The following is a 144,179-nucleotide window of genomic DNA, read 5'->3' as shown; positions in this document are numbered from 1 at the left end:
AGAGGTAAATTTGGTCACTGTAATCTGTTCATCTTGTTGAATACATCTGACTCAGGTGTGTTCTTTGGTTGAGCATCCGGTGTCTGGTCCACATGACATCTCCATGTCTGATCTTTAACATCCTCTGGGTACATCACTGGTCCATTTCTTGTAGCAATCTTACCAGGTGTCCACTTGTCTTCTTGGTAATCACATGCTGGGATATCCTGTCCAATCTTGAAGCTCCTCCTTGCTGATTCACTTCTCAACTGGCTGAACTGTGTATTCTGTACTTCCCTCCAGAGTTCTTGCTTCAGGAGGTTTGTGCGAGATCTCAGATTCCTGCTCATGAACAGCATTGCAGGTGTTTGATCAGAGTTCTGATACAAAAAGAGGACGCTGTCCACCTTGTGCTGTAGAGAAATTACGTCCTTGTCCATTGCTTAAATGGACTTGTTAAGAGTTGGATAAATCTTTCAGTTAACCCATTCAGTGCTGGGTGGGGAGGAGCAGAATTGAAATGTCTGATGCCATTTTTCTTCCTGAACAGTTGGAATTCTTCTGATGTAAGTTGTTGTTTGTTGTCACAATTTGTTCTGGTAATCCATTTCTGGCAAAGATTGTCACCAGAGCGGAGACAGTCTTTGCTGAGGTGGTTGACTTCAATGGTATAACGTCTGGCCATAGCAATCAGAAACAGAGAGTCCATGAATATCCCAATATGTACTCTTTGCCATGGTGAAGACAGCCACTCCCGTGGGTGTAATGGTACCTGTGGAGGTGCATTTTGAACTTTTTGGCATTCCGAACAGCTTTTGGCCAAATCTTTGATCTGTTTATCTATTCCCTTCTCAAACACTTCTGATCAGCATTATGCAGCTGTGAGAACCTCTGGTTAGTGCTACAATTTGGGCTGCAGTTGCCAGTTGATGCCATACTGAGATCTTTGATTGAGTGCCAGTCTAGTTGGCTTTTTCTCAACCATTCACACCCTTCACTTTTCAATACATTGAATTGGAATACAATTGAATCACCGTGAATTAATCAGTTTGATGGCCTGGTGGAAGAAGCTGTCCCGGGGTCTGTTGGTCCTGGCTTTTATGCTGTTGTACCATTTCCCGGATGGTAGCAGCAGAAACAGTTTCTCGTTGGGGTGACTCGGGTCCCCAATGATTCTTCAGGCCCTTTTTATGCATCTGTTTCTGTAAATATTCTGAATAGTAGGAAGTTCACATCTACAGATGCGCTGGGCTGTCCACACCACTCTCTGCAGAGTCCTGTGATTGAGGGAAGTACAGTTCCCATACCAGACAGTGATGCAGCCAGTCAATTGTGCCCCTGTAGAAAGTCCTTAGAATTTGGGGACTCATGCCAAACTTCTTCAAACGTCTGAGATGGAAGAGGCGCTGTTGTGCCTTTTGCACCACACAGCTGGTACGTACAGACCACAGGAGATCTAACTGTTGTGATTGGCCTCCATACGGTGCATTCACTTCTAGTTTGCCTTTGGGAGGCACCTTTTCACCTATGTAGGTCTTTACCATCACTGAGGTCTTCTCTGATGGTAACTTAGAAAATAGCCTGTTGTAGTCGGCCTCTGGAATTATAGACAAAACTGACCCCGTATTAAGCTCTACTTTCAGTTTTATACTATTCACATCTACTGTGCTCGATATTATATTGTGATCTGCTTCAGTTATATTATGCAGTTCTAGGCATGACAGCTCACCTTTGTCAGACTCCATGTTGTCTGATTCTGGTTTACATTCTGTGACTATGCATTTGCTTAGTTTTGTGTTTGAGACTTTGCACTCTGTTGTGCTTTTTGTCTGCCTTGCACACTGTCTCTATGTGACCTTGCCTTTGGCATTTTCTGCAGACTTTTTCTTTGAACCAACAATCATTTACATCATGGGAGGATTTGCCACATCGATAACATTTTTGGCTTTTTGCATTATTCAGGGAAACGTGCATTTCACATTCTAACCTCATTTTCTGTTTCAACTGCATCCTTTGCTGCAGTCTCGAACAATATTGCAATGGTCAATCCCGTTCTAAGGTACTTTTGGGTAGTAGCCTCTTTTGAATGCTTTGACTATGCATGTCAGATACAAGCCTATCCCTAATGCATTAGAAAGTCCATCTCTATAGTCACAGTACTGGGAAACTTTGCGCAGTTCTGCAATGTATTCAGAAATACTTTCATCTGGTTCCTTCTGTAAAATCAAAATCTCTCCACTTTTGCCAGGAGTTTCGGGCTCATGTGATTTTGTAAAATTGCAACAATTGCGTCTCACATCTTGTTTGCTGGCTTTTCAGGGGTTAATAAGTTGCGTAAGTGACTGTACATTCTTGCATCCATTAAGCTAAGAAGTGTGGGTGCTTTCTTTGGCTCCTCCACGTTGTTCACATTACAATACAGTTCCACCCTCTTGATATACGACTCCCAGCCTACATTAACACAATCAAGTTCATCAACTTTCCCGACTGAAGCCATCGCCATGTTAAATTCACTTTTACTTCAGCGTGTCTTTCACTATTACTCATGGGTCCTTCAGTGTTCTTGTGCTTTTTAACTCTTGCTGTTCCGCCCTGTAACTGTTGGTGCAGTTCATAATATTTCCTGACATTCAGGTTCGTACTCGTTGCCAATTTGAGGTGTCTGTGCACAACCACATATCAATTAAATAAAGGCACACATGTGGGAGGTGGCTTTAACAAAACTCTATTTCCCTTGGGATCAATAATGTCTGCCTGTCTGTATTCACATTGCAGCAAGGGTGAGAGAACAATGTTTGTGCATAGACAATAGCGCATGCATAGACAACAGATCAATACATAATGCTAATGAATGGGGGAGTGTCGTAAAAGAAATAGACCCATACATTGCATCTATTATTTATGGTGTATCTCCCAACCACATTTGTACTCACAAACACCATCCACTGCATTTGTCTGAATTAATTTCCATCGGCCATTTATCAGTCCATTTCACCATCACAACAATATCTGTCTGCAGTCAAACATTAGCTACTATTACATCAACAAACCTGCCCACCTTTCTGTCATCTACAAATTTACTGATCTTGCATCTCAACTTCACATCCAAGTTATTCACAATTATGACAAACAGCAAAGGTCTCACCATCAATGGTTGACACTATTTCTAGGTATCTAATCACAAAACAACTTTTTACCATCACCTGATTGTTGTTGTGACTCTTAATGTTAAGCCAGTTTCGTCCCCATTTTCTCACATGAGGCATAACCTTTTGAACCTTATTCCTATTTGGGACAGAATCTCAGGTGTATACAAAGTTTCTTCTCCCACCTTGCGCTCATCAATACATTTTGGTGCTTCTTGGTTCTCATGGTTATCATTACGCCCTTAATATACAGTACTTATGAATCATCTTTGGATTTACTTTAATCCTGCCTGTCAGTGATACCTTGCAACCCTTCTTAGCCTTCCTAATTTCCTTTCTGAGTAACCCCCTACAGCTTCTGTACTAACGACTGGGCTCCTTCATCATTATTTTGCAATACCTGTCATAAACTCACCTTAATTCTTAATCTAAACCTCAATATCCCATGATGTCCAAGATTCCTATATTTGTTACTACCAGCTTTGACCATTACAGGAATATGAAGACTCTAAACTCTTGATATTTTTCCTTTAAATACTTCCCACTGTGTAGGTGCAAAATTATATGCAAATCAATGCTCCCAGTCTTCCTTCGTCAGGTCCTGGTTTATTGAAATTGGGGTTCTCCTATTTAAGACTGGTCTGTGCCTATCCTTTCCAATAATCAATTTTAAATATATGGAGTCACCTTGGGGAATGTAGCTGGTCAAGGGGAGATTCTAAATGATGCCTACATTTACCTATTACAATCCTTTAGATGAGGTCCAGACATGTTCCCTGGTCTATCCACATACTCTGTCAAAAAGCTTTCCTGGACACTATTCAAACGTTCCAGTCCCTTTTGAGTCTTTATTATTAAATTAATATTTTAGAATTGTAAAACCCCCAGCACAAATACTCTTTTCTTATGACAGCTGTTTAATATTTGCTTACAGATCTGTTCTTGTATCTCCTCTTAACTGTTGGGGTCTATAACATACAATCAGTAAAGTGACAACTCCTGTTGCTTCTAATCTCTGTCTACATCATCATGGCTTAGGAGCCTTTTGGGATATCTTCACTTAATACTGATAATAATGATGCAACCTTTGACTAACTTTACAATACTTCCTCCACTTTGCTCCCCCTCCCTCTGCGATTTAACTTTAAATTTCCTTGACGGGTACTTACTCACTTGGTCTGCCCATTGGATTTACTGAGTATTTCTCTGTAAGGTGATTGTCTCTGTCTGTGAACCAGCACTGTGAGCTCCCTTCCTCTGCCAGTTCAGTTTAAACATCCCCCAACAGCACCAATAATATTCTAGTAAGAACATTGTTCCCACCCTGGTGAAGGTTCAAACCATTCCACTTAGACAGTACCACTTTTCCCCAAAATTGTCCCAGTGATCAAGATTCCTGGATTATCCTAACCTCCTGCACCATCCCTTCAGCCACACTTTCATCTGACCTATCTTTTTATTTCTAAACCCACTGGGCTGTGGCACTGAAAGCAAAGTAGGTATAAAAATACTTGAGATCCTGCTTGGCTAACTAGCACCCTAAACTGCAGGATCTTATCCCTTCTCCTACTGGTATCATCAGTAAAGAAAATGTAGCATGACTTCCGACTGTTTACCTCTGAAATAGATCTCTTCCATCAGGGTTTTCATAAGCTGAGCTCTGAAAATGTTTAAGTTGGATGAAATTTTCACTGAGATGTGCTCTGTTGTCTGTATTTAGAATCATTCCCTTGTGTAACTGTCCCTGCACTTTAACACCAAGATCTTAATCTAAAGTAGTGATCTTAATGCACCAGCATGAATCATTGTAAGTGAATGGCACAGCAGTCTATTAGTGTTCTGATTATCCAGTAGATTAACCTCTGGACAAGGAAGACAATTCTGATGTTTAAATATATATTCAGTGGCCATTTTATTAGATACACCTGTACACCTGCGTGTTAATGCAAATTACCAGTCAACTAATCATGTGGCAGCAACTAAATGCATAAGAGCATGTAGACATGATCAAGAGGTTCAGTTGTTGTTTGGACCAAACATCAGGATGGGGAGAAAATGTGATCTTAGTGACTTTGACTAAAAAAAGTGAAAAAAGACATCCAGTGAGCAGCAGTTCTGTGAGAAAAAAACCTTGTTAATGAGTGAGGTCAGAGGAGAATGGTCTGTCTGATTCAAGACAACAGGAAGAAAACAGCAACTCAAGTAATCACTTGTTACAACAATGATGTGCAGAAGAGATCTCTGAATGCTCAACATGTTGACCCTCGAGTGGATATGCTACAACAGCAGAAGATCATGAACATAAATGTAGTATCCTTTGAAGCTGGGTCATAAGTCCCAACATTTAAAGTTCAAAGTTTAACTAAATTTATTATCGAAGTACATGTATGTCACCATATACAACCCTGAGATTAATTTTCTTGTGAGCATACTCGATAAATCCAATAACCATAAATGAATCAATAAAAGACCAGCGAGCAAAAGATAACAAACTGTGCAAATGAAAAGAGAAAAAAGGAAATAATAAATAAATAAACAAACAAACATACAAACACTGAATATTGAGAACATGAGATGCAGAAGCCTTGAAAGTGAATCCATAGGTTGTGGGAGCATTTCAATAATGGGGCAAGTGAAGTTGAGAGAAGCTATCCCCTCTGGGTTCAAGAGCCTGATGGTTGACAGGCACTTACTAATACTGAACCTAGTGCTGTGAGTCCTGAGGCTCCTGTACCTGCCTCCTGATGACAGCAGTGAGAAGAAAGCACAGCCTGTGTGCTGGGAATCCTAGATGATGGATGCTGCTTTCCTGTGACAATGTTCCATGTACATGAAGCATTGCTGAGTTAAGAAACTGCATTTGTAAAAGGACCCTGATGGCAGTTATATATCGGCCTCCAAAAAGTGACTGGGAGGAAGCCCACCGATTACAACAGGAAATAGAAAAGGCGTATCAAAAGGGCAATGTTATGATAGTCATGGGAGATTTTAACATGCAGGTCAATTGGGAAAATCAGGCTGACAATGAATCTCAAGAAAGTGAGATTCTTGAATGCCTAAGAGATGGATTTTTAGATCAGTTTGTTGTTGAGCCTACTAGGGGATCAGCTATACTGGATTGGGTGTTATGTCATAAACCGGAGGCGTTAAGAGAGCTTAAGGTAAAAGAACCCTTAGGAACCAGTCATCACGATATGATTGAGTTCAACTTTAAATTTGATAGGGTGAAAATAAAGTCTGATGTAGCAGTATTTCAGTGGAGTAAAGAAAATTACAGTGGTATGAGAGAGGAGTAAATTGGAAGGAGCTCTTGGTAGTAATGTCAGCAGAGCAGCAATGGCGTGCATTTCTGGGAAAAATGAGAAAGGTACAGGACGTGTGTATTCCAAATCTGAAGAAATAAACAAATTGCAAAATAGTACAATCATAGCTAACAAGGGAAGTCAAAGCTGATATAAAAACCAAAGAGAGGGCATACAACAAAGCAAATATTATTGGGAAGACAGAGATTGGGAAGTTTTTAACCCTTACATTCTGTTCAGGTCAAATTTAACCCTTATCTATTGAAATGGATTTTAGATCTCTGAAACATTAATTAAGGATTAATCACCCATTTATTAATAGCAGATGGGCTATTTATACATTCTAAATTGATCTGTGGTTCAAAATTTGGTATAGACACTAGTTATGAGGGGATTCTTGGGCTAGGTCAAAATTGACCTGGACCATACTGTGAAGGTGTAGAATATGAATAGGTTGCCTGGATTAAAAACCTACAGAGAGCAACTAAAAAGTCATTAGAAGGCAAAAGATGAAATATGAAAGCAAGCTAGCAAATAATATTAAAGTGGATAGTAAAAGTTTTTTCAAGTAAGTAAAAAGTAAAGTAGAGATGAGAGTGGATATAGGACTGCTAGAAAATGAGACAGGAGAAATAATAATGGGGGATAAGGAGATGACAGATGAACTAAGTAAGTATTTTGCATCAGTATTCATTGCGGATGACACTAGCAATGTGCCAGATGTTGTAGGATGTGAAGGAAGAGAAGTTTGGTGCAGTTACTGTTACAAGGGAGAAGGTGCTCAAAAAGCTGAAAGACCTATAAGTATATAATCACCTGGACCAGATGAACTGCATCCTAGGGTTCTCAAAGAGGTAACATTAGAGTTTGTGGCAGCATTAGCAATGATCTTTCAAAAATCATTGGACTCTTGCAAGGTGCCAGAGGACTGGAAAATTGCAGATGTCACTCCACTCTTTAAGAAAGGAGGAAGGCAGCAGAAAGCAAATTATAGACCAGTTAACCTAACCTCTGTGGTTGGGAAGATGTTAGAGTCAATTGTTGAGGACGAGGTGATGGAGACACAGGACAAGATAGGACAAAATCAGCATGGTTTCCTTCAGGGAAATCCTGCCTGATGAACCTGTTGGAATTCTTTGAGGAGATTACAAGTAGGGTAGGTAAAGGGGATGTAGTGGATGTTGTACATTTGGACTTTCAGAAGGCTTTTAACAAGGTGCCACACATGAGGCTGCTTCAAAGGTTAGGAGTCCATGGTATTACATGAAAGTTACTAACATGGTTAGAGCATTGGCTGATTGGAAGAAGGCAGTGAGTGGGAATAAAAGAATTCTTGTCTGGTTGGCTACTTGTGACCAGTGGTGTTCTGCAGAGGTCAGTGTTGGAACTATTCCTTTTTATGTTGTATATAAATGATTTAGGTGATGAAATAGATGGCTTTGCTACCAAGTTTGCAGTTGATATGAAGATAGGGGGAGGGGCAGGTAGTGTTGAGGAAACAGGTAGGATGCAGAAGGACTTAGACTGATTAGGAGAATGGACAAGAAAGTGGCAAATGATTTATAGTGTTGGAAAATGCATGGTTATGCACTTTGGTAGTAGAAGTAAATGTGCAGACTAATTTTTAAATGGGAAGAAAATCAAAAATCTGAGATGCAAAGGGACTTGGGAGTCCTTGTGCAGAACATACTAAAGGTTAACGGGCAAGTGGAGTCAATGGTGAGGAAGTCAAATGCAAAGTTGACATTCATTTCAAGAGGTCCTGAATACAAGAGCAGGGATGTGATGCTGAGGCTTTATAAGGCATTGGTGAGGCCTCACCTTGAGTATTGCAGACAATTTTGGGCTTTTTACCTAGGAAAAGATGTACTGGCATTGGAGAGCATCCAGAGGAGGTTCACAAGGATGATTCCAGGAATGAAAAGGATATCATGCAAGGAACGTTTGATGGCTCCAGGTCTGTACTTGCTGGAATTTAGAAAGATGAGGGGGGGATCTCATTGAAACTTTTCGAATGTTGAAAGGCTAAACAGAGTAGATATGGAAAGGATGTTTCCCATGGTGGGAGAGTCTGGGACAAGAGGGCACAGCCTCAGGAATGAAAGGCATCAATTCAAAACAGATGCAGAGAAACTTATTTAGCCAGAAGTGGTGAATTTGTGGAATCTGTTGCCACATGCAGTGGTGGAGGACAGGTCATTGTACATATTTAAGGCAGAGATTGATAGGATCTTGATCCGACATGTGTCAAAGGATCTAGGGAGAAGGCTGGGAAATGGGGTTGAGGAGGAGAAAAAAAGGATCAGCCACAATTGAATGGTGCAGCAGACTTGATGGGCCAAATGGCCTAATTCTGCTCCTATGTCTTATGGTCTTCTGTGTGCTCAATGGTGGGGAGGGCTTTACACATGATGAACTTGGCCATATCCCTTTTTGTGCAGGATTTTCCATTCAAGGGCTTTGGTGTTTCCATACCAAGCTGTGATGCAGCCAGTCAATATACTGTAGTCAATAAATAGCATTTTGATGTTGTTTCTTTGCTATCCAAATGTTCTAGGATTGAGTGACTTTCCAAAGAAATGGCATCTGCTGTGGACCTGTTGTGCTAGTAGGCAAACTGGAAAGGATCCAAGTTAATTCTCAAGTAGGAGTTGACGTTTCATCCCTATAAAGTACAGTTAGATGAGAAGCTAGACTGGACTGCCAACACAGATGCCTTGTGCAGGAAGGCACAGAGTCGACTGTACTTCCTTAGAAGGTTGGCGTCATTCAATGTTTGTAGTGAGATGCTGAAGATGTTCTATAGGTCAGTTGTGGAGAGCGCCCTCTTCTTTGTGGTGGCGTGTTGGGGAGGCAGCATTAAGAAGAGGGACGCCTCACGTCTTAATAAGCTGGTAAGGAAGATGGGCTCTGTCATGGGCAAAGTACTGGAGAGTATAACATTGGTAGCAGAGCGAAGGGCGCTGAGTAGGCTACGGTCAATTATGGAAAACCCTGAACATCCTCTACATAGCACCATCCAGAGACAGAGAAGCAGTTTCAGCGACAGGTTACTATCGATGCAATGCTCCTCAGACAGGATGAAGAGATCAATGCTCCCCAATGCCATTCGGCTTTACAATTCAACCGCCAGGAGTAAGATATGTTAAAGTGCCGGGGTTAGGACTCAATGTATTTAAGTAAACTACTTAAGAACTTTTTAAAAGCTATTATTAATGCTTTTTGAGAGAGTGATTTTAGATGCATATCATATTTTTACTGAGTTAAGTATTGTATGTAATTAGTTTTGCTACAATAAGTGTATGGGACATTGGAAAAAAAATGTTGAATTTCCCCATGGGAATGAATAAAGTATCTATCTATCTATCTATCTATCTATCTATCTATCTATCTATCTATCTATCTATCTATCTATCCATCTACCTCTTAAAACTCTTCATCACTATGGATATAAGTGATACTGGATGATAATCATTGCAGCAGTTTACCACATTCTTCTTAGGCACCGGTAAAATTGAAACCTGCTTAAAGCAGGTAGGTAACTCGAGTGAGAGTTTAAAGTTCTTAATGAACTGTCCAGCCAGTTGATCAGTACAGGTCGTTAGAACCTGGCCTGATACTTTTGTTTGAGCTTTTCTCACTAATGGGAATATCTCAACATCTACCCTGAAATGTCTACTTTGGATAAGCACATGTTTCAATAAAATATAATATATAATATAACAGTACTGAACAGGAACAGGCCATTCTGCCCACAAAGTTGGGGCGAACCAGCTAAATGCAAATCATAAACAACAATGTCCAAATCCCTTCATCATCCTTACATCCATGTGACTATCCAAACATTTCTTAAAAGCCTCTATTTGCCTCTACCACCATAACAGATGATGTATTCCAGGCATCCACGACTCCCTGAATAATAAACTTACCCCTTACATCCCCCTTGAACCTACTTCGCTGTCACCTTCAATGCATTTCTCGTGGTATTTGACATTTCAACCATGAGAAACAGACACTCTCTGTCCACTCTATATATGCCTCTCATAATTTTATAAACCCCTATCAGATCTCCCCTCAGCCACTGGTGCCCCACAGAAAACAACCCAAGTTTAATCAGCTTCTAAACCAGGCTGCATCCTGTTAAACCTCTTCTGCATCCTCTGCACCTTCAACATCCATCATATAGTGTGGCGACCAGAACTGAACACAATACTCCAGATGTGGCCTAAACAGAGTTATATAAAGGTGCAACATAACCTCTTTTTGAATGCAATGCCTTGACTAATAAAGCCAAGAATTGCATAAGCCTTCTTAACCACCTTATTGACCTGCGTAGCCACTTTCAAGGAGCTACGATCTTGGATCTCAATATCTCTCTGCTCAGCAACACTGTTAAGGAACTTGCATTAGTGGTGTACTACTCCTTGCAATTGTCCTAACAAGGTATAAAACCCCATATTTATCTGGGTTAAGCTCCATCTGCCATTTCCCTGCCAATATCTGCAACTAATCTCTATCATGCTGTATTCTTTGACAGTCTTCTACACTATCCACAACTCAACCATTCTTGGTGTCATCCACAAACTTACTAACCCACCCATCTACATTTTCATCCAGGTCATTTATATACTTGACAAATAGCAGAGGTTCCAGCACAGTTCCCAGCAGAACACCACTAATTACAGACCTCCAACTCAAATATGTCATTGATCGTGTGGATAGTCAGACGTTTTCCCAGGGCTGAAATGGTTGCCATAAGAGGACACAGGTTTAAGGTGCTGGGGAGTAGGTACAGAGGAGATGTCAAGGGTAAATTTTTTACTCAGAGAGTTCTGAGTGCGTGAAATGGGCTGCCGGCAATGGTGGTGGAGGCTGATATGATAGGGTCTTTTAAGAGACGTTTGGATAGGTACATGGAGCTTAGAAAAATAGAGGGCTATTGGTAAGATTAGTAATTTCTAAGTTAGGGACATGTTCAGCACAACTTTGTGGGCTGAAGGGCCTGTATTGTGCTGTAGGTTTTCTATGTTTCTATGTCCTATGAACCATTACCCTCTGACTTCTGTGTGCAAACCAGTTCTGATCCAAACAGCCAATTCATCACGGATCCTATGCATCATAACCTTCTGGATTAGTCTCCTATGAGGGACTTTGTGAAACACCTTACTAAAATCTCTTTAGATAACATCCACTGCTCTACCCTCATCAATCTCTCTTGTCATGTTGTCAAAAGCTCAATCAAGTTGGTAAGGCAAGAGCTCTCACACACAAAGCCATGCTGGCTCTCCCTAATTAGGTCCTCTTGCTCTTGATGTATGTATAGTATGCCTTGAGATTCACCTTAATCCTTCTTGCTATGGGCTTTCCATGACTCTTCCTGCCTTTCCTAATTCCCTCCTTTAGTTCATTTCTGGCTTCTTTATAATCTTCATGTGCTCTGCTTAATCCTAACTTCTGAAGTTTTCAGTACTATTCCTTTCTGTTCTTGACTAAATTCATCTCCTCTCTGGACATCCAAGATTCCCTTATCTTCCCATCCCCATCCTTCTTTCAGGAACATACCTCTCCTGTACTCTGTGTAATTAATCATTAAACATCCTCCATATGTCTGATGTGGACTTGCCATAGAAAAAGTGTTCCCAATTAATGCTTCTTAGTTCCTGCCTAATGCCCTCATTATTTGCCCTACTCCAGTTTAAAACTCTCCCACAAGATCCATATCAATCCTATAAGTTAAGAAGTTGTGGTCACTGTTCACCTACTGAAAAGTCAGTCACCTGAACAGGCTCATTACCCAACACCAGGTCCAGTATAGTCCCTCCTCTCATTGGACTGTCATATATTGATTTAAGAAACCTTCCTGGATACATTTACCAAATTCTTCTCCATCTAAATCCATTGCAGTAAAGTTGCAGTTTATATTAGGGAAGTTGAAATGCTCCATGACAAAAACCCAATTATTTTTACACATTTCCTTAAAATGATTACATATCTGTTCCACAACGTCCTGGTGGCTACTGGGAGGATTGTAATACAATCCTATCAGTGCCAGTGAACCCTTCCTTTTGCCTAGTTCTACCCAAATAAACCTTAAATCTTCTAAGTTCAAAAGAAAATAGATCTAATTTCATGATGGGACAAATACTTAATTTTAGGAATTATCAAAGCAAATGTCTTTTGAACTGACTTCACTAGCAGTGTGTTCTTCTTTAGGTGCATAGTCTAAAATTATGCAGACATGTGGCCTCACCAGTGCTCTGTAAAATTGTAATAATATTTCCATCATTTTAACTCCAACTCACCTGCTATAAAGGCCAATTTGCATTCCTTACCACTTGTTGCTCCTGTTTGCTAACTTTTTGCCTATTTATACAAGAATACTTAGAACTCTCTGTACTTCACCCATCTGCAAACTTGCTCCATTTATATAATAGCCTGCTTTATGACTTGATTTACCAAAGTGCATAACTTTAAACTTTCCCACATTAACTCCATTTACCAAGTTTTCACCCACATACTCTACCTATCTATATCCAGATGCAGAGTCCTAATATCCTTGTTGAAGCATGCACTCCTACTTACTTACATGTCAAAAGTATACTTGGATACATTATACTCTGGACACCGCCAGGTCACTAATATAAATCATATATAAAGATTGGCAACTTGTTTCATTGAGTCTCCAAGCATGACTCTGAGCCTGTCACTTTAGTTCTATGTTCTGCTTCTCCCTTACTTTTCAATTATTTAGCAATAATGCTGTTTTCTTGCCTTTCTCCGATTTTTTTGGTTCTAAAGCCATTTCACAAAACTTTTGACTTGGTGCGGAGACCAGAACTCTCTTCTTGCTGCAGCCTCAAGTCAATATGGTAATAGGACATCAAATAAAACAGAGTTCAATCCATGTATTGAGAGGAGGACCTGGTATCCTTGTTGCTGCCATTTAAAATTTTAGTTTATTAAAGTCAGCACAGGACAAAACATGTTTTATCACGTAGCTAATATAGATTAAGACAGAAAAGTATATAATGGATTCTAGTTAATTGGTCCATCAGATACTCAGAACAGCCACTTATATGGGACAACACTTGAGGAACAAAAATTAATCGAAAAAAGTAGCTGGGATTACCTTTGTTTATTTGGGACACTGTGCCACTCAATTGGGACAGGAGATTGTTGCCAAACACTTTCTAACTAGCATCAGTCATGTGCATTTGTTGTGCCACTAAACACTACACTGTGCTTAGAGCAAATGGTTTGTGTTGAAAAAGCAATGATTTTTGTCCCTGATAATTGGCTAGAAATAAGCAGCAAGATAATTCAGAACAGTTTTGCTCACTGCGGTTTCAAGCAATCAGGCTTGGAGATTCCAAAAATGTCCATGAATGAAAATGATACAATTCCACTATTTCAACAAGTTAGGACTAGAAAGAATTTGAAAGTGGTGACAATCATCTTGAAAATTACAATGAAAATGAAGATTTGGAGTATGCAATTGTGAAAAGCATTGTATGAAGTCAGTCCATTATCTGCACCAGGTGTCTGCTCTGACTTTGTCACAGTCAATTGATAGAACATAGTAGCATGCACTGAAGTTGAACACTCCTCTATCAAGATAACTATTAGGAACTACAGTTTTGTGGTACTGTGGTGGTACTGTTATTCTAATGTGTTCTGTATTTCATTTAAATACATAATTTTTTACTCAGTTAGATGGTAGTTTCTCTTTTTTAAAATAATTTTTTAACTGTTTCCATGAAGCTTCAGCTACTTGAGGAGCGGCTTAACTGAACCAAAATGTATTGGTCCTAATGCGATCAGCCGGATTCCACTGTCTTCTAGATTTTGTTTCAATTTCGTTTGTTAGTTCCATGTGAGCAATGGTTAACAAAAGTCTGAGAGAGTTTTGCTTGCCAAGAGTGCACTGGTCCTTCTGATTATCTTGCTCAGAAAGTCATTCACAATAGAGATTTGAATTTTCAATATTTAGACCTTGCAGGCAAAGCTCTGAGCTGGCAGTGCTGCATTGTAAAATTTTCCCTGCGGCCTTTTGGCAGACAGACACTAAAACAGCACCTTGTGGACTAATATCAGTTGCAGACATATTAATTAGAATACCTTGGCAGAACACTGCTTAATTAATCACAGATAAAAAAATACATTCAAAACATGCCCTTTTAGAAAGCAACAATTAGGTTTCATTAAAGGACTAAAATTCATGTATTCTACACCAGTGGGGGAGCTTGGCGAGCAGAAAAGCAAACTCAAAATTTGGACACACACCACATGATTTCTGATCATTTAAATTTATAATCAGAAAATCATACATAATATTCTCATAATTTCTGCTTTCACCAGGCAAGATGCTGGATACTGACAGCTGGTGTCTGGTGGGCTGAATCGAATGAGAGGTCAAATTTTTAAAAATCTTCAAATTTGGAACTCCATCCTGCCTCTAATTTGAGAATGAAGACTGGACAGTCAAAAACTCTCAGGAGGCAATTTGAATAACATAATATTATAATAAGTTTGGCAGACTCTGTCTCCATTTGTTACAGGTTTAACTGCAGCCTTTGTGTTATGTGCAGGGTTTGAACTGAATTGGAAAGGAAAGCATCAGGGAGATAACAAGTGACTTTGTGGCACTGCTTGTAAGTTAAGAAGGGTAAGATTATCCTTACATACATTATCCAGTTTCCCATGTTCCCACACTATCATATTCTCTGCCCATTCAGACTGCAATGGGATCAGAAACTAGCCTGCCATTCCAATCACCTCCTCCACCCCAACATACACCTTCAGTAATTCTTAGCACCTCTCTCCAGTCCATGATCTGATCTCCCTAGAATAGACACTCTCGTGACAAAAATTAAATTCTCATCCTCCCAAGTCATTGGATTGCATTGGCTCTGGGATCATGCATTTTCATGTGCTCCATATCAAATCATCCATTATCCTTTCACTGAAAGGGATTGGAAATGGGAAAAAGTACTATGCCAATAGGATTAAGAACTGAAACAAAGTGAACCTATTGCCAGCTCCAATAACTACAAGCAAAGTCTGGAATCTAATCAAACTGACTGTCTGGCAGAAAGTCTCAGATTCATGCAGGCTGTAGAGATAAATTCCATGCCTTTTAAAATTGAAGATGAGTTTTAGCAGTAAATACAATGTTGTAATTGAATTCCCCAGATCTTCAATATGACATTTGCATTTCCTTTTTGCTAGTAACACAACACTAATATTACATTTCTATGAAATATTAGATTTACATTTGGCTTAATGTTCAACTTTGACAATAATCTGCAAAGTTTCCTTAAAATAGGGATGCAACAAAAGCCAGTGTATTTATTTATTTGTTTATCAATTGACAGTGACAATTTATTAATGAGCCACTCTGCCTGACAATCCTCCAATTTAATCTCAGCTTAATCATGGGACAATTCACACACCAACTGTTACATCTTTGGACTGTGGGAAGAAGCCAGAGCACCTGGAGGAAACTCACGTGGTCACGGGGAGAACATGCAAACTCCTTACAGGCAGTGGTGGGAATTGAAACCCAGTCACTTGTACTGTAAACATTGTGCTAACCACTACATTACCAAGCTGCCCAGTTGCTACATTATTTTTCTGGTTTCATTATTGCAGTTTTTTTAAAACTTGTTTTTCCAATAATTATTGATAATATCTTGCAGAGTCATATTGTGAGTCAAGCAAGCATATCTGATGGACTTTGATAAGGTGTTTAATATTGTATTTGATTATTTTTTTCCCTTAAAATGTTTAGCATTAATTGGCTGGCAGCAATTTTTCTCCATGGTGGTTAATATGTTCTTGATAGAGTAATGTATAAAGATTGCTCCGTTTGCCACCATATCTTTCACCATTTTATTATCTCCCTTCTAGGCATTCAGCCAGTCTCCTCCATTAAATACGGACTTGTTTCAATGTGATAAATGGATTGCTCATAGATCTTGAAAAATAAAACCTTAATTTGAAATAAGCTTCCAAAAACAACATAAGCTTTTCAATATGGATTTTACAATGATAGATAAAACTCTTATAAAGCTTCAGGGTACAAAGGACTACTATATTATTCACTGTCAAAAACCATTACACTGTCAAAACTGAAAATGGAAGGAATATTACATCAATGTTGTTTAAGAATGGTTCAACCATGATGTGAATTTTATGAGTTAACTAATATTAAATCTATTTTCCTTAAAATTAATATCAATGGGCATATTTTTATAAAGTGCAGTTGGTTTCCAGTTAATTGGGACACATTTGGATCACTACATTTTGGCCTAATTAAATGGCTGCCCCACAATTAGCTAAAGTTTCAAAGGAAAGATGACCCTAGTGGTTTTCGTTGACCCAGTACATCCATGAAACAGCTTATTTTTCTTCTCTTCTGTCTTTCTTTTCAAGGTGACTGGGACTCTGTTGGAGTCTGTGATCTACAGCTCAAAACTATGGTCCTTCGAAAGCAGCGGCTGTTTGGACCAGCAGAGTGGTCTGGTGTTTTGCTCTCTCCAGGAAAGGCCTGAAGGACATGCAGCTTAAGGGAGCATCCCTGTGGACAGCCCAGTTGCTTGCCAATTTCGCTGACTGAAGCATTATGGGAGACTGAAACATCAGAACAGCAGGCGGTGTGTGCTGCTGTTGGAAGAAGGCCTCTGTACTCGAGCGATCCCTCTCTCTCTCTCTCTTTTGATGGTGATTGAGTCGGTCTTTCAGTCAAGGGACTTGGAGGAGCAATGTTGATGATTCTAACATCGGAACAGTGAGCTGCTGGACTCCGTTCTCGTTGTTGGTGGACTGATCTCTCTCTCCCTTATTAGTGAGAGAGAGCCTGTCTGAGATACTGTAGTGCTAGGTTATGGACTGTAGTTTTTGATAGATTCTAGATCAAGGACTCTTTGGGGACTGGTGCTATTGCTTGCATGGAGAATGAGTGTTGTTATTGTTGGTGAAAATGGGGGGGGGATGGAGGGGGAGGGCTGATGTTTCTTCTGCCACTTGTGCATGGGAGGGGGAGGGAGGCTTTCAGTTTCTGATATTTCTATTATTCATTCTTTGGGGCTTTTCTTCTGTATCATAGATGTCCATGAAGGGTAAGAATTTCAGGTTGTATGTTGTATATATTCTCTGATATTAAATTAAACCATTGGAATAGTTAAAAAAGTATAAAAAAGGCACACTACTGTTTAACTGAGTAACAAGTTATATACTTAAATAAGGCCTTTTCTCTTTGGATCTATGGAGGATGAGAGGCGACCTGATAGAGGTGTATAAGATAATGAGAGGCATTGATCGTGTGGATAGCCAGAGGCTTTTTCCCAGGGCTGAAATGGCTAACACGAGAGGGCACAGTTTTAATGTGTTTGGAAGTAGGTACAGAGGAGATGCCAGGGGAAAGTTTTTTTTTATGCAGAGGGTGGTGAGGGCATGGAATAGGCTGCCGGCGACTGTGGTGGAGGCGGATACGATAGAGTATTTTAAGAGACTCCTGGATAGGTACATGGAGCATAGAAAAATAGAGGGCTATAGGTAACCACAGGTTATTTCTCAAATAAGTACATGTTCAGTACAGCCTTGTGGGCTGAAGGGCCTGTATTGTGCTGTAGGTTTTCTATGTTTCTGTGTTCTAAATGAAATGCAGAATAAATTAGAACATGATCAAAAGAACCTCAATACTATAAAAATGTGTGTGAGTTCCTAATAGTTATCTGGAATTCATTCAGAGTATGCTGATGTGTTCTTTTGAATGACTGGAAATGATCAAAATCAGCACTGACACATAGTGCAGATAACGTTTGTCTTCAAACAGTGCTTTTGGTAATTACTTCCTCTAAATATTCATTTTAATTGCAACATAAGACCTTAAGACTATAAGACATAGAAGCAGAATTAGGCTATTCAGTCATCGAATCCGCTCCGCCATTTCACATGGCTGATCCCAGATCCTATTCAGCCCTATACACCTGCCCTCTCACCATATTCCTTGATGCTGCGATGAATCAGGAATTTATCAACTTCTGCTTTAAATATATACACAGACTTGGCCTCCACTGGCATCTGTGGCAGAGCATTCCACAGATTCACTACTCTTTGGCTAAAAAAAATCTCCTTACTTCTGTTCTAAAAGGTCACCCCTCAATCTTGAGGCTGTGATCTCTAGTTTTCAATACCCCAACCGGAAGGAAAATCTCTCCATAACCATCTTATCTAGTTCTTTCAATGTTCAGTAGGATTCAATGAGATTCCCATATGTTTTTCTAAAGTCCAGTAAGTACAAGCCCAAAGTTGCCATACGCTCCACATCTGTTAAATCCTTCGTTCCTGGAATCATCTCTATGAACTTCCTCAGAACTTGCTGAGATAAGGATCCGTGAACATGCTAACAAGTTAACTCTGTTCGCATGTTCACCTGTTGACACAACTCCAAGTGTGGTCTGACTGGTGTCTTATAAAGATTCAACATTATCTCTTTGCTTTTCTATACTATTCCCTTTGAAATAAATGCCAACATTGCATTTGCCTTCTATAACACAGACTCAATCTGTAAATTACCTTCTGGAAGTCTTGCATGAGGACACTTAAGTCCCTCTGCACCTCTGATGTTTGAATTTTCTCCCATTTAGATAATAGACAGCACTATTGTTTCTTTTACTAAAATGCATTATCATACATTTCCCAACACTGTATTCCAACTGACACTTTTTTACCCATTCTTCCAATTTGTCCAAGTCCTGCTGCAATTGTATTGCTTCCTCAGCACTACCTGTCACTCCACCTATCTTCGTATCATCTGCAAACTTTGCCACAAAACCATCAGTTCCGCTATGTCAGTCATTGACTAACTGTCGCGACCATGGATTCAGCTGTGCAGCAGATATGGCAATTGCGCTTGTGAATATGCACATGTCAGCTAATTATTATTTCATCGTGATAGTATTTAACTCCATTCTTTTTGTCATAGTGCCTGTCGAGACTTGAACACAGCACAGCAATGTTTCGCTGCCTGCTTGCATTCTGCCCTGCTTGAGAAATTGGACTGTCGAGTCAACTGACTCTGAAGACTAGTGGCATTTGTTTTATATCTGGTTATTCTTTTCAATTGCAGTGTATGCTTCATTTTCCATTTAAGAGTTTTAGTTTATGGTCCTGTTTGGCCTCGAGTTTATTTTATTCTTTTCCCTCTAACTCTGTTCGCATTAAAGTCTGTGAACTATCGATCTGCTTCAGTGTTTCTTGCTCTGCACTTGGGCCATATCCGAACTTATTGACACAAACAGTGTGAAAAGTACTGAACCCTGAGGAGCACCACTAGTCACTCGCAGCCAAACAGAAATGGCCCACTTTATTCCTACTCGCTGCTTCCTGCCAAACAGCCATTCCTCCATCTATGTCAGTATTTTTCCTGTAACACTATAGGATATTATTGTGTTAAGCAGCCTCTTGCAAGGCACTTTATCAAATGCCTTTGGAAAATCTAAGTAAATGACATCCACTACCTCTCCTGCTTGTTTCTTCCTTGAAGAACTCTAACAGATTTGTCAGCCAAGACTTTTCTTTACAGAAACCATGCGGACTTTGACTGATTTTATCATTAGTCTCTAAGTACCCTGAAACCTCATCCTTAATAATAGACAGGAATACTTTTCCATCCACTGAGGTTAGACTAACTGGTTAATTTGATGGTTATCACTACCTTCAAATTCTTTGGAGTGCATGGAAATTCTTTATACTACACCATGCATATACAACACTAACAACTGTTACGAAGGATGAACAACTCTGATGGGCAGAAGGGTGCAGAGTCGCCCATGCCCCCCCCCTTTTGGAGAATCACAAATCGCTACTATTTTGATGCTGTTATCAAGGAAGTAAGAGAGACAAAGGAAATCTGCCAGGGCAGTTGTTATTGATAACAGCTCATGAAAGTTAATGAGAGAGAGACACACCTAAGAGTTACCCAGGGTGGATCGTCTCCTAGTGACAAAAGAAGAGATTTACTGCTATTGTCTTTTGGAGAAGGATTGTTTAGTTGGTACTGTTCTATTCATTGAAACCCCTCAGGGGACAACCAGAGTGGGCTGGTTTCATGGGTTACATCATCCCAACCTGATTGACACCTGAGACCCCGTGAGTGGAGATAAAAGTGAGGTCTGGGGTAACACCCCTCAGACACACCAGGAGAAACGCTAGTGAGCATTAGAACCCCCACGAGACAGGGGAGCAGATCGGAGACCGAACGAAGGGTCAGTAAATTTTAACTCTCAGCATTTTGTAGTGAGATCGGTGGGGGCTTATGTGTGTGTCCACACTTGCCTGGTTGACGAGTTCACCACCGAAGAACAGTCTAGCTAAAGGACGGAGGGGTCATACATGAATGGCCACAACAACAACGCATCGATGGATCAAAATCATAAAGGAAGGTTGGCAAGATAATAGCTGTTACTGTTCACACATTTTTTCTCTCTCTCTCTCTCCAACAATTGCAACACATCGACAAACAACTACCGCAGCTTGCATGAACTGAACTGAGCATTATATTTCCATCTGACAATTCATTATCCCCTGGACAACGATAGACCTTGTTTCTTATTGATTATTATTATACCCGCACTTTTAGGTTTAGTATTGCTGACGTATATTATCTGTATATTTGCATTGATATTATTTTTGTATATTTTTACTAATAAATACTGTTGAAAATAGTATCACCAGACTCCAACGGACACTTCTATCTTTGTTGGTAAGACACCCAGTTACAGGGTACGTAACACAACCATACATCAAGAATTAGTTCAGCAAGAAATGTCTAAAGTCCATTTCCTGTTGGCTTTCAGATCTCCAGTTTACGTCTGTACCATAATGAATTTAGTTATAATATTAGTTGTGTTCCTAACAAGTAATTATTTTTCTTGAATGCATTACAGTCATCTCCATATGCTCTGATCATGGCAGATGTACATTTTGGAAAATTAGAAAAGTTTATCTGTGTGGTAAACCACATATACCTGTCTGGACACGCCCCTCTGCTGACTGCTCCTCCCACAGACCCCTGTATAAAGGCGATTGGAGGCACTGCTCCTCCCTCAATCTGAGATAAACTTCACTGGCATTTCACAAGAAATGAATGTTAACGATCTCTCTTGGCCAGATTGTTACTATTGTTGATTGTGTTGTTCAGAAGAGAAACTTCAAGTGAAGCATTACACTTAGACTAAATAATTAAAAAATATATATATTCTATTTCAAGGTCTAAAAAGAATGGCTTGGATCTTGCAGTAAAATAATGCTGATATTACCAGATCTTACTGTAATCAAAGAGTAAATTGATCCAGAAATTCTCATGATGACACATGTAATTAAAATCAACAGTTTCTGAGAACATAAAGAAAAATTATCTTATCAAAGAACTTGGCATACAGAAGAGAATAAACTTGTAGCACTTAAGATTTAGATCAACTCTAAACTTAGGATAGACATTACAAGTTGTCCATTTCACGTAATTTTTAATTGATAGTAGATAACCCCTGTGAAATGGCCTCACCTGAGTGAGTTTTCAATACTCAGATTATAATTAAAATTGAAAATTAGCAAATAAAAAATATATATGTTTCAATCTTCGGTTGTTGTTTCTGTTACAATGAGCGACTGAAAGCAGACCCAAGTGCAGGACACTGATACGAAGGTAGCATAAACAGAAATGAGTTTACTAATAGTTGCAAGGAAGGCCGGGGAGCGAGGATTAGATGCTTACGTGGACATGAATGTTGGACAACAACCCGAAGGAGCCTGGACCTGAAGCTTGATCATGGAGCCTGGACTTGGACTTGAACACGGAGTCTGAACTTGGACTTGGACTTGGATAAGGAGCCGGGACTCAGACTTAGACTCAGTCATGGAGTTTGGATTTGGGCTCAGACTTGAACTGGACTCAGTCTGAGCCCAAGAATCTGGACTTGGATTCAGACTTGGACACGGAGCCAGGACTTGGACTAGGAATTGGACATGGAGCTTTGACTTGGACAGAACGTGGACTTGGACTCAGACACAGAGCCGGGGCTCAGACTTTGACACAGAACTTGGATTAGGACTTGAATACGGAGCCAGGACTTGGACTTGGACTCGGACATGGAGCCTGGACCTAAACCTGGACTTGGACTTGGACTTGGAGTAGCGGCAAACGACCTGCAATCCTCAGCTAGACACGAGACGTCAAAACCAAACACTGACAGACAATTCGTGTCTTGGCTTGGAGTAGCAGCAAACGGCCCGCAATCCTCAGCTAGACACGAGACAACAAAAGCCAACAACGACAGACAACTCATATCTTGGTTTGGAGTAGCGGCAAATGGCCAACAATTCTCAGCTGCCTACGAAAACGACAGAATTCGTATCTTGGCTCGGAGTAGCGGCAAATGGTCAGCAAAACTCAGCTGGATGCGAAAATGACAGAATTCCCGAAGCAACTTAGAGTCCACTATTCTCGGTGGCTCGGAACGTGCATTGCCACACTGGCTGAGGTGACGGTCCAGACCAGAGTACATGTAAGCCGAAGTCTTTATGCTGCCGGTTCAGATGAGAATCAGGTGCCCTAATCAAGGAGACCAGTAGAACACGGGGAAAAGGGAATTAACAGAAAATGAGGAATCAGCGGACCGGACCATGACAGTTTCTCTTTTCTGTCACCTAATTCCAATTTCTTTTTCTTCACTTTACTTTTTTGTAGATATTTTGGCATTGAAATAATATGTTCATTTTTGTGTTCTGCCTCATTATGAATTCCTCTTATCTACACATCTGTCATATTTCAATATTACCAAAGTGTTGACATTGAGCTAAAGATACACTCGGAAAAGATTTTATTGAAGATAACAAAAAATTTCAAAAAGTATAAATCATATTTATTTAAACTGTGAAACTATGTTTTTCTTTGATGGAGAGTCATAGAGCACTATAATGCAGAAACAGACTCTTCAACCTATCACTTCATGCAAAACTATTATTCTGCCTTATCGCATCAACCTGTATGCAGACGATAATCCTCCATGCCCATTCATTCATGCCTAGAAAGGTTGTTGACTGTGTGGAAAATATCATGTGTGGTCCCAGTACCCAAAAAGGGCTAACCAAAAGTCTTTAATTGTGTTCCCAGATTGCTCTGTTCTACCACCTCAGTGCCCAAATTCACTGTGCAATTCCTACCCTTGTTTGTCTTTCCAATGTGGGCACAGGCCTCCAGTCAGATAGGCAACCAGTTACTTCCATTCTTTGGTTCTCACACAAAGCTAATTTTGAATCCAATTTATTATTTCATCTGAAAGGTAACTGTTAGAACTTTTGCACCAGCCTCTCATGCAGGACCTTGCTAAAGTCCATATAGACAACAACCATTGCCTTCCCTTCAGCAACTTTCCTAGTAACCTCCTTGAAAAATTCTTTAAGTTTCATTAGATGTCCCCTACTGCATACAAAGCCATGTTGACTATCACTGACCAGGTTCTGTCTATCCAAGTTCTGAAATATCCCATCATTTACAATAACTTAGCCAACACTGATGCCAGGCTCAACTGCCTACAATTTCAGGGCTTATTCTTAGAGCCTTCCTTGGACATTGGAAGAACATTAGATATCCTCCAGTCCTCTGGCACCTCACCTATATCTGAGGACATTTTAAATACCATTTCTAGGGCTCCTCAATTTCTCCACTAGCCTCCCAACAGATCTGAGGGGTGATGGTATCTGGCCAAGGGAATGTATCCACTCTAATTTGGCTCAAGACAGCAAGCACCTACTCTTCTGTAACACCTATATGATCCATGAACTCTGTGCTGTTTTGCCTTAATTCTATCGAGTATGTATCCTTCTCCCAAGTAAATACAGATGAAAAAATATCAAGGATCTCGACATCTCTTTTGGTTCAATGTGTCGAATACATGTTGATCAATTTTGTCACTTGCTGTCTTTTTGCTGTTAGTATATCTGTAGAGGCCCTTGGGTTTCTCCTTCACCTTGTCTGCCACTGCAACCTCATGCCTTCCTTCAGCTCTCCTGATTTTCCTTTTAAGTGTTCTCTTACTTTGCTTATATTCCTCAAGTACATCCACTTGCTCCTTTCTGCCTATACCTGCTATGCACCACATTCTTCTTAACAGGGACTCAATATCCCTTGAAAATCAAGGTTTCGTAAACCTGTTAACCACTTTGTTTATTTCAAAAGGAACATGCAAATTCTCTATTCTCAAAATTTCATTCCTGAAGGCCTCCCACTTGCCAAACATCTCTTTGCCATAAAATAACCTGGCCCAGTCGACACCTGGATCCATCCCTGCCTTTCTCCAATTTGGAAGCTCAACCAAAGGATGAAACCTATTCTTCTCAATAAATTTCTTCAAGCTAATGGAATTATGACCATTAGATCAACGTTTCCCCTACACACTTCTGTCATTTGCCTGGCTCAGTTCCTAATAAAAGATCCAGTATCACACTCTCTCTAGTTGGGAGCTTTGTATATGAACTAAGGAAACTTCCCTGAACATATTTGACTAACACTATCCCATCCATAGCTCCAGTCAGCTAATTAAATTTGCAGATGATACTACATTGACTGGCCTTATCTCAAAAACAAGGCAGCCTACAGAGGAGAAGTCATTACCTTGACACAGTGGGGTCAAGAGAACAACTTCTCCCTCAATGTCGCAAACAGAAAGGAGCTGGTTATGGACTACAGGAGGAACAGAGATAGGCTCACCCCTATTGGCATCAATGGATCTGGGGTTCAGAGGGTGAACAGCTTCAAGTTCCTCAGTATACACATCACCAAGGATCTCCCTTGATCTGGGCATGTCAGTTGTGTAATGAAAAAGTACAACAGTGCCTCTTTCACTTCAGACGGTTAAAGAAGTTTGGCATGAGTCCCCAAATCCTAAGAACTTTCTACAGGGCACTATTGAGAGCATTCTGTCTGGCTACATCACTGCCTGATATGGGAACTGTACTTCCTTCAATTGCAGGGCTCTGTGGAAAGTGGTGTAGACAGCCCAGCACATCTGTGGATGTGAACTTCCCACTACTCAGGACATTTACTGTGACAGGTGCTTAAAAAGGGTTGAAGGATAATTGGGGATCCAAGTCACCCCAATCAGAAACTGTTCTGTCTGGAAAATGGTACCACGCCATTGCAGCCAGGACCAACAGGCTCCAGGACAACATCTTCCACCAGGCCATCAAACTGATAAATTCACACTGACACAATTGTATTTCTAATCTTTATTGACTTCCGATTTTACATCCTACTGCATATACTATTTATTACAGGCTACTATAACTTGTACATTGACATTTAGACAGAGATGTAATATAAAGATTTTTACTCCTCACGTATGTGAAGGATGTAAAAAATAAAGTCAATTCAAGATTCAATTCAATTGAATTCCAGTCCAATTCCAGTATGGGAATCCGGGTCAATATAAGTAAAGTTAAATCACCAACTAACACAAGCTTAATGATTCTAGCAGTTGTCTGGTATCTCTCTTCACATTTGCTTTTCATATTAAGAGGTTTATAATATATTCCCAGTAATGTGGTCATCCCTTTCTTATTCCTCATTTCCATCCATATAGCCTCAGTAGATGAGCCCTCCAGTTTGTCCTGTTTGAGTACTGATGTGATATTTTTCCTGACTAGTAATGTCATCCCTTCCCCTTAAACACCTCCCTTTCTAATCAAGATTCAGGTTTATCTATGACATGTGCATCGAAACATATAGTGAAATACATTGTTGCATTAACAAGCAACACACCCGAGGGTGTTCTGGGGGCAGCCCTCAAGTGTCGTTACACATTCCAGTAACTACATAGAATGCCCACAATGCTTGGCAGAACAAAACAGAACACAACAATCAACAAAACAACAACAAATCAAGCTCTGTCCCTTCCTTTCACCCACATGCATACATACTCCTTTAATACCAGGACAGGCCTCCTGCCTCCCACCTCCAGCCTAAAACCTCCTGTGGACTCAGACATGGACTTGGGCCTACATAAATTGGATTTCAACTACCGCAGTGGACTCGCAGAGATTCACAGACTCGACTTTGGCCAATGGGCTTGACTTCCAGACTTCTGATTCAACTCCTAGGCCTCCATCCTCAGCATCGATCACAGGACATGCTGCCTCAATCTCCAGACTTACCAATGATGGAACCCTGAACTCTGGTCTCACCAATTTGTGAATCCAAGAGGTCATTGGAACTCCAGACAAAGCTTGACTCTGGAACCTGCAGACAACTCGCTGACCAGGGAGCAGGGTGTCCTCTTCCACTTTCTGCTGATCCGACATCCGACATTCAGTCATGGATGTCCCACATCCATGTTGCTGGCCTTCAGATGAGGAGTGGAGAGTCAGACTCCCTAAACCCTGTCCCTTAACCCAAATCTAACCCCTAAATATGTTCTCTTTGCCCAATGCCATCTCAATGAACCTAAAAACAATAATAAACATGTAAGTTTGAAATGTGTTGGGGGTCACAGCTTGGCACCATCTTGAGCACCTAGCATGTGTAAATCAATGGAACCTCAGAATGCTGAGCATTCGGTCCTGACCTCCTGCAACCCTGTCTCACTAATGGCTGCAGATTCATAACTTCAATTGCTGATCCTGCTTCAAACTCATCTGTCTTACTTGCAATCTTCCTTGCATTGAGATAGATGCAACTCGGAACATTAGTCCAGCCATGCTCAACCTTTTGAGTCCATTTACTTCCCCACAACCATTCCACTAGGTGCCCTGACACTCTGGATCCCGTCCCCCTGTAACTCTGGTTTCAAACTGTTGGAACAGCACATGAAAACCTTCCCACATGGATATTAGTTTCCCTCCAGTCCAGGTGCAAACTGCCTCATTTGTGCAGGTCCCATCTTCCCCAGAAGAGAGCCCAATGATCCAAAAGTCTGAAGCATTTTCTCCTGTAGCATCTCCCTAGCCACATATTAAACTGCATTATCCTCCTCTCTCTCATCTCACTAGCAAATGACATTGGTGGCAATCCTGAGATCACAACACAGTCCTTTAATTTGGCCCCTAATTCCAGAAACTCACTTTGCAGGACCTTGTCACACTTCCTGCCTATGTCATTGGTAATGACATTGAAAACAAACTCTGTCTGCTCACCCTCCCCCATAAGAATGCTATGGACTTGATGTGAGATGTCCCTGATCCTGGCATCTGGAAGGCATACCATTCAGGAATCCCATTCTCATCCACAGAAGCTCCTGTCAGTTCAGATCAAGTCCATAGCAGAGAGAGTGAGAGGAATTTAACTTACCTCTGCTTCTTCCCACTGAAGACTCATGAGCCAAAGTCACACCGCCCTGCACAAACCCTGGCCCCTTCTTATAATAACTTTCCTATGATGACCACTCAGCTTAAACCTAACCTCTTTTCATTGGCCCTTGCCAAGTGCCTAATGTCCAACAAGCTCTCAAGCTCTGCAGAATATCCCAATGGGACTCGCTCGATTCTTAAATCTGACACATTACTCTCCACGGGCAATTGCCCCACAATCTCAAACTGCACAGAATGTTACTGCTGGAAGTCTGGAATGGGTTGGGTAGTTCTTTTTCCAATTGCCACCACAATGATGGAGACCAAGTAATCTCCAAAGCTGGCAAATGTACAGCCTCTGAAAAATAAAATTGATTATCTCAAAGCTGGGCTGCTGTATCAAAGGGACATTAGGACCACATATGTCCTTTGTTTTTAGTCGCGGTATATATTCCACTTCAGGCCAATGTTAATCAGGCTGTAGATGTTCTGAACAACTGGATCAACGTACATGGAACAGCACACCCTGACAGTTTCCTCATCATTTTGGAGGATTTTAACCAGGCCAGCCTGAAATAAAATCACTAAATAAATACCAACAACATATCACTCATAGTACCAAATGAAAAAAAAAACACACAGGACCACGGTTACACCACCATCATGCATGATTAATGTTCTCACTTCGAAAAGGCTGTACTTCTATTTGCTGGGCAGAGACTGAAGACTACAGCACCAGTAGTGAGGACCAAGAAGGTATAGACAAAGGAAGCACTGGTGCATGCACAGGACTGGTTTGAATTGGTGGATTCATCTTTAACTCTGGATGAGTATGCCCAGTTATTATCGACTTTATTAAAACCTATGTGGATGAGTCTGTGCCTATGAAAACTTGCTGTATATTCCCAATCCAAAGCCAATGATGAACCAGGTGATTCATCATCTGCTGAGGGCATTTCAATCTGGTGACCCAGGTCTGTACAAGAAAACTATGTGTAACTTGCGAAGGGCTACTTCAAGAGCAAAGAAACAATTCCAAGCGAGGTTGGAGGTGACATCGGATGCACATGAAATCTGACAGGATTTGCATGATGTTACTTCCCACAAAGTGAAACCCAACAGCATGAATGGCAGTGATGCTTCACTACCTGATTAGCTCAATGCCTTCTATTCCTGCTTTGAAAGGGAGAATATAACTACAGCTGTGAAGATCCCTATGGCACCCGGTGACCCCGTGATCTCTCTTTGGGAGGCCGATGTCAGGCTGTCTTTAAAGAGGGTGAAGCCTCACAAGGTAGCAAGCTGCAATGGAGTACTTGGTAAGGCTCTGACAACCTGTGCCAACTAACTGGCAGGTGCATTCAAGGACATTTTCAACCTCTCACTGCAACGGTCAGAAGTACCTACTTGCTTCAAAAAGGCAACAATTATACCAGAGCCCAAGAAGAGTATTGTGAGCTGTCTTAACAACTATTGTCCAGTAGCACTCACATCTACAGTGATGAAATGCTTTGAGAAACTGGTCAAGACTAGATTGAACTCCTACCCACTGCTCTGCCCCCTCTATACCCATGACTGTGCGGCTAGGCATAGCACAAGTGCCACCTATAAATGATACAACTATTACTGGCAGAATCTCAGATGGAGATGAGAGGGCGTACAGGAGTGAGATATACCAGCTAGTTGAATGGTCTTGCAGCAACAACCTTGCACTCAACATCAGTAAGACAAAAGAGCTGATTGTGGATTTCACAAAGGGAAGATGAAGGAACACACACCAGTCCTCATAGAGTGATCAGAAGTGAACAATTTCAAGTTCCTAGGTGTCAAAATCTTTAAGGATCTAACCTGGTCCCAACATATTGATGCAGCTGTAAATAAGGCAAGACAGTGGCTATATTTCATTAGAAGTTTGAGGAGATTTGGTTTGCCATCTAAAACACTTGAAAACTTCTACAAATGTACCATGGACAGCATTCTGAAATGCTGCCTCACTGTCAAGTATGGGGGTAGGGGGGCGACTGCACAGAATCGAAAGAAGCTACAGAAAGTTGTAAAATTGGTCAGCTCCATCTCGAGTACCAGCCTCTGTAGTATCCAATATGTCTCTAAGGAGCAGTGCCTCAGAAAGATAGCACCCTTTATTAAGGTCCCCATCACACAGGATGTGCTCTCTTCTCAATGTTACCATCAGGAAAGTGTTACAGAAGTCTAAAGGTACACACTCAGTGATTCAGAAACAGCTACTTCCCCTATGAGTCCTAAATGGGCATTGAATCCTTGAACACTACCTCACTTTTTCTTTATATTTCTGCTTTTGCACTATTTTAATTTAACAATTTATATACACACACACACACACACACACACACACACACACACATATATATATATACTTACTGTAATCAATTTACTTTTTTTCTATATTATCATGTATTGCATTATCCTGTTGATGTTAAGTTAACAAATTTCACAACATACTCTGGTGATATTAAACCTGATTTTAAGCACAATGCATTGAAGAGAATGATAATAGATCAAAGGCCTTATTGCAGTGTTCGTGTAAAATCTTCAAGCATTATTATTTATAATGACAGAACATCATTTATTCAATCATGCTCAGATCTGAAAATATTTGGTTTATACTTCTGTTTAAAAGCTCCAATTTTCTTTTCAATATCATGTTAGACTTGTAAATGGATATTTACTGCTGAATAGGCATTGCTACTGTCATTAGCTCTGATGCAACTTTCATGACTGTGACAGAAAGATGTTAGTTAATAACCCACATATGAGACCTTTGTATGGTAAATAAGTTGCTGTTTCAATAGAGTATGAAGGAGTGCTGTGTTGCCAGAACTGTTCCTTTAGAGATAACATGAATCTCAGCTGCTGAGTCAACATGAAAGATTCTTAAACACTCCTCACAGAAAGCAAGGCATCCTGCCAGTGTCCTGGTAATATATTTGTCCCTTAAATAACATCACTTTAACAAGAAAATTGAATCACTAATCTCAATGATGTTTCTGGGACTGATTTTGTAGAAAGCGGCTGTTGTGCATTTTCATATTGCAGCACAGCAGAGATACTTCTTTGTGTGTGAAGTATTCTTGGGTGCCTTGGAGTTGTAAACAACATTACTGTATATAAAAAATTATTTTTATTCCATTCTAGGCTTGCTTTCCACATAATTTGCATAGCATGTGGTTTCTTGATGAATTTGAGAAGCAACAACATTGTACTCTCAACAGGAATACAAAAGTCTTATTGAACTTAAAATATGGGTTAGTGCATGGAACTACAAGATTGTGGCCATTACAGAGACGTGGCTGTCACAAGGGCAGAAATGGCTGCTGGAAGTTCTGGGGTTTAGATATTTCAAAAGGGAAAGGGGAGATGTAAAAGATGTGGGGAAGTGTCATTTCATAAGGCCCTCCGTTAGCCGGGGTTGACCATGGATGTTGTGTCACAGCTGTCTACATTGTACACAAACCAGTATGGAAGCCAGGGCAGTACAATACAGAGGACAAGCTGTTGCCCATGTAGCAGACTCCCCGTTTCCATGCAGTTGATGAATCCAAATGAACAGCAGAGATAGATGCTGCTTGGCACCAGCTGCACTGCAAGATTTGCCAATCAGCATTGAACTCAACATAGAGACTACAGGTCAGGACTTCCCTTCGGGGTTTACTACTGTACCCTTCTTCATGTGTAGGTATAACCGCAAGACAGCAGAGGTTTGAAATTAAAGTTTTCCTTCTCCTAGATAGCTGCTAACCATGGCTGACAAGCCCCATCTCCAAAAAGTAACTAGTTTTAAGGCACCAGTAACCAACCTTTGCTCCTTCTCCACCTTAAGAACTGGGAGCGGTGTTGCTAATCAGGTATAGTACCACATCTGCAGAAAGAGTGGATGTTATGGAGGGACTGTCCATTCAGTCAGTCTGGGTGGAACTCAGAAGGGAACAATCACTCTATAGGGAATAGTCCATAGACCTCCCCCCCCCCCACCCCCCCCTCTCCCAGTAGCAACAGGGACACTATTAGGAGGCAGATTTTGGAAAGGTGCCAAAATAACAGGGTTGTTGTCATGGGTGACCTTAACTTCCCAAATATTTATTTATTTATTTAGATACGGCACAGAGTAGGCTCTTTCAGCCCTTCAAGCTGTGCCGCCCAGCAATCCTGCAGTTTAATCCTTTCCTAATCATGGGACAGTTTACAATGATCAATTAACGTACCAACCGGTATGTCTTTGGACTGTGGGAGGAAACTGCACGTACTCGAAGAAATAACATTAATATACTAACACATAATAATAACAGCAAAATTATCAAAACTACAGAATAAAAAACCAACAAGTTCAAGATGATAACTGCAGAAAATACCAACAGAAACCAGAAATAATCTAACACATTACAGGACCCTGCAGCTGTTTAATCCCATTATTTACACAGATACAATCAAATGGGAAACATTATTCACTAAAGATTTGCTTAAAAATACAAACTCATAAAAGACACTATGTCTTACCATAAATATAAACCTTATTCAGTTTTAAAGTCAGAGTCCTACAAATTGTGTTATATTACAGATAGAACAATTCATAATAACCATCTGGATACAATACTACAGGATAAACAAGCAGAAACAGGTTTCTTAATAGATATACCTAGGCCTTCCAAACACACAAAATACAGAAATCGATAATTGAAAAACACCAGAAATATGCTGAATGAAAAGGGAAAATTGAAAGTTTATGGAACGATGACAGAGAATATATTATCCCATTTGTGATATCTACAACTGGTATCTTCTCAAAAAGTCACTACAAAATAGCAATAAAGAATTAGGCCTACACCACAATATTTATGTATATCTCCAACAAACCTCAATATTAAATATCACTAGAAAAGTTCAAAAGTTCCTAGCAATTGAGAAATGAGTGTGTTTGGCAATGCCTGTACCTCGGATTTTACCATCTTGAGCTGAGAAAAATAATTAGAAAACTAAATAAATAAGCAATAAAATAACAAAAAACTTAAGCTGAACAATCCTTTAAAAAGTCTATAGGTTGTGGGAACACTCAGTGATGGGGCAACTGAAGTTAACCCCTTTGGTTCAAGAGCCTGATGGTTGAGGGGTAATAACTGTTCCTGAACCTAGTGAGTCCTAAGGCTCTTAGTCCTTTGGCCTGAGGGCAGCTGCAAGAAGAGAGCATGACCTGAGTGGTGGGGGTCCCTGCTGATGGATACTCCTTTTCTGTGACAATGCACTGTGTAGATGTGCTCAATGGTGGGAGGGCTTTACCCATGATAGACTTAATCATATCCAATACTTTAAAATATTTGTAGGATTTTCCATTTGAGGGCATTGGTGTTTCCATACCAGGCAGAGATGCAGCCAGTCAGTATAATCTCCACCACACATCTATAGAAGATTTTTTCAAAGTTTTAGATGTTGTGCTGAATCTTCACAATCTCCTAAGGAAGTAAATGTGCTACAATGCTTACATCGTAATTGCACTTACATTTTGGGCCCAGAACAGGTCCTCTGATATGATAGCACAAAGGAATTTAAAGCTGCTGAACCACAAAGGAATTTAAAGCTACTGAACCTCTCCACCTCTGATCCACTAATAAGGACTGCCTGATGGACTTTTTGTTTCCTCCTCCTGAAGTCAAAAATCAACTCCTTGGTTTTGCAGACATTGAATAAGAGGTTGTTGGTCCATTGACACTCAGCAATATATTCAATCCCCTTCGTACTTCCTGATTTGTCACCTCCTTTCATTCATCCTATGTCATCAGCAAACTTAAATATGGCACTGGAGATGTGCTCAGCCACACAATCATACGTGTAAAGCAAGTTAGCAGGGGGCTAAGCACACAGCCTCAAGGTACACAGGTGCTGATGTAAACTCTTCTCTTCTTCATCTGGTTATGTCTATTGTGGCAGAGGACAGCACTTTTGCATCTAAGAACCACATCTAATGTTGTTCTTGTTGTTTAGATAGGTGTAGAAACATAGAAAACCTACAGCACAACACAGGCGCTATGGCCCACAATGCTGTGCCAAACATGCATTTACTTTAGAAATTATTTGGGGTTACCCAAAGCCCTCTATTTTTCTAAGCTCCATGTACCTATTCAGGAGTCTCTTAAAAGACCCTATTGCATCCACCTCCATCGCCAGCAGCCCATTCCACTCACTCACCACTCTCAGCTTAAAAACCTTACCCCTGACATCTCCTCTGTACCCACTTCCAAGCACCTTAAAATTGTGCCCTCTCGTTTTAGCCATTTCAGCCCTGGGAGAAAAGCCTCTGACTATCCACATGATCAATGCCTCTCATCATCTTATATAACTCTATAGGGTCACCTTTCATCTTCCATCACTCTGAGGAGAAAACACCATGTTCACTCAACCTGTTTTCATAAGATATGCTCCCCAATCCAGGCAACATCCTTGTAAATCCCCTCTGCACCTTTTCTATAGTTTCCACATCCTTCCTGTAGTGAGGTGACCAGAACTGAGCACAGTACTCCAAGTGGGGTCTGATCAAGGTCCTATATAGCTGAAACATTACCTCTCAGCTTTTGAACTCAGTCCCATGGTTGATGAAGGCCAATGCACTGCATGGCTTCTTAACCACAGAGTCAACCTGTGCAGCAGCTTTGAGTGTCCTATAGACATGGATCCCAAGATCCCTCTGATCCTCCACACTGCCAAGAGTCTTACCATTAATATTATATTCTGCCATCATATTTGACCTACCAAAATGAACAACTTCTCACTTATCTGGGTTGAACTCCATCTGCCACTTCTCAGCTCAGTTTTGCATTCTACCAATGTCCCGCTGTAACCTCTGACAGCCCACCACACTATTCACAACACTCCCAACCTTTGTGTCATCAGCAAATTTACTAACCCATTCCTCCACTTCCTCAGCCAGGTCATTTATAAAAATCACAAAGAGAAGGAGCCTCAGAACAGATCCTTGAGGCACACAATTTGTCACCAACCTCTGTGCAGAATACAACCCATCTAAAACCACACTTTGCCTTCTGTGGGCTAGCCAGTTCTGGATCCACAAAGCAATGTCTCCTTGGATCCCATGCCTCCTTATTTTCTCAATAAGCCTTGCATAGGGTACCTTATCAAATGCCTTGCTGAAATTTATATACACTACATCTACTGCTCTACCTTCATCAACATGTTTAGTAACATCTTCAGAAAATTCAATCAGGCTCGTAAGGCATGATCTGCCTTTGACAAAGCCATGCTGACTATTCCAAATCATATTATGCCTTGCCAAATGTTCATAAATTCTGCCTCTCAGGATCTTTTCCATCAACTTACCAACCGCTGAAGTAAGTCTCACTGGTCTATAATTTCCTGAGCTATCTCTATTCGTTTTCTTGAATAAGTGAACAACATCTGCAACTCTCCAATCCTCTGGGACCTCTTCCATCCCCATTGATGATGCAGAAATCATTGCCAGAGGCTCAGCAATATCTTCTCTCGCCTCCCACAGTACCCTGGGGTACATTTCATCCAGTCCCAGAGTCTTATCCAACTTGATGTTTTCCAAAAGCTCCAGCACATCCTTTTTCTTAAAGTCTATATGCTCAAGCTTTTCAATCTGCTGTGAGCCACTCCTACAATCGCCAATATCTTTTTCTGTAGTGAATACTGAAACAAAATATTCATTATACACCTCTGCTACCTGCTTCACTTCCATACACAGTTTACCATTGTCACACTTGATTGGTTCTATTCTCTCATATCTTATCCTCTTGCTCTTCACATACTTGTAGAATGCCTTGGGGATTTATTTAATCCTGCTCACCAAGGCCTTCACATAGCTTGCCTAATTCCATTCTTAAGCTCCTTCCTGCTAGCCTTATAATCTTCTAGATCTCTATCATTACCCAATTTTTTGAAACTTTTCTTTGTGACTAGATTTTCAACAGCCTTTACACACCATGATTCCTGCACTCTACCAGCCTTTCCCTGCCTCATTGGAACGTACCTATGCAGAACACCAAGCAAATATCCCCTGAACATTTGCCACATTTCTGCTGTACATTTCCCTGAGAACATCTGTTCCCAATTTATGCTTCCAAGTTCCTGCCTGATAGTTTCAAATGTCCCCTTACTCCAATTATATGCTTTCCTAACTTGTCTGTTCCTATCCATCTCCAATGCTATGGTAAAGGGGATAGAATTGTGATCACTATCTCCAGAATACTCTCCCACTGAGAGACCTGACACCTGACCAGGTTCATTTCCCAATACCAGATTAAGTACAGCCTCTCCTTTTGTTGGCTTATCTACATATTGTGTTAGGAAATGACACACTTAACAAACTCCACTCCATTTAAACTCCTTGCTCTAGGGAAATACCAATCAATATTTGGGAAATTAAAATCTCCCACCATGACAACTCTGTTATTATTACACCTTTCGAGAATCTGTCTCCCTATTTGCTCCTAAATATCTCTGTTACTATTGGGTGGTCTATAAAAAACACCCAGTAGATTAAATGACCCCCTTCCTGTTTCTAACTTCCACCCACAGAGACTCAGTACACAATCCTTCCACGACTTCCTCCTTTTCTGCAGTCATGACACTATCTCCAATCAGCAATGCCACGCCCCCACCTCTTTTGCCTCTCTCCCTGTCCTTTCTGAAACATCTAAAGCCTGGCATTTGAAGCAACCATTTCTGCCCGAGTCACCCAATTCTCTACAATGGCCACAATATCATATCTCTGAGTGCTGATCCATGCTCTAAGCTTATCTGCTTTGTTCATGATACTTCTTGCGTTAAAATAAACACATCTCAAACCATCAGTCTGAGTGTATCCCTTCTCTATCATCTGCCTATCCTCCCTCTCACAATGTCTCCCAGCTTTCTCCGTTTGTGACCCAACCACCCCTTCCTCCATCTCTTCAGTTTGGTTCCCACCCCCCTCCTCAGCAATTCCAATTTAAACTCTCCCTAATAGCCTTAGCAAATGTCCCTCAGCCATGCATTCATCCTCAACCTCACTCGATTCTTATACTCACTGTCTCATGGCACAGGCAGTAATCCCGAGATTACTACCTTTGAGGTCCTGCTTCTCAACTTCCTTCCTAATTCCCTGTAATCAGTCTTCAGGACCTCCTCCCTTTTCCTACCTATGTCATTTATGCCAATATGTACCACAACCTCTGGCTGTTCACCTTCCCCATTTCAGGATATTGTGGACACGATCAGAAACATCTTGGACCTTGGCACCTGGTAGGTAAACTACCATCCAAGTTTCTTTCCTGCGTCCACAGAACCACCTGTCTGATCCATTAACTATAGAGTCCCCTATTACTGCTGCCTTCTTCCTTTCCCTATCCTTCTGAGCTACAGGCCAGATACTATGCCAGAGGCATGGCCACTATTGCTTCCTGCAGGTAGGTCGTTCCCCCCCCCCCCCCCCCCAACCAGTACTCAAACAGGATTACTTACTATTAAGGGGTACATCTACAGGGGTACTCTCTAGTATCTGACCCTTGCCCTTTCCTCTCCTGACTGTTACCCACTTATCTGTCTCCCGAGGCCCCGGTGTGACTACTTGCCTATAGCTCCTCCCTATCACCTCCTCACTCTCCCCGACCAGATGAAGATCATCAAGCTGCATCTCCAGTTCCCTAATCTGGTCCCTAATGAGCTGCAGCTCGATGCACCTGGTGCAGATGTGGCCGTCCGGGAGGCTTGAAGTCTCCCGGACTTCCTACATCTGACACCCAGTAGAGAACAGCTTTAATAATAGGTATTCCTTTCTCAATGTGTCAAAATGCAGCCGAAAGAATTCTGTTGACTTTGGGTGCAATCAGTGGGTTTCAATTTCCAATAGTCAATTACGTCAATTGTATTTTGTTTTTACATACGCTTACATTAACGTTCTTTGTAAACAGCAAATTAGTTCAACACAGTTATCAGTCTCGCCATTGATGTTGACACTGCTGTCCCTAAGATTTCAATTGTTTCTTTTTGCTAATATCAATAAATTTTTTCTATCTACCCCTGAACTCTAAGGATTGTTTGCTGTGACAAAAAAAAATTCCTTTGCCATTGAGGGACACAAAGCCTAAAGAGTTAATTTAATTATTGTAGAAATTAATACATGGTAAGTTTGTAAACATACTTAAGAAGCAGTTCCAGTTCCAGCCAAACTGTTAGAACTCCAACAGCTACTGACAACATGAAAAATTTCCCAGGTATATCATGCCAAAAAGTAGAAGGAAAGATCTAGCCTGACTAACTACCTCTCCATCAATCTAGTCTAAACACACAGCAATACAAAGGCAGGTGTCATCAAATGTGCCATCAAATGCCAGTTACTCATCAGAAACTCATTGCCTATGCTCATTTTAAACAGTTTGGGACCAGTTGTGTCCAGATTTATTTAAACCTTTGATTGAATGTTCTTTAAATGCAATTTTAAATCCCTGGGTATTGCTATTTCAGTGGATCTGTCCTGGACCCAGCACATAAATGCAATTGTGAGGAAGGCACAGCATGGCCCCTACTTCCTTAGGAGTCTGTGGAGCTTCAGTATGACATCCAAAACTTTGACAAACTTCTAAAGATGTGTAGTGAAGAGTGTATTCACTGGCCACATTACAGCCCGCTATGGAAACACCAATGCTTTTGAATGGAAAATCCTACAAAAGGTAGTGAATTCAGTCCAGTACATCATGGGTAAAGTCCTCCCAACCATTGAGTACATTCACATTAAGTGCAGTCAGAGGAAACCAATATCCATCATCAGAGGTCCCCACCACCAAGGCCATGCTCTTTTCTTGCTGTTACCATCAGGTAGAAGATGCAAGAGCCTCAGGACGCACACCACCAGGTTCAAGAGCAGTTACTACCCCACAACCATTGAGCTCTTAAACAAAAGGGGATAACTACACTCACTTTCCCATCCATTGAGATGTTTCCTCAACCTATAATTTCACTTTAAGTATTGTTTCAGAATCAGATTTAATATCACCGGCATGTGTCATGAAATTTGTCAACATTATGACAGCAGTACAATGACATACATGATAAAGAATTTTTAAAAAGCAGTGAGGTAGTGTTCACAGGTTCAATGTCCATTTAGAAATCTGATGGCAGATGGAAAGAAGCTGCCGCTGAATCGTTGAATGTGTGACTTCAGGCTTCTGTGGCAAATTCCTGATGGTAGCAGTGTGAAGAAGGCATTTCCTGGGAGGTGAGGATCCTTAATGATGGATGCCTTGAAGATATCTTGGAATCTACAGAGGCTGGTACACTTGATAGAGCTGACTAATTTTACAGGTTTCTTCAATTTATTTCAATCTTTGGCAGTAGCCACCCCTCACCCTCACCATACGAGATAGTATGTAGCCAGTCAGAATGCTCTCTGCAGTACATTTGTAGAAGTTTGAGTGGTTTCATTGATAAATCAAATCTCCTCACACTCCTAATAAAATATAGATGCTGTCTTGCCTTTTAAGCTGCATTAATGTGTTGCATCCAGGTTAGGTCTTCAGAGATTTTGACATCCAGGAAATTGTTCACTCTCTCCACTTCTGATCGCTCTGTGAGGACTGATGTGTGTTCCTTCATCTTATCTTGTAATCTCATGTTCTCATTGTTTATTTCTATTTATTTATATTTGTATTTTCATTTGCATAGTTTGTTGTCTTCTGCACTCTAGTTTATCTTTCATTGATTCTGTTATAGTTACTATTCCATAGATTTGCTGAGTGTTCCCACAGGAAAATGAATCTTAGGGTAGTATACAGTGACATATACAGTACGTACTTTGATAATAAACTTAATTTGAACTTTAAAGAGCTGAATTTGATGGGTTTACTGAGAACAACTGGCATTGAAATCATTTGCAGCATTTAGCTAAGTGTAACATCAAAAAGCCTTGGTAAAATCAAAGTCAAGGGATCAGGACAAGATCTCTGCTGAATGGAGTCATATCTCACTCTATGGTTGCTGGAAGTCAATTACCCAAGGTTCATAATATTACCATACAAGCTCTTCTGGACCTTGTCTTCAGAACCTTTACTTTTTGTCTGTTCTACTATATAGTTGGATGCAGGATTCCTACAGATATACACACAATGTTCAATTCTAGTTCCAATTCCAGAGAAAAATGCAACAGCCTATGCCTGCAAGCAATAAGACCTTTCAAATATAGATTGCTAATCTGAGAGTAATATTTGCACCATATATGTCCCAGAAAATGTCCATTTTCACCTAATCTAAGAATTCAATGCGTTTAACATTGCTGAATTCCTGCTGTTAAAATTCTAATGTCACAGTTGACCAGCAAGTTATAAATATTGAGGTTGCAAGTATATGTCAGAGCTTGTGTTTGCTTTGGCAAATATCCTCTACTGATTCCCTTGGCACTGCCACTATCTACAAGTTGCATCAGATCTGTAATGGATTATTTTCCACTTGACTGGATGAATAAATCTACAACAAAGCTTTCAAGACTTGACATCTCCTAGGGAAACAAAATATCAGCAGAGGTGGCCTGTTTCCCACCTCCAGCACTTCAACAATTCAATCACTCCACTGCTGTCACATGTGCTGTTACTCTGACTGTCACTGGAGGAACTGGTGAATATGAATGTATTTATCCATCACGATAAGCATCGTCCTGGAGCCCATGACAGCAGAGTCTCTCAAACTCTAAGTACATCATGTTTCATATCCTCTTAAAAACAAAGGTAACAGCAGGGAATTCAATATAATGTCAATAATTATAATGACATCATTTACTTCAATGTTCTGTGTCTGACATATGGTTCTATTGAGGTACATATCTACAATGGGATCTGACAAGATACTTCAGAACATTCAAATGACAGTACCATACAAAGTAACTCGTATGGATAGTCTAAAAGCTTCTGAAGACAGAGAACAAAATTCCCAAAATTGCGAGGGCTGACTCACTGAGTACATAAGTATCCCAATTATTGATGGAGCAAATAAGCTAATGGGCATATTTGATACATTAAGAGACAAATTTTGTTGGTGTGAAAGCCCTCTTTGTTCTCTGAAAAATAACTTAGTTCTAGGCTTTTGTTTGATGCAGGCCAAATAATATAGCCCCATTGTCTTGTAATTGTCTTATCACCTAATACAGATGAAAAGATTTTAAGGTCATGTCAGGTTGCAAACTATTTCTTAAGCAGCCAGCCCCACTTGTAGGGAAAAAGCAGCTTCTGCTTTGTAGATGCCTTTAACATTCAAATCCAATTACTGCTTTTACTTTACATTTGATCAGGTTTATCTTTTAAAGCTAGTTTGTTCTTGATGTTATTAATACTTGCTATCCCTCCTCCATTACACCATGTCTGACAATTCCCTAACAGAATGAAGCCTATAGAGGTTGTCATTGCCAAGATTCACTGTACAGCTCTTTCAACAGCAACTCTGCAGCCTCCATCAGTGAAAAGACATGGGGAGTAGATGCATGTGAATATCATTATCTCCAAATTCGCTGCATGTCAGACAGTTATTAACTCACTAACGGCTCCTCATCATCTACCCAAGTGCTGAAATCCCCAACATAATATACAGTGGGGACTGTTTCAGGATCTCAGGAATGAAAAGTCCCAACATTTTGTTAAACAGATTCTCTGTCATCAAAGACAGTTCTTTTTTTAGTTTAAAATGCTGAAGCCAGAAAAGAGAACAGCCCATATTACAAGCAAAACAAACAGACTTATAAATAAATCATCTCTCATATTGAGATAGACCTGCTTTGCAAGGCCAGATCAATACTCAGTGATATTAAACTAGTAAAATTTTAAAAAGTCATTAGCAGGAATATCCAGAGACATTTCTGGGCAGTGCTACAATGGTTTCAATTATCTATTTAAAGCCATTAAATTTGCTAGGCTACAGGAGCTAAGTGTTTTTGCATTTGGGCTAACATGAAATGTGTTTCCATTAACAACGAGCTTAAAGTATGAGATGTGAAAGGTGGGTGTGATCCTGAGGTTTGGTAGCAGCTGGAGACGGTAAGTGATTCGGTTCATATGATGGGTGATATTGAAGGGAGTAATGAACTGAGGTAAGAGCTCAAGGGAGTCATTGTGCGGGGGCAGATCTTGGTTGGATAGCCAGATATAGTCTCCAGGCTGGAGTAGTCTGGCCAATCTGCAATAGCAGTTGGCCTGGTAGCAGTAGGTGCAATTTGCAGGTATGTTGGCTGGAGTGGGCTCGTGCTGTAGGTTCAGGTTCATCTGGTTCTTAAGGTCCCAGGTGTGAGAATCTGAGAGAATGGAATGATGGGCTGAGGGCTTATCTCTGTTTCAGCCGGGTTGGACTGTCATGACAAGATGTACACCTTTGTGTTTTTGTAACCGTGTCGGTCGGAGAGGGTGAAGTTGAATTGTATGAAGAAGAAAATCTAGTAAGCGTAATGTGGATGGAGTTGGCAGGACTGTTGTGTGGATATGAGGTTTTGATGGTCAGCCAAATCAGGAAGATTTCAGTATTTTCCATCAGCCAATGTCTCCTTTTCCCCAAGGCCCATTCAATACAAGTAGCTCCCTTCCCATAGTCCATAGTGGTGCTGAGTACGATTGGACGTGCATGAGAAGGAGGCACACAAAGGTGTATCTTCCCATCCAGTCCTCCCTGGGAGAGGGTGGCCCGGGCAACAGCAGCAGATGCGCCCACCTCTACCACAAAAAATCCATAAGGGTTCAGATAGGAGAATGAGAGCTGTAGTGAGGTGTTTTTGAACTCCTCAAAAGCATGGTCTGTGGCAGCAAATTGGGTTATCCCCAAGGTAGGTAACTTGGGGAGGGGGGTGAGTGGAGCTGTGATTTGGCTGTAGTTCCTGATGAACCAACAATAGAAGTTGGAGGAACCCAAGAAGCACTTTAGTTGTTTGAGATTGTGCGGTCAGGGCCAGCCAACAACAATGTGCTCCTTCTGTAGGTCCATGGTTATGCCTTGGGGTGAAAGGACTTAACTGGGGTATGGAATTGCATATTTTTAACTTGCAGCAGAGTTGGTTTTGAGGAGAGAATAAAGGACCAACCAGACATGACAACCATGGTCTTGGGCATCCTTGGAGAAAGTGAGAATGTCATCAAGGCAGATAAACATATTCCTGTGTAGCATGCCTCAGAGGATCTCCTTTAATGAAAACTTGGAAAATGGCTGTGCTGTTGCAAAGTCCAAAAGATATCATCAAGTATTCATAGTGGCCAGTGGGTGTTACGAACACTATCTTTCACTCATCTCTCCGGCGGATGCAGATCAGATTGTACACATTTCATTGATCCAGCTTGGCGAAGATCTAGGCCCTGTGGTGTGCTTCAAATGTGCTATCCATCAAGGGGAGAGGGAAGCAGTTCTTAATGGAAATGTTGTTGACTCCATGGGAGTCTATGCAGAGAAGACCCCCATCTTTCCTTTTGACAAAGAAGAATCCTGCATCGGCTGGGGACTGAAATCGTTAAATGAAGCCATGTTCTAGCATTTCAGTGATATAGCCATTCATGGTTTGGGTCTTAGGAAGAGAGAGGGAGAACAGATGGCTTCTAAAAGGGAAGGGGACTACTCGCTATGAAATGGGCCCAGGAGGAATGCCTTTCGGGTGACCAGGAGGAGGTTGTGTGGTCTATGAGGCAGCACCTTTTACTGAAGGTGATATTCCCATGAGAGTTTGGTGAGGTTGAATTTGTCTCCATGAATCTACAGGGTGAAGTCAACTGTGGTTGCAGGCAGGTGGTCCAGCAGCTGGGTCCCCAACTCAGCAGTGAACTAGATGACCAGGAGGATCATGAGAGGAGAGCCAGGAGTAACCCAAGATGAGAGCAGTGTTGGTTGAGTTAATCAGGAGGAATTTGATTGGCTCACGATGCTCTCCATCACTCATGTGCAGACCATATGTGATCCCTCACTATCCCAGATCCCAAGAGACGTCCGTCAATGGCTGTGATGTTGAAGAAGTGAGAGATAGGTTCAGTTAGGAGTCTAAGCTGCACATACAGAGTCCAATCCAGAACCAGAATATACCCGAGCCTCCTGTGCATGAGAAGCAAACAGACCATGGAGGAAGACAGAGAGAGTGAGATGGCTATGGTGCTGGAACAAAGGGCCAGGGAGAGCTCACCAGATAGAAATCCTTTCATCTCTAGCTGGAGGTGTCATTTCCTGGATGCAGAAGGCATTTAATCTGTTGGTGGTCAGCTGCTTCCCAGCAGACACACAAGTTGTTTCTACAGCGATGCTCGCACTCAAGGGGGATTTAAGGGAGCACTGCCTAACTGCATGTGTTCTGGAGATGTTGGTGATCAGGGTCCTGCAGTCTGAAATGGTTCTGGGAACGGGACTGAGGGCCTGGCTGACTTTCTGGAGGGTCATTTCATAGACAGTTGTCTATTATGAGAATCAGAGTGATGAAGCTTTCGAGGATCGTGGGCATCTCCTGGGTAGGCAGCTCAACTATCAAGCACTTGGAAAGGCCATGATGATAATGGCACAGAAGCACCACCTGCATTCCAGCGGTGCTCTATTGCAAGGGTCCTGAATTCCAGAGTGTAATCCACCATGGAACGTGAACCTTAACACAGGCAAAGTATCAGATTCACTGCCTCCATTCCATTTCACAGATGGTCAAAACCCAGCACATCTCAACAGTGAATTCATCATATTTGTTATAAATAGTGGCTTTAATATCCCTATTAGTGGTGGCCCAGGTCAGAGTTCACCGAGTTAAGAGAGAAAATGAGGAAGGAGATCTTGGCCCAGTTCATAGAATACAGAGGCAGCTGAAGTTCTAAGGGTAAGATGTATAGGAAGTGATGCACCATCAATAACTCACGCTGAGACTTAGGAAACGAGATATCGGCTTTTATTGACTGGAAGAATAAACAGCACTACATCCTGGGAAAATGAGGGAGAGCAGCAGCCCACAGTCGCCTTTATACAGGGGTCTGTGGGAGGAGCCACAGGAGCAGTCAGACAGGTATATCTAGTTCACCACAGGAAGGAAGTTGTAGCAGCTGGTTGGCGATCTATTGAGATATGGATCAATAGATCGCCAGTCTCTGAGGAGGTTGACTGACACAGATTTGCTGCAGCAAGGCAGAACGTTGTACGAGAATGATGGTCCATTGTTTCCTGCTGCTTTTGGATCATGTACACCTGCCGGTGCACAACTTCCTTTAGGTGAGCATACTCTGCTGACTATCGGTAGTTCACTTATCCTGCCACAGTATGGAGGAGGTTTGACACAAAAACAGAACAATGGAGATAATTTTGCTGTAAATTATAACCTTAATTAAAGACTGCAAAATTACAAGCCACAAAGGGTCACAAAGCAAGAGAACTTTACACAACAGGCAACAAGGTAAACTTTAGGCAGGGAGAGTAGAAGCTTGGAGAATTGGGTTGAGGCTGACTAGTTCACTGATTCAACAAGGACTTCAGATGTGAACTGCAGTTAAATAGGTTGCAGGTAATGAATCTGGAATGAGTGGCGAGCGAATCGTATTCACCCACTGCGGTGGAGATTAGACTGTGCCTGCATATACGAGCTGGGAGTTGTCAGTATAAGCAGACCTGACACCCCACTGCAAGCCAATGGGACTGAACTCATTCGGGCCATACATCGTGAATTCCCACTGGAAGGAATATTGTAAAGGTATTCTTCTATTTACCTTCATAAATTTCTTTTCTGAAATTTGAACCACTTGCAGGCAGGCATTTGAAGGTACTGGAAAAATGCTATCACTGTATCTGCAAGATCCTCCCAATGCACTGGAAGAATAAGTGATCAAATATCAGTGTCTTCTCTCTGGCCAATTTCTCCAGCATTGAGAAGTTAGTTACAATCAGTTGGCTATAGTCAGCTAGTCATGACTTGCCAAACAACCACTCTTCCAGCTCTCTTAGAAGAGATTACCAAGTGACCAAGAAACATGGATACATCCCCACTGAGAATTGGGAATCGTTGTTCAATTTTTGAATCTTGTCAAGACTTTCAAACATTGTGGGGACCTTTTCTGAATTATTTTGAAAACCTTCAATTCATTATTTAAACTCAGATGTTGGCTATTATTAATTCTTATTATACCTTTTCTCCTTAATGAACAGCTTCGGTCTTGGTAGGGGTTAGATTTTTTTCTTTTGTAATAAATTAGTATAGTTTAATATAACTATTGATTAACTTATATGAATATGGGGTAATGCAATTGTTATTATGAACAGATATAATGTAACTGGTGGTTTTTTAAAATCTTTTCTGACCTTTTATATACACTTTCTTGTACTCTGTATTCCTCCATGTAGAAACTAATAAAAATATTGGAAGAAAGAGAATTGGAAACATCTAGCCCATGATCTCTCAAAGTAGAGAAGAACCTTTGGCACAGCACTGAGGAACTTAAGCTCATGCGTGAGAACATATTGTGCCAAACCAGCAAAAAAAAACCCAAAAAAATTCCTCATGCTTACATAATGTCCATATCACTCCATCTTCCTCGAATTCCTGTACCTACGGTATCTAAATGGCTCTTAAAAGCCTTTAAAGTATTTGCCTCTACCACCATACTTTGTATTCCAGGCAATGCAGAAACTCTTGAGTGGAGAGGGAATGCAGCTCATCGCAATTATCCACTTGCCTACTCTTGACTGATGCCTCTTTCCTCATCCATGGAAGAGGCTGCAGTTCTTTCATTGGTCACACTGATACTTAAAACTCACAAAGCCAGAGTGGCAGTAAGTCATCCTTGATCCTGAAGGACTGCAGAGGGACAGAGAGAAAGAGGAAATCATTCTTAGTAATTGCTGTATATGAATAAAGGATTTTAATGGACTTAAGATATTAAGAAATGCATTTACTATTACCATATTCTGTCCAGTTAAAACAAAAAAGATTATTGTAACTCAGTGAAAATAGAGAGAAAAACTTGATGAAGCAAATTTAGGAATGCTGCTAAACTTAATGGAAAAGTTACAAAAGTGTTTTGGAATATATGATTTAGTATTTTGTGCTGTTGGTTTTGAACATCTTAAGTGTGAAGAATTATGTCCAAATGAGATTTAGAGGATAATGTTTCCTGCTTGGCATTACTGCCAGCCACACCTCCAAGAGTGCCCTTGGGTCAGCTGCAGGGTCATCAGCCAGGAACCACCACTCACTCCCTTAGCCTTGGTGCATCTCCTTCCGGTGGAGCAGTGGCAAGGATATCTCCCTACCACACCCTGCAGCTCTCAGTGGGGTTAGTCAGTCCCCGAATTTCTGTCCTTTCTCCTCAGCCACAGCCAAAAGCTACCCTTTTCTGCCTCTTTAGTCATCTCACCAGTGGCCCTCCTGAGCGTCACTCCAGTCACTGCCCATATCACAAACTAACCTTGTCGTCAATGCACAGGTGAAACCCCAGCGTCCTACCTACACAGGGTAGATGATGATCGCCCAGCCAGCTTCCTTACACTCAGCTGCCAGGTCTGAGAACTTCAGTCTCTTTCGCTCATGTGCAGCCTCTATTCCTTCCTCCCATGGCATGGTTAACTCAATGAGAAGGACTGTCTTTGCAGCCGCGGTCCACAGTGCTATGTCTGGGTGGAGAGATGTGCTAGTCATTTCCACTGGACCCTGCAGCAGACTGCTGAGATCTGCCCTCATGTTCCACTTAATGCCTGTAGAGAGGAGTCCTGAAAGAGCTTTTCAACAGGCATATTCAGTGCTCTTATCAGCCTTAACAAAAAGGGATGTGTTGTCCTCTCACAGGGGAGAAGCTTCTACTCCTATCCTAACTGCAGGTCTCTAGAAACTCCGTCAGCTTCTTTAGGACCTGGTAATGATGCTATCTGTAGTCCCCTTGGGACAATGCATTGTTGCATCCTGCTAGGATATGTTGAAGCTCAATGACTAGTTGGGTTTTCTCCTGCTTGTTGTACCCCAGGCTGATGTATCTCATTGGCAGCTTCAACAAGTTCTTCCCAAAGAGCCCAGTGTCTGAAAAAACACCGAGGCAGCCCTAGCCATTTCCAGATGCATGAGTTGGCTATCCCATTCCTCCTACTGGCCGTTGATGAGGGAATTTTACACATTTTCGGGAGCCACTTTACCCTTTGGTACAATGTGAAATGGTAGCACCACACTTTCTACTTTCTGGGTAGTTGGCTCTGGTTGATTCTGGCCAGGCCCTCTGCAAGCTGTTTCTGTGCTACCTTTCCCATCTGCCTGACAGAAAACTCTAAAGCGTACTGCCTCCCATGGCTTTGGATGGGCTGCCAGGTCAATCATGGGATTTCCTCGCCCCCTACAACAAAGGTGATGTTGTCACTTCAGACCTCTTTTGGGAGGAATAGGTTACATGACTTGGAGGGCTTGATCTTCATCCTTGCTCATGTCACTACCTCCAGCAGCCTTCTTCTGCATGCAGCCATCTGAAGGATACTTGTGATATCTTCCATGCACCTTCTCATTGGAGGAAATCTCTGTCCTGACTAGATTTATCCATCCAACACTTGCCTTAATCCAATTAGGATGAAATTGAAGGCTGACATAGACAGGATGGGAGAGTTGGAACACCCCACTGCGATGCCTACTTTGAGCTGCTGCTCCTTGCCTCTGGAGAGGGGTCTTGAAGGAGCTCTTGGGCAGGGGCATTCAGCGTGCTTACCAATCTTAATAAATGTGATGACTTGTTGGCCCACTGGGGCGAAGCTACTTCTTGTATCCTACCTCCAAGTCTCTAGGATCTCTGCCAGCTTCTTTAGAACCAAGTCCTGCTGCCATCTGTAAGAATGTATAACTCCAATCGTTTATGAAAAAAATTAGTTTAAGTGGCTGACTTCAGAACTCAAATATATAATACTTTGCTTTCTACCCACTTCAGGCAATTGATTTTGTTGTCAAATTTCTGAGAATATCTTTTGAAGTTATTAACTTTTTTTTCAAGTTCAATACCCTTAAGCATCTTGAATTCTTTAATAATATCATTACTTCACTCTGTATCATGCTAGGATAGTGAACCTGCCATCTCTTCCTGGAGCTCAAATGTCTGATGCCAATTATTAGATAAGCAGACAAGTAACCTTTTGCTGTGTCTTTCCCAATGCCATATTTTGCTTATATAATAGCCAAACTACACACATTTCTCACAAATTTAAAACATAAATGTCAATTTAATACATAAATAAGGTTTAAGTTATTAATAGATGAAATCTAATTCTCTTGCATTTTATAGCAAAAGTCACTTCTAGTTTTCATCAACAGTAGAATTTTACATTTTGATTAAAGAAAAGTTTTGATAGATTTAATTATAAGGTATTACATACTCAAGAGGAATGAAATGGATGCAACTGCAAGGCTTTATCTGTCCTAGATGGTCCACGACATGATGAGATTTGTGTAATGGGATGTAGGATGACTCAAGGTGTACTTACAGCTGTTTAAACCTCCTCATTTTTAGGCAGTCCCTAAAGACCAAGGATGGTTCTACTCCATTCTAATTTTGTGGGTTCTTGAGGGCAGCAGGACTGCTGAGGTCAGTTGTGGGATCCCTAAAATTTGTCACACACAGAGCGAGGGTGTTTACTAAGGTGAGCAGTTGGGAAGTATTGGAGGTCATGCAATGAAGGGTCTTGGCCTGAAATGTCAACTGTTTGCTCTTTTCCATAGATGCTGCCTGGCCTGCTCAGTTCCTCCAGCATTTTGTGTGTGTTACTTGAAGTTCAATTTCAGGTTATTGTCATTCAACCATAAGCATGTATACTGTCAAATAAAACAATGTTCCTCCAGACCAATTACACAAAACAGTACATTTAACTCACATACTTAACATATAAAGAAATGTTACTGCAAATTAATTAACAAATAATAAGGTGCATTTGCCACACAAGTTAAAATGCAAACAGTAGAATGCGACTGGCACATCTTACGTGATGAGATCTGGATGGTGGCAGAACTCAGTAGTCTTATGGCCTGCAGGTAGTAGCTGCTTCCTAATTCTAACAATTCTTGTCCTAATGCTATGGAGCCTCCTACTTGATGGTAGGGGGGTACAAGGAGATTGTTGGATGGATGGTATGGATTATTGACAATGTTAAGGGCTCTAACTCTCTAACTTGTCAGGTAGCACTCCTGACAAGTATCTCTAATGGGTGGAAGAGAGACTCCGATGATCCTCTCATCAGTTCTCACAATCATTTGTAGGAACTTGCGATGAGATGCCTTGCAATTCCAATACCAGATGGTGATGCACCTGGTCAGGACACTCTTGACTGTGCTCCCATAAAAATTAGTTTAAATGGTGGATAAGGGCAGAGGGGGGAGCCTCACTCACTTCAACCTCCTCAAGAAGTGAAGATTCTGCTGTTCTTTCTTCACCATAGAGGTGGTGCTGAGGGACCAGGTGAGCTCGACGTTATGTACACCCCCAGTTCATAATGGGAAAAATCACACATGTTCCTCTTCAATATCCATTACTCTCTCACTTTCCAGAAACATAGTTATGAGATTCAAACAGATACCCATTTTATTGTTGAATTCGTGATCGATATTGACTATCCAGAGTCAGCAGGTTTTTTTTTTGCTAACCTCAGACATTTTTGCACAGCAGAGAAAAAAACTTACCCGAGGTTTGAGGTATTTATTGTTAATTTTTAACTAGCTCTCTTTCCTCTTGAGAAGCAATAGTGAAGCTCAAAAAGCCTATTGTTGACTTAAGTGCAATCTAATCAGAATGACCAGGTTCCTGACATCTGCTCTAATCAATGCTGTTGTGAAAATGCCATATGCCGATAAGGTCATTACTAGACAACTGGTGAAAAAAAAATAACATAATAAATACTAGAAGGCAGAATGGCTGGGGAGGAGTTACAGAGGTAAAGACATAGATTCAACTCCTCAGCCTGAACCTATAAAGGATCTTCTCCCACACTCTTCTTACTGGATCAAATGACATGTTCATGTGAAACTCATTGGTATGGTTTTCTTATTTTATCAGAGCTGTACTTTCATTTGGAATCTCTGTAGCATTTACTCCTTGAATAAATATGCTCCATATAATATAACAGTGTTTAATCTGTGTTGTTAACTGGAAGCGCCTCCTCTGTGGTTGGGAGAAGGGTCCCACCACTCAAAGCAGTGATTATTAACTCCTTCAGAAAAGGAACTAGTTAACTAAATTAATTTTTGCACTATAGATTGATATTGTATAATCTCTCTCGTGTCAGGGTACTGACACATACCTTTAATTATATGACTTAAGGACATGGCTAAAGTCTAAGAATCTAGAATCAAAGCACTCAATGTCATCAAAAATGTTGGGTGAGATGTTTGCTCAAATGCTCTAAGGAAACTTTTGATATTTATAAAATTAACATAAAAGCCAATGTTCACTTGTTGAGCTTGCACACAAATAAATATGTTTGAAAGGCTTAAAAAAAACCCAAAAAAGAACAGTAATCTTACCAAAGAAAGTGATGCACGGGTGATACACCAAAGAGTTGATGTAGACCAGGCTTTTGCCTTGGACCCGATACGTAGCATGTGGCTGATTGTCTCAGGAAGGATCAACCAATTCTACGAGGAGCTTGATAGAGAAATATGATGGAAGCAGCAAATGAATTGGAAGTCGGAGGGAATTGATTAGAAATTGATCACCAGTGTGGAAAGACTGCAGATTGTCATGAGTATCTTATGGGATAGGCACCAAACTACTGAGGGACAGAGGAGGAGAGGATGCAGATTTGATAACTGCTTCAGAAGTAAAATGTGTAAGGTGTCTATTTAAAGTCATTGAGCCATATACTATAAAAACACTCCCTCAGTCCATCATGCCACTTCTGACTTCATTGCTCCTTACACAATCCTATTTGTCCACATTAGAACAATATCCATTCTTGTTGCTAATGACCTTACTAATATGGATTTGGATAGAGCACCCTTGCTCCCCAATTACAACTTAATACCAAGCAATTTATAGAATTTCCACGCCCCCCCCGAATGCAGTCAGAAAAACAAAGTTGCAACAGAATCTTCTAGCAACCTTCAGGTTTTTTATCTGCACTAGAAAAGGTCCTTCATGCCCGAGTAAATTAAAATTACTTATTTATAGAATAAGGAAGGTATGTTGTAATTGTGATGACTACTGCTAACCTCCATTATGAGAGAGATAAAGGGCATAGATACCCAAGGTAATGAAGTGAACTATCTTTGTTTGAGGGATAGAAATATTTAAAAGTCAGAATCACAAAGCAACACTGCCTCTCATTTTCAAGAATGTTTACAGTAACCAAATCAGCTCTCTTTCTATATGAGAAAACCAAAAGAAAATCAGTTTTGAAATAGGTAATTTAAGAGAGTAAATTAAGAAATACAACTAATTCTATGAACAAAGGTGGGCAAGAGGTAACAATTAGTTTGTTAAATTAGTTGTAGCTTAGTTGCTGGATTAAAGTTTGAATACTATACAGATTTATGAAGTTTTACAAATAACTAAAACAGAATGTCATCAAGTATATATGAAAAATGCACTCAGTGGCCACCATATTAGGATATGCTGTCAGGACACTGAAGGAGGGACCAAATTGCAGACCAAGTACTGTGCACACCGTAATATTTACTGAGTAGCAAATCCAGAGAGACAACAAAGTCAGCATCAAAGTTCAGGCATAGATCAAAAATTCCAGAGAAATTCAAAAAACTAGAATCAAGAAACAGGCAGAGTCGATATTCAAATGGACAGAGTTCAGATACGAATGCCGGAAAGGTTCAGGAAAATTCATTGTCACAATCTGGCAACACAGGACTGAAATACACTGAGCAATAAACAGAGGCAGATGATAGGTGGAGCACAATGAGACACAGGTGGTAGCAACACAGGTAATAATGAGAAACAGGTGAAAGGCTGAGTAATCAGTGATGCAGGGTTCTGGCGAAGAGGAGGAGTGGGGACAGGATCACATGGGGCATGAAAACAAACAAGAGCACATGGCAATGCAAAACCACAGAATGACGGCTAAGGGGAAAACACAAAAAGATAGAGTTCAACTGGAGGTATTGACATATGCTAAATACTGTGGCCATTGTGTACAGCTGTAGGCTCATGGTCTTCTGCTGCTGTAGCCCATCCACTTGAAGGTTCGATGTGTTGTGCATTCAGAAATGCTCTTTTGCAGCACATAGCTATTTTAGTTACTGTCACCTTCCCATCAGCTTTAACTAAGCTGGCTATTCTCCTCTGACTTCGCTCATTAACAAAGTATTTTTACCCACAGAACTGCTGCTTACTGGACGTTATTTTTCCACACCATTCTCCATGAACTCTAAAGATTGTTGCGTGTGAAAATCCTAGGAGATCAGCGGTTTCTGAAATACTCAAAACACCCCGTCTGGGACCAGCAATCATTCCATGATCAAAGTCACAGATCACAAATCTTCTCCATTCTGATGTATGGTCTGAACAACAACTGAACCTCTTGATCATGTCTGCATGCTTTTGTGCATTGAATTGCTGCCACGTGATTGGCTGATCAGATAGTTGTATTAATGAGCGGATGTACAGGTGTACCTAGTAAAGTGGCCACTGAGTGTATATTATTCATTGGTTGACATGCAATACAAAAACAGGTGGTAAACCTGGCTTTTTGCAATTGATCATTTATGACTCATACTGTGATTCCTGCTGTTAATAACATTTTTGTCCTTGTCAAGGTGTTGCTAAGTGGAGAGCTGTAGTTTGAAAGGACCAATAAATTATTGTGGGAAAGCATAATATTTTGGAAAACATATCTTTTCAAAAACACCCAGTGGCACATACCAAATGAGCAGCGAAACACAACTTGGAATATAACCATAAGGAAAATACAAAAAATATGTATCCCTCCTCCCCCCCCCCCCAAAATAAGAACCTGAGGATTAAGACCACAAGACCTATGAACAGGAATAGTCCATTTAGCCCATCAAGTCTGCTCCACTATTCAGTCATGGCTGATTTGTTTCCCCTCTCAACCCCATTCTCCTGTCTTCTCCCCATAATCTTTCAAGCTGTTACCAATACTCAGAGACTTGGCATTCACATCTATTTGTAGCTCTGAACACTTCAGATTCACCACCGTCTGGCTCTAAACTCCTCATCATCTGTTCTAAATAGACAATTCTTCTGTTCTGAGGCTGTGCCCTCTTGTCCTAGACTCTCCCACTATTGAAGATTTCTTTGTCACAACCTCTATATCCAGGCATTTCAATGTTTGGTAGGTTTCAATGAGATACTCCCCTCATTCTTCTAAATCTAAGGAGTATAGGACCAGAGCCATTATGTAGTCCTGTTATGTTAATCCTTTCATTCCCAGAATCATTCTCATAAACCTCCTCTGGAACTCCTCCAATACCAGCACATCTGTTCTCAGATATATGGTCCAAAACTGCTCACAATATTCAAAATGTACTTTGACCAAAGCCTTAATAGCCTCAGCATTACATCCTTGGTTTTATATTCTAGTCTTCTCAAAATGAATGGTAACTTTGCATTTGCCTTCCTTAATACCCTCACAATATACAAGTTAACCTTCAGGAACTCCTGCGCCAGGACTCTGTCACTTTGCACCCTTGATTTCCGAATTTGCTCACCATTTAGTAAATAGTCTATGCTTTCATTTCTCCCAAGTTGTATGGCCATATACTTCCCTGCACTGTATTCCATGTGTCCTTTCTTTGTCTGTTCCCTCAACCTGGCTCAGTCCTTCTGCTGACCCTTGCTTCCTCAACACTACCTGTCTCTCCACCTAACTTTGTACCATCTGCAAACTTGGCCACAAAGCCATCAATTCAAGTGTATTATTAAACACAATTGTAACAAAACCCTGCAAATCTTTTGTGAAACAAACTATTAAAATATATCAGCAATAACCATGGGATAAAAATGTGACAAGAGGTTAGTAAGCTAAAGGAAACAAGCTTAAAACATGAATCGTACTGTAGATAATTCTAGGTAGTTCTAAGGTAAGGACATGTTCGGCACAGCTTTGTGGGTTGAAGGGCCTGTATTGTGCTGTTGGTTTTCTATGTTTCTATAATAATTGTCGTCTTTCAGAAATTGAACATTGGACTCCAGTCAAGATGGCACCAGTGAACAATGCTACCTTAGGTGACATCTTCCGAATGATCCACACAACAGTTTATTTCACTTCTTTTATGTCTTCTTTTTTATTTTAAATGTTTTTCTGGTACCATTGGAGCCTGTGATCCACAGTTTGAAGGTATGATTTTGGGGCCATCTGAGCGATCTGACACTTCACCGTCTCTGAGAAGATTCCAGGAGGCAAGCAGCCTCGAAGCCTAGAGGATTAGTGATGGGTTGCAAGCCCATGATCAACTCCATTTCTCACCAATCTTGCTGACTAAAGCTTCAATGATTAAGACATTGAGGCGAGCTAGTGTTCAGTGTCATCTATCAGCCTCTCACTCGCTACTGCCGGAGGAAGGTGCATGACAGTCTCTCCCTTGTTACTCCTGAGGGAATGCCGGTGTGTTCGAATGGTCTCTCACTCTCTGTCCCTCGATGCTGACCAAGGATGGTACTGTATATTTTTATGTTATTTTATGGATTTGTGTTTTTATATTCTGTCTCATCACTTGATCTTTCTTTTGCCATTTGTGCAATTTGTTTTTTTTTTAATATACACATGGGGGGGTTAATATTCTTGTTGCTGTTTGCATGTGGGGGGGGGAAGAGAGGTTGTTGTTCTCATTGCCATTTGTGCAATTTGTTTTTTGTGTGTGGGGATTGATGTTTTCCTTTTGAACAACTTCCATGGTTTTATTTGTTTCATAGCTGTCTGAGGACGACAAATCTTTGATAATAAATATACCTCAAAACGTGAATATGGATAATCCATTCTTACTGGAAAAGGCGTGAAGAACAAAGACAACTTTCCCTTATATCAAGAAGAAACGTTGACCACAGTAACAAAAAGCTTTTCTCAAATGAAGATTACTTTGGAAAATCTTAAGTTTAAAAGCCATTAACCAATATGAAAATTATATGATTTGAAATTAGTCAAACTTGATAGGGTTAGGTATATAAGAAAATCTTATATATAGCTTGCTATGATGACTATCAAACTTGTCTTACACTGTTAATCGCTGTATAATTCAACCAAATGCTAAAAACTTCTGGAGTTTTAGGACATACAATACTGAAGCAGTTATAAATATTTGGACATGATCTTTGGAAAAAAGTTTTCTGTGACAGTAATGTCCTCACCCAAATAGAAAGCATATGGTGTATCCGAACAAAATTATAAGGAGGTAGATTAGGAAAAGAAAGATCTGAGTGTGTCATATAGTCAAACATACAGTAAAAGTTACAGATGAAGTTAAAGATAAATCAAAAAATATATTTTACAAGCAATAAACATGCAGTAGCTATGAATTTGAAATTATGAGTAGTCATAAAGACCAAATGCATGGTGATCCTCAGTAAAATAGGTGAATTGTCCAGTCAGACAATTTGAAAATGCTAACAGAGCAGTGAAAGGTAGTTCACGGACTCTTTTACCATAGAGACTGAGGTAACTGATATACCAAGGGACAGCAAGCCACTTTTTTAAAATCTTATATACAATCGACTTGATGGTTTGCTCGTGTTTCTCATTGAGATGACAAATAATACATTGAACTCTCTTGCAAGAGAAGTTGAACGTAAGAATACAGACATGTTGCTCCAATTATATTGAACCCCAATAGGATACCACAACAGGAAAATTGCAACCAAAGGTAAGCATTATTTGTTTAAAAATGCAGAGCAAAGAAGATTAAGCATATTGACTCCTGAGGTGGTGGATCTATGAAGTACCAATGGTGTATTTAAACTTAGTCTCAACTTTTAAATTTCAGTGAACGAGAGGTGATCTCATTAAAATATGTAGCATTCTCATGGTTTTCACAGGGTCTCTGCAGGGAAGATATTTCCTTTGACCAGTGGACTTAAAATGAGGAAACATAGTCTGAAAATAATTAAATGGGACAGAACTATGATTAGAAGAGTTTATTTTTTTCCCCTGAGGTGGGTTAACCCTTCAAATTCTCACCGAAAACTTTTGAGGTTCAGTCACTGGGTGTACTGAAGACTGAGATTGCATGGATATTTAGACAGTGAGGGATACTACATCAGTGCAGCAGAATGGTTCTACATAAAGACAATCAACTATGATCTTAATTAATTGGGCAGCAGGGACAAGGGTGAATGGCCTCCTCTTGCTTCTATGTTTTTTAATGCTATTAAAAGTCAATATCAGTTGACAAACGAGCCAATGGTTCAGAATAGACTCAGTAAAAGACAAACAATAGCATAGAGCTTCTATCTGCAGTCAAGCCTTGATAACACACAAAATGCTGGAGGAACTCAACAGGTCAGGTAGCATCTATGGAAAGAAATGTGTAGTTGACATTTTGGGTTATAGCCCATTATCAGCATAAAAGACAAGGCAGATAGCTAGTATAGCAAGAAGAAGGGAAGGGCTGGAGCAGGAGCTAGCATGTGATAGGTGGATCCAGGTGAGGAACGGTAACAAGCAGATGGAGAAGGGAGTGTGGAAGCAGTGAAAGAAGCTGGGAGGTGATAGACAGAGTCAATAAAGGACTCAAGATGATGGAACCTAATGGAAAGCATGGAATCAAAATGAATTTGTGGAGGGCAACTAGTGGGAGAAGTGTTTATGTCATGGGCTGATGGTTGAGGAGGGGGAAGAAAAAAAAATCTGAGTGATAGACTGTGTAAGTATCGGAAAAACTGGGTAGATCAGGAGGAGAGGAAAATGGAACAGAAGGGGTGCAGTTCACATGAAGCTGGAGAATTCAATGTTTATGCTGTCAGGTTTTAGACCACCAAGTTGAAATATGATGTATTATTCCTCTATTTTGTGTATACCTTTAGTGGGGCACTGAGCAAGGCCGAGGACACATGTTAGTGTGGTATTAGGGAGGAAAATTAAAATGGATTGCATCCAGGAACTACAGATACCAAGCCATTTTGTCCCTGGTCACCTCTATCCATCACCTCCCAGCTTCACTCACCATTTCCATTCTCCCCTCCTTTATCTGCCTATTTTCTCTGAATCAACATAACATTTGTTAGTTCTTGCTCCACCCCTTCTCTCCACCTTTTTATACCATTTGTTTGTCCTCTGTCTATCAATCTACGCGACGGGTCTCAGCCAAACTATTCACCTTCTTCTGTAGATGTTGTCTGACCCACCAAGTTCCTCGAGAACCTTGTGTGTTGCTCCAGATTCCACCATTTCCAATCTCCTGTATCTCCATCCTCCTACACTTGATGTTGAGGAATTTCCCAGCCATCATATCTCAGGAATCCCACACTATCCACAGCAGCTTTCCACCAGTACTGCTTAAACCAACTGAGAGCACTGTGAAAAAGTAGCAAAGTTGTTCAACCATTTTGTTCACCAGGTGGTGACTAGTGGGCTGCCACAGGGCTTGGTATTGGGACCACAGCTGTTTACAATTTACATCAACGATTTAGATGAAGGCATTGAGAATAACATCAGCAAGTTTGCTGATGATACTAAGCTGGGTAGCAGTGTGACATGTGATGAGGATGTTAGGAGAATTCAGGGTGACTTGGATAGGCTGGGTGAGTGGGCAGATACTTGGCAGATGGCGTTTAATGTGAATAAGTGTGAGGTTATCCACTTTGGGAGTAAGAACAGGAAGGCAGATTATTATCTGAATGGTGTAAAGTTAGGTAAGGGAGAAATACAAAGAGATCTAGGAGTCCTTGTTCATCAGTCACTGAAGGTGAATGAGCAAGTGCAGCAGGCAGTGAAGAAGGCTAATCGAATGTTGGCCTTTATTACAAAGGGAATTGAGTACAAGAGCAAGGAAATCCTTTGCATTCGTACAGGGCCCTGGTGAGACCACACCTAGAGTATTATGTACAGTTTTGGTCTCCAGGGTTAAAGAAGGACATCCTGGCTGTAGAGGAAGTGCAGCGTAAATTCACAAGATTAATTCCTGGGATGTCCAGATTGTCTTACACAGAGAGGTTAGAGAGACTGGGCTTGTACACGCTGGAATTAAGGAGATTGAGAGGGGATCTGATTGCAACATACAAGATTATTAAGGGATTGGTCAAGATAGAGGCAGGAACTATGTTCCAGATGCTGGGAGAGTCCAGTACCAGAGGGCATGGTTTATGAATAAGGGGTAGGTCATTTAGGACAGAGTTAAGGAAAAATTTCTTCTCCCAGAGAGTTGTGGGGGTATGGAATGCACTGCCTCAGAAGGCAGTGGAGGCCAATTCTCTGGATGCTTTCAAGAAGGAGCTAGTTAGGTATCTTATGGATAGGGGAATCAAGGGATATGGGGACAAGGCAGGAACCAGGTATTGATAGTAGATGATCAGCCATGATCTCAAAATAGTGGTGCAGGCTCGAAGGGCCGAGTGGTCTACTTCTGCACCTATTGTCTATTTTAAGAGAATAACCCATTGCTTGATCACAGTAAAATGATTGACTGTAGTGAATGGAATGGTTGCTCAGTCCTTAGTGATGCTTCTTCACAGCTCCTGAACCTGGATTTGATCTTAGCCTTGGGTGCTATGTGTTCAAAGTCTACACATCCTCTTTGATCAATTTCTTCCATCATCATTGGCAGCTGTTTGGACTAATAGAAAAAATAATTAATGGGAAGTAGATAAGCATACGTGAAAGAAAATAAATAGCAAACAAAAGGAGAGGGGGAATTGGTATTAATGGGATTATTTCCCTTGATGCATTATGTACCTGTGGGTCAAATTGCCTCCTTCTGTGTCATGACAAGATTTGTAGTTTGTGTAGGTTCTAATTCTAGCTACACATAATGCCAGGAATATAGTGAATAACTCAGAGATATTTATAGTTACTAAAGCATAGTCATCTTGCTTACTTTGCTTTCTGCAACCACATTGCACAGCTATGCATATATCAAATAAATATGTTGCTCATTTATGTATGCTATGTGGTAGCCATTAATCCATAATTTTTCCTTTTGAAGTGAGTGAGCAGCTAACTTCTCTATATTATTTGTAAATGTAAATTCTCAACAATCTTTCTGAGTCACTTTCATCTTCTTAAAATAAAGTTTCATTTTTATTGTATCCATTTCTAAACTTAAGGCAAGTGTCACTTCTTGAGTCAAGTTGGGTAAAATCTTGCATCTTTTTATCCCCATAGTCTCCACTAGATCAATTTCTGAATAATGTTCATAATCACAAAACATTTTGATATTATCTTGTGCACCTCCTGCAGGAAGTAAGTGATTTACATGTACACTTCTAATTCAATCTCCTAGCTCCACATGATACAAAATCCTTGATTATAATCTTGCCTCATATTTTCATTTGTCTGATTCAGCTATTCATTAAATTTATCTACCTGAGCATGATATAATTTTATGCTGCCTTTACCATTGCCAGTACTCCTTCCATTTTCTCTATGGTCCACTCTCCTCTTATATTCCTTCTTCAGCCTTTAATCCTTTCCCACCCACCTGGCTTCTAGTTAGCCTCTTTCTCCACATGCCACCTTTTTATTCTGGCATCTTCCCCCTTGCTTCTTAGTCCTGAAGAAGGATCTTGGCCCAAAACATTGACCTTTTGTTCATTTTCATAGATTCTGCCTGAATCTATGAGTTCCTCCATCATTTTTTGTGTATTGTGAATAATTGTAAAACTATTTTCCACTATTTTCAATAGGAAGATCATGTTCTTGCTATCTGTCCGAATTTTCATCAGGTCATAATGACAACACACGCATAGTCAGATCTTGCTTTGAATATTTATATTTGATTTTGGAATTATACTGAGATAAGAAATAACTTGTCCTGAATTACTGGTGCAACTGTTTTTTGATTTTACTGAGTTAGCACCAGTGAAGGCAGAATAGGATGGTTTGGCAGAGAAATACGTGGCTGAGGAATTGTCGCAGGGGGCAGTGTTTCTGATTTCTGGATCATTGGGATCTCTTCCAGGGAAGGTACAACATCTATGAAAAGGACAGTTCACATCTGAACCCGAGGGGGACCAATATCCTTGTAGGCAGGTTTGCTTGATCTGTTGGAGTAGGTTTAAACTAATTTGAAAGGGGAATGCAAAGTGGAGTGATAGGGCTGAGGATTGGGCAGTTGGTTTAGAAGTAGGTAGGTGCAGTGCTTAGTGAGAATGTGAGGAAGGACAGGCAGATGACAAGAGAGAATTGCAGTCAGTGGGACGAGTTGAAATGTAACATGGGAGTGAAACTGAAAAGGGTGATGAATGGAGAACTGAAGGTTTTATATTTGAATGCACAGAGTTTATGGAATAAGTTAGATGATCATGTAGTGCATTTAGAGACTGGCAGATATGACGTTGTAGTCACCACCGAGTTGTGCCTGAAAGAAAATCAGTTAGGTGCTTAACACCCATGGAAACTGATTGTATGGAAAGGACAGGCAAGTAGGCAGAGGGGTGGGGTCGCTCTGCTGGTTAAACATGAAATCCAATCCCAAGAAAAGGTGCCATAGGATCAGAAGTTGTTAAATCCTTGTGGGTAAAGTTAAAAAACTGCAAGGTTAGAACAAGCCCTGACTGGAGTTATATACAAGCCTCCAAACAGTAACCAGGATATGGGTTACAAATTATAATGGGAGATAGACAATGCATGTAAAATGGACATGTTAAATGGACAATATTACAATAGTGATGGGGACTTCAATATGTAGATAGATTTTGAAAATCACGTTGGTGCTAGATCCCAAGAAATGGAATTTGTAGAATGCTGATAAGATGACTCTTTAGAACAGCTTGTGCTTGAACCCATGAGGGGAAAGGCAATTCTAAATTGGGTGTTGTGCAATGAACTGGATTTGATTAGGGTGCTTGAGGCAATGATCACAATATGATAGAATTCACCTTGCAGTTTAAGAGCGTGTAGATGAAGTTGGATGAATCAGAAATACAGTGGAGTAAAGTGAATTACAGAGGCACGACAGAGGAGCTGGCCAGAGTTGATTGGAAGGGGACATCATCAGCGATGATGGCAGAGTAACAATGGCTGGAGTTTTTGGAGGCAATCAAAAGGTGCACAATAGACACATCACAAAGAGAATGTATTCTAAAGGAAGGATGATGCAATTGTGGCTGACAAGGGAAGTCATAAAAGCAAAGAGAGGACTTATAATATCAAAAATTAGCATGAAGTTAGAGGACTGGGAAGGTTTTTGAAAACCAATAGAAGGCAGCAAAATAAAGCTATATTGAAAGAAAAAATGAAATGTCAAGTTAGCCAATAATATAAAGGAATACAAAAGGGAATTTTGAGCACATCTTTTTTACTTCATCAATATATATGAAACAAATACAAGTTTTTTTGATGATCATCTGCCACAAAACTAAATCATAGCACCTCTTTCATAAATAGAGCAATGTATTTAAATGTGTATGAGATGCTGTATCATAGTAAACTTATAAAAGCTTACTTCCAGGACATTCCTGTACAAATTATATTGTATCTTACTGTTCTTTACTCAATTGAACCTTCCTTTTTTGGTAACTGATGTAATGGTGTCAATGCTGTTGCAAGATCTGGCAATAAACTTAGCATTGTACTGCACATTACTAAGGAATTGTTTCAGATGTCCACATTTTCATAATGGCTTCTACATTTTTGTTTAACTCTTACCATCAAACTAGGCCAAGATAAATTTTACATTTTGTGTTGTACACAGCAGCTGCCTAAAAATAGCTAATAAAGATTTTCTCATTCAGCTTCAGTACAAGGTAAGCTACTATAAGTTGAGCGATCTTTGGAGATGATTGGTACTGTAAGGCCCTTTATGTATACATGTTTTAGAAGAATTGATAATTAAACATTACTGGCTCTTTTTACGTGCATTTGACTGAGCATATGTATTAATGAATCTAGTTAGGTGAATAGTTTGGTTTCTGCCAACACTGCATAAAGATGCTCTGAAATAGCTGAAAGTCAGGGTTAAAAAATAACTGCAGTCGTTTTAAATTTGAAATGAAAAGCCGAAAGAAAGCTGTGAATGCTCCACAGCATTTGTAGAGAGAAGATCAGAGAGGCCTCTTTCAATTGCCTTTATAATTTCAGTTTGTCAATGAACAGAGAATAGGTTTCATGCTTCATCAAATGCCTGGCTCAAACTCTCCTTGCAAAAACAACACAGCTGAACAATTTTAACTGCTTCACAATGTCTGCTTCAACAGTTGTTTGTAGAGCATGATGTCATTAAAACTATATTTTACCCTGATTGGCCTAACTCTTCAGCAATCTAGTCTGCATTTCCTGTGGAAAAGGTCAAAGTTTTGCACAAGGCTTAATGAGTAACATGGATTTGAAATGTAAATTATTCATTACTTAAATGTTTTCAAATATTTTCCCAGTACTTTGTTTGAGGATGACATTGAATTATCAATATTGGAACATGATCTTCCATCTTGATTCAATTATATAAATTTGTCTTTTCCCATCACTGTTTGTAAATTAGTGAAATCAGCTCAACATTTTGTCTCACCAGGACTCTGATGTCCTGGGCTTTTACAGTATTCTTCTTTAGGTTGCAGGTTTTGTCACAGTATTAACATGTCCCTTTGTTTACTCCCCTTCTGATTGCACTTATTAATAGGACAGCCCTGTAACCTGGCTAATCCTGATCTCACCAAACAGAGATATTTCAATCCAACTGTTCCCATCACTTTCATAACTGAAAACTGACTTGTGTTCTCAGTTTCCACATTCTGACAAGTTTCTTCACTCTGAAATGCGAGCTCTGTTTTCTACTTTTATTGGATGCTGCTCATTTGGTAATTTTTTCTTCCATTTTGCGACGTACTTAAACACATTTGTAGCTCTATCGAATTAGAATCAAAATCTGGTTTATTACCAATGAGATATGTCATGAAAATAGGGTATTGCGGCAGCAGGTCAGAAAATATATAAAAATAACTATAAATTACAATAAGGTTCGATGTATTATGCATTCAGAGATGTTCTTCTGCACACCACTGTTGCAACATGTGGTCAATTAAGTTACTCTATATAATTTCAGTTTAATTGTCAATGAGCAGAAAATAGGTCTCACTCTTCATCAAATGCCTGGCTCAAACTCTTCTTGTTAAAATACAGTTAAACAGTTTTAACTGTTTCATAATATGTCTACTGCAACAATTGTTTGTCCAGCATGCCTTCATTAAAGCTCTATTTTACCCGACCTAGCTCTTCAGGAACCTGGTCTTCATTTCCTGTGGAACAGGTCAAGGTTCCACAACTTGAACCAGTCTGGCCATTCCCTTCCAAACATTCTCATTAACAAGGCACTCATTGGATGATTTTTGTGTTTTTGCACCATACTCCGCAAATTCTAGAAATCGCTGTGCATGAAAATTCCAGGAGATCAGCAGCTTCTGAGATACATAAACCTCACTGTCTGGCAACAACAATCATTGATGGTCAAAGTCACTTACACAGATCAAATTTGGTCTGTGCAAGGACGCAGAGGACACCCAGGAAATCCTATGTGAGTGTGTAGTGATGTATGCTGAATGATAGAGGAGGGGGCACCAAGTGAGGTGGGCTGTGTACGGGATCTGTCTGGCACTCTGGGACCCAGGTTTAAGTGTGTAGACATGTGTAGTAATGTAATAACACTTGAAGATTTAAGTTAAAGTCTGTCCCGAGATTTAGGCTCATCAGGCCAGTGCTTATGTCAGTTTCTGTGGCATGAAGTGGTTAAGAGTACAAGACTTCCCCCCCCCCCCCCCCAGATAGGACGCTAGTCTATGACAAGGTTAACCACCAGTAGTTTGCTGGTACCCATTTTCAGCTGGGTGGACCAGAGCAATGTGTGGTTAAGTGTCTTACTCAAGGACACAACATGCTGCCTCAGCTGGGGCTCAAACTCACAACCTTCAGATCGCTAGTCGAACGCCTTTACCACTTGCCCATCACAATCTTCTCTGATTGGTTTGATGCAAGTGACACATTTCACTGTATGTTTTGATGTACATGTGACAAATACAGGTAGTCCGATTGTACATTGGCAGCTCCATACCAGATGGTGCTGCAACCAATCAGCATGCTCTCTATGGTACATTTGAAGCATTTTCCTAAAAGCTTTGTTAGCACACCAGATATATTCAGACTCCTAATGAAATATAGCCAATGGTGTGCCTTCTAAATCATTTCATCATTATATTGGACCTAGGATAGATTTCAGGGAGGTTTAACAACCAGAACTAATGCTCTCCCTGTCCACTGTGCACCACCCAATGAGAATGGCTGAGAGTTCTCCCGATTTGCCTTTTGTGAAGGCCATAATCAATTCCTTAATGTTACCGATGCTGAATGCAAGGTTGTTGTTGCAACACCATTCAACCAGCCTATCTATCTCACTTCTCCACATCCCCTTGTCACCATCTGAGGTTCTGCTAACAACAGTTGTGTCATCAGCAAATTTATACATGGTTTTTGGGCTGTGCTTGCCACACAGACATGAGTGTAGAGAGAGTGAAGCAGTAGGCTAGGCATGCATCCACATGTGTCTGTGTTGATTGTCAGTGAGGAGGAGATGTAATTTCTAAATCACACTGACTGTGGCTGAGGAAGTCAGGGATCAGTTGCAGTGGGAGGTACAGAAGCTGAAGTTTTGATAGCTTGTTGATTAATACTGAAGGGACGATGGTGTTGAACTCTGAGTTGTAATCAATAAACAGCAGTTTGATGTAGGTATTGCTGTTTATTTACTATTGAAATGCAAAAGTCAGTGTTTCACCAGAATGTTTTCAAGTCACTCCACTTTTGGTGATACCTACCCGAAATGACTAATTTTTGTTTATAGAAAAAACAGAAAACCTACAGCACAATACAGGCCCCTCGGCCCATAAAGTTGTGCCGAACATGTCCCTACCTTAGAAATTAGTAGGGTTACCCATAGCCCTCTATTTTTCTAAGCTCCATGTACCTATCCAAAAGTCTCTTAAAAGATCCTAACATATCCACCTCCACCATCGTTGCCGGCAGCCCATTCCATGCACTCACCACTCTCTGAGTAAAAAACTTACCCCTATCATCTCCTTTGTACCTACTCCCAAACACTTTAAACCTGTGCCTCTTATGGCAGCCATTTCAGCCCTGGGATTGACAATTTATGCCATGTCAATTATTCAGCATTGCAGATGGTAATATAAATGTATAAAGACGTTACAGTGGCTATTAGGAGTTTGAGCAGACTTGGCAAATCTCCAAAGACTTCTGCAAATTTCCACGGATGTACTGTGGCGGGCATTCTAACCGAATGTATCCCTGTCTAGTATGGAGAGGCCACTGCACAGGATCAGAAAACCGCAAAAAGTTATAAACTCGGCCTCCTCCATCGTGGGCATGACCCTTCCCGGCATCAAAGACACCTTCCAAAAATGATGTCTCAAAATGTGACATCCATCCTGAAGGACTCCCATCACCCAAGATTTGCACTGTCCTCATTGCCACCATTAAGGGAGATACAGGAGCCGAAAACACACATTCAACATTTAAAGAACAGCTTCTCCCCTTCTGCAATCAGATTTCTGAATGGACAATGAACCCATGAACACTACCTTACTATCTTTTTCCCCTCTTTGCACTACTTAAATTATATGTCTTATTGTAATTGATAATATTTTAATAAAATTTATTGTAACGTACTGCTGCCACAAAACAGACAGACATTGAGGAACAGATATGTAATCAGTTTAAAGGAAATATGTAAAATAATAAGGTTGTTGTTATGGGGGCTTTCAACTCCCCTAATATAAACTGAGACCTTCTTAGTCTCAGGGGTTTAGATGAGGCAGAATTTGTTAATTGTATTCAGGAAGGTTTCTTAAATCAATATGTAGACAGGCCTTTGGGAGGAGGGACTGTACTGGACCTAGTGTTGGATAATGAATCTGGCCAGGTTACTGACTTTTCAGTGATTGAACAATAAGGGAACACTGACCACAACTCCTTAATTTTCAGGTTAGCTTTAGGTAAGGATAGGTATGGTCCTAAGCCGCATTAATTAGGAACACCTTTTCTCTGACAAGTCCACATCAGACATGTGGAGGGTGTTTAAAGATCTATTACACAGAGTACAAAAAAGGTATGTTCCTGTTTGAAGAAAGGCCAGGGATGGAAATGTAAGAGATGAATGTCAAAAGAGGTGATGAACTTAGTCAGAAGAAAAAGGAAAAGCACGCAAAGCTTCAGAAGTTAGGATCTAACACGAGGAGTGTAAAGAAGCCAGAAAATAACTAAAGAAAGAATTAGGAAAGCCAGGAGGGGCCTTGAATAATCCTTGGCAGGTAGGATTAAGGTGAATCCCAAGGCATTCTATATATACAACAAGAGTGAGAGGATAACTAGGGAGAGGGTGGAACCACTTAAGGATAAAGGGTAACAGTGTTGCCGAGCAGGGAGTTGTTTGGATCCAAGTTCATAGCTCCTTGAAAATGGCCACACAGGTCAATGGGGTGATTAAAGTTCAAAGTAAAGCTTATTATCAGAGTACATACATGTCACCACATACACCCCTGAGATTTTTTTTCTGCAGACATACTTAGCAAATCGATAGAACAGTAACTATAAACATCAAGGACTGTAAACAAACTCTGCAAATGCAGATAATAAATAAATAGCAATAAGGCGGCTTATGGAATGCTTGCTTTTATTTGTTGAGGCATCGAGTGCAAAAGTCAGGAGGTTATGTTGCAACTTTATAAAACTCTGGTTAGGCCACATCTGGAGTACAAAATACAGTTCTGATCACACCATTATGGGAAGGATGTGAGGCTTTGGAGGATGTTGAGGTTTATGCAGGATGTTGACTGGTTTAGAGGACATGTGCTATCACGAGCGGCTAGAAAAACTTAGTTTCTTTTCTCTGGAGTGCTGGAGGCAGAGGGGAGATCTGATAGAAGTTTACAAGATTAAGAAAAGCATGGAGTAGACAAGGAGTATCTGTTTACCAAGGTTGAAATATCTAATACCAGAGGGCTTGCATTGAAGGTGAGTGGGGGGGGGGGGGGGTAGGTTCAAGTGGGATGTGAGAGAAGTTTTTTCCCCCCCTCATATGGTGGTAGAGGCATATGCATTAAAGGGTTTTGAGAGACATTTAGCTAGGAACAAGGTTGTAATGAAAATGGAGGGATATGGACATGGTGTAGGTAGGAGGGATTAGTGTTTGCTTTTTAACTGTATTGGTACAGCATTGTGGGCTGAACAGCCTGTCTGTGTGCTGTACTATATGTTCTATATTTTATGTTTCACTTTCCAGATTTGAACCAGTATCAGCTCTGTGAAAAAGATTACTCTCCTTATGCTATTTCCTATTCATGTATCAGAAGAGAGTGCAGGAAGAGGGTGAAAGGGATTCAAGGAACATTATGCATCAAGATAAACCATTACTTCTCTGGGTTCTCCTCTGGTGCTGTTGACGCCTCAGGGAAGTCTATTTGTGCAATCGCCAGGATATATCAATTTAAGGCTTGTTCACCGACCTTGATGATATGTGTTAGGACGTTTAACTCATCATGCAGATAAAACATTCTCTCACCATCTCATCCCTTATATATTGCCAATTTTCACTGATTCTCAGGATAGCTTCACTAGTAGAGAGTCTGCAACATGTGTCCAATACAAAATGCATTCTCTCTTTAGAAAGGAAGCCTTAATAGTGAGAAAGCTATCCTGGTTTAACTTGAACTGGTATTTGCTCACAATTTATTAATCTAGCCAGTAAGCAGTATGGTTTGCACAAACTGAGCAGATAATCCTTAGAACTGACAGGCAGTGTGACATCAGTATCTCTGAGTCCAATTAAAGTCCTAAATGATGTAACTACTTGAATGTCTTAAGCAAAGGCTGAGTGGAAATACAAATAGATTCAGCAATCTTCCCTTTTTCTTTATGAAATGAAAATATAAGATGCACACAACAATCCATACTGATCTGCTAATCACTTTCTTGTTTGTGATAATACAGCCCTCAGTAGTGAAACCATTGTCTCTTTACTCAGTTTTAATTGCTGAAACAAGAACACTCTGGCTTCTGTGCTGTAATGTTCTTTGACCTATATCTGTTTATGTTCCTTACATTTGCCATGTGCTGGGGGACTCTGGGAATGAATAATTTTGGATGATTTTTAGAGAAATGAGAGTTCAGATGCTGTAATCTGGAGCTAAACAGAAAACAACACCTACGGAATTCAGCAGGTTGAGCAGTATTGCCAGTATAAAGAGATGAGAGGGAGGGGTGAAACAGAGGCTGGTAGATAAGTGAATCCAGCTGAGGAGGGAGATGAAGATGTCTCTCTTGCCACCCCAGGTGCTGCTCAAACCACTGTGTTCCTCCAGCTTTGTATTATTTTCATTATATTAGTAGAGAATTGCACAAGTATCCAAGCTATTTATTAGTGAAAACAAATTTTAAAACATCATGCAATTGTGTGAAAATAAAGCTGGTCTTAACCTTACAACCATATATTCATAGTAAGACACAAGCTGCCTTATGTAAATTAACTTCTTTTTTGCTGCTTATGGATATGGTTTGTCACTGATTATCGGCTGAGAGAATAAGCATGCAATGTTGCAAATATTGTAAAAGTTGTGCATCACACAGAAACTGCATAACTTATGTCTACAATTATTGAATCTGCAGTTATTCCATGAATCATTGTTAATGTACTTATTGTGACTTAACTATTGTCTGTGATATACTGCTCAAATGAAAGCAAAATTGCTTTGAAGCCAACAACACCTTTGATAATTCTGTATACTGTTGGAAATGTGGATATTCAGCTATAAATAGACACAAGACATCCATTCCCAATACACTTCGATCCCCATCAGGAAGGCCTTAAGGCTCTCTAAATCTTTCTAGACTAGAGCCCTAAACAGTTCCCTTCCACCACCACTGTCTTCCATCTGGTAGAATTGGTTCTCACCTTCTCTTTCAGCTTCTCCCACTTGGGCACTCACATGGGCTCTTGCTATGTCTGCCTTTGTCAGCTACATTGAACAGTATTATCCAAAAATGCACTAGTAATGCTCCACAACTCTTTTTCCACTATACTGGTGACTGTATTGGTGCTGCTTCCTGCACCCATGAAGAGCTTAGCAATTTCATCAACTTTGCCTCCAACATCTATCCTTCCCTCAAATTTACATGGCCCATCTCTGACAACTCTCTTCCCTTTCTTGATCCCTGTCTCCATCTAATGATATCACTTACATATCTGCAATCACAGTCATCTTGACAATGCCATTCTTCACCCTGTGTGTAAAAATGATATTCCCTCCCCTCAGTTTCTCTGTCTCCAGTGCACTAGTTCGCTGGATGAAGCTTTCCATTCCAGAACATCTGAGAAGTCCCTTTAAAAAAAAAATCAGACTCTGCTTTCATTTACATCTCTTCAATTACCTACACATCTGCTCTCACTCCATCCACCAATTACTTTAACAAGGATGGGGTTCCCCTTCTCCTTAACTACCAATTCCATGAGCCTCTGTATCCAGCACAGCATTCTCCACAACTTCTAACATCTCCATTAGGATCCTAACACTAAGCACATCTTTAGCTGCCTATTTCCACTTCACTTCCATTGAGATCACTCTCCATGTGACTCCCTTGTCCACTTATTCCTCCCTACTCATCTCCCTCGTAGCACAACTGTCCCTGCACATCCTCCCTCACCTGCAAGTCTTTTTGGGCCATCTATTGTATCCAATGCTCCTAGTACATGCTCTTCTAATTGGAGAGACCTGCATAGAGATGGAACTGCCTTGTCAAGCACCTTTGTCCTGTCCACCACAAAAAATGGAATCCCTCAGTGTCATCATGAGGCCAAACTCAAGTTAAAGAAGCAACACCTCCTTTTCAGTCTGCACCAGTAAGTTTCTCTTGCATCCCCTTTTATCCCCTCCCCTTCTCTCTTTTCCAGTTCACCATTGCAGATAATGTCTCACCCCTTCTCTTCTCTCAGACCTCTTGACTGTATCACTTCACACTGGTTTCCCTCCTCCTTCCCTTTTAGTCCATTGTCCATTCCCATTATCATTTGATTCCTTCTTCTTCAGCCCTTTACCTCTTCAACCTCCCAGATTATTACATCATGTTCCCTCTACCATGCACCCACATTCAACCACATATATTCTCAGCTATCACCTGACCATCCCTCATCATCTTATTCTGGTTTTTGCACCTTTCCTTTCCAATCCTGATGAAGGGTCTTGGCTGGGGGAAACAAAATGATTGTTTATTTCCTTCCTTAGATGTTGCCTGACCTGCTGAGTTCCTCCAGAATTTTGTCTGTGTTCTTCAGGTATAAATGATGTTTAATGTACTGTAGGTATCATTGATAGTTCAGAATGATGTCTGAGAACTTTTAGTTATTCTAAACTATGAGAATAGCAGCAATCTAAGCATTGAAGTCTTCAACTTTCCAGATTTTCAACTAAGTTTATTGACTGTTGAATCCAACAAGGCTGAATGTTATAGTGATAGAGAGAAGTATATTCTACAACACTAATGTACAGCTGGATGATGTTAGCAGCCTTTGTTCAACAGGAGTCCTGGTGATTTGTCCCACTAATTTCTCCACACAAGGCTGAAAACAACTGCCATGCAAACAAGTTTTTGTTTAAACTTCAGACTTGTGAATTACTTAATATTTTAATCAAAAAGATTTCTTTTGAAAAATATTGACTGAATCCTGTTGTAAAAGTCAATGAAAAATTGTGATTAGAGAGCCTTGCAACTTCATTATGGGACGACTGTTCATTATTAACACATTGTTCAGTGCACTGCAGAGAACAACAGATGTCTTGGGACATGATTACTCCCGATTAGGAACTCGATAACTATATATACTTCTGGATAGATCATAAAAACTTATTTCTTTACTTTGTGTCTTTTACATTTGTTTTTAGAAACATAGAAAACCTACAGCACAATGCAGGCCCTTCGGCCCACAAAGCTGTGCCGAACATGTCCTTACCTTAGAACCACCTGGGCTTACCCATAGCCCTCTATTTTCCTAAGCTCCATGTACCTATCCAGGAGTCTCTTAAAAACCCTATCATTTCCCCCACCACTGCCACCAGCAGCCCATTCCCCACACTCACCACTCTCTATGTAAAAACCTTACCACTGACATCTCCTCTATACCTACTTCCAAGTACCTTAAAACTATGCCCTGTCATGCTAGCCATTTCAGCACTGGGAGAAAGCTTCTGACTATCCACAAGATCAATGCTTCTCATTATCTTGCACACCTCTATCAGGTCACCTCTCATCCTCCGTCGCTCCAAGGAGAAAAGGCCGAGTTCACTCAACCTATTCTCATAAGGCATGCTCCTCAATCTAGGCAACATCCTTGTAAATCTCCTCTGCACCCTTTCTATGGTTTCTAGGTCCTTCCTGTAGTGAGGCAATCAGAACTGAGCACAGTACTCCAAGTGGGGTCTGACCAGGGTTCCATATACAGGTGACACCCGCCCCCCCCCCCCTTTACAAAGGTAGAGCATTCCTATGAAACCTTTCTTGAGCTGAAATGGCATAAAGTGAAGAACCATTAATTTATATGGGAAAAGTTTTCTTAAAAGTGAAAATCCTCTTTGTAATGCAAAAACAGGTTACTAAACTCAAAGTACACTGCAGATGCTATGGTCAAATCAAGACGTACAAACAAGCTGGATGAACTCAGCAGTTCGGGCAGCATCCATTGAAAGGAGCAGTCAACATTTTGTGCCAAGACTCTTCATCAGGACTGAAGGAGGGAGCAGGGGCCCAATAAAGGTGGGGCGAGGTTGGAATGTGCCAGGTGAAAAACCATGAGGAAAGATCAAGGAGTGGGGGAGGAGAAGCAGGGAGGGGATAGGCCGGAGCGGTGAAGAAGGAATGTAAGGGGAAAGCACTATGGATAGTAGAAGAAGGCAGAATCATGACAGAGGTGATAGGCAGCTAGAAGAGGAAGCAGAGTGAAAGTGGGATGGTGGAAGGGAGAGGGAAGGAATTACCGGAAGTTGGAGGATTTGATGTTCATACCAAGGAGCTGGAAGCTACCCAGACAGTATATGAGGTGTTGCTCCTCCAACCTGAGTTTGGCCTCATCATGGCAGTAGAGGAGGCCATGTATGGACATATCCGAATGGGAATGTGAAGCAGAGTTGAAGTGGGTGGCAACCGGGAGATCCTGTCTGTTGTGGCAGACGGAGTGGTCCCTCAATCTGCGTCGGGTCACACCGATGTAGAGGAGGCCGCACCAGGAGCGCTGGATGCAATAGATTACCCCAACAGACTCACAACTGTTGCCTCACCTGGAAGGACTGTTTGGGGCCCTGGATGGTGGTAAGAGATGTGTAGGGACAGGTGTAGCACTTACACTTGCAGGGATAAGTGCCAGGTGGGAGATCTATGGGGAGGGACAAACCACCTTCAACAGGACCCCACCACTAAGCACATCTTTCCCTCTCTACCCCTCTGCTTTTCGCAGGGATTATTCCCTCCGTGACTGCCTGGTCTATCTACACGTCCCTCCTGCTGAGTTCATCCAGCTTGTTTGTACGTCTTGAACAGGTTACTAATGTAGGTACTTTGTAAAACCGAAGTGGCATAAAGCGAACATTCATAAAGCGAGGGACATGTGTAGCTGCAACCTTACCTCTCGGCTCTTAAACTCAGTCCATGGTTGATGAAGGCCAATGCACCATATGCCTTCTTAGCTACAGAATCAACCTGCATAGCAGCTTTGAGTGTCCTATGGGCTTGGACCCTAAGATCCCTCTGATCCTCCACACTGCCTGTAGTCTTACCATTAATGCTATATTCTGCCATCATATTTGACCTGCCAAAATAAACCACCTCACACTTATCTGGGTGGAACACCATCTGCCACTTCTCAGCCCAGTTTTGCATCCTATGAATGTCCTACTGTAACCTCTGACAGCCCTCCACACTATCCACAACACCCCCAACCTTTGTGTTATCTGCAAATTTACTAACCCATCCCTCCACTTCAAATCACAAAGAGTAGGGGTCCCAGAACAGATCACTGAGGCACACCACTGGTCACTGACCTCCATGCAGAATATGACCTATCTACAACCACTCTTTGTCTTCTGTGGGCAAGCCAGTTCTGGATCCACAAAGCAGTTTCCAGAATCTGTCTCCCTATCTGCTCCTTGATATCTCTGTTACTATTGGGTGGTCTATTAAAAACACCCAGTAGATTTATTAACCCCTTCCTATTCCTAACATCCACCCACAGAGACTCCGTTGACAACCCCTCCATGACTTCCTCCTTTTCTGCAGCTGTGACACTATCCCTGATCAACAGTGCCACGTCCCCACCTCTTTTGCCTCCCTCCCTGTCCTTTCTGAAACATCTAAAGCCTGGCACTTGAAATAGCCATTCCTGCCCCTGCACCCCTGTAATGGCCACAACATCATAGCTCCAAGTACTGATCCACGCTCTAAGCTCATTTGCTTTGTTCATAATACTCTTTGCATTAAAATAGACACCTCTCAAACTATTGGTCTGAGCATGTCCCTTCTCTATCACCTGCCTATCCTCCCTTTCACACCGTCTCCAACTTTCTCTATTTGTGAGCCAACCTCCCTTTCCTCCATCACTTCAGTTTGGTTCCCACCCCCACAGCAATTCTAGTTTAAACTCTCCCAATAGCCTTGGCAAACCTCCCCGCCAGGATATTGGTCCCCTTGGGATTCAAGTGCAACCCATCATTTTTATACATGTCACACCTACCCGATAAGAGGTCCCAATGATCCAGAAATCTGAATCCCTGCCCGCTGCTCCAATCCCTCGGCCATGCATTTATCCTCCACCTCATCCTATTCCTATACTCCCTGTCAGGTGACACAGGCAGTAATCCCAAGATTACTACCTTTGAGGTCCTGCTTCTCATCTTCCTTCCCAACTCCCTATAGTCTGTTTTCAGGATCTCCTCACTTTTCCTACCCATGTCGTTGTTACCAATCTGTACCACAACCTCTGGCTGTTCTCCTTCCCACTTCAAGATATCGTGGATGTGATCAGAAAGATCCCGGACTCTGGCACCTGGGAGGCAAACTGCCATCCATGTTTCTTTCCTGCATCCACAAAATCGCCTGTCTGGCCCCCTGACTATGGAGTCCCCTGTCACTGATTCCATCCTCTTCTTTTCCCTACCCTTCTGAACTACAGGGCCAGACTCTGTGTCAGAGGCACGACCACTGTTGCTTCCCCCAGGTAGGCCATCTCCCCCAACAGTACTCAAACAGGAGTACTTATTGTTAAGGGGGATAGCCACTGGGGTACTCTCTATCATCTGCCTCTTGCCCTTCCCTCTCCTGACTGTTACCCACTTATGTCTCCTCAGGCCCCAGAATGACTACCTGCCTCTCACTCCTTCCTATCACTCTCCCTGACCAGAGCTGCATCTCCATTTCCCTATCGCGGTCCCCAAGGAGCAGCAGTTCAATGCACCTGGTGCAGATATGGTCGTCTGGGAGGTTGGAAGTCTCCAGAACCTCCCACATCTGACACCGAGTATTATTATTATACCTTTGCAGAATTTGTCTCACGATCTGCTGCTTGATGTCCCTGTTACTATTAGGTGGTCTATAAAGAACACCCAGTAGAGTTATTGACCCCTTCCTACTCCTAACTTCCACCCACAGAGACTCCGTAGACAACCCCTCCATGACTTCCTTTTCTTGGTTTTTCTGACACCGAGCACAGAAAACTAGCCTCACACACATACTTTCTGTCTATATTCCACACAGATAACCTACCTCACCTCAACCCTTTATTGCCAAAGCCCCATTGAGCCAAAGCCTTCCTAATCTGTCTCCCTCTACTCCGGTGCGGGCTGTATAAATGTGTCTCTTTTTAAACTCTTCTCGCTGTTCTCACTGGCTGACGTCCACGCACTTGCGCAGTCGTACCCCATTCAAACTGCTGAAGAAATAACCATCACCTTTTTGTCTTGAATGTGATCCTGAACCGTTGGAGCCTGTGATTTGCAGTTTGGAGATCATTTGGGTGGTTCAGTTTCATAGACTCCAAGAGGATTCCAGGAATCAGAGACAGCATGCACAAGTTGTGTGGCAAGGAGCTGCGGGACAGGGTGAGAGCCAATGTTCAACTTCATTTCACCAATTAAAACTTCCTTTGTTCTCCGATTAAAGTTTGAGGGGGATTGAAACATTGAGGTGAATGCAGAAGGTCACTGTCAGTTGCCTGCCTTTTGATCGCTGCTAGGATTGCTTTGCTACAGTGAGGGGAGACTGCCTTTTGATCGACAGTGGAATCACACTGCTACGGAGAGGGAAATGCCTGTTTCCTCTAGGACAATGTTATTCAGGTATCTTGTGTTTTGGATATGGACTAGGACAAGAGACATTTTCCATTCTTATTGTTTTTTTATATGGTGTTTTTTGCCCTATCTTTTTCTTTTTTGTGTGTGCAGGGGAAGGGGTTTTGTGGGTCGATGTCCCTGTTCCAGTTTTGCTCTTTTTTTTTACTGGGAAGGAGGGATTTCAGGGTTGATGATTGTGCTGCTGTTCTTTCTTGATTTTATGGCTATCTGGGGAAGAGTTTCAGAGTTACACACTCTGATAATAAATGAACCTTTCAAACTTTCAACCTTCTTCGACCCTTGTAAGAAATCTTGTCTACAGCAAATTTCAAGGTGCTGTGAAATTCCCGTGAAAGAAATAAATGATTAAAATATTTAATTTGCTTTCAAAGATAAAATAGTCAGAATTTTCACCAGATATGGTGATGATATGTTTTGTTCAAGTATAATGTATATCATATTTTCTGAAATTTAAAAAAAGTCTTTTGTTTAATTAGTCAGTGATGATAGGGTAGGAAGAGAGGAAAGCTGAAACCCCTCTCTTGTTTTCTGCCGTGTAAGACCCATAATAATAATTGATATGCCTGTCTAATTCCAAAACAAAATTTGATAATTCTACCTCTCAGAGTTGCAGCTTTAAATTAGCATGACAGAAAAGCAGAGGAGCTTACGAAAAAAAATCTGATAATATTTATGTTGATATATTTTATATTTCTGTAAACAAGGAAATCAACGTATTTATAATTACCACTATGTATGTATGTATTTACCAATAGAGGATTAGAACGCTAAGCTAATTATCATTGGTTTAAATGCACTACGTCGTTGAACTGGAAAATAAAGAATGAATGTTGATGCCTTATCCCACCTACATTCAATGGCCATATTTTTAGGTTTATGTGTACACATGTTCGTTAATGCAAATATCTAATCAGCCAATCATGTGACAGAAACTCACTGCATAAAAAAAACACAGATGTGTTACAACAGTGGTGTGCAAAAGAGCATCTCTGAGTGTACAATGTATTGAACCTTGAAATGGATGGGCTACGGCAGCAGAAGACCATGAGTAGACAACCAATATACTATTAGGTAGAGAATGCATCTAATAAAGTGGGTATTGAGTGTACGTCTATTTTTTGAAAATGATCAATTACTCCCACTCCCCTTCTTCCATATAAACATGCATTTTTTTTTTCATTTCAGATTGCATGTGTTAGGGTATATTCTGGAGTTATGGCATATAACAAATGTTAACTTCAATAACAATTAGCCTTCAGATTTGAATGTGGATTGCAGATCGAGTTTAGGATGCACCTCAGAACAATGGTGTTCTTAGAACTGCAGAATGGGGTCATTTGCAAAGCAGGAAACACCCATTGACCTGAGATTTCTGCAAATGCATGAATGCAGCAAAGAGACAGTGGAGATTGACATTGCCACTACGTCCACACTACACCGGATAAATCCATAACCAAAGCTTTTTCTCTTTGTTTTTACCCTTCGTCCACACTCAAACTGCGTTTTCGTCCCCCAAAACCAGAGCTTTTCAGAAACACTCTCCAAAGTGGATATTTTTGAAAACGCCAGATTGGCCGGATCAGTGTGGACGGGGTAACCGGAGAAATATGAAAACGCTGTCAGACGGCAGCGCGCTATTTCATTGTTTTCTTGAACGCAACCTAACAATTTCAGAACAGACGACAACGAATCTGACACCAGAAGAGTTAGAAATGTACTCACCAAATACCTTGACCCATAACTTACTGAATAAATAAGTATACTCACTTTTCCCTCTTTTCTGTCCTTGCTCGTATGAAGGTGGTTTACCCATTTATGCAAGTACTTCTCTGACAATAGATGTGTGACATTGTATGGAAATACAAGTTTACACTGATGCAGACATGTTTTATACATTTAAACAAGGTGCTTTATTAATACAACAGATTTGGTCGGTTTTTCAATGTTCGTCATCAGCCGGGTCAATCAGTCCGTGAACTCCCTGTCGGTTGCCTCCGTACGCTCCAGTATTTGTTTTTTTTTACTTTTAAGTTCTCCTGCGCAAAAGCCAACAGCTGTCCGTCATTTTACGTTTTTCTAGTTTGTAACTACACAAACATGCACTTTCACGGCAAGATTTGACACTAAACATGTTGCTTGTTTTCGGTAGATGTGTCCTGCGCATGTGCTGGAGGAGATTTGCCGAAATCTCCGTTTCAATATGGATAGAGATATTTTTTAAAAATGCAGAGTGTGGACGCCTATCGTTTTAACGCGAAACCGGCATTTTCAAAATTATCCAGTCTAGTGTGGACATAGCCTCAACCAGAGTGTTGGTGTGAAGATTTAGGTGTTTAAAAATTACATGCAACTCAAATAAAGCATTGTCAACCCGAAGTATTGAAGTAAACAATGTCATTGTAACTATTGAAACTGGACTGAGTTACCATTGATCTTAAGGGTATAAAAAATGTGATGTACTTTGAATTTATGAGGCTTCTTTTTCTTAAAAGTGTCTCCAGTATGACATGCATTTGTTTTGCTGAATGAAGACTTCTATATCTAACAGCTTCAGTGTCTCTTTATTCAGTCACCACAACATGTTTCCTCAGTAAGGATCCAGGTGTCTTAATATTTCCTCCAATTAACTAGTAACACAGCTCCAATGAAGGCAACATAGCAGTATAGCCATGAAATTAAATGCATGATTTAGCCACACTCTCAGAAATGTATGTTCATCTTTCATAGGATCCAAGCAATGTTTTTATGAAGCAAATAAAGAGATTATCCATGCTTGTTCAAATACAGGATTTAGCCTGTGATACTCCTGGTTTTCTTATAAACATTCTGCAAAATTTTAATAGAATGCAATTTAAATTTTTTGTAGATGTAATTTATTATGTCAAGTTACTCATCATACTGTATTTTGTGATATGCAAATTAATATGTTAACTGTTCACTGAAGTTTTCATATAGATAAACCTCATTATTTAACAAAAAGCAATGTTATCAAGGTAGTGACCACATTGTTATCTAGTTGCTTATAGTTATTTACTCAGTACAATATCTTCAACCTGAAAGCCAATTATTCTGCAGTATTGAATGATATCAAATTCTCACACTGGATTAAAGGGTCTAAATAATATTTAAATGCTGTATTAATGGATTTTGAAAGCCCGGATCTGATCCTCTGTAAGTGAAACCTCGAGTTCAAATGTCAAGGAGATATGCAGATAGACAAGAAATATTAAGGAGGGGTGGTCCAACAATCACACTTAACCCACAAGCATCAAGGATTATAATCTGAATCCAGTTTACTATCACTGATTTAGGTTGTGCATTTTTTTCCTTTTGCAGCAGCAGTATAGTGCAATACATAAAAATACATTAAGTTATAATCATAATTATATACAAATAGGTGGTGCAAAAAGAAAACAAATAATGTAGTGTTCATGATCCCTCCAGAAATCTGATGGTGGAGGGGAAGAAGCTGTTACCAAAATGTTGTGTGCGTGTCCTGTACCTCCTTCCTGACAGTAGCAATGAGAGGAGGGCATATCCTGGATGGTGAGGGTCCATAAAGGTGGATGCTGCCTTCTTGAGGCACTACCTTTTGAGTATGTCCTCCATTGGGAGGAGGTTTGTTCCCATGGAGCTAGCAGAGTTTACAAGCCTCTGCAGCTTTGTCTGATCCTGTGTATTGGTACCTCCATACCAGAAGGTAATGTAAACAGTTAGACTGTTCGCTGAAGTACATCAAAATAAACTTGATAGAGTCCTTGATGAATTGAAATAATCTTCCTAAGTGTTGACACCCAAGAAATGAAAGCTGTTTGCCCTTTCCATTACTGGCATCTTGCTGAGGACTGGTATGTGTTCTACCAACACACATCTTTGGGAAGACTAGAGAAGCTTGGGGAAGGTGAATTGCCATTTGTTTTTTTTTAATTTTTATTTAATGGTTACACTGACAGAAATTTGAGCTCTAACTCAGTGTATGGTGACTAGAAACCCAACCCTGAAACAAGACAAAAACGTAACAGCATTTTGTGGTGCCCACTCAGTACAGATCTGGGTCTGATTTATTGAAGGACAAAGATGAACATTACCATATGACAAGAAAAAGGCAGAAGATTAGTTCCAGAATAACTCAAGTTACACTATGGCAAGTCACACAATTTGATCTTTTCACAACTTAATGTCAGATTTGTAGCTGCTTGTCAAATAGTGAGGGCTATCTCCTTAAATTATAATTGATAAACCCTACATAGAATTTAATAAATAAGGTTCAGGACCAGTGTACCCATCTGTTGACTAAAGCAAGCTGAACACCATAAAGATGTAACAGAAACTCTTACCTTTTTGGAGTTTGTCAGGCCTGCACAAGCAGACTCCTCCCAGTCTCCATCCAACCAACAGGGATCACCAGCACACATTTCTGACTCATCACCTGCAGCCTATTTAAACTAAACTCTCATCCATAGTCTTTGTTCACCCATTAAACCTATCAGGCTTAACCAGTTGCTCCCAACATTCTGTTACCTAGTTGTGTTAAGCATCTGTTCTCTCTTGTGGCTTGATATTTTGCAGTTTATTATTAAAGTGTCTCTCACTGCTTAATCACCTCCGCTGCTCTGCATTTGGTCCTCATCATCAATGGCTCCAGAACTCATGCAGTTAATTTCCATCCCACCCCAAAAAGAGTTTGTGCATCAGTGGAGAAACAATTCGTGCACTTACTGCAGAGCCACCGATCACTCACACATCAACTGCCCACTGCATCTGGGAAAACGGCACAACCAAGTAGAGACCTTCTACCTGGTAGAAGTAGGGGCCTTCTACCTGATAAGTTCTCCCTGGCCTCTCATTCCAGCACCAAAGTCTGACTCACTCTCTTTACCTTCTTCCATGCGCACCAGAGGTGCTGGTGGATTCTGGTACAGCAGTCAACTTTCTGGATCGGATTGTGCGTGTGCAGTTTGGACTCCTTTTCCAGCCTGTCCTCTCATCCCATTTGCATCACAGTCATTGGCAGACACCCCTTGGTCAGAGCATACACATGGCCCCTGCACACAAGCTTCGGTGAACACTGTGAGTCAATCCATTTCCTCCTGATTGATTCACCCAACACTCCTGTCATCTTAGGATGTCCCTGGTTTCAGCTCACAGCTCCAACACCATGTACAAGTTTGCTGATAACACCACTATAGTGAGCCGTATCAAAGATGGTGATGAATCAGCATATACTGAAAAATTAGCTGAGTGGTGTAATAACAACAACTTCTCACTCAATATCAACAAGATCAAGGAAATGATTGTAGACATCATGAGAGAGAAATCAGAGTTCCACGAGCCAATACTCGTTGGAGGATCAGAGGTAGAGAGGGTCAGTAATGTTAAATTCCTGGGTGTAACCATCTCTGAAGACCTATCCTAGACCCATCATATAAATATAATTGCAAAGAAAGCATACAAAGAAAGTAACTCTACTTCCTCAGGAGTTAGTAGAGATTCAGGATGTCATCACAATCTTGACAGGTTTCTATAGATGTATGGTGGAAAGTGTGTTGACTGGCTGAATTATGGCCTGGTACGGGAACACCAATGCCTTTGAGCAGAAAATCCTACAAAAGTTAATAGATCTGTCCCAGTACATCATGGGTAAAGCTCTCCCAGTCATTAAGCACATCTACATGAAACTTTGTCATAGAAATCAGCATCCATCATCAAAGATCCTCGCCACTCAGACTTCCTTGCTGTGGAAGGCACAGGCGCCTCAGAGCTCGCACCACCAAGTTCAAGAAAAGTTATTACCTCTCAACCATCAAGCTCTTGAACAAAAGAGGATAACTACACTCACTCTACTTCTGGTGTTCCCACACCCAATGGTCTCACTTTAAGGACTCTTTATCTTGTTATTTTATGCTCTCATTATTTATTGCTATTTATTTATTTTTCCATTTGCACAATTTGTTGCTTCCTGTTCCTGTTAATATTTACTGGTCTATAGATTTGCTAAATATGTCTGCAGGAAAAAGAATCTTAGGATTGAATATGGTAACATATACATACTCTGATAATAAATTTTACTTCGAACAACATCATTCTCATCTTTTCCAAGTACTCACAAGACCTGTCATATCTATTCTGTCTTTAGCTAGCATCTCCTCGAAAATCAACTGTACTGCAATGATAGAGAATTGGCAGTTACACACACTCCTGTTATTTCTTTCTTGGGTTCCATCCTTTCATCACCAAGGTGTAACTATGGACCAAAGGAAAGCGTGTGAAATCATTGAATGGCCCTGACCACACTCCCTCAAACACTTCTACAACACTTCTTTGCTTCTCCAACTTCTGCTTCGATTTCATCAAGAACTACAGCCAAATCTTTGCTCCTCTCATCTCCCTCACCAAGTCACCTACCTTGCAGATAACCTGGTCTGTTGCCGTATACCTTGTTTTCAGAAGCTCAAGAGATGCTTCATCACTGCTCCCATTCTCGGCCATCCGAACCCCTCCAGATCTTTTGTAGTAGAGGTGAACACACCTGATGTGGATGAGGACCAGACGGGGAGACACTGCATCTCTGTAAATGTTTATTGGAGAGATTAGTGACAAGCTGAACTTCCATAACCTCTTTAAAGTGTACAAATGGTAGAACTAGTTCTCTCTTTCCCTTTAGTAGCTGTGCTTTTGATGCCATTCATTTTAATACTCTAGAGGTATGCTTAACATATTGAGTGATTTTTGTATATTATAAGACTTATGGACACCTATTTGTGTGGGAGTTGTGAGAAGATAGTATGGCTTGGATGGTAGGGATCTTTGATGTTAGATGTTGCCTCCTTGAGGCAGTGTCTACGGTAGGTTCTAATGATGGTGGGGAGGTATGTGCCTGTGATGTATGACGTGAGTTCACTTCTCTGCAACTTCCTATGCATTTGAATTGCCATACATGACGTAACGAGTCAGCGAGTTGGTGACAAGCTAAACTTCCTTAACCTTCAAAAAATTAAAGGCAGTGACACACCTTCCTTTGATTGTATATATATTTTGTAGCCTGGGGAAAACTACACATGCAAGTACTTTTTTGGGTTTTTAATTCCTTTATCTGCTTCAGATGTTGTAACGCAGAAAGAGGGTATCAAAATAAAAATGACGAACACTATTACAATTTCAGCTTAATTTCGGAACACACCCTTGTTACGTATGCAGTATGGAAATAACTAAAACAAAATATACAAAACCAATATGGTAGTGACAATTATTGTCACACATGTGCTTAACTTCCAAATACACATAGACTGGACCCTAAAACGAGTTCTCCTCGCTCATGCTAGTAGGCCGATAAGGAATGTTTCCCATTCACGCAATCCAGTGCTGATTAATTTTCTCGCGAAAATCTTTCCTCGCGAAACCCGGGAAAAGCCTTTGAACGTCATTCTCTCTAGAACATGGCAACTCTTCGTTCTACTCCACACATGCAAAATGACATTATTTTCTTTTAAAGGCACAGGCAGCTATTTTAACATTACTAAGGGCAATACAAAAGTGCACTTTAACAATAAAAATATATATTCAACGGTCACCTGGTTACATGCATACTGGGCCCAGGACAGTTCATCCGATATGTAAATGATCAGGATTTTAAAGCTGCTGACTCTCTTCACTGCCAACCCCCCAAAAGAGATCAGCACATGTTTTCCCCCCCTTTCCCTTTCTGAAATCAACAGCCAGCTCACATTAAGTGAGAGGTTGTTGTTGGATCACTGTTCAGCCAGATATTCTACCTCACTCTGGTAAGTTATAGACAATAGACAATAGACAATAGGTGCAGAAGTAGACCATTCGGCCCTTCGAGCCAGCACTGCCATTTTGAGATCATGGCTGATCATCTACTATCAATACCCGGTTCCTGCCTTGTCCCCATATCCCTTGATTCCCCTATCCATAAGATACCTATCGAGCTCCTTCTTGAAAGAAGGACTCATCACTCCTGGTGATTCATCCAACAAAAGCAGTGTCATCAGCAGATGCCACTGGAGCTGTGCTTAACCACACAGTCACCTGAGTAGAGAGGAGTTAAGCACACTGCCTTGAGGTGCACCTGTGTTGATGGCCAGTGACGTGGAGCTGATATTACCAATCCTCACTGATGGAATATCTGCTAATCAGGAAATTGGGTGTCCAGTTACAGAGATAAGTAAAGGTTTCATCATTAGAAGAAGAGTTTAACAATATTATTGTGAACTACATCATTTTTCAGTTTAAGCTGATATTACATTATTTCCTTCAGGCAATGCACCAGCCACTGTTTGTGAAGTCTGACCTATGGTTCCCATGTGAGTTATAGCTTGTTTTATGTAACTCAATAGATACTACTTCAGATGTTTTCTTTGTGAGGAAGATGCATGTCAATGGAAGAATCATGGACTTTCAATACAGGGGCACCTCAAGCATGAATGCTTAGCCTCCTGCCCTGCTCTCTTTACTCACATGACTAAGTGGCTAAGCAAAGCTCCAGGGCTACATGCAGGTTTGCTGGCAACACTATTGTTGTCAGATGAATCACAGATGGTAATGAGTGTGTACAGGAGTGTGATAGGTCTCCTGGTAGAGTGATGTCCCAACAACAACAGTGGCAATAAAACGAAAGAGCTGATTGTTGTTTTAAGGAAGCAGAAAGAGGGTGAACATGTGCCATTCTACACATTGATGGTAGAGAGAATGAGCAGCTTTAAACTCCTCTGCATTAACATACAGGATGAGTTGTCCTGGGCACCACTCATACATACGATCACAAGGAAGGCACATTAGAATCTTTAATTTTTTTAGGAGTTTAAGAAGGTTCAGCATGCTACCACTCTAACAAACTTCTGACTAGTTGCATCATATTCTGGTATGGCAATCTGAATGCTTAAAAAGTGCAGAGTAGTGGGTTTAGCCCAGTACGTCAGTGGCACAATCCTCCCCACCATTGGTAGCATCTACAGCAGACACTCCCTCAAGAAGGCAACATCCATCATCAATGATCCCCTCCATCCAGGCCATATCTTCTTACAACTCCCACTGGGCAGGAGGTACAGAAGCCTGAAGTCCCACACCACCAAATGTCTGTAAGTTAATTTTATCCACAAGATAGAGAATACACAAAAGTAGTTCAAAATGCTAACTGTATTTCCAGAACATTACAATGAATAGCATGAAAAGCACGTAACACTGAAAAGAAAGAACAACTTCTATGAGCGGAGAGCTAGAACTAGTTCTTCTATTTGTAGAAACAGAAATATATATACATGTATCAGACTTTTAAGTTTAATAACGTAATGAGAGCTCATTGTTTATGTGGGGGTTTTCATAACACCAGTGTTCTTAACCTGGGATGGACTACACTGTAATAAAGAAAGTGATTAGCTTTCTACCTGGACAAAATAATAATAATGGGCAGTGAAAACTAATCAGAGATCTGTATTAAAACTGAAAGTAATTTTGATTTGACCTTCAGCAGACAGTAGAAATCCCAGATTGCCCCTGTAGCTTGGAACAGTACAACAATATGATATTTTATATTAATTTACATTAATTTATTATGTAACATGACAATATTTTGGGTAAGAACAATAGCTACCAAAGATAGATACAATTACTGTGATTTATTTTGACAGCAGAAACTGTAGGTTGCATAACGTGATCCGATTTTTTCATTCAGTATCAACACATTGTTACGAGCTTTGTTACATTACGGCAACAGATTCTAAATTTAAAGATTTCATTAATAGTGTTACTAAATTCAATTCCACAGATTCTCTGTTATATTATTTCTGACAGTTATTAATAATTTATTAGAGTCACTAGAAATGATCTTTACCTAATTATTTTAGGGCATTTGGGAAAAGCATTTACTGTAGGTGCATGAATTGAGCTGTATAGCATTAGTTTTGTTGTTATTGATGCCAAATTGGCTAAAGTACAATGTACAATAGGCATGCAGATACCGGTAGTATGTCTTGTATCTGTCATCATATTTTGAAATGTACTCAGACAAGAGATGTCCTCATATATCAGGAGGCAAATCAGATTGTACGCATTACTGAGCTGATAGTAGTTCTGTCAGGCTGGATCTTTGTGATGCAGCTAAAATCAATAAGATCAATCAGGGATTCTGACTTTGATCAATAAGATGAACAAGTGCTACCTGCCGTGGTTAAACTGAACATCAGTTACTTTTCTACTAGTGATGGATTCAATTCCATAGACTTGGACGAAGACAGTGCTTGGTGTTGGTTGTTCTTGCAGAAGTTTTGGAAAAGGAATGGTATAAGGATATTGCAACAAAATTCATGTTGTATGTCAGTGATATAAAACTGCATTCTGATTCTGATAAGGTATGACTGAGTGCCCTCACTTCATGTCTTTGGGAATTGACTTCGGCCAGACCTGGAGTTTAGGTTGCTCTTCCCCTGACAATGGAATATGTAAGGGACAATGAGCAGATTGTCTGCAGAACATGGAAACCTGCTTGAAAAGGAAAGAAGAACCCTCTGCAAGAGGCCTTGAGTACTAATCAACACTTCTATTTACATCTCATTGAAGCCAAATGTATTCAACAATTCTTTTCCAGTAAGGAAGTCTTAGCAGATGAATGCCACTTGCTACATAGGCAGATATTGACAATGCAGTTCTGGTTCTGAGCAAGATGAACAGGCCATAGTTACAGTACTTCTTAGATTGCAACACACTCTTACATTCAAAGTTCAAAGTTCAGAGTTCAAAGTAAATTCATCATCAAAGTATATGCATATGTCACCATTTACTACCCTGAGATTCATTTTCTTGCAGGCACTTGCAGCAAAATAAAGAAATACAACAGAATTTTAAAACTATAGGTAAGCAAAGACTGATAAACAACCAATGTGCAAAAGAAAACCAATTGTGTAAAAAGCAGATAGATATACACATAAACAAATAAATAGATAGTTAGATAGATAAATAAATGAAATAGCCAAGTGAAATAAATACAGAAAACAAGAGATGTAGAGTCCTAGAAAGTGGGTCCTTAGGTTGTGGAATCAGTTTGGTGTTGAGATTGAGTGAAGTTAACCACACTGGTTCTGGAGCCTGATGGTTGTTGAGCAATATTTGTTCCTGAACTGAGTGGAATGGCAGCTTTATTTCCTGCCTGGTGTAGTATCAAGAAGAGAGCATGGCTGAATGATGGGTGTCTTTGATGCTGAATGCTGTTTTCTTGTGCCAGTGCTCCTTGTAGATGTGATCAGTTATGGGGAGGGTTTTGCCTGTGATATGCTGGGATGTATCCATCACTGGGAATTGGTGTTTACACTCCAAGTCATGATGCAACCAGTCAGATTACTATATCTATAGAGGTTTGTCAAAGTTTTAGATTACAGGTGAATCAGTGAAAACTTCAATAAATGTAGAGACACTGTGGTGATAGCCCAAGTGCTGATCTCAGGACAGATCCTCTGATGTGGTTACATCAAGGAATTTAAAGATACCAATCCTTCTCATGACCAATCCCTTAATGAGGACTGGCTTATGGACCATCAGTTTTTTGCTGTTGTAGATCAGCTCTATGGTTTTTCTGACGTTGAGTGAAAGGTTGTTGTTGTGACACTATTCAACCAGATTTTCAATCTTCCTCCTGTATGCCAATTTGTCACCACCTTTGATCTGATGGTGACAACTGAATCACTAATAGATACAATGATGAGTGACTGATAAAACATCCAGGACATCACATTGGCGACATCTTAGATGCTCTATTCTCCAAGAGAGCAAAGTTCTTCTTTGCTGAAGAACAAAGAGCATCATAAGCAAAAACTTACATAGAGACTGCAAGTTTTCCAAACAGTGCAGAAAGGCATTGGCTAAAATTGTGTTGAGCTGCTAATTCTGTTTGTAATTTGAGGATATACTGTAACCAATAAGATGTTGTCCGTCAACATTTATCATATGACTGGTCATACCTGGGAGATGGTGAGTGCCCTATTAGGTCACGATCCTAACATTACATGATCAGAGTCTGCCTTGTTATTCCCTGTCACTGTTTCCATTGGAAGGTCACTTTTAGGCCTATCACCATGAGGGATGACTTTGATAAGTTTTCTCTTTAGCATATCTACAGAAATGCAACGATGTTTACAACACTTAGCTTTGTTAAATGCCCAAGACATCAATTGCTTATATATTGTATCTACCATTTCATGTGAAATCAGTAATTGCTCCTTCTGGATGAAGCTAATATAGATTTCCCACATTAGTATTTAGCTTAATTGGGGGCAAAGTAATTTTGTAGCCCTATGGGATCTAATGCCACCTTCCATGCTTACAGGCTGTCCTGGCAACATTGCTATTCCAATTTAGATTCTGAGTCAAAAATATCAAATATTATGATATCCTGTTCAAAAGTGATATTGGTAGGTTACAGACTGTCTTGACAATGCAAATGTGTGAGCAGGTAAAGTTACACAGAGTAGAAAAAAAATCCATGCATTTCATCAATCAGTCATTCAGAGTTCTTGGGCACTGATCTAAAATGGATCTAAGGCAAATAAGCCACTATTATCAAACTGCTTGCTTCAGATGCAGAACACAAAAAAGAGTATTTTTATGACATTTCATGATTTTTTTTCTGATTTTGCTGTAAGTTTAGTTTCTGTGGGTGTTCTTGATTTTTTTTTCATTATGGTGGAGTATTGTCATCTGTGTATTCAATATTAAAGCATTGTGCTTAATAACCTATGGAAGTAAGTTTGATTTGTTTAAGTGCGTTAGTGGCAATTTTATAACAACAAAAATGAATGCACTGAGCCAAAAAAAGCCTAAGCATATTTTGAACAGCAAATGCTGCCATTAAACATGAAAATAAAAATAAAATGCCGTAGTTTCCACAATAATGTGCTAAACTAAATGGGGTTAAGTTTGTTCATTGGGCCTGCACAAGAATAAAAATCTTCTGTGGGAATGGTAGCACAGTGACTACGTTACACACTTCCAGAGACATGCACTAACAATCCAAAGAAGTAGATTCAAACAAGACTAGCACAGCGGGAAAATTTTAATTCTGCTAATTGAATTCTGATTTTACTTTAAATAGCTGATTTAAGTAACAACATCATAAAATGATCATATTGTGAAAACCTATCTCATTCATTTCAGGGAAATAAATTGGCTACCCTTAGGCTCATTGTCTTTTCTGCAATTTCAGGGACACAGCAATTCGGTTTACTAAGCAAAACACACACAGTGCTGCAGGAACTCAGCAAGTTAGGCAGCAGCTATGGAAAAGAGTAAACAGTCGACATTTTGCGCCAAGCCCCTTCTTCAGGACCAATTCTTCAAGATTTGGTTTACTGCCCTCCTATAAGATCCAGGAAGGCATTCACTTTAATTGCAGCAGAGCCCCATTCAGCAAGTCAATATATATCTGGCAACTGGAATCTAAGTTAATACAACTAGCCTGTAAACTAATGAAGTTAGTTAGACTAACTTCACTCTCTCACCTAGAGGGGGTCAGTTGTGCTGTGAGGATTACATTCCTTGACTTCTCTAGTGCCTTTAACACCATCCAGCCCAAGATCTTAAGGCACAAACTAACGGAGATGGGAGTAGACTCTCACATGGTGGATTGGATAGTGGACTACTTGACAGATAGACCTCAGTATGTGCGGTTGGGAGACTGTAGGTCTGACACGGTGGTCAGCAGCACAGGGGCGCCGCAGGGAACCGTACTCTCTCCGGTCCTGTTCACCCTGTACACATCAGACTTCCAATATAACTCAGAGTCCTGCCATGTGCAGAAGTTCGCTGATGACACGGCCATAGTGGGGTGTGTCAGGAATGGACAGGAGGAGGAGTATAGGAAACTGATACAGGACTTTGTGATATGGTGCAACTCAAACTACCTGTGTCTCAATATCACCAAGACCAAGGAGATGGTGGTGGACTTTAGGAGATCTAGGCCTCATATGGAGCCAGTGATCATTAATGGAGAATGTGTGGAGCAGGTTAAGACCTACAAGTATCTGGGAGTACAGTTAGACGAGAAGCTTGACTGGACTGCCAACACAGATGCCTTGTGCAGGAAGGCACAGAGTCGACTGTACTTCCTAAGAAGGTTGGCGTCATTCAATGTCTGTAGTGAGATGCTGAAGATGTTCTATAGGTCAGTTGTGGAGAGCGCCCTCTTCTTTGTGGTGGCGTGTTGGGGAGGAAGCATTAAGAAGAGGGACGCCTCACGTCTTAATAAGCTGGTAAGGAAGGCGGGCTCTGTCGTGGGCAAAGTACTGGAGAGTTTAACATCGGTAGCTGAGCGAAGGGCGCTGAGTAGGCTATGGTCAATTATGGATAACTCTGAACATCCTCTACATAGCACCATCTAGAGACAGAGAAGCAGTTTCAGTGACAGGTTACTATCGATGCAATGCTCCTCAGACAGGATGAAGAGGTCAATACTCCCCAATGCCATTAGGCTTTACAATTCTACCGCCAGGACTTAAGAACTTTTTAAAAGCTATTATTAATGTTTTTTGAGATGGTGATTTAAATGCATATCATATTTTTTTACTGAGTTAAGTATTGTATGTAATTAGTTTTGCTACAACAAGTGTATGGGACATTGGAAAAAAAGTTGAATTTCCCCATGGGGATGAATAAAGTATCTATCTATCTATCTAGACTAATGAACTAACTTAACCATTACTTTAAGCCATGCTGGTTCAATCACATTTAGGTGCTGGGCAGGTCTACCTGAACAATGTTGCAGCACAATTTTTCACTGGTATTAAATCTGTTTATTTTCTGATTCCTGCAGTCAAGAATGATGAGCAGTCTTGTTGTTGAGAGTTCAGTTTATGTTAGAATACAAACAACCATACAAATACTAAGCAAGCTAAGTAAAGAGCTGAGAAACAATGACAAAGGAATAAAGATGTTTCTTCAGAAAAAAAAATCTACTTTTATAATAAGATAAGAAAAAATCCTTTGATAAGAATGATTTAGTTAATAGGCTACATAATTAAAACAATTACATCACGTGGGTAAGGTGCTAATACTTAGCCAATCAAAGATGAGAAAGGAGATAAACTGTTAGTTCAGATATTATACTGCTTTCTGCCAGTGAGTGTGAAAAATGCACGTGTTTGTTAAGAAGTACATATCTTTTAAAAAGTATTATTAAAAATCAGGGGTTTCCAATACTAGTAAACTATTGACCCCCCTATGGGCATTGACCATTGTACTAGATTATACCAAACAAGAGAAAATCTGCAGATGTTGGAAATTCAAGCAACACACACAAAATGCTGTGCCTTTCAGGTTCTCAGCCTGAAATGTTGACTGTACTCTTTTCCGTAGATGCTGCCTGGCCTGCTGAGTTCCTCCAGCATTTTGTGTGTGGTGCCGAATAATATGTTGATTTGCTTGATACTATTCTGATGGTATGCAAGATTTGGTTATTTGCTAGACAGATGCATTTTGTACAAGATTCACAGAGTAAAAGCCATGGCTTTTCCATGTGACCCTGACCAGAATCCAACAGGGATAAAATTGCACTGGAATTCTGCTTTCTCTGGGACTTTCTAATCAGTATAGACAATTGATGCTGGAACCAATAGGCATCTCTCACAAGAAAAGCATAGCTAGAGGTACAAAGAGGTTTCTGCTTCCTTGGTTCAAATAGCTTCATGACAGAAGGCCAAAGGAATGTATCCAGTTTGACTGCCCAGATAATACTATTTCTAATAAGCAAACTGTCTTTTAGCTGAAAGACGGAATTGTTCCCTATCAAACACAGACAGAAGTGTGAAGATATAAGTACTGGAGAGGACACCCACGAGCCTGATTTGAATGAAGTAGCAACCTCAGGAATCTTAGTGATGTAAATGGTAATGGCTAATGGCTGCACTTATTTGCAACTCAAGTAATAGTTCAGAATTCTGTCAATATACTGTTGAAGTGCATTAAGCAGTATCACCTCCATGACTGTCAGAAATCAATTTTATACAGCCTTGAGAATGAGAGCAAGAGATTGTATGTATATAGCATTCAATAGCCAGGCACAAGGAGTTTACTGGGATGAGTGCTGTCACTTGGAGAGATGAAGTGAGTTTGGCGGGGGGGAGGTGGAGTGCTTAGATTTATGTAATGGAAAGGACTGACTGTTTTGAAGCAATATCACAATAATATATTATGGCTTAGTTTCAAACTGGGTTTTATGGAAGAACAGGCTCAAGCTTGTCCCTGTGTTCATTCAAAAGGGGAAATTGAAATGTGACTTCACTGTTATAATATATAATTTATAGCAAGTTTTATTTATTTAAAGAAAGTATGCAATGAGATTGAGTTAGAACTACTGAAATATAATTATTGAAACAATAAACTATATTTTTCAGAGAACGTGTAACCAATCTTAACAGATTATACAAATTTAGGGTCTCAACATTCTATTACAATATTCTTGTGCTCCGCTAAATGCACATTTTTAACATGCCTGCAATTGCATTGAATATCTATACTAAGTTGGGTATGTTACAAAATTAGATGGAGTTGTCTGTGTTGATGATAAGTATATACCTGGAAGCTACTGAGTATGGGAAGTATGAATCACACGGTGCTCAGTTTGTCATTAGGCAAAGATGCACTGTAGCAGGTTTTCACTGACGAATAAGAGATTGGCGCCTTGCTTCCAAGTCACCTAAAGGGGCAGACCATAAATAACCTGCTATTAAGGAACCAAGAAGTCCAATTCCTTCATTCTTCAGGTCGGTATTGTTCAATACAATATAATGAAAGTTCATCAACTGGCAACAGAGTGTTATTTCACATGTTGTAGATTGTATTGTGTACTAATAGCATGTTCTGCATTTCTAACATTCACAGAAGCTTGTTTAAATTACCTTTGTTAGGCATTCTTTCATGAATTAACTGTTGACAAATTTATGTTCCTGTGATGTACTGCTCTAGATTCATGTTAATGTGATGTACTGCTCTAGAATCATGTTAATGTAATGCACTGTTCTATATTTGTGCCCATGTGATGGGTTGTTCTAGGTTCTTGTTCCCATTGTGTGTGGTTCTAGATTAATACCTTAACGGTGCACTGTTCTAGACCCGTGTCTCTGTGGTATACAGTTCTAGATTCACGTCAACATCAATTGTTGTTCTAGAATTGTGCAAATGTGATATACTGTACTAGGCATATCCCTGTGATGTGCCATTCTTGATTCATGTTTCTTGATATACTGTTCCTGATTCATGTTCCTGTCATGTGTTTTTCTAGATTCATGTGCTGCTGTTGATCCATGTCCCAGTGATGCATTGCTCTAGATTGAAGTTCCTGTGATGTGCTGTTCTGGGTTAATGTCTCTGTGATGCACTGTTCTAAATTCACATCCTCATGATGGACTGTTCTATATTCACATTTATGTGATGTACTGCTCTAAATCTATGCCTCTGTGACATACTGTTCTAGATACATGATCCTGTGATGTAATGTTTTGGATTCATGTCCCTGTGATTTACTGTTATATATTCATGCCATCTGACCATTCTCCAACTACTTATCTACTATCAATGAACTTGCTGCATGATCTCACTCAGCACAATGGCAAGAACTTGCATTATAAAGACTTCTGCATATGTTATATGTTGCGTCTTGATCCCCCAAGCACAATAGAACACTATCCCATCTGATAACACTCTCTAACTTTTCCTCAGCTACATTCATCAGTGCTTTGATTCTGCTTCCTGCATCCACGTTGAGCTTATCAATTTGATTAACTTTGTCTCCAATTTCCACACTGCCTTCAAATTTGCTTCGTCTGTCTTTGATATTTTTCTCCTTTTTTTTACTCTGTCTCTATTTCAGGAGATGGACTATCCATTGATATCTTTCACACGCCTATTGACGTTCAGTTATATTGACTATACCTCTTTCCACACTAATTCGAGTTCAAATTCACGTTTATTACCATTCAATTGCATGCACATATGCTACCAAATATGACAACTTTCCTCAGGATCAAGGTTCACAACACAGAACATATAACTGACGCACACAACACATAAGGTAATATTACGACAAATAAAATAACAAGTAATAAAATGCATTATGACACATGTTAAAAGGTAAATAATATAATACTACCAGTGCATCATATATGATGAGACCTGAGTGATAGCAGGGAATTCAGTAGTTTTACGACCTGGGGGAAGAAGCTGTTTCTCATCATAACATTCTTGTCCTACTTCTATGTTATGTCCTACCTGATGGTAGGGGGTCAAAGAGATTGCTGAATGGATGGGAGGTATCATTGAGAATGCTATGGGCCCTGTGTGTGCAGCTCTCCAGATAAGTCTCTAATGGGTGGAAGAATGATCCAAATGATTCTCTCCACAGTCCACACAATCCTTTGTAGGGATTTGCAGTCAGATGCCTTGCAATTCCCATACTAGACAGTGAAACATCTAGTTAGGATACTCTTGACGGTGCTCCTGGAAAATCTGAAAAAGAATGAGGGAAGGGAATCTCACTCACCTCAATATCCTCAGGAAGTGAAGATTCTGCTGTGCTTCCTTGTCCAAAGAATTGGTGTTGAGAGAATCAGGTGAGATCACCCGTTGAATGCACTCCCAGAAACTTGGGGCTCCTAACTCCCTCCAAGGAGGAGTTATTCATGTGCAGTGAGGTGTAGCCAGCCTGTACTTTTCTCTACCATTGTTTGCTGCCCTCACCCACATCTCCTCTATTTTCTGCACATCTGCCCTTACCCCATTCTGCATCTGTTTTAATAGGGAGAAGGTTCCTCTTGTCCTTACCTTTCACCCCACAGACCTCCATATCTAGCATTAAATTCTCCATAACCTCCATCATCTCCAATGGGGTCCTATCACTAAGCACATTTTTCCCTCCCTCACCCTCTGCTTTCTGTAGGCAACTCTGTCTACATGACTCCCTTGTTCATGTCCCTCCCTACTGATCTCCTTCCTGATACTTAACTCTACAAGCATGATAATTGCTACAGCTTCTCACGCACCACCATTCAGAGCCCTAAACAATTATTGCAAGTGAGGATATATTTCACTTGTAAGGCTGTTGGGATCATCTTTTGTTTCCAGTGCCCCTAGTGTGGCCTCCTCTACATTGCTAAGATGCGACTCAAATTGGGTGATCACTTAGTTGAGTATATTCGCTCTGCTGGCCGCATAAGGCAGGATATCCTGGTGGCAACCAATTAACTTCATCTTCCCATTCCCAGTCTGACATGTCTGTCCATGGCGTCCTCTACTGCCACAATGAGGCCAAACTCAGTTTGGAGGAACAAAAATTTATTTTCTGTTTGGGTAGCCTCCAATCTGATGGTATGAATTTTGATTTATCTAATTTCTGGTAATTTCATCCCCTCTATCCTTCTTTCCTTTTCCACTCCTCATTCTGGCTTCCCTCTCACCTCTTCTCTTCTCCTCATCTGGACATCATCTCCCTATGGTTCCCCTTCTCCTTCCCTTTATTCCATGGTCCAAACTCCTTTCTGATTTGATGCCTTCTTCTTCAGCCCTTTACCTCTTCCACCTATCACCTTCCAACTTCTTAGCTCATGTCCCTTCTCCCACCCACTCACCTGATCTCACTTTTCACCTGCCAGCTTGCACTTCTTCCCCTCCATCTGCCTTCTTATTCTGACTTCGGCTAACTTCCTTTCCAATCCCGATTAAGGGTCTCTGTTGGAATCGTCAACTGTTAGTTCATTTCCATAGATGCTACCTGACTTGTTGAGTTCCTCGAGCATTTGGTGTGTGCTGCTTTGGATTTTCAGCATCATCAGAATCGCTTATGTTATTGGTCCCATCTGGCAGCTTTGTATGTAACTGGCACTGGCACTCTACACTCACCCTTAAGCACAACTTGTTAAACATATATTCATTTAGATACTTGTTTGGAGATACAGTATGGTAACAGATCTTTCCAGTCCAATAAAACCCATGTGACCAATTGAAACCTACTGACCCATATAGGAAACTAGAGCATCTGAGGGAAATCCATCTGGTCACAGGGAGAACGCACAAACTCTTTACAGTCAGCGGCTGAATTGAACCCAGGTTGCAGGTGCTGTAACAGTATTATGTTGACTATGTTACTACGCCATGATTTTTCAGGGCCAAATATCCTTTAAATTGCTTTAATGATAGCATGTTTATTATGACTTGCACATTGCAGAGTATTTAACAATAAAAACAAAACAAAACAAAAAAACAAAATGCATTTTATTCACATACAAATGCATGAAAATGTTAACAATTTCAGATCAGCTCTTTCTGCTATTTTATTTAAATATGTAATCTCTTTAATTTTAAAATGCTGAAATGTAGCATATCGACATACCAAGTATTCATTCAGAGCTTCAAGCAAACAATGACGGGCAGGAATGCTTAATTGACAGGCCTCAAGCTAAATTAAAAAAAAAACACTTTTTTTTTGTTTTGCAGAGATACATAGGAAAAATTTCCAGTTGAGGGCATTTTGATCATTATTGCCTTTAAAAGAAGAAAATCTTCTGACCAGGGAATATGAATTCAATGATTTAAGAAAAAAAAACTCTATCTGAAACAATAGAGAGGACTTACGTGGATTCTTGGATTGCTAAAATAATGCAAACAACATAACTAAAGATATCTGAATATTAATAATGCTATAGTTATCCTGGCTTTCTGCTGGATGATTGACGTCGGAGGGTCTGAGGTACCTTCACAGCCTTTCCTCAAAATGAGTAATACATTAAGTAATGTCTGTGACTGAAGAGACTACTTAAACCTAATCTGCCCAGTAACAAACCAGACTGGACTGGCATCTCAAGTTTACTTATTCCTTTTTGCAGCATTTTATAAAGGGAGGAAATATAGCTGCATTATTTTCCCAATGGTTAGGTCAAGTTAAATTTATTTTTCATTTCTTTTACCAATCTGTAGATGGAACCAATCAAACTCTTTTACTTACATAAGAATTAGCATTGATTTCCAACTAGAATAAAAGCAAAGAAGTTCCTGCTTAAGATGCCACTGGTGAAGTCTATCAACTACTTACTGGTGGCAAACAAAACAAAGAATACAACTAAATATTTATTAATATCACTTTTTCTTGTAAAGTTTATGGTAAACGATCACCACAAACAATGGAGAGGTGAGCAAAGGTAAGGCTGCGTTGAGGGTCAAATCATGCGGGCATGAGGCGAAGTCGAGGAGAGGTCGAGGAAAAGTCAGGGTGCTGCGGAGAGGAGGGGAGGCAGATTTGAGGGCCAGTCACCTAAACCAAGAGTGAGGTTTGATCGATTTAAACGCCAAGCTGATTTGGAAAGCCAAAACATGGCAGCAGAATCCAGGCCTAGTGTGGGTCAATGCGACAGGGCCTGGGTCCTAGTGTGAGGACCCGAGGTGGTCAACTCGAGATCTGGATGATTTAAACACTGGGCCAGATGGATTCAAAAGGCAATGTGTCAAGACAAGAGATGAGAGTCAGGTCGGATCTGCTCTCTGCTCCAAAAGGTTTACTCCACTCTGCACTGAACTGTGGCTGAGGTAGTGGCTTGCTCCGGCTGCCCCAGGCTTTGATTCGATGGGCTCCCTTTTGACCTGAATGCTATTCACTTACTTTTATTATTTGCATAATTGCTTTTCTTCCTCTCTGCACATTGGATATTTGATGGGCTTTTGTTTAATGGGTGTTTTGTGGCTTCTTTGTTTTGTGGTTGCCTGTAGGGAGATGAATCTCAAGGTTGTATAATTGTTCAATGTACTGTGTATGTTAATCAAAATGGCTTCTTTGTTTTGTTAAGAGTAGGAATGCTTCTTTGTATGATAAGTGCTTTCTCTCGCAATTGGTTAGCTTTAGACTTGCTGATATCGGGATTGTATTCATTTGTTAACTAATGGGGAATGTTATTTTGTCTTGTGAGGCTGGGAGCTTGGGGGTTTTCGCGGTCTTTTCAGGGGAGTCGGGAAGAAGATGCCGAGGAAGGTGGACGTGCGCTGCACTTCTAGGTCGACCACCAGGGTGGCCCCAGGTGCAAGGATGTGGAGCTCGGAGGAAAGTGACGAGGGGTCGCATGGTTCAATGGTTGAGTTCCAACGATGTGCACTAAGCTGACTGAACTTTGATAAGTTGGCACCTTTTACTTTATTTTCTTTTCCTTCATATATACTGTATTACATAGTACTCTTTTAGTTTTAGTAAAATCTTTAAAGTGTATTCCATAACGGTATCTGGTGTGAGTTTGATATTGCGTGTGTGCATGCAGCATAAACTTGATTCTCACAGCACCTGCGTGTACTGGAGGTGGGGTTGGTGAGCGGTTTTTCCCCTAGAAAACAGTCTTTTTGTCTGTTGATCAGTGTCAAAAAAGCCAAAATAAATCCATTGTGATTCAATGTTGTAAAACAATAAGACATGAAAACTTGCAAGGGGATGGGCGAATACTTCATATAGGCACTGTATATAATTAGAATTAGTATAATTAGAAAAGTGTACTTGGTATAACCAGCAGATGTGGTGAATTTGGATTTTCAGGAGTGGATTGAATCTTTGAAATTCTCAATCCAGTGAGCTGGGGAGGTTCAATCATTAGATGTATTCAAGTGTTTGATTGGCATATTTTTGAATATTAAAGTAATCAAGGGTTATGGGGTTAGTGCAAAAAAGTGAAGCTGAACTAGGAGATTAGGCATGATCTTATTATGTGATAAAAAGTGTCAGATAAAAAAAAAGCTTTTGTTTCTTTTGTTCTTATATGTAGATCCATAAGATGATACATGAGAGAAGGAAGCCATTTGTCCCATTATATTAGAGCAAGAACTTTGGACAGGCAAATCTGATTAGTCCTACTTGCCCATTCTTTCAACTTAGCTCTTCATTTTCTTAATATTTCAAACATATATTGAATTCTGTTTAAAAGGTAATTTTACCACATGGGTTTCCTCCCACAGTCCAACGATATATCGGTTGGTAGGTTAATTAGTCATTGTAAATGATCACATAATTAGGCTGTGTTGCCCTTAAGGCATTTGTTTAGCTTTATTGCATTTTCGCTTTAGTAATTCATTTGTAATTATTTTCTAGTTAAAGTTAAGGTTGTTGAAAGTAAATTCATTTTCTATGATGTATCGTGGCATGCGATGATGTCACACCCAGTTTCACCGCGTCTTGTGGGTAAATACCGGTTTGGAGAAACGAGAAGGCGGAGGGCTTGTGTGTGCAGGATCAGCACGAGGAAAGTTTCATTCTACGCACTAAGAAACATCATAGAATCAATGCCGTAAGTTCATATGATAATCGATATGTTGAAGTAAAAATGTTAACCCTGATTCTGTTAAAAGTAATGACGGTTGATAAAGTTTATTTTCTTGTGCTATTGAAAGCATTGCTGGATAGTTTGTGTTGAAGTGTATTTAAAGTGGTTGATGGCGTAGGTAAATTCTGACTGTCTGGTGTATTTTAATGTAATAGTTTGTTGTAGTTTTACTTTTACAAGTATTTATGATGTAAATGTGATGCCAAGAAGGAAACAAATACTGTATATATTTTGTATTGTTTTATCAACAGTTTTCACCATACGTTAATGTGGAAGAGTGAATAGTAAATGGTTAATATTACTGTGATCCTTGCCTTCATTGACTATGGTATAACTCAGTGTTTAGTTCAGAGTTTCTACACCTGCACGAGAACACTATAGTGAAAGGGCGGCATTACCAGGTGTTTCTACAAATGGTATGATGGCCATGTGATCAAGCGTCAAGTCATTGCCATCCAGCGCCAGGCAGTAGGGAATCAGCAAACAAGGCTGCCCTCACAAGAGCTAAAGCAGAAACTGCCAAGGTGCAAGCGTCATACACTGAACAGGAAGCAAAACTGAAAATGGAGAAGGCTGCCAGAGAAGCCGAAAACCAAACGGAAAAGGATGCCATAGAAGCCGAAAACAGAATGGAAAGGGCTGCCAGAGAAAGGGAAGCGGCTGCGAGTGAAGCCAAAAACCAGTAGGAAAAGGTAAGGATAGAAGCAGAGTTAGAAGTGCTGGTGCTACGCCGAGAAGCCGATGCTGCCAGGGTGGAAGCAGAGATATTAGAAAGCGCTGAAGAAATGCACATTCTAGATGAAGTAAAATCTACTTCAGAAAGGACCAGATTGGAATGCACTAGCGAATATGTCTAATCTCAAATGGACCTGAAGATTTGTTCTTCCTCTCCATACTTATTTGCTAACGTCTCATTTCATGAGGAGTCAAAGAGAAGCCCAATTGCATCGCATCCATCTGAGGAAGACAATTTACACTTGCAACCTTGCGACGAACTCAAGAATTAAAGGGCTGATGACAAATACTTCTCGAAACCAAACTTACCAGATTTGGCGAGAGAAGAGGCAAAGGCTGAATTCAGAACAGCAAATCCCATGACAAACATACACGCTCAGTCATATGCCAATCAGCATATTCCCCAACCAGCCAGTGTGCCACTTGCAGTTGAACCCATGGCACAGTATTTAGCACGACGAGATCTCGTCACTTCAGGACTATATCAGTTTGACGATGAGCCTGAAAATTACCGTGCAGGGTAATCCTCATTTGCCAATGCAGCCAACAAAGTCCAGCTCATGGCAACCCAAGAGTTGGATTTAATGACAAAATGGCTGGGAAAAGAATTATGTGAACAGGTGAGACGCATACATTCAGTGTAAGTCAACAACCCCAAGCTAGCCTTACGCAAAGCATGGGAAAGACTTCGGGAGTGCTATGCGGCCCCTGAAATTATTGAAACGGCACTATTTCAACGGCTGGAAAATTTTCCTAGGGTGTCAGCCAAGGACCACACTGAATTAAGAGAACTCAGAGATTTACTCATGGAGATTGAAGGCGCTGAAGAAGACAGCTATTGAACTGGCCTGTCATATCTCGATACTTCATACGGAATTGCACCAATCGTGAATAAACTTCCATTTGGGCTACAGGAAAGGTGGATGTCTGTTGGCTCAGAGTACAAGGAAGAGAACGGTGGTCGATTTCCTCCCTTTAAGTATTTCACTAGGTTTGTGTGCAAGGAGGCGAAGAAGCGAAACGACCCTAGCTTCATGAGAAAGGTAGCAGTACTATTCACACCAAGCCAGTCAAATCCACTTTGAATAATTTTAACATCAATAAACCTCGGTGCGTAAAACTGAAGTCTCCACAACTAACAATGACCCTAGCAAGAATTGTCCATTGCACAACAAACCCCACCCTCTCAAAAATGCAGAACGTTTAGAAAAAAACCCTTTGACGAAAGAATGGCCCATCCCAAGAAGAAAAAAGTGTGTTTTAAATGCTGTTCCTCTACCTCTCACCTCGCTAGAGAGTGTACGTTCCCCGTGAAGTGCTCGGAATGTAACAGCACTAATCACGATGGGGCCATGCAAACCGGCCCGTTACTGCAAATTGACAAAGCTCCTTCACCCTCACAACAGGACGGCGGGGAGGGAGAGGCTCACTCCAGGACAACTGTTGTCAGCTCGAGCTGCACAGAAGTTTGCGGTCAAGGTCAGTCAAGCCGTTCTTGTTCAAAGATCTGCCTCACTAAGGTGTACCCTAAGGGAGCCAAAGACAAGGCCATCAAAGCCTATGTAATTCTGGATGACCAGAGCAATCACTCACTAGTCAGACCAGAGTTCTTCGACTTGTTCAACGTAGAGAGTATTCAGTTCCCATACTACCTTAGAACTTGCTCAGGCAGCGTAGAAACATATGGCAGGAAGGCAGAAGGCTTCCAGCTCGAGTCGCTGGATGGTAAAGTTGTCATCTGTCTCTCTCCGCTCTTGGAGTGCAATGAAATTTTGAATAACCGCACCGAGATCCCGACGCCAAGTGCAGTGCTACACCAGCCACATCTCCACCACATTGCCAAGCACATCCCCGAACTGGATCCAAAAGCAGAAATACTCCTGCTACTCAGAAGAGACGTTCTCCAGGTGCACAAGGTCAGGCAGCAGGTCAATGGACCACACAACGCCCCCTTTGCCCAACACCTGGATCTGGGCTGTGTGGTAATAGGAGAGGTGTGCCTTGGCAATGTACACAAATCGACAGTTAACACGCTCAAGACCAACGTGCTTGAGAGTGGCCGCGATTCAATTTTTCAACCCTGCACAAGCTTTATGTGTATCAAGGAAGCACGACAAGTCTTTAACAAGAGTAAAGTAACTGAGAAGACACTGGAACAGTCAGTCTTCGCTCAAACTGAGCATGACAATAAACTTGCTCCATCAGCGGAAAGAACTCAAACAAGCAAGATACTTGAGCTGATCGAACCCAAAAGAGACTCGGAAATTTGGCCTCAAATACAAACTGGAGTCACCTACCTGGAAGAATCAATACGTACCGCTGAATACTGACAGTGATTCTCCACTTTGAATTCCTTAGTGTGACAACTTGTGTTCCTCATTCACATGTCCAGATCCCACAAACACTCATCCTGAAATAGTAAATGCAAGGGATGGCACAAATGTGACTTGCCTCGCACTGTGGATGAATTGGCCCAGGCAAAGGACGTCATCCTTAAAGCAACTCAAAGAGCGGCTTTTGCAAGGGAGTTTTCAGCTCTCTAAGCTAATAAACCAATACCAAAGGACAACCCTTTGAGGAAACTCAATCTGATCTTGAAGAACAAACTCATTTGCATTGGAGGCCGATTAAAACACTCTCACCTTTCAACAGCAGAAAAGAGCCCAGTAATCCTGCCCAAAGACAGCCACATGTCCTTACTGCTCACACGCCATCACCATGAACAGATAAGGCATCAGGGCCATCATTTGACAGAGGGAGCAACCAAAGGAGCGGGACTGTGGATCTTGTGAGGCAAAACACTGATCAATTCAGTACTCCATAGATGTGTAAACTGCCGGAAAGTGCGAGGGAAGCTAGAAGTTCAACGTATGGCGGACCTCCCACCAGAACGTCTCAATGCCTGCCCTCCTTTTACGTATGTAGGGCTCAATGTATTTGGTCCCTGAACTATCATCACTAGACGCACCAGAGGAGGACAAGCAGAGAGCAAATGGTGGACCATCATGTTCAGCTGCATGCGTTCAAGAGCGGTGAACATTGAGGTCATCGAATCTTTAGATACATCTTTAGATGCATTAATGCTCTCGGGCAGTTCGTTACACTAAGCGGCCCTGCAAAACAGTTAAGGTCTGTTTGTGGCACGAAATTTGTTGGAGTGTCCAAGGAGCTCGGGATGGACAAAATGGTGCAAAAGTACCTCAGTGAGCAGGGATGCAACTGGGAATTCAATACACCACATGCCTCTCACCAGGGAGGTGCATGGGAGCGGATGATTGGTATCGCCAGAAGAATTCTTGATTCAATGTTTCTGCAGCAACGCACCCGACTGACCCACGAAGTACTGTGCACAGTAATGGCAGAGGTCACAGCCATTATAAATGCGTGACCACTCCTATCTGTGTCTTCTGACCCAGAAAGCCCCTTCATACTCCCACCATCAATGCTCCTTACACAGAAGGCAGGAGTTCCCCCTCCACCTGGGGACTTCTCAGATAAGTATTTGTACACAAAGCAATGGAGACAGGTTCAGACTCTCGCAAATCAGTTCTGGTCCCATTGGGGACATGAATATCTACCTTTGTTGCAACACAGACAAAAGTGGACAGAGCCTCGCAGAAATCTTCAAGTTGGAGATTTAGTCCTGCTCAGGGATAAGCAGATCGCCCACAACTGCTGGCCAATGGCCAGAATCACTGCCACATTCCCTGGTAGGAATGGACATGACAGGAATGTTGAGTTGAAAACTTCTGACCAAGGTGATGTGAAAACTTACCAAAAACTAGTTGCAGAAGTTGTTCTACTTCTACCTAAAGACTGATCTAGAGAATAAAGTTATGTATCATGTTCAGTGACCTTACAAAGGTCAGGTGGGGAGTGTGTTGCCCTTAAGCCATTTGTTTAGCTTTATTACATTTTCGCTTTAGTAATTCATTTGTAATTATTTTCTAGTTAAAGTTAAGGTTGTTGAAAGTAAATTCTTTGTGATGTATCGCAGCATGCGATGACGTCATACCCAGTTTCACCGCGTCTTGTGGGTAAATACCGGTTCGGAGAAATGGGAAGGCGGGGGGCTTGTGTGTGCAGGATCAGCGCGAGGAAAGTTTCATTCTACGCACTAAGAAATATCATAGAATCAATGCCATAAGTTCATATGTCAAATCGATATGTTGAAGTAAAAATGTTAACGCTGATTCTGTTAAAAGTAATGACGGTTGATAAAGTTTATTTTCTTGTGCTATTGAAAGCATTGCTGGATAGTTTGTGTTGAAGTGTATTTAAAGTTGTTGATGGCGTAGGTAGATTCTGACTGTCTGTTGTACTTTAATGTAATATAGTTTGTTGTACAAACGTAGTTTTACTTTTACAAATATTTCGATGTAAATGTGATGCCAAGAAGGAAACAAATACTGTATATATTTTATATTGTTTTATCAACAGTTTTCACCATACGTTAATGTGGAAGAATGAACAGTAAACAGTTAATCTTACTGCGATTCTTGCCTTCATTGACTATGGTTTAACTTGGTGTTTAGTTCAGAGTTTCTACACCTGCATGAGAACACTACATAGGCTAAGATTAAATCCGAGATTACTGTGCAGCATGGCTCATAGGGCCAGAAGGGACTATTCCGTGCTGTGTCTCAATCAATCAAAAACATAAACAAACAAACAAATGAATAAACAAATATTTGATTATTGCATCTTATTAGGCACTGTAGGGGTTTTTCTTTATATTGCTAATTGTTTTAGGATAAGAAATCGATTTTAAAGTCGTTAGTTGTTTTATGTCTACATCAAAACCCTTCATGTGTTTGAACTTTTCCATTAATTTTCACTTAACTTTCACTCTCCAGTTTCTTGAATGTCTCAGGATAGCTGAAAACATTAATTCCGAGTACCACTCAGATCAATCTTATTGATATCCCTTCCAAGGCCTTAAAGTTCCTCTGACATTGTGGTAAATCAAATGGCGCCTGTGCAATGTTTTATAAAGACAAGGTTTTCATCCCTTTCTTCTCAATTCTTCCATGAATAAAGGAAAGATAATGCTCCATCAGACTAATTAACATTTCCAGCATGCCCATGCCAACCCCACAGAGCCCTCTGCTTTGTCAATGTGCATACTGACATACAAACATTGGCATTAAGAAAGATAATTGGCTATTTGGCTCTACAAGTTTGACCCACCCCATCCTATTCAGTAAAAATGTGGTCAATCTGATTGTACTCATACTCCTTATTCACATTTATGTTATGGAAGCAGAATGTCATACAGCATGGATATAGACCATTTGGCCTACCATGTCCATGCTGATAAATTAATACATTTATATTAATCTCATCTTCCAACACTTGGTGTGTAGTTCATCAATGACTAAGTGATCCAAATGGTCAGCTTAAGCAACACTTTAATTTGTCAGCAACTCTGCTTCCACCAGTCATTTTAGGCAGTACAATCTATGTACCACTTTCTGGATGATAAAGGGCCTCTCAGGCCCCTTCTCCATTTCTTATGCCTTCCCCTTTGTCTCTGTTCTCTAATTTTATTTTCCCTTAATGAGGGGAAAAGATTCTCTCAGTCTCCTCTCTCCTCATAATTTTATATAGCTTAAATAGGTCGACTCTTTACAATTTCTATTCCAGGCAAAACAGTTCTAAATGCTCTAATCTTTCCTCATAGCTATAATATTCCATCAAAGACAACAACCAGGTGAATCTTACCTGTGCCCTCTCCAGCACTATCATATCTATCCTATAGTGTGGCACAGTGCTGCAGCTGAAATCTGATGATTATTTTGTAAAATTGGAGCATAATCTGGGTGTGCTTGTATGCAATTTGATGAATAATGAAGATCAACATTTCATATGTTTTCTTAACCATAATATTTCCTAGGATCTTACGATTCCTAGTGTATGCCCTAGCTCCATTAGTATTCCCAAAGTATATCACTTCATATTTATCAGGATTAAACTCCATCTGCCATTTCTTAGCCAATGTCACCAATGCATAAATTTCACCCTGTAGCCTAAGACTACCTTCTACACTGTCAACAACCTCACCAATCTTTATGTCACACACAAATTAGCTGACCATTTCTCTTACATCCACAGCTAAATCATTCAAATACATTAACAACAGCAAGGATCTCAATCCCAGTCTCTGTGAAACACCATGAATCAAAAACATCAAATCAGAAAGACAACCCTCTACTACCATTCTATAAACACAACTGATTCTCAGAGAATGGAAATCCAGATCAACACACAAAATGCTGAAAAAAACTCAGCTGGTCAGGCAGAATCTATGGAGGATTTTAAAAAAAACACAGTCCTGATATGCATTTTGGACATAAATTGAATTTTGGATTCAATTTGTCAACTTGTCCTGGATCTCATAGGCCCTAGCTTTGTTGACCAAACTCTTAATGGGAATCTTTTGGAAATCCTAACTGATGTTCATGCAGTAATGTGTAATAAACTGGCAAGAAATTGATTGTTTTACAGGCAGTAGTACAGTGCAATACAGAAAAAACTATGAATTACATGAAATATGTGTGTGTGTGTGTGTGTGGGTGTGTGTGTGTGTGTGTGTGTGTGTGTATTAATTAGTGCAAAAAGAGAAGAGGGCATATCTTGGGTCAATGGAGTCCTTAATGATGGATGTCACTTTTTTAGGCACGCCTTTTGAATATGTCCTCAATGTTTGGGAGACTAGTGCACATGATGGAGCTGGCTGATCTTTTTTCTGCTCCTGCGCAGTGTCTGCACCATACTAGGTGGTGATGCAACTAGTTAGAATGCTCTCCACAGTACATCTGTAAAAACCTGCCTATGTCTTTTGTGACATACTTAATTTCCTCAAACTCTTAGTGAAATATACCCGCTGCTGTGCCTTCTTTGTACTGTAACTGTAATTGGGCCCTATTAGATCTTTGGAAATGTTGGACAACCAGGAACTTGAAACTGTTCACCCTTGTCACTGCTGGTCTCTCAGTGAGCACTTGTGTGTGTTCCCTTGACTTCTCTTTCCTGAAGCCCACAATGAATTCCTTGGTCTTGCTGACATTGAGTACAATGTTGATGTTGCAACCCACCCCACCAGCTGATATGTCTCACTCCTAAGTCTCACAACTCAACTCTGCAACACAACTCAACCAGCTGATATATCTGACTCCTTTAAGTCTCCTCATCACCATCTGAGATTCTGCCAGTAACAGTTGTGTCATCAATAAGTTTATAGATACCATTTGAGCTCTATCTAGCCACAGTCATGGGTGTAAAGAGAGCAGAGCAGTGGATTAAGAATGCACCCTTGAGATGCACCATTGTCAATGAGGAGGAGATATTATTTCCAATCTGTACTGACTGTGGTCTCCTGATGAGGAAGTCAAGGCTCCAGTTTCAGAGAAGGTACAGAGATCCAGGTTTTCAAACTTGCTAATCAGTACCGAGGACATGATTGTGTTGAATGCTGAGTTGTAATTAAAAAAAACAGCAGCCTGTCATAGGTATAGATGTTGTCCAAGTGATCCAAGGCCACCTGGATCTACTTACTGTCTTTTTGACATTGCAGGGGGTGCAATGAAGAGTCATCAGGACCATCACCGAGGCTGCTAAGCAAGCGTCCAGCTGATGATGGATCAAGAAGTGTGAACCTCAGACCAGTGCTGCTGGGACACGTTGGGGCCTAATTGACCCTGGCTGGGTCGTCTGGGTGAAGGTGTCAGAAAAATCTGAAATACCCAATTGTCCCATGTTACATCACTGATGATGTATCCCAGCACATCTTAGGATGTATTCCAGCAATGCAATATACTTATTTTTTTATTTTCATGCCAAAATAAATAATCCTCCAACTTCCCGCATTTTACTTTATGTGCCAGTTCTTTTTACACTCACTTAGCCTATCAATATCCCTTTGTAGTCCTATTCTGCACATCTAATATTTCTACTTATCTTGTGTCATCAATAAAATTAATAAGCATACATTCAGCATTTTCATGCCAGTCTTTTACATTTGGTATTAGTTTATTAATGTCACATGTGCCAAAATACAGTGAAAAACTTGTCTTTCGTATTGTTCATGGTGATCAAATCATTACACAGAGTAGAGTGCATTGACCTAGAATAAGGTAAAATAGTAACAATGCAGAATGAAGTACAAAAGCTACTGAAAAAGTGCAGTGAAGGTAGACAATAAAGAGCAAGATCATAACAAGGTGAGACCAAGAATGCGCCGTAGCAGTCCAGAGGTCTGTTTATGACTATAAGAGCAGGATAAAAACTGTGCTTGAGCCTGATAAAATGTGTTTTCAGGCTTTTGCATTTTCTGCCCAGTGCAAGACATCTGGTGTGGATAGGGTCTTTGATTATGCTGGCTTCTTTACTAAGGCAGTGAAAAGTGTAGGCAGGGGGGCTGGTTCCTGTGCTCACATCCATGCAGTTTCTTATGGTCACGCTCAAAGCAATTTCCCTATCAGGCCAATATGCGTCCAGACAGAACGGTTGAATGATGAGGCCACAAAACCGACCCCTGCAGCACATCACTTGCCAACTAAAAACGAAACAGGTTATGTCTACCTCTGTTTTCTGTTTATTTGTCAATCTTCAGTCAAACTAAGTACACTAACTCCTACACAAGGAACTTTTATTTTCAGCAATAACAATTTATGTAACAGCTTATTGAAATCCTTCGACTTTATCCACAGCACATTACATCTCTAGAGAACTTTCAAAAATTGTTTAAGCATGATTTTTGTTTCACAGAACTATGTCAGCTATGCAGGTTAACTTGATTTCCTTTTCAGTGCTTTATAACATCCTTCTATATTGGTTCCAAGATTTTCCCTCTAAGAATGGTTAAGCTAACTGGACTGTATTTTCCTGTTTACAGTCTTCAAGGTTCAAAGTTCAAAATGAATTTATTATCAAGGCACATATATAACCATATACAACACTGAGAGTCATTTTCTTGTGGACATACTCAGCAAATCCATTGAATAATAACCATAAAAGAATCAATGAAAGAGCATACTAACTTGGGCATTCAACCAATGTGCAAAAGACAACAAACTGTGTGAATAAAAAAGAAAGAAATTATAATAACAATAAATCAATGAGCAAATATTGAGAATGTGAGATGAAGAGTCTTTGAATGTGAGTCCATAAATTGTGGAAACAATTCGCTGATGGGGCAAGTGAAGTAAAGAAAAGTTATCCCCTTTGGTTCAAGAGCCTGAAGATGGAGAGGTAATAACTGTCCATGAACCTGGTGGTCTGAGCTCTAAGGCTCTGTACCTTCTTCCTGATGGCAGCAGTGAGAAGAGAGCATATCCTGGATGTTCGGGGTCCTTAATGATGGATGCTGCTTTCATGTAGATGTGCTCATTGGTGTGGAGAACTTTATCAATGATGGACTATGTCATATCCACTACTTTTCATAGATTTCCTGTTCAAGGTCATTGGTGTTTCCATACCAGGCTGTGATGCAGCCAGTCAATATACTCTCTACTACACATCTGTCAAAGTTTGTCAAAGTTTTAGATGTCATGCCGAATCTTTGCGAACTCCTAAGTAAGTAGAGTTGCTGTTATGCTTTCTTCATAATTGCACTTAAATGCTGACCCCGGGAAAAGGTTCTCTGAAATAATAACATCAAGGAATTCCTTTCTTTTAGAATAAAATAATTTAATTTGCTATTTTCCACTCTTGGAAAATTTGATGTGACCTTATCTTGATGTCATTTGAAGTAATCTCATCTGTCTGCACATGGCTCATACCCCTCCACCAAATTCATGTTCATGCATATATCTACTGTAAATGCCCTTTGCTATTGCATCTGTTTGGACAACTTTTTTTTAGCATCATGTTCCAGCTGCCTATCTGTCTCAGTGTGAAAAATCTTGTCTTGCATATCTCCTTGAAACTTTTCCAAACTTCTACAATTCTATTGACTATAATTTTCCCCAAGTTCTGCTATCCCAATTCCTTATTCAGAGCTATTTTGAAGGACTTTACTTGTAAGCACTGCAGTTAATATGGATGAAAAATATTTGTTTAATTCATCTGATACTTCCTTGCTTTCCATTATAAAACCAGAAGACCATAAGATACAGGAGCAAAATAAAGTGATATGGCTTATCAAGACTGCTCCGCCATTCAATCATGGATGATTTGTTTTCCCTCTCAAACCCATTCTCCTGTCTTCTCCCAATAATCTTAAATGCCCTTATTAATCATGAATGTATCAAACTCTGCATTCAGTATACCAATAACTTAGCTTCCATGACTGTCTGCGACAATGAATTCCACAGATTCACCAACCACCCCCTGGCTAAAGAAACTCTACTCATCTCTGTTCTAAAGGGATGTCCTTCTAATCTCTACCCTCTTGACCTAGACTCTCCCACTATTTGAAATATCCTTTCCATGGCTGTTCCATTTCAGCCTTTCAATATTCAGGAGCTTTTGTAAGATTCCCTTTCATTATTCTAAACTCCAGTGAGTACAAGACCAAACCTGCTCACAATATTCCAAGTGAGGTCTCACAAATGCTTTATAAAGGTTCAGCATTATATCCTTGTTTTTAGACAGACAGACAGACAAACATTAATGATCCTGAGGGAAATTGAATTTTCTTACAGTCGCACCAATCAAGAATAGTGTAGAAATACAGCAATATAAAATGATAAATAATTAAATAATAATAAGTAAATTATGCCAAGTGGAAATAAGTCCAGGACCAGCCTATTGGCTCAGGGTGTTTGACACTCCAAGGGAGGAGTTCTAAAGTTTGATGGCCACAGGTAGGAATGACACCCTATGATGCTCAGATTTCTATATATATTCTATAGAATATATAAATAGATATATTCTATATCTATTTATATTCTAGTCCTCTCAAAATGAATGCTAACATTGCATTTGCCTTCCTCACCACTGACTCAAACTGCAAGTTAACATTTAGGGAATCCTGCACGAGGACTCCCAAGTCCCTTTGTTTCTACAATTTCTGAATTTGCTCCCCATTTAGAAAGTATTCTATGCCTTTATTCCTTCTACCATCCACTTCCCTACACTGTATCTATCTATCACTTCTTTGCTCATTTCCTTAATCTGTCTAAGTGTTTCTGTAGACTCCTTGCTTCCTCGACACTAGCTACCTCTCTACCTGTCTTTGTATCATCAACAAACCTTGTCTCAAACCATCAATTCAATCATCTAGATCATTAATATATAACGAGAAAAGTAGCAAACCCAAAATTGATCCGTTTGAAACACTGCTTATCTTTGACAGCGAACCAGAAATGGTTCCCTTTATTTCCACTTTTTGTCTTCTGCCAGTCCACCAATTTTCTGTCCATGCTAGAATCCTAGTAGCTTCAAGTATGGTACCTTGTCAAAAGCCTTCTGAACAATTAAGTCATATGATCCATTGACTCTCTTTTGTCTATCCCGTCTGCTATGTCCTCAAAGAATTCCACCAGAATTGTATTTTTTGTATTAATTCCACATTGTTACTTTCTATTGGAATAGCATTCACTTTGTTAATTCTTTGTTTAATATCAATAGAATTTTTAAATATTTGGCTAACTTTATCTCATGCTCTGAGTTTTGTTTTCATAATAATCATCAATCATTCCTTTGTTTTCCATGCAATAACCTGTTACCTGCTCCTCACTGTGATGGTGACAACATTCTCTTCTTTCCTCCAACAACCAGAAGATTTTTATTGCTCTCCATCAGCTCCAATTCTCTGTGTCGTGGAGTGACTTATGTGCCTCCACATCTCACTGGTGCACAGAACTTCAAAGATTTATTGCTTTTTGCAAGAAGAAATATCTCTCTACTGTACACTTCTTCATTTTCCTGCAGTTTCTCCCTATCCTTCATTTATTTGGCATCTCTCAACAATATTTAGTGGTGTAATAGATTTCCTCATTTCTCCTCAAGACTGAACAAGTTAATTTTGTCTTTAGGTCATCAGATGATCTGGTAACATCATCAATTGATACTGCAACTCAATTGTAGCCCCTGAACCCAATTCTTTGTTCAATATCATTCCTCAGTGTATGGCAACTTCTCCGGATAATATGAGAATATTGGACCGTTTTTAATATTATTTTATTTCATAATGTCTGAGAGCAGTGTAGATGTAATCAGGGGGGTATTGCCATTCACACAGCTTCAAGTCCAGAGTTTTGGGAAAAGTGTATTTCGTCACCATTGATTCAGTGTCTCTATTCAAGCAGTAATAAAGTGTTTCAAATATTCTCATTTTAACTCTACCCGGGTACTCAAGTTGAGATTTCAACAAAACCTATCCCATGCTGTAGTATGTATCATCCTGAATCCCCTCTTGCCACATTCGTGTTCATGTGGCCACAAATTGAGCCAGTGGCAAAACAAATTTAAATCCTCCTCCCTACAGTGGTTAAATGCTGTTAACTCTTTGATTAGTCCTTTCAACACTAACTCCAATTGTGCTTTGTCTGTAAGTTCAGACATATTTTCTGGAAAGTCTTAACTACTATATTTGTCATATACTTCATCCTGTTACTTCCTGTATCACACTTCTCATGTGATAGCTGCAACAGAACTCAGCTGAAGGTGTTCCGCTTGAAAGTCCGATTTACATTTTATTAAATGTGTTATGATTGAAGAATTGACCATCCTGGCAGCCTTACCAGTGCTGTAGACATCACAGAAAGTACACCTAATATTTTTATTAATGACTTGTATAGTACAGTAACAGGACCTTCAGTTCACTGAGTCCACGCTATACACCAACCACCTATTATACAAATCTTACATTAATTTAGTTCTTCCTATGTTCTATTAACTTCTCCGATAAGACCATAAGACATAGGAGCACCAATTAGGCTATTTGGTCCATCATGTCTGATGTGCCTTTCCAGTCTGATTGTATTATTGATCTCCACACTACGGGCAATTTTCAGTGACAACTAATGTATTAACCTGTACATCTTTGGGTTTGGGAGAAAACAATTCCATCCAGAGTAAGTCCATGCAGTCACAGGAGAAAGTTCAAACTCCACAGAGATAGTACCTGAGGTTAGGATTGAATTTGTGTCTCTGGCACTGAGAGGCAGTGGGTGCCCTTGTTACATCTCCATGACATCTTACTGCCATGTTCATTGCGTAGAGGTCAAAGGTATCATGAGTAAATAGATTTTCTCCAGGCAAAATTATTTTCCAAGACTTTCATGCAGTGATAGACACTACAGTAGTGAAAAAGGGCCTTTGGCCCATGTAGTCCCTGCCGACTTGCTTTTCTGCATAGTCCTGTCTACCTGAATATGGATCATAGCTCTCCATGCCTCTAGCATCCATGTACTTATCCAGACATCCCTCTTGAATTGTGAAAACAGTAATTGCACTCATGACAATGCGAGAAACAGAAGTATTATGATTCACTTGGTCGTCTTCTATCATGTGCCTGATCACATCACCACTGTTATAACAGCACATCTTGCACAAACTTTAATTCATGTTGTCATGAATAAGGAGGCCTTCACTTGCTATGCTTTGCTTGCATTGTTTACATGCATTTTTATTTCTTCTTGTTTTATAGCAATTTCACATCCTTCTCCAATAAGAAATTTAATGATTGGAGTACCTTTGTAAGATATGACAAACAGACAGACGGACATACTTTATTGATCCCGAGGGAAATTAGGTTTTGTTACAGTCGCACCAGCCAAGAATAGTGTAGAAATATTGCAATATAAAACCATAAATAATTAAATATGGAAGAAATCTTGGGCAAAATCGCACAATCCCCAAGAAACAAAGATTGTTCTGATGCTTTTTTTTAAGGCTTTGCACATTCCTAGTGGTTTAAGCTTTTACTTTTTCCTTCACTGATTATATTCCACTAACACCAGCTATCAAACCAAAGTGCACTACTGCTGTTACAAAAAGCAGCATTTCGTTTTCTCGGCTTCATGTTCTGCACTTGTAATGTTCTGATTTCTCTCTCTAAATTCCATAGATTTTCTTTTTTATACTTCCATTTTAATCCCATCTCCTAGCACTTGCTCCAAAGGCTTCTCTCCCTAAGCAATTCAAGAATTCATCTAGACACCATAAAAGCTGTTGATGACTCTGCTTGACCCATTTCTTCAGTCAGTGCATTCCAGTCACTGTACTCACTACCTGCAGAACAAAGGAAGTTGTCCGAATAAAAGTTCTGAATCCCTTTGTCCTTACCTAAATCTGTGCCTGCTTGTTTCATTTACCGCTGATATGAAGGAAAGTTTCCTGCAGTCTAACCTATGTAAAGTATATGTCTCATAATTCAAAATACTTCAATAATGTTCCCTCATCATCTTCCCCACTCCAGGAGAACAGACCTGACTTCTCCTGTCTTATCTCATAAGTGAAGTCCTCCATCTCAAGGAATATCCTGATGAATATCCTATAAGACCATAAGACATAGGAGAAGATTTAGGCCATTCAGCCCATTGAGTCAGTTCTGGAATTTCAACATGGCTGAACCCAGATCCCACCCAACCCCCTACACCTGCCTCCTCGCCATGTCCTTTGATGCCCTCACTGATCAGGAACGATCACTTCTGTCTTAAATATACCCATGGACTTGGCCTCCACTGCAGTCTGTGGCAGAACATTCCACCGATTCACTACTCTTTAGCTAAAAAATTCCTTTTTACCTCTGTTCTAAAAAGTCACCCCTTAATTTTGAGGCTGTGCCCTCTAGTTCTAGATGTCCCCACTGTAGGAAACTATCTAGTCCTTTCAACATTCAGTAGGTTTCAATGAGATCCCCCCACATCCTTCTAAATTCCAATGAGTCCAGGCCCAAAGCTGTCAAATGCTCCTCATATGTTAACCCTTTCATTCCTAGAATTATCTTCATGAACCTCCTCTGGACCCTCGCCAATGACTGTACCTGTAGGATCACCAATCCTACAGGTGATCTCTGAGCCCACTGTAGCACTATCACATCTTTCCTGTAGGACTGGTGATCAGAACTGCTTGTAGTAGACTGAGTGGCATTTTAATCCTCCCATCTATCCCCTCTACTCTCTTCACTGTATGGACAGATTCTGCTCTAACACCTTCAGCAAGTTTTCAAATGAGACCACTCTATACTCTGCTCTCTCCTCTTGGTTTCCTCATCCAGAACATCATCTAACAAATACTCAGTTTTCATGTCTCAATAGACTTGTTTCTTTTTTAGCCTTCCGTTCATCCAGCTAGGCTTTGATCTTTGCATCTACTTTTACAAGCAGCTTTTTGTCTTCCATTTGAAGTTCATGCAATAACCTTAGTGCACTCAGGGTAGATTCTGGTTCTTTAAACTCACAAAAGCCAAACACTGCAACTTTCCTGAAGCTCATTGAAATCTCTTCCAACTTAAAACTAAGCCACATTTTGAAAGTAACTTCCTGATTAGTATACCAGATATTTCTCAGATATTATTGTAGTTGGACCACTCATTTCAGCATTTCCACAATTCCTCTGAGCAGCATGGAACTTCCTTTGTCCAGTATGTTTTCCAACCAGAGGCACAGAGGATGGCACCAACCCTCTGTTGGACACCAGTTCATGGTGTTCAGCATGAAGACTGTTGTGGCATCATCCAGTCCTATACTTAATCCACTTTCAGTTGACTTCATTGCAGGGAATATGACATGCAAATGGTGGATGGATGTCCAATCAAGTTGTGGTGGACTCAGCCATTCACATCTCCAAAATGCTGGTCCTCCTGTTTTTATCACATACAAACTCATTGTGGCTTGGTGGTTGTTGTATTTCATGAATGTAATTTCCACAGGACTTATCTTTTCTCCTGTATATGTTTCTTGTTGGATATCAGCAGGCTTCAGTTTAGTATCTCTGAATTGCCATTCAAACTCATTTTGTGGAATGACTGAAACAGCTGAACTACTGTCTAATTACATGTTAATTAATTTGCTGTTCACTTCTGGCTTAAGCCATATTGCTTGCTTTTTTTTCTCTCCAGTCTCTGCCCAAAACGTCGACTGTACTCTTTTTCACAGATGCTGCCTGGCTTGCTAAGTTCCTTCAGCATTTTGAGTGTGTTGCTTGGATTTCCAGCATCTACAGATTTTCTCTTGTTTGATTGTTTATTGCTAATTTTCACATTGTAAATCTCAAGGCTACACAGTCCTACGTTACTCTCATTATTATCAGATTTTTCATTAACATCATGCAGATTAATGTTATTTTTCAAACTGCAACTTGATGTTTTAGTTTTTTTTGCTTCTCTGTGCAATCTATTTTTGTCTGCCCAACATGCTCTTTGTATGTGTATCTTTGTTGTATCTTCTGAAAATTTCATCTTTAAACTTGCATTTGTTTGGTGAATGTGAGTACCTGCTACAACAGTAACAGAATTTGCTGAGCCAGGCCGGTTTCTGTTTAGACATTGCAATTTTGTTCACGTTCACTTTCATTCCTAATTGCAAATCAATTACTCCTCTCTCTGTGGTTTCCATTGAAACAACAATTTCAACTGCTCTTTTAAATGAAAGCTGTACTCTGTTAGCAGCCATTTTTGAAGGCTTTCTTGTAAGATTCCACAATCTCTTAGTGCATCATTAAGACCATTACTGAACTCCCAATGCTCAGACAACTTTTTCAATTCAACCAGGCACATTGAAATGGACTCCCCTTCTTTATCTTCCGCTTAGGAAAACTTAAAGTGTTCCCCAATCAACAATGGTTTCAGTTCTAAATGTTCCTGCATTACTTTGACAATATCAGCAAAGTTCATTTCTGCTTGTTTAGTTGGAGCAGTTAAACTCTGAAGCAAACTGTAGCCTTTAAACTGAATGCACTCAGCAAAATTGGGGCCCATTTCTCATTGGTTGTTCCATTTGCTTCAAAATATTGTTGAAGTAACTCAGTATACATATTCCAGTTATCATTAAATGTGTCAATTCTGCCAGCTATTTCTGCTTTTTTTTTAATGATTATTATCACTTGGTACTCACTCTTTATGTACCTGTGATTTTGCTCCTTTTCCTACTTTTATTTTAATACTCGATCATGTCTTATCTTTTGAAGAACATAAGCTATGCTGCTTTTAACCCAAACATGCCTTTCCGAGCTACTTTTTAATTTGAACATCTCACTGCTCTTCAACAGGTTGGTTACTGTCTCAGGTTTGTATTAAAAACACCTCGTTGCCGCTGTTACATTTTGTAACTTCAAAACATGAAACTAATTCAAAAGAAGACACAGGGGTCTGGGAATGTGGGTCTAAATTCCTGTTTACTTTAAGCAAGGAATAGACACATCATGTTGTAATGTCACAACACAGGTCATTCATGTGCTTATATATATAACTTGTAATGAATTATTTAAAAGAACAAGAATGCTTAATCAACCAATATATGCAGTATACAAGATTACACAAAACATCACTTGGGTATTAAATACACAGCACAGGCATTCCCTCTTTTCCCCAGTCATCAAATTGAAGACACAAAAGCTTCCTAAACATATCCCACCAGGCTCAATGATGGCTTCAGTTCCACTAATATAAGATTGTTGAACAGTGCTCGAGTACAATAAAATGGACACAACCTCACAATCAACCTCATTATTGCTTTGCACCTTATTGTCTGCTTGCTCTACACTTTCTCTGTAACTGGAGCACTTTATTCTGCATTCTGTTATTATTTGCCCTTGTACTTTGTCTGTTAGAGAAGGAGGGAATCTCTCATTCCCGTTCTGAGTAACACACAAAATGCCGGGGGAGCTCAGCAGGTCAGGTAGCATCTATGGAGGGAAATAAACAGTTGACATTTCAGGCCAAAGCTGTTTATCAGGACTGGAAAGAAAGGGGAAGGAAGCCAGAATGAGAACATGGGGGAAGGAGTACAAGCTGGCAGGTGATAGGTGAAGCCAGGTGAGGGGGAATTTGTGTGGATGAAATGAGAAGCTGGAAGGTGATAGGTGAAACATTGAAGAAGAAGGAATCTGCTTGGAGGTTAAAGTGGACCGTGGGAGAAAGGGTAGGAGGAGAAGCACCAGAGTGAGATGATGTGCAGGTGAGTAGAGGGCAGTCATAATTAGGAATTTAAAAACAGAGAAGCAAAGGGAGGAGAAGTGCTCAGAGTTTAGAGAAATCAATGTTCATGCTGTCAGGTTGGAGGCTTCTCAGGTGGAATATGGGACTTTGCCCCTCCAACCTGAGATCAGCAGAAGAAACCATGGACTTATTCGTCAAAATGGTAATGAAAGTAGAATTAATATAGGTGGCCACTGAAAATTCCCACTTGTTGCGGCAAATGGAGTGAAGATGCACAACCTTGACAGATCAAAATTCTCATTCTGATATGCATCTCTGTCCATGGGCTCCTCAACTTCCAAAGGCCAAGCTCAGATTGCTGCAGCAACCCTTCCTAAACTGTCTGGCTAGCCTCCTGAACATGGATTTCTCTGCCATCCCCTCCCTCCTTCTCTCTTTATCCATTCCCCACACTGGTTACTATATAGCCCCTTCTCATCTCACCACCTTCCCATCACCTCCCTCTAATTCCTGTCTGTGTTCCCTTTCTTTCATGATACACTCTTCTGCTCATCTCCTCCCAGGTTCTACTTCATCTCCTCTCCTCCACACATGCACTTTCCCGCTCACTTGGTTGCTCCTGCCAGCTTGTGTTCCTTCCACTCCCCCTACCTTCTCTTTCTAGCCTCTGCTGCCTTCCTTTCTAGTCCTGAAACAAAGGTCGTAGCCTGAAATGTTGTGTTTATTCCCCTCCATAAAATCTGCCTTATTTGCTGAATCGTCCATTATTTTGTGTGAGTTGAATAACTTGGTCACAAGAATTTGTTTCCCTGTTCATCATACTTGCAACTTAACCAAGTTTAATCTGAGTACTCTATATTTTCTAACTAAAAAAATACTTATGAACTTGACATAACCCCACACTTGATAGTACTTGCATTATCATGTCTATTTAATCAAAGTCCATAGATGGGTGGATATAGTGATTAGTCTAGTCTCCCATTATGGAAATGTCAATTTATTTGATGTTCAAATCATATTGGAATGAAAACACCTTCAGAGAAAAAGATTTTACCGTGTCCACTATTACACTGACATATATTAACAATGTAAGGTGGAAAGGCTTAGCAAGTTTAAATTCCTGGGTGTTACTATCTTGGAGGACTCATCCTGAACCTAGCATGTAGTTGCATTACGAAAAAAAGCACTGCAATGCCTCTGATTCCTCAGGAGTCTGTGGGGATTCAGCATGACATCTAAAACTTTTACAATCTTTTGTAGATGCGTAGTGGAGAGTGTATTGACTGGCTGCATCACAGCCTGATATGGAAACACCAATGTCTTTGAAAGGAAAGTCCTACAAAAGGTAATGGATTCGGCCCAGTACAGCACAGGTAAAGCCCTCCAAGCCACTGAAAGCATTTCTATAAAATGCTATCATAGGAAAGCATTGTCCATTATCGGAGATCCATACCAGCCAGGTCACCCTCTCTCAAACAGGAGGAAATTTGCAGATGCTGGAAATCCGAGCAACACACACAAAATGCTGAAGGAACTCAGCAGGCCAGACGGCATCAATGGAAAAGAGTCCTGCCGAAGGATTTCAGCCCGAAACGTCGACTGTACTCTTTTCCTAGAAGCTGTCTGGCCTGCTGAGTTCCTCGAGCATTTTGTGTGTTGCTAGGTCATCTTCTCTTCTCACTGCTGACATTGGGTAGGCGGTACAAACTCTTCAGAATTCTTAAGATGGCACTGGGAAGCTCAGCGACTGTTTGTTGGTGGCAAATAAAACAAAGAATACAACAAAATACATCATAAATACAACAATCACTGCAAGCAATAAACTGTAACTCCCCTGATGGAGTTGTGCTTTTGAACTGTCTGTACCATCTGGCATTTTTGCAGTGGGAACTGAAGTCTTGAAGGTGCAGAACGTCTGTGCATGGTGTATATGGGCTGAATGAAGGTGTTGCAGCCTGTTCCAGAGAGCAGGGAATGAGCCAATGTTTGGCCATTCCTGGATTGAACTTGGAGGCAATTCAATTTTGCAGAACTGAGGCGGCGTGACCCGGATCCAGGCCTAAGAGCAAAGAAAGACCCAAGGTTTGATCGATTTAAGCTTTGAGCCAAATTGAAAAAGTTCTGTATTGTCAAATTGAAGTGGTGGGGCACTGGCCCAAGAGCATATCAAAGTAGCATGGTCCGGGTCTGAGAGCAAGGTCTAGACCAGGGGTTCCCAACCTGGGATGCCCACACCCCCAGGGGGTGCGAGATGGGATTTCAGGGGGTGTGACAAAGAGTGGCTTGTGTCCTTGAGTGATGAGTCACGAGTTATCACTCAGCCAGCTGCCAGTGTGCCTTGAGAAGTGGTAGTAATGTTTGTCCCAAGCAAACTCCAGTCTCCTGCTGCCCGAGTCCAGAGAGACATAAACTCACTCCAGTCTCCCACTGCCCGAGTCAGCGTTGAGGATTCTCATCAGTGTTACCTGGAAGTTACACCACAGAGTTGAGGAGTCTCATCAGTGTTACCTGGGAGTTACACCTCAGAGATGAGGAGTCTCATCAATGTTAGCTAGAAGGTTACATCTCAGAGTTTAAAATCATCTCATAATGCCGAAGTCTTTATACGTCCCCAATCAACTATCAAGTAACGACTTCGCGTTAAAACCAAACCCGCAGTAGGAAAATTATTCAATTACAAAATTTCAAAAAGCCACATTTTGATAAAAAGCAGCTGAAGTCATTCATTCGTATTTGTCTCAATACATTAAAGAAGTTTTTGAATTTCAAAGGTTTTTTTTTCTCTTAAAAGGTACTTTTCCTGAATTGTTGATAATTTTGAATTGTGTTAGTTAGGAGGTATCATGGTTAGCACTGAGGACTTTGAATCGTGTGATGGTACTTCATGTCTCTGGTAATCATCAGAAATAGGTGTGTAAATTCAGTAGAGAGTAGCCTAATAAGTCATGTCGCGTCCCCGTAGCATTTCCACCTGATGATTTATCTTGGCGTAACCGCAGATATTGTCGTAATATAATATTCAAAAGCATATTTCTCGTGATACTTTGCTATAGGCGTGTCTGGCTGAGTAAAGCGGTCATCCCTGACTTAGTCAGATAGTTTTTCTCATATTAGCTCATATTTTTCTCTTTACCCTTAACCCTTCATTAACCCTTCATCATGTCAAAAAGAAGGAAATGGAATGATGACTATGTGTGCTTTGGTTTCACTTGTGCAACAGGAAATGATGGCTTGCAAAAACCCCAGTGCATTCTTTGTAGCGTTGTGTTTTCCAATTCCAAACTGAAGCCATTCAAGCTTCAAGAGCACTTCAAGAACAAGCATGGCGGAGCTGATATTGAAGGACATGATGTTGGGTCATTGAAAATCAAAAGAGCTTGTTTTGATTCAAATGGAACTCTTCCAAAATTAGGTTTAATTTCTGTTGAAAAACCATTACTTCTTGCTTCATACCAAGTGGCATATAAAGTGGCCAAATCCAAGAAGCCCCATACAATTGCGGAAGATCTCATCAAGCCATGTGCACTGGAAATGGCAACAATTATCCTGGGCAAAGAAGCAAGAAAAAAATTTGAACAGGTGCCCCTATCAAATAATGTCATTCACAACCGAATCAGTGATTTGAGTGAAGATATTTTGGACCAAGTCATCTCAGATGTCAGAGTAGTCCTCTTAAAATCTCTATTCAGTTGGATGAGTCAACTGATGTCTCCAGTTGTAGTCAACTCATCACATTAGTGAGCTATGTCAATGATGGTGCTGTGAAGGAAGATTTCCTGTTTTGTAAAGATCTGAAAACAAACACAACTGCAAAGGATGTGATGCAGCTGGTGAAAGACTTCTTTGCCAAAAGAAGATATCAAAGTCATTGGTTCTGTGTGCACTGATGGGGCATCTGTAATGCTTGGAAATAAATCTGGCTTTTCTGCATTGATGAAAAAGGAGATCCCAGACTTGCAAGTTACCCATTGTTTTCTTCATTGGCATGCTTTGGCATCAAAAACATTGCCTCCAAATTTGAAGAAAGTCCTTGATACTTGTGTGAAGATAATCAACTGGAACAGGGGGCATGCTTTGAACCATTGCATCTTCAAATCATTTTGTGAGGATCTGGGAAGTGAGCATTCAGTTTTGCTTTTCCACACAGAAGTCTGTTGGTTGTCACAAGGACAAGCTTTAACCTGCTTCTTTGAGCTGCGGGAAGAAATCAAAGTTTTTCTGGAGGAACGTGAATGTGATCTGGTTGGGGCAATGGAACCACAGGAATTCACCCAAATGCTGGCTTACTTAGCTGACATTTTCACTCATATGAACCTGAGTGTTTCTCTTCAAGGAAAAGGGATAAACATATTGAAGGCTTGTGAAAAGTTGAATGCCTTCAAAGAAAAGTTACGTATTTGGCATCGAAGGATGGAAAGGGGCAGTCTCTCAAATTTTCCTTCACTAGAAGAGATGGTTGATGATGCTGGATCCATAACTCCTACTGTGCGTGAAGAAATTGTGGCTCATTTGGAAATGCTGTCAGAATTGTTTGATGGATATTTTGCTGCTGAAGACCTGAAGATTTCAGAAGAATGGATCATGAATCCATATTCCTACAATTTGGAGAAAATGTCAGATGATGAAGAGCTGAAGGAAGATCTTATTGATTTGCGGACAAATCGAGCTCTTGAAATGCAATTTGAAAGCAAGACTTTGGAGGAATTTTGGTGTGCAGCACTGGATATGTTCCCAAGACTTGGTGGAAAAGCACTCCGTGTCCTCATTCTATTTGCAACAACATACTTGTATGAATCTGGACTCGGTTCTCTTTTGTCAATCAAGACAAAATCTAGGAATCACCTGAATCCACAGGCAGACCTGCGGATCGCAGTCAGCAAGGAAGTTCCACGTTTTGACAAAATCATGAATGAGAAGAAGGAGCAAAGAAGTCATTGAATTTTATGTTCACAATTGGGATTGATTTTACTGTTTACAATTTTTTCTGAATAAATTAGAATCTAATTGCTCAATTTATATTTGCATTTTATGCACTGAGTTAAAAGCTTATTTTTTAAAGTTCAATTTGTTCACCCGCGGTATTGTATGTGGTTCAAAAATTAGAAATTAGACTTCTTCATCTTCAAATGTGATATTACTTTTGTGGGGGGTGCGAACATTAATCAAACATTTCCTAGGGGTGTGAGGCATAGAAAAGTTTGGGAACCACTGGTCTAGACGATTTAAGCACTGGGTTATATTGAAAAGAGCAGGGTGCCGGGGCTGGAGGCAAGGCGTAGGCCCGATTCAGATTGCAAGGGTAACTTGTCTCCGTGCTGAACTTCAGCTTGTTACTCCCTGATATTTACTCATCTCTGCACCGAATAGTTGTTGTGGCCTGCAAATATCATTGTGTAATCTCACTTTTATGAACGTCAGTTCTGAATGCTAGTTGCTTATCTTTATTGTTTGCATGCTTTTTTTCCCTTTCTTTCTCTGCACTTTGGGTGTTTGAGGGACTTATTTTGTTTTAATGGGTTTTAATAGGTTCTGCTGGGTTTCTTTTTTGTATCTGCCTCTGAGAAGATGAATCTCAAGGTTGTATAAATGTACTTTGACTTCAACTTGACTTTGACTCACACCACCTGGTTCAAAAATAAATACTGCCTCTTTCTTTCTTTTTTCTTTTTTCTTCTCTTTTTTTTCTATAGGGATATGTTAGGGGGGAGGGGTTAAGGGGAGGGGGAAGGGTTGATAATTTTTTTTTCTTTCTGTAACCTATTTGAAAATTCAATTAAAAAAAAATTATAAAAAAAATACTGCCCCTCAACTATCAGGCTTTTGAATAGAAGGGGATAACTGCACTTCTTGCCTCATTATTGAAATGTTCCCACAACCAATGATGTCACTTTAAGCACTCTTTATCTCATTCTATCATATTATTGTTATTTGTTGCTATTTACTTAAATTTGCTTTTGCATAGTTTGTTGTCTTCTGCACTCTGGTTGATCTTTCATTCATCCTGTATAGTTACTATTCTACAGATTTGCTCAGTATGCCCACAGGAAAATGAATCTCAGGGTTATATGCGGTGACATATGTGGACTTTGATAATAAAATTTACATTGTACTTTAATGTGCACTTCAAACATTTTCAAATCAAAGTTATGGGGGGAGAAAAACAGAGAATAATAAAAAAAACAAGACAGGCTGAGGATTAAATAACTTGATGAATATGGAAACCAGATTTATAAATACAAAACCAATCAGATTGTAGGCTTTTGAAACTAACTGTCTGAGGAGTAAGTTTCGTTAAGTGATTCGATATCTATTCAGGGACAAATTGATATTTCGGACTGAATAATTCATTAAGAAATAGAAATGAGAAAGAAAATATATAAATGTTGCCTAGAAATGGATTATTTAGGGAATTTTATGTACTGTGCAGAATAATTTTCGAGTCAAGTCAAGTCAACTTTTATTGTCATTTCGACCATAACTGCTGGTACAGTGCATAGTAAAAATGAGACAATGTTTTTCAGGACCATGGTGTTACATGACAAAGTACAAAAAACTAGACAGAACTATGTAATTTTTTAAAAAACACAGAAAAAGCTACACTAGACTACAGACCTACACTGGACTGCATGAAGTGCACAAAAACAGTGCAGGCATTACAATAAATAATAAACAGGACAATAGGGCAAGGTGTCAGTCCAGGCTTCGGGTATTGAGGATTCTGATAGCTTGGGGGAAGAAACTGTTACATAGTCTGGTCGTGAAAGCCAGAATGCTTTGGAGCCTTTTCCCAGATGGCAGGAGGGAGAAGAGATTGTATGAGGGGTGCATGGGGTCCTTCATAATGCTGTTTCTCTGCAGATGCAGTGTGTAGTGTAAATGTCCATGATGGCAGGAAGAGAGACCCCGATGATCTTCTCAGCTGACCTCACAATCCGCTGCAAGGTCTTGTGATCCGAGATGGTGCAATTTCCGAACCAGGCAGTGATGCAGTTGCTCAGGATGCTCTCAATACAACACCTGTAGAATTTTATGAAAAAGTTGGAAGTACACTTTTGGTTTTTCCATCCGGATCTTCAATACTCGTAATGAAGGCACAACTCTGCCCAGATCTCTATAATGTCCAATTCCACAAGAATGTTTCCTTTAAACATTTATAACTAGTGGCCACCACATACAACTACATACCTTGTACCCCACCCATCACCTTCTCACTCATCCTCTTTCTGTCAGCATCTCCTATCCTTCACCTTCTGAATCCTTCCCACTTCCTTTTGTCTTCACCTCAATTTCTTCCCTGCAAAATCATTTCCCCGTTGGATCTAGTCCCATCACTTCTGCTAAACTCTAATTAAGCTTGTCTTCATGATGCTATCTCCTGATTCATCATCCGATCACTGACCCAACTGCCAATTATTTTTGTCTGCAATCTCTTATTTTGTAATGGAAAAACAAAACATGAGATCAAAGTCATTTACATCTATTTTACTCCACTGTTCCATCATAATGCCTTCAAGACCATTGAATTAAATACAGTATATACAATTTACAGTTTAATATCTCCAACTTCCTGGTCCTAAAAGAATAAATCTCCATCATTATGGTCCTCAATAATCAGGGACAATAAAGTTAATTGGCAATAATTAACACTTATTACATTATTTGTAGAGTATTTGGATACACAATGATTTTCTTATGCAATAATAACAAATGAAAACTGTTTAATGGATTTTAGCACAGAGAAATCAAGTAGTATTTTGCATTCATGAAGTAGCATCGGTCTATTCTAGATGAGGAACTTTCAAATTTATGTACTTAACACTCATGTGCCCTTGTCTGAAGTTGTTGGAGCATTGCTCATTCATGACATATGTATAATTAACTTCGACATTTTTTTTGGAGAAAATTATAAATCAGGGTCTCATCTGTACAGCAATTTTGCATTAATCATGTTGCATAGTACAACCATATTTCTGGCATGAACATATGTGAGACTGCAAATAAGTAAATCACAGCTTTAGTAGAATTGTGTATCTTCCCTGTGTTATTCTTACGGTTTAGGGTATTTCTCAATCCTTCATATTCATTTATTTTATGAAGGTATAAGGAAGATATAAAAACATAGAAGGGAGTCAGCTAGATAATTAATAGGGTGTGGCTGCCAAAATGAGATGTCCCATTAATATAGAATAATTAGAACTCCATTTTAAATATTATTTTGCTGCTTCCAATAATAATGCAAATATTGGTAGACGTTGCCAAGCTTAGACCAGACTGATGATGTTGCCTTAATGCATGATGTAACCCTAGCTTAAATTTCAATAAGAATTAATGATTTATAAATTATGTAGTGGTTGAGGTCTGTGAGATGGACCGGGTGTTCAATACAAAGTTTTAAGGTAAACAAAGAGAGCTGATGATATCTGATTGTCTTTTGCAGGCAGCTCATAAAAGTATTAGGTATTAGGGCAGCATGGTAGCTTAGTGCTTTTCAGTATCAGTGACCTAGGTTCAGCTCTCGTCGATGCCAATAAGGAGTCTGTATGTTCTCCCCATGATAACATGGGTTTCCTCCTGGTGCTCCGGTCTTTTCCTACAATCCAAAGAGGTACTGATTGGTAGGTTAATTGCTCATTGTAAATTGTCCCGTGATTAGATTAGGATTAAATCAGGGGTTTGCTAGGCAGCACGGTTTAAAGGGCTGGAAGGGTCTACTCCATGCTTTATCTCAATAATAAATAAATAGTAATAAATAAAAACAACATACATATTCTGTATTGCATTCAGTGCAATCTGCAACCTGTAATTTCCCGTTAAGAAGCATACTAAAAGCACTAGCGATTTTATGATCTCCTGAAGGACTTGGTAAACTTGATTCTCAGGAATGCAGGTACAGCACCTTAAAGGTTGGTCATTACCAAAATAGAGGGTACATGCAGCACCACTTGACTGCTGCTACACCATCTTCAAGAATGTCTACTTTTCCATCCCGAGACTGCATTTCCAGAAATACGATCATCTGGCTATCTGCCTCCTGCCTTAATGCAGAAAGAGGCTAAAGAGCAAGGCTCCAGAGATGAGAACAACAAAGAGGTGGTCACAGGAGGCAAAGGAATGGATACAGGATGCTTTGGGTTTTTTGGACTAGGCCGTGCTTAAGGACTAATCAGAAGACATGAAATAATGAAATAATGAGCCACTTTTGTCATAGACTTTATAAAGATAGTCATGGGTGATTGTGCCTGCACAATATCAATCAGAGTCTTCTCAACCAGAATTTCAGGATGATCCAAGAGATCCCCAATCTGCCTAGAGCTAGATCAGTAGCATTCAAGGCTGGCAACACAGGAAAGTACAAGAGGTCTAGGTATGACTTCCAGAAAAGCATCTCACACGTGAGCTGGTAATTCCAGACCAAACTTGTATCACAGGAGGATGCTTAACAGCTGTGGAAGAGCTTGAATGCTATCATCTCCTACAACACAAAATCAAGCAATTTAAATGAAAACAAGGTTTAATTCCCAGATGAGTTCAATGCCTTTTATGCTTGGTTTGAATGAAAGAACATGGAGGCTCCTTCACAAACTCCCATAGCCCCTATAAACCTGTGATTTCTTTGAATTGAAAATCTGGTTGAATGGTGCCATGACAACAATCTCTCACTCATCAACTATCACCTGGTAGCACTCACATCGACAGTGATGAAATACTTTGAGAGGTTGGTCACGAGTAGACCGAACTCCTGCCTCAGCTAGGACCTAGACCCAATGCAATTTGTCTATCATCACAATAGGTCAACGGCAGATGCAATCTCTATGACTCTTCACACGGCTTTAGACCACCTAGACAATACAAACACTTACGTCAGGATGCTGTTCATCGACTATAGCTCAGCATTTAACACCATCATTCCCACAATCCTATTGAGAAGCTGCGGAACCTGGGCCTCTGTACCTCCGTCTGCAACTGGATCTTCAACTTCCTAACCAGAAGACCACAGTCTGTGTGAATTGGTACATATCCTCTTCGCTGACAATCAACACTGGCACACCTCAACACTTAGCCCACTGGCTCTACTCTCTGTATACATATGACTGTGTGGCTAGGCATAGCTCAAATATCATCTATAAATTTGCTGAAGATACAACATTGTTGGTAGAATCTCAGGAGGTGACGAGAGGGTGTTCAGGAGCGAGGAGTGCCAACTAGTGGAATGGTGCTGCAGTAATAACCTGGCACTCAATGTCAGTAAGACGAAAGAGCTGATTCTGGACTTCAGGAAGGGTAAGACAAAGGAACACATACCAATCTTCATAGAGGGATCAAAAGTGGAGAGATTGAGCAGCTTCAAGTACCTAGGTGTCAAGATATCTGAGGATCTAACCTAGTCCCAACATATTGACGTCATAAGAAGGAAGACAGCAGCTATACTTTATTAGGAGTTTGAGGCGATTTGGCATGTTAACAAATACATTCAAAAACTTCTATATTTGTACTGTGGGGGATCATTTTGAGAGGCTGCATCACAGTCTGGCATGGAGGGGATACTGCACAGGACTGAAAGAAGCTGCAAAAGGTTGTAAATCTAGTCAGCTTCATCTTGGGCACTAGCCTACAAAGTACCCAGGACATCTTATAAAGTTAGGTCTTCATTCTTTGGAGCATAGAAGGTTAAGGGGGGACTTGATAGAGGTATTTAAAATTATGAGGGGGATAGAGAGAGTTGACATGGATAGGTTTTTTCCATTGAGAGTAGGGGAGATTCAAACAAGAGGACATGTTTGAGAGTTAGAGGGCAAAAGTTTAGGGGTAACACGAGGGAGAACTTCTTTACTCAGAGTGGTAGCTGTGTGGAACGATCTTCAAGTAGAAGTGGTAGAGGTAGGTTCGATCTTGTCATTTAAAAAATAATTGTCATAAGTCAAGTGTTGAATCAGGACCTAACTGCAGGACACAGACACTGGAGTCCCGGAAACAGGACGAGACGGAACCCAAGGACAGAGGAAGCAGGACCAGGACGAGTGACTGGGGTGGACTCCGAGCCCAATACTGGACAAGGACCCAGAACCTGGGTCTTGCCTCGGGCTCGAACTCCCAAACCCAGGCGAGGACGTGACGAGGCTTGGCTAGGGACTTGGGGTCTTGAGGCTTGAGGCTGGAGGCTGCAGGCTTGGGTCGGGGCTGGGGGCTGGAGGCTGCAGGCTTGGGTCGGGGCTGGGGGCTGGAGGCTGCAGGCTTGGGTCGGGGCTGGGGGCTGGAGGCTGCAGGCTTGGAGCTTGGGGAACTCGGAGACTGGAGCGAGGAGCAGAATTGGAACTGTACATCAACATGGAGCCAGGACTTATCCTCCAACAAGCCAGGACTCATCTTTAACAAGGTACTGACATGAGACAGGACAGTACACAGACATAGAGCCAGGACTTAGCCACCGACAAGCCAGGACTCATCTATAACTCCACACCAAGGTGGGGCAGGACCATCCATCAGGTAATGGCAGAACAGCCTGACCTACCCAACAGAGGCAAAGACCAGACAAGACAGATTCACCCCAACAGGGCAACAGCAGAACAGCCAGACTTACTCCACAGGGAGGGCAGGAAGAGACAAACAGATTCAGATTCAGATTCAGATTCAGTTTATTGTCATTTAGAAACCACAAATGCAATGCAGTTAAAAAATTAGACAATGTTCCCCCAGATTGATATCACAAAAACACATGACAAAACAGACTACACCAGAAAATCCACGTAACGTTTGGCAATCCCCAATCCAGAGTCCGGAGAGGCTGCTGCGTATTAATATCGCACTACCATCTTAGCGCGTTCCCCAGAAAGGAGCTCCAAATCCACCAGACAAGAACAGGACCAAAAATTAAAGCTACAGGACCTGCACAAAACCACATAGTTACAACATATAATTACAACAGTGCAAACAATAGCGTAATTGATAAAAAACAGACTATGGGCACAGTAAAAATAGTCCAAAATGTTAAAGGACTGTAAGTTCAAAAGAAATCGCCACAGTTTCCACAAGTCCCCAGGGTCCCGACAGACTTGTCGTCTCACGCCGGCGGCAGAAGGGAGTACCCTCGCAATGGACTTCTAAGGTGCCGCATGACTCAGCCTCGCAGACGCAGCACACACCAAAAGCGACCTGAGTCCATCGAAAGGACTCCAAGTCCATCGAACCTCCAAGCCGACGACCGTCCCTTCCGGCACAGCTTCTCCGAGCACCATCCTCTGCCGAGCGTATTAAGACAGCCCCGCCAACAGCCATCGGCAACGCAACCCCGGGAATGGGGGCCTGTTCTTCCCAGCAGAGTCCCGGACCTCACAACAGCAGCAGCAATGAAGAAGTCTTCCTGGAATTTCCCAATGTTTCTCTGTGCTTCCACGTCCGTTTTCAATCGATTATGATTGCGCACAGCACCCCACTTCACAAATAACAGATAATCAGTTCCGGAGTGGCCACTGCAAGCTGCGACACACCACCATCTTAGATCTTGGAACACCAAGGAACAACAGACAGTTCCACTTCTGCATCAAGGTAACTCCAAGTAGCCATTACAGCCAGCAGCCTTGGCTGGCTACAGAAGCAACCAGATCCCTGTCTAGCTCAGAGTGGCTGTCAGCCACCCAGCTGGCTGGGTAAACAGCTGAATCCATACCACAATGACCACTCCAACTACTACCAGCAAGGCTCCTAGAAGCCATGGTTCTCCAACACAGCCCCAAGGATGGCAAGAGTCCATTCTGGCCTTCCACCAGCCATCTGTGCCATGAGTATCTTAAAACAACAACAACCACACTCAATACCAGGGCCACTTATATTCCCAGTTCCAATATGAGCCTCAGGTGTTTCTAGTTAAGTCCAACCACAGCAAGGGACAGCTGGAAAATCCAGAGTCCGGAATTTTGCACCATTGACCGTAGACTCTGGAGAATGTCGCATGGGAAAATCCAAGGAGTTTCTCAAACCACCCCATCTGGCACCAACAATCAATCCGTGATCAAAATCACTTAGATCATGTGTCTTCCCCATACTGGTGTTTGTTCTGAACAACTGCTGAATCCTCTTGGCCAGGTCTGCATGTTTTATATATTGAATTACTACCACATGATTGGCTGAATAGATAGTTGCATTAACGAGCATGTGTACCTAATAAACTGGCCACTGAGTATATATGTACTTTGATAATAAATTGACTGTGAACTTTGAGCTTTAAAGAGACATGGAACATAAAACATAGAACGGTACAGCACAGCACGGGAACATGCCCTTCATCCCACAACATTGTGCCAAACCAATTAAATTAGTAATCATATGGCCAAAAAAACTGATCCCTATTGCTTACACAATGTCCATTTCCTTCTATTTTCCTCACATTCGTGAGCCCATCTAAACATCTCATAAAAGTCCTTAATATATCTTTCCCTAGCATTACCCCAGACAATACATTCCAGGCATCCACCACTCTCCTCACATCTTCCTTTGAAGTTATCCCCTCTTATCTTAAATGCATGCCCTCTGGTATTAGACATTTCAACCCTGGGAAAAAGATACTGTCTGTCTACTGTTATGATACCGGCCCCCTCCTTTGTGAGAATTGTAAGAGCCCTAGTGAAAGGGGGGTCAATGACCCGAGAGAGAGAGCAAGAGAGAGAGAGAGACAGGCTGAATGGACACAGGAAATGGAAAGACAGCGACGTGCTGGATACCACATTCCACTGGGACAAAAGCTGGAGACTGTGGCATTGTTCTCAGGAGACACCTGGGAACTGCAGACGTGCCAACTCGCAGGGACATTGTAAAGCCCTCGGGCAAAGTGGGCTGGTTGAGAGAGAGATTGCATCACCTGCAACCTGATTGACACCTGAGATCCCGTGAGGCAGTATAAAGAAGGGTCTGAAAGAGGACGACCCTCAGACGCACCAAGGAGACACCAAGAAGCACGATACCGCTTCCCATGGGAACGGGAAGCCATTTTGAAATAAGCCACGTGCGTTAAATTCCGAATGCGGGGTTTGTGGCTGGAACCAACGGAAGATCGCTTTTAACTAACAACGGGGAAGATCGCTCCCCTGATTCCATGGATGTTTTGGGCAAGTTTTTCCATTTATCTCTCTCTCTCTCCAACACGTGAAACCAAAAAGGGAAAAGCCTGCAGACTTCAGAGTGACTCTTTATATTTCCAATTGGACTCAGTATTATACCCTAGACAACGAAAGAGCTTATTTCTGAGTGATTATTAATGTACCTGCGTTTTAGATTGAGTATTGACGCATGTTATCTGAATGTTTGTATTAACCTTAATTTTTGTGCCCCTTTATTAATAAAACTTTTGAAAATAGTACCATTGGACTTCAACTGACATATCTATCTTTGCTGGTAAGTGAAACCAGTTACTGGTTTCGTAACAAGTGGGGTTCTCGTCTCGGGATTTGACACCAAAAAGGGGGAGGTCAGTCAATCGGGATTGTAAGTCAATCTGGTACGCAGGTAGCCAGACAGAAAAACCAGCAAAGATGGACGTGTGTGAATTTATGCTAGAGGTGAGCACCAAATCAGACTTGTTAAATTTGGCGAAGGGCTTAGAGGTGGAAAACGAGCAGGATCAAGCTGAGAGGCAAAGACAGCATGAAATTCGGATCAGAGAGTTAGCAGCAGCCGAGAGAGCAGCAGCGGGGAGAGAAAGAGAGGGAGGAGCTAAGGAGAGAGCGGTTTGATGTTAGTCGGGAGCTGAGAGTAGTACCTCCGTTCGAAGAGACGGATGTTGATAGTTATTTCTTGCTTTTTGAAAAGGTGGCAGTGAACCAGAAGTGGCCACAAGAGCAGTGGGTCGCGTTGTTACAAAGTGTGTTAGCAGGAGGGAGGATTTGGGCAGCCATGATGCCGACCCGCCGACCGGCGAGTACGGTGGCCCCGCCCCTAGAGTCCCAAAGCTATCGCGCATGCGCGGTCACACGCAGCCTGTCCAGAAAAGCAGTGAGCAGTTTAAATCGGGCCAGCAGTAATCTGGCTAAGATGTTTTTACCGACCCTGTACCATGAGGGTTCCGAGGGTGGTAAAACAGAAAGCAGTATAGTAAAAGGGGGTAAGGGAGAGGAAATAGCCCTGCCCTTAGTGAAGAGAAAGGTCCTAGAGGTAGGAACTAAAGTTGAGAAACGGATAAAGTTGTTAAAATGTCCAGAGTTGGACATGGTTAATCTGTCTGGTTTGGCAGAATTGTTTGAAGAAGTTCAGAGTTCTAAAGGTGTTCTCGATGGTCCCGAGAGTGAAATGAGGGCAGTCTTAGAGAGGAAGGGTATCCTTGCTGTGGAGAAGTCAGCTGAAATGGCCGAGGAGGTTGTTTCAGCTCGCAGGGTTGCGCCTTCCCCAACGGGGGGCTGCCTAGAGAGTAGCTGGAAGGATCGGGGGACGTTAGAATTTGAAAAAGGTACGGGTATTGAAAGCCTGGAAGGGGCCAATGTCCCGTTTGAGTGTGTCCAAGATGGGGGCGCACGTGGTGCTGAACCTGGTAACAGCGCTCAGGGGAAGTCTGAGGTATTTGATTCAGGGGGACGGGGCGGCCGTCTTTGTGGATCAGATAGGGTTGGTTCAGTAGGAAAAGGGTTAACCTTGGTAACCGTGGGAAGTGTGAGTTCCACGGTGTTTGTGTTCGAGAGTGGGGCCAAGGTTAATGCCGAATTTAAGGGGGGAATGAGGATTGTTATTGAAGGAAACGGAAAGTCTGTAGTTCCCAAGTCGAAGGAAGAAATTTTAAACCTGGCAGATCGCTCACAGAGTGAGTCGGGAAATAGCGGGGCCTCCCACTCTATTGTTACGCCAGGGTGGGGTGTGAAGAGGTTGCATTCGAAATGCTACCTGAAAGAGGAGTTGGAATTAAAAACAAATAGCCTGAAGGGTCTTGACAGTTTGGGGCATGGTGTTGAAAAAATAGCCCCGATGAACGAGGCGGGCGGGAGTTCACCACGCCAAATTACTCAAAGTCCCAACGGGGGGACTCGCCAGAAAAGAGGTGACGGTTAATGGGGATGCCATTTTTTTTTAAAACAGCAAAGCAGGTTTTTACGGGTTGCGCCAAAGCCTGTGAATAATAAAGACAGACCTTTGGAGACCTGCCGGCGAAGTAAACCGACCGAAACGATTAGTATTCGCATAAACTTTTGTAGATGCACCTAAGCTAAGATCACACCTCCGCAGTTTTGTTGCTGAAAACAATAAATAAATAGGTGGTTATTGAATTGAAGTCTGATGCTACAAGACTTTAAGATATTAAGATGTTCAGATATTAACTAAAGGGGCACTGTACTTGTTACCTGTTTAGATGCTGACTTGAATGTATAACTATTACTCTGTAGTGAAAAGAAAAGCTTCTGTATTGTGTTAGATTCAAAATTTCTGTAAGACTGTACCACTCTGGGTTTTAACCGCTGGTAAAAACCTTTTTAAGAGGGGAGGTGTTATGATACCGGCCCCCTCCTTTGTGAGAATTGTAAGAGCCCTAGTGAAAGGGGGGTCAATGACCCGAGAGAGAGAGCACGAGAGAGAGAGAGACAGGCTGAATGGACACAGGAAATGGAAAGACAGCGACGTGCTGGATACCACATTCCACTGGGACAAAAGCTGGAGACTGTGGCATTGTTCTCAGGAGACACCTGGGAACTGCAGACGTGCCAACTCGCAGGGACATTGTAAAGCCCTCGGGCAAAGTGGGCTGGTTGAGAGAGAGATTGCATCACCTGCAACCTGATTGACACCTGAGATCCCGTGAGGCAGTATAAAGAAGGGTCTGAAAGAGGACGACCCTCAGACGCACCAAGGAGACACCAAGAAGCACGATACCGCTTCCCGTGGGAACGGGAAGCCATTTTGAAGCAAGCCACGTGCGTTAAATTCCGAATGCGGGGTTTGTGGCTGGAACCAACGGAAAACCGCTTTTATTTAACACCAGGGAAGCCAAATCCTCTGAGGCTGAGGATTTGATTCATAAAGACAACGGCAAGTGTTCTCTTTTCCTAACAATCTCTCTTCTCTCTCTCCAACACGTGAAACCAAAAGGGAAAAGCCTGCAGACTTCAGAGTGACTCTTTATATTTCCAATTGGACTCAGTATTATACCCTAGACAACGAAAGAGCTTATTTCTGAGTGATTATTAATGTACCTGCGTTTTAGATTGAGTATTGACGCATGTTATCTGAATGTTTGTATTAACCTTAATTTTTGTGCCCCTTTATTAATAAAACTTTTGAAAATAGTACCATTGGACTTCAACTGACATATCTATCTTTGCTGGTAAGTGAAACCAGTTACTGGTTTCATAACACTATTCTATCTATGCTTTTCATAATCTTATAAAGCTCTGTCAGGTCTCCCTTCAGCCTCTGCCTATTCAAAGAAAACAACCCAAGTTTATCCAGCCTCTCGCTAAAGCACTATCTCTTTCATGGATTACGCTTAAATTTAGCTACTTACTCACCAGTATCAGCAATCAAACCAACAATCACTCCTCAATAGTTTCTGTTAAACATATCCTAACCAGCTTCAGAGAGGACACATTATTATTGGGATTCATACTGTATGCACATCACAATGACTGACAGTGTGGGGAAAGTGAATTCTTTATGTGTAATTCAAATTCAGCAGCACTACTTAATTCCATGCATCAAGTGTCAATATTTATTTGATCAATATTGTTTTATTTCAAGATTGCACCATTGGGGGATGTCACGTGATGACGTAGGATCGAGACGCGGAAATCCAGCTCTCCCGTAAAAAAACAGTAAAATAATGTTTAAGTGAAGAAAAGTTAGTAAATACTTTTTAAAAATTACTTATAAAATACTCAGGATTGTCTTAAGATATGCCTCCTAAACAGAAGCAGAAGAAAACTACTACTTTGAAGACAACACAAGTTGGAAAAGAATCAAGGCCGGCCACCATGAAAGAGCCTCGGGCTCAAGTGCATTTTACCTCCGGCGATACAGAACAGGAAACTGCGGCAACATCAACCGTTTCCAAAAAAAAAAGAGCAACAGGAATTGCGCATGCGTGAAGGAAGGGGCATGCGCAAACACGAGCAACCCAAACTACAAATCCCAGCTATGATCAGAACTGAATCAGAACTGAGTTTTGCTACAACAAGTGTATGGGACATTGGAAAAAAAGTTGAATTTCCCCATGGGGATGAATAAAGTATCTATCTATCTATCTATCTGAAAGTGAAAGTGAATATGAGGTGGAATCAGATTCTTTGGATAAATCAGACGAAGATGAAGAGACAAACAAAGAAGAGCAACAGGAAGAGTTTGGAGGTGATATTGGAGACATAAAAAAATCTTTGGTGCAAATAATGCATGAATTAAAAGCATTATAAGTAATAAAAAAGATATTAAAAATATTAAGATTATGTTTGATAAAATGATGAAAAGACAGGACAAAATGGACAAGAAAATTAAAAACTTGGAAGAAACAACGGGAGACATCATTGATAGAGTGAATAAAATGGAAGATAATATTTCTGCCTGGACATCAGAAAGAAAATGGTTGTTGGAAAAAGTGGATGTACTTGAAAATTTTAGCAGACGAAATAATATTAAGATTATTGGACTTAAAGAAGGTGTAGAGGGAGAGGATCCAAAATTTTTTTTCAAAAATGGATTCCGGAAATTTTGGAAATGGAAGAAGGAACCCAGTTAATTGAAATTGAAAGGGCTCACAGAGCATTAAGATCAAGACCTCAAGTTGATCAAAACCCACGATCAATCTTGATAAAATGCTTAAGATATCAAGATAAAGAAAAGATCCTGAAGGCAGCTGCCCAATGTGCCAGAAAGAGAAATGGGCCATTGATGATAGAAGGGAAAACAGTTCTTTTCTATCGTGATATAAGTTATGACCTTTTGAAGAGAAAGAAGGAATTTAACCCAGTAAAAAAAGTTTTATGGGAAAAGGGTTATAAATTTATATTGCGCCACTCCGCAACCCTGATAATTTTTTTGGATGATGGAAAAAGAAGATCTTTTACTGATTATCGGGATGCGGAAGAATTTGCACAAGAACTCCCAAATATTCGCTAACCACAGCCAAAGATTTAAAAGTGAAACAGATTAAAGATGAAGATAGGGACAGTGAATGGAGTTGATGGATGTTTAAGGACAGAAGAATATTTAAATATATTCTTAATTATATGATACAGGGGGAGAAAGGTAAAAATTTGAGAAATATTAATCGAGAGTACTGATATTATCTTTTGTTCTCTTATATATACTTTTTTATGTTACGGAGGAGCTGGGGGAACTTCGGATCGATTGCTGCGGGATTCACGTGTGTAATCATGGCGATTGCCATGACCCGTACAACGGAGAGGGGTAATGTTGTGTTTTTTTTATTCACAACATTAGTAGGGGGGTATTTTTTTCTTTATAATCTATTTTTCTTTAATCTTTCTTTCTTTGCCTGGACAATCGGGGGGGTGGGGGGGGGGAGACACATAGCAACACAGAGAATTTCAAAAAGATTCCCCAAGGTACTACTAAGTTGGAAAGTTAGGTATTACTATAGACTGGAGTAACCCTGTTAAAAGTAATGACTAATTTACTGAATTTTTAAATTTTTAATGTTAATGGGCTTAATGGACCGGTGAAAAGAAAAAGAATTTTAACATACATTAAGAAAATGAAAATAGATATAGCTTTTAGCTGCATTCCATTTGAAAAAAATTACTTATAATTTAAGAGATAAATATGAAATATTTCTGAAAGTTTGGCACCCTTATTTACAAAAGATAGGATTAAATATATAGGTGCTCTGAAGATAAAATTATTGGTTATTTGGGGAAAGAAATAAATATATATACTAAAGCTATTATGAACTCCATGGAGCATGTGGGGATCTTCCGATATTCAGGCATTCTTTCTTTCTTTCTTTTCTTTCCTCTTTTTTTTCTCTTTCTACAGGGATATGTTGGGGGGAGGGGTTAAGGGGAAGGGGAAGGGTTGATAATTTTTTTTCCTTCTGTAACCATTTGAAAATTCAATAAAAAAATTTATAAAAAAAAAGATTGCACCATTAATCAGCATATGTCAAAGCAACTAAAGTTGAATTGATAATTTGCAGTTTCCTTTATCTTACAGACAATGCCTGCTACTATAATAACAATAAAAAATGCTGGGATTAGTAAACAAATCCAGCAGTATCTGTGTCAGTATCTTCTTTCAGAGCGTATTCTTCTCTGGAGATAACTCGGAAGATGTGTAGCTCAGGTCGTTGGTGGTTGGGTTGAGTTGTTCTCCGAATTTGGCAATTTATTGCAAACATTTCATAACCATATGAGGAGACATCAACAGTGCGCTGTTGACTGTGGTCTGTCCTCCAAATACCTGGCCTTCACATATTTTAAATCAGCTAATTGGACATCATTTTCCCCCTCCATAGATGCTGCCTGGTTTGCTAATTATTTCTGAAGTTTTGTATCTTTCCTTCCTGATTTTCAGCAGCTGCAGCTTTTTATGAGCAAGGGGTGTTGACCTGGAATGTGATTGAAATACAAATTCAATTTTTCTACTCCAGAAGAAAGTTATACAAATTGTAAATAAGACAAGTTATTATGAGCCAACAATCCACTATTTATTCAACGAAACACTTTAAAATTCAGAGATTTCGTGTATTTTAAAATAATACAAATTATGTATAAAGTAAAAAATGGACAGCTACAACAAGATATCCAAAGGTTGTTTAAAATGACAGAAAGTCAACATGATTTGAGAGGAACATGTATATTTCCAAAACAAAAGATAAGAATAAATGTTTAAAAAAATCATTGTATTTCAGTCAGAGGGGTTAATCTATGGAACAGTTGTAGTAAGAATTTAAAAACATACACTACAAGTTTAAAAAATTATTTAATGAACAAATATAAAATACATGATTTAAAATGAATGGGAGTAATGTAAATAAATGATATTTGGAATTGGATTTTGTGTTAAAAGATTATTAAATTTTTGGTTTTTGATGTGATGATTGACAGCAAATATGTTGCTGTATAAGTAAGAGGGGTAGGCGTAATAAGCTGCAGCTTCAGCCTAAACCCATTCCGTCTGTTTTAAAGAATATCTATGTTTTTTGTTGTAATTTTGCCCTATGAAATCATTGTTGTAAATGATGCTTTTTATTATATTTGTACTGACCGTAATAAATTAATTTCATTCATTTCATTCATTCACTTTTATGGACGCTACTTAGATTGGCAGAGTTCTCCAGCATGCCTATTTTTATTTTAGATTCCAGCTACAGTTTTATTGGTTTTCTATATGGACTTGTCATTTTCTTCAAAAGTAAAGTGCTCTCACATCAGTATGTCAAGCTGAGGAATGCCACAGAGGCAGCCAAGCAATTAACAAGAGGAGAAGGCTCTATGCATGATGCAGCTTAGAAGTTAAGAGCGGGTGACAAAATTGGAATGTTTTTTCGCATTTTAGTTAAATGATCTGAGACTGATTTTATTTGGTTTCTTTCTAATATCCCTGCTCATGTAGGCAGTAAAGTACAGTCTATTCAGTTCACTGCATATAACATAAAACACTGATGCTGCAGTGCTGAAACATATGTGCCACAGAGCAACTTGCTTATCCAGAAAAATTACTCCAGCACAGCAGTGAGGCCAGTGCAATATAACCTAAATATGTCTCACATGCAGAAATAAAACAGAATTGTTCTACCCCGGCTAATCATCAGCACTTTGAACTACGGATGAATTAATGGAAGTAGTTACATCAATATTGAGAGATATCTATTTGCTAACCTACTGTAGATGCAGCTCAGTCTCCACCGGAACACTTCACTTTGATTTCAGATGATGAAGGTCATTGGAGTGCTACACTACATTCAAAGTGGAAACACAGGCGATTCTGCAGATGCTGGAAATCCAGAACAATGCACACAAAATGCTGGAGGAGCTCAGCAGGACAGGCAGCATCTATGGAGAGGAATAAAGCGTTGACATTTCAAGCTGAGATCCTTCATCAGGAAGTAGGTAAGTATAAGTAAATTTCCTTGTCCTCAATGAAGCAATCCAGGTTAACTTACAGTCAGACTTGAACAACACCCAGGTTTGAGCTGATGTCTTTTAATACTCAGATCAGGAGCAGAATCAGAACAACTGGATAAATTATATCATCTCTTTGACTCCCAACATGGGATACTTGATAAGTAGCTCAGTTCCTGATCTTTCAAAGACTGTCTGCCATCTATAAAAAAAATTCAAGCAGGATTTAAATAAAATATTCAAGACAAAACCATTTAGGACAAGGATTCTCAACTTGGGACCCATGGACCACTTGGTTAACAGTATGGCTCCATGGCATAAAAAAGAATCAGGAACTGCTAGATTCCAGGGCATGGCAAACTTTCTGATTGGCACCACTGATAATAAAATCCAAATGATCCACCCTTTTACTGGAATATTTTGATGTATCTATAAGAGATATTAACACTGAGTCTCCAAGGTTACTTTGAAAGCATCCTTTCTCCTTCTCTGGACACATACCCAACATCAAATGTAATAGAAGCACAGCTTACCACATGTGAATCTTTAGGTCACATAATATTTTGTCAGAACATTTTTCTTTTTTTTTGTTATCAATTTGCCATAGAGCAAAAACACTTGAAGAATAAAGCCCACAACTGCAAACAAGCGATAAAAATAGTCAATAAAGATGGCTCTGCCACCATCCTTTGATTTTAACAATATATATTTAAAAATATTTTATTTAGTAGTACTGTCTGGAGAAAGCCCTTCTGTCCCTTTGAACCATGCTGCCCAGCAACTCCACAACCTGATTAACCCCGATGACCAGATAACCTACTCAGTATGTCCTTGGACTGTGTGAGGAAACTGGAGCACCTGAGAAGAACTCACACATTTCACAAAGCAGATGAACAGAGACTTACAGCGTGGTGCTGGACTTGGACACCAAATTCCAGCAGATCCCAAGCTGCAAGAATGTCACGCTAACTGATGCATGACCTTCACACCCATGCGTGCGGTTCATCAAAAAGTCATAAACAAAAGGTTGAGGTTTATTATTGCCTTGTGCTCAGTTGGAGAAATCTGTTGAGAGTTGACAGTAGAAATTTCACAATCAAATATCTGAAGCTCTGGTTGTGATTTGAATTTCAAAGATTCAAAGGATTCAAAGGTTTTAAGTACATTTATTATCGAAATATGTATGCAGTATACAACCTTGAGATTTGTCTTTCCCACAGAGAGCCATGAAACAAAGAAAACCATCGGACCCATTCAAAAAAAACATCACTCACCCCCATGCACAAAAGAACAAATTGTGCAAAAGGCAACCAAAAAAACAAGCAAAAATTACAGAATGTAAAACATAAAATCGAAGGAGTCCAGGCATATTCAGTTCAGCTCAGTGTTCCTTACCTGCTGGCCACTCCAATTCAAAATTGCCCAAAATAACAAAAAAAGAGGAGCGACCAGAAACCAGAAACACATCATAACATGAATCACAGAGTCCAATCCAGAAGCTACATCGATTAAACCTTGCCCAAGCCGCAGAACTCCACCACTGTCTTTTGACAGTATTGAAGGAGAGAGAGAAAATTCCTTCGTGAGCTGTGAACGAGAGGGAAAGAGAGAGAAACAGAGACCGTCATGCAGACACCTTCCACTGACAGCAACAAGCAAGAAACTGGTAGGCAGCACTAAACACCCACTCACCATCTGCTCTCACCACGAAGATTTCAATCTTCTCTGTTGATGTCTTAATCAGCAAAATTGGTGAGAAATGGAGTTGATCATGGGCTTGTGCCTGTATCCAGGCCTCTTGGCCTCAAGGCCCCATGCCTTGCTCAAAAACTTCCTGGAATCCGCTCTGAGATAGCAAAGTGCCAGATCACTTAATTGACCCCAAAACATACCAGAAAAATGTATATCACAGTCTCCAACAGCAGCAGAATCACACATGAAAGAAAAAGATGTCATAAAAGAAATGAAAGAAGTCGTTTTGAGAACCGTTTGGAAGATGTTGCCTTTAGTCACATTTTTTGGTGGTTCCATCTTCTTCTGGAGTTGATGGATAGTTACAGAGGGATCAAAAATTCATAGTTTCTCTCAATGCCAGCCGAAGCAAAGATAATATGCGAGTTTCCTATATTTTACATTCATTTCTAGATGGCCTTACTTAGGGGTGAATTTGTAGGAAATATTTTTCCTTGTGTAAGTTATTTCCTCAGGTGGAGTATTCTTTCAACCCTTTTGAACGATTGGGTCAGACAGCCGATTCTGTGGATGCAGGAAAGAAGTACGGATGTAGTTTGCCTGCCAGGTGCCAGGGTCTGGGATGTTTCTGATCGCATCCATGATATCCTGAAGAGGGAAGAGCCAGAGGTCGTGGTACATACTGGTACCAACGACATAGGTAGGAAAAGGGAGGAGATCCTGAAAACAGACTACAGGGAGTTAGGAAGGAGGTTGAGAAGCGGGACCTCAAAGGTAGAAATATCAGGATTACTGCCTGTGCCACACGACAGTGAGTATAGGAAAAAAGGTAGTTGGACGATAAATGTGCAACTGAGGGATTGGAACAGGGGATAGGAATTCAGATTTCTGGATCATTGGGACCTCTTTAGGGGCAGGCGTGATCTGTACTAAAAGAATGGGCTGCACTTGAATCCAAGGAGGACCGATCTTCTGGTAGGGAGGTTTGCTAAATCTATTGGGGAGAGTTTAAACTAGAATTGCTGGGAGGTGGGAACTGAACTGAAGAGATGGAGGAAGAGGAGGTTAGTTCACAAATAGAGAAAGCGTGGAGACAGTGTGAGAGGGAGAATAGGCAGGTGATAGAGAAGGGATACACTCAGGCTGATGGTTTGAGATGTGTCTATTTTAATGCAAGAAGTATCATGAACAAAGCAGATGAGCTTAGAGTGTGGATCAGTACTTGGAGCTTTGATGTTGTGACCATTATAGAGATGTGGAAGGCTCAAGAGCAGGAATGGTTACTCAAAGTGCCAGGCTTTAGATGTTTCAGAAAGGACAGGGATGGAGGCAAAAGAGGTGGGGGCATGGCACTATTGATCAGATATGGTGTCACGGCTGCAGAAAAGGAAGAGGTCATGGAGAGATTGTCTATGAGTCTCTGTTAGAAACAGGAAGGGGTCAATAACTCTACTGGGTGCTCTTCATTGATCACCCAGTAGTAACAGGGACATTGAGGAGCAGATAGGGAGACAAATTCTGGAAAGATGTAGTAATATCAAGGTTGTCATGGTGGGAGATTTTAATTTCCCACATATTGATTGGTATCTCCATAGAGCAAGGGGTTTAGATAGGGTGGAGTTTATTATGTGTGTTCAGGAAGGTTTCCTGACACAATATATTGATAAGCGTACAAGAGGAAAGGCTGTAATTGATCTGGTATTGGGAAATGAACCTGGTCAGTAGTCAGGTCGCTCACTGAGAGAGCATTTTGGAGATAGTGATCACAATTCTATCTCCTTTATCATAGCATTGGAGAGGTATAGGGACAGACAAGTTAGGAAAGCTTTTAATTGGAGTAAGAGGAAATATGAGGCTATCAGGCAGGAACTTGGAAGCATAAATTGGGAACAGATGTTCTCAGGGAAATGTACGGCAGAAATGTGGCAAATGTTCAGGGGATATTTGCATGGTGTTCTGCATAGGTACGTTCCAATGAGACAGGGAAAAGATGGTAGGATACAGGAACAGTGGTGTACAAAGGCTATAGAAAATCTAGTCAAGAAGAAAATAAAAGTTTACGAAAGATTCAAAAAA

This window comes from Hemitrygon akajei, chromosome 2, assembly GCF_048418815.1.
Source record: "Hemitrygon akajei chromosome 2, sHemAka1.3, whole genome shotgun sequence".
Lineage (NCBI taxonomy): Eukaryota > Metazoa > Chordata > Chondrichthyes > Myliobatiformes > Dasyatidae > Hemitrygon > Hemitrygon akajei.
This window is presented reverse-complemented; position numbering follows the sequence as displayed.